The 144,179-nt window shown below is 40.1% G+C and overlaps 8 protein-coding genes, 1 long non-coding RNA gene and 1 other non-coding gene across 13 annotated transcripts; 6 read left to right on the plus strand and 4 right to left on the minus strand.

Annotated features, from left to right (window-relative positions):
* Positions 1 to 27,124: 27,124 nt before the first annotated feature.
* On the minus strand, positions 27,125 to 28,397 carry tmem200b (transmembrane protein 200B). Its single transcript, XM_061092224.1, has one exon. The coding sequence runs from the start codon at positions 28,395 to 28,397 to the stop codon at positions 27,147 to 27,149; it is 1,251 nt and encodes a 416-aa protein (XP_060948207.1). The 3' UTR covers positions 27,125 to 27,146.
* A 5,727-nt stretch (positions 28,398 to 34,124) lies between these two features.
* LOC133025855 (tRNA selenocysteine 1-associated protein 1-like) lies at positions 34,125 to 40,245 on the minus strand. 3 transcript variants are annotated; one of them, XM_061092634.1, is made up of 9 exons: positions 40,099 to 40,245; positions 39,265 to 39,362; positions 39,090 to 39,189; positions 38,938 to 38,987; positions 38,418 to 38,549; positions 36,095 to 36,211; positions 35,763 to 35,976; positions 35,633 to 35,669; positions 34,125 to 34,842 (listed from the first exon to the last, which is right to left on the minus strand). In XM_061092634.1, exons 1-9 carry the CDS (start codon positions 40,120 to 40,122, stop codon positions 34,682 to 34,684), a joined length of 933 nt encoding a protein of 310 aa, XP_060948617.1. In that variant the 5' UTR covers positions 40,123 to 40,245; the 3' UTR covers positions 34,125 to 34,681. The 3 variants fall into 3 exon arrangements, with proteins under 3 accessions (XP_060948617.1, XP_060948616.1, XP_060948615.1); XM_061092633.1 differs by having other exon boundaries at positions 35,763 to 35,970; positions 39,090 to 39,204; XM_061092632.1 differs by having other exon boundaries at positions 39,090 to 39,204.
* Positions 40,246 to 42,869: 2,624 nt separating this feature from the next.
* Positions 42,870 to 60,390, minus strand: sacm1la (SAC1 like phosphatidylinositide phosphatase a). The gene is made up of 20 exons (XM_061093036.1): positions 60,327 to 60,390; positions 56,476 to 56,573; positions 52,901 to 52,975; positions 52,675 to 52,802; positions 51,531 to 51,680; positions 51,171 to 51,230; positions 51,033 to 51,066; positions 50,751 to 50,852; positions 50,185 to 50,270; positions 49,955 to 50,041; positions 49,806 to 49,874; positions 49,640 to 49,719; positions 48,800 to 48,898; positions 48,581 to 48,719; positions 47,948 to 48,017; positions 47,763 to 47,835; positions 47,549 to 47,642; positions 47,250 to 47,342; positions 47,105 to 47,162; positions 42,870 to 46,063 (listed from the first exon to the last, which is right to left on the minus strand). Exons 1-20 carry the CDS (start codon positions 60,353 to 60,355, stop codon positions 45,927 to 45,929), a joined length of 1,761 nt encoding a protein of 586 aa, XP_060949019.1. The 5' UTR covers positions 60,356 to 60,390; the 3' UTR covers positions 42,870 to 45,926.
* A 727-nt stretch (positions 60,391 to 61,117) lies between these two features.
* On the plus strand, positions 61,118 to 63,481 carry LOC133025922 (uncharacterized). Its single transcript, XR_009683171.1, has 7 exons — positions 61,118 to 61,182; positions 61,332 to 61,419; positions 61,860 to 61,988; positions 62,169 to 62,204; positions 62,882 to 62,925; positions 63,103 to 63,157; positions 63,253 to 63,481. It is a non-coding gene; the product is annotated as an uncharacterized LOC133025922 (long non-coding RNA).
* On the plus strand, positions 62,248 to 62,314 carry LOC133026549 (small nucleolar RNA SNORD52). Its single transcript, XR_009683214.1, has one exon. It is a non-coding gene; the product is annotated as a small nucleolar RNA SNORD52 (small nucleolar RNA).
* Positions 63,482 to 64,387: 906 nt separating the features above from the next.
* c19h6orf47 (chromosome 19 C6orf47 homolog) lies at positions 64,388 to 70,053 on the plus strand. The gene is made up of 3 exons (XM_061092902.1): positions 64,388 to 64,619; positions 64,836 to 66,229; positions 67,209 to 70,053. Exon 2 carries the CDS (start codon positions 65,308 to 65,310, stop codon positions 66,220 to 66,222), a length of 915 nt encoding a protein of 304 aa, XP_060948885.1. The 5' UTR covers positions 64,388 to 64,619; positions 64,836 to 65,307; the 3' UTR covers positions 66,223 to 66,229; positions 67,209 to 70,053.
* Positions 70,054 to 71,539: 1,486 nt separating this feature from the next.
* ppp1r11 (protein phosphatase 1, regulatory (inhibitor) subunit 11) lies at positions 71,540 to 81,396 on the minus strand. The gene is made up of 3 exons (XM_061092841.1): positions 81,108 to 81,396; positions 79,103 to 79,211; positions 71,540 to 76,660 (listed from the first exon to the last, which is right to left on the minus strand). Exons 1-3 carry the CDS (start codon positions 81,183 to 81,185, stop codon positions 76,476 to 76,478), a joined length of 372 nt encoding a protein of 123 aa, XP_060948824.1. The 5' UTR covers positions 81,186 to 81,396; the 3' UTR covers positions 71,540 to 76,475.
* Positions 81,397 to 82,007: 611 nt separating this feature from the next.
* vars2 (valyl-tRNA synthetase 2, mitochondrial) lies at positions 82,008 to 103,507 on the plus strand. The gene is made up of 30 exons (XM_061093090.1): positions 82,008 to 82,224; positions 82,370 to 82,558; positions 83,387 to 83,468; positions 83,567 to 83,667; positions 83,888 to 84,009; positions 84,138 to 84,204; positions 85,205 to 85,302; positions 85,389 to 85,470; positions 85,810 to 85,929; positions 87,349 to 87,457; positions 87,555 to 87,643; positions 89,725 to 89,815; positions 89,943 to 90,070; positions 90,223 to 90,326; positions 90,643 to 90,724; positions 90,873 to 90,949; positions 91,103 to 91,190; positions 91,304 to 91,397; positions 92,624 to 92,694; positions 93,250 to 93,375; positions 93,478 to 93,582; positions 95,262 to 95,330; positions 95,429 to 95,507; positions 97,871 to 98,001; positions 98,637 to 98,789; positions 99,422 to 99,670; positions 101,002 to 101,113; positions 101,271 to 101,464; positions 102,318 to 102,467; positions 103,306 to 103,507. The coding sequence occupies exons 2-30, from the start codon at positions 82,370 to 82,372 to the stop codon at positions 103,378 to 103,380; spliced, it is 3,237 nt and encodes a 1,078-aa protein (XP_060949073.1). The 5' UTR covers positions 82,008 to 82,224; the 3' UTR covers positions 103,381 to 103,507.
* A 581-nt stretch (positions 103,508 to 104,088) lies between these two features.
* mgat1b (alpha-1,3-mannosyl-glycoprotein 2-beta-N-acetylglucosaminyltransferase b) lies at positions 104,089 to 115,913 on the plus strand. Of its 2 annotated transcripts, none has more exons than XM_061093055.1 (3): positions 104,089 to 104,477; positions 107,855 to 109,110; positions 112,236 to 115,913. In XM_061093055.1, the coding sequence occupies exons 2-3, from the start codon at positions 108,241 to 108,243 to the stop codon at positions 112,935 to 112,937; spliced, it is 1,572 nt and encodes a 523-aa protein (XP_060949038.1). In that variant the 5' UTR covers positions 104,089 to 104,477; positions 107,855 to 108,240; the 3' UTR covers positions 112,938 to 115,913. The 2 variants fall into 2 exon arrangements, with proteins under 2 accessions (XP_060949038.1, XP_060949039.1); XM_061093056.1 differs by lacking the exon at positions 104,089 to 104,477 and adding an exon at positions 104,962 to 105,168.
* Positions 115,914 to 121,713: 5,800 nt separating this feature from the next.
* si:ch211-57n23.4 (immunoglobulin superfamily DCC subclass member 3) lies at positions 121,714 to 143,562 on the plus strand. Its single transcript, XM_061093239.1, has 14 exons — positions 121,714 to 121,762; positions 128,995 to 129,300; positions 130,830 to 130,974; positions 131,424 to 131,554; positions 132,100 to 132,237; positions 132,339 to 132,497; positions 138,199 to 138,364; positions 139,782 to 140,032; positions 140,158 to 140,322; positions 141,174 to 141,362; positions 142,201 to 142,314; positions 142,641 to 142,767; positions 142,910 to 143,024; positions 143,488 to 143,562. The coding sequence occupies exons 1-14, from the start codon at positions 121,714 to 121,716 to the stop codon at positions 143,560 to 143,562; spliced, it is 2,130 nt and encodes a 709-aa protein (XP_060949222.1).
* Positions 143,563 to 144,179: the final 617 nt, after the last annotated feature.

The raw sequence follows: 144,179 nt of genomic DNA on the forward strand, positions 1-144,179 counted from the left end.
CCTGTCTATGAGGATCAAGACACTATTAAGAGCACGTTGAGGGAAGAGATGCGATGTTGCTATAACTACTGTGCTCTGAAGAAAGGGATTAAACTTGCTCTGACGTATAGGCCAAACATCAAATGTAATAGTGAGTAACTCATCCTTAACTTAAAGCTGAATATATTTGTTCCTCCACTCCATTCCTGCCATAAGTGAAGGGGTTTGGGTTAATGTTTCCTCCTATTCAGCAGTTATATTCATGCTTTTTTTGCGATTTCTGCAGTTTGCTCATTGTGCAGAACCTAGAGGAAGAGGAAGCCATTAAGAAGCTTTAGAACTATGTTTGTTATTGTAACTCTGCAAGTATACATCAGAATATGTCATAGTGCTGGACTCAGCTCTATGTGAAATAAGTCTGATCTGCATTTTGGTAGGCTGACCTTTGTCATCCATGTAATCTGTTTAATGAGGTTGTGATGGTACCAATACAGATCCAGCAGATCAGGCATGGATAAAATTAAATGAATATGTTCATAGTCAGTGAGATTCATCCTGAATTTCAAATGAACCATGGTTGCTTCTACTAGAAACACACACTAATAAGACAGTACAGAATAAAACCATAATATTTCAGATGTTTTGTCTCATCCCATCTTTTAAATATGTTAAATATGTTCATAAACCTGAATCTCATTCTTGTCAAAAGTTCAGTTGATTAAACATCTGGTTGTTCTTTCACTTTTTAAGGCACTTCTTGAAAATACAGTTAGGTGCCCTTCTATTGGCAGTAAGAGGAGCGTCTGACATATAAATCAATCGTCATCTTTTACACCTAAAAAGAGCTACAATCCAATAAATAACCCTTGGGACCAAATTAAACATCACTTCAAGAACACTGTATGAATTAAAATAGTGCTGGAAAAGGAACCTTGATTAACTTCCATATCAGTGTAGCCCCAGTCCTGTAAAAGCCAGTAACATTTTATTTGCATGATTTGTATTCATGAGTGATTTAATCAAAGCGCAGAATCTGTTGGTATTTTGAGGAAATGCGAAATCCCCAAATAAATGTACAGGTAATGGAAAGTCTGCTCAGCCTGTTAAAATGTAATAGTTGCATAATGTCTTATGTTGAGTATCTTTGTATTGTCTGAGCAAATAACCATTATGAAGTCACAGTGATCAATTCTATGTTTTTGTACATCGCCAAATCACAACATACATTATCTTAATCAAGGCACCCAACAAAGACATCAAACAATTTCCCCAACTAGCAAACACACAGAAAAAAAATCCCAATTTATGATACAGGCATGAATGGTGCAGGTTGTAATGTAGGTTTTTTTACAAAATATTATAGATAGTAACAGTAATACTTTTAATGCATATACTTTTTTTGTAGCAAGTAAAAGTAGCCTACTAATTTCAGTTTTAAGTGAAGAGTAATTTATAGATGAACAATGCAAAACACTGTCGAAATAAGTATTCAGATTCTTTACATAAGTAATATGATACTAAAGTATCTAGTCATCCATTGTATAAAATCTTCATCTTAAAAGTGACAGCTAACTAAAGATATTGAATTAGGTCAATGTAGTGAAGTGGAAGGAACCATGTTTCCCTCGGAAATGTAGTTGAGTAAAAGTATTAAGTAGTTCAAACCCCCTGAGCAAGATGGCGGCAGCAGAGACACGTCTGACATCTGGCAAATATGGCGCCTCCATGTATATATTAATGGGTTATCTCAGCCTGGGTTTGGAGATTACACAATTATAACCAAACAATTATACTATGGAGCATGGGGTGTATAAAAACATGCACATTTAGGCAGGAAGGGTCTGATATAAGATGTTACCAAGTTCCATTATGAGAAGGGTCTTTCACAAATTCTTTAGTTAGGCTCTGTCTTCCTCTTACCCATTGTGTCCACTGTTTCCCTGTTTTGGTGTATCGTTTGTTACCTGTTTCTCTCTCTCTCATCATCTGTGTGTGTGTGTGTGCGTGTGTGTGTGTGTGTGTGTGTGTGTGTGTGTGTGTGTGTGTGCGTGCGTGCGTGCGTGTGTGTCTGTGTAAATTAAGACAAAAGTTTGGTTCACTGCTACATATTGGCAATAAAGGAGAACGTCTTTTTCCTTAAAACCGGGGCTTTGCTCTTTGAAAATTAAAGCCTCTGTCCTTGTTATATTACTTAAACATTTTATGTTGGAGGAGTGTATCTTCTTCTGTCACTTAACATGCAGTTACATACATCATTACTTATTGAATGACTTGTCAGAGTAGGCCCAATGATGTATTGGGTAGGTGTAGTGTCAGTGTAAAATTTGCTCTTAATGTCACAACCTAAACAGAGTTAAAGTAGCTGAAGGGTCTTTTCTTGACTGAGTGAAGCCTGAAACCTGAATGTTCCTGCTCATGGCTTTAATTTGGACCAAATAGAAGAATAATGAAAGTGCGATTATTGAAAAATATTGTCAAGCCTGAAACCCACTTATTGCTGCTTGCTGTGTTAGCCAATTTACCAGCTTCTTAAAGATGAGCACATAGGCTCTTGAATCCATAATCACCACTTCTGATTATATTAATTTAATATTTACTCACACTCTTTCAATATCCGTTGTAGCCCTGCCTCAGCTAGATGTTCAGAAATATTTCGGTTTAAACAACCTTTTTTATCGCCTGCTATGTACTAATAAAAAGGAGGCTGAACATATTGTTTTGTACCTAGTTTTCTCCTTTGCCTATTCCAGAGTATTTTTTTTATGTGCCGCAAAAAGGGGAGTGTTCTGTACTCTATCTTTAGGGTCCTGCAGGGAAAATAAGCCATATCATCGCAACAATGCAGGCTTGGTTGGCTCTTCGTGGGATACGATTTTTGGCTCATGAGATAAGTCTTAGGCTCTGGGCTGACAAGGCAATGAAATCAAGAAGTCGAGAGAAGAGCAAAAAACCAGATAACACATTTATCACAATTATCCAGCTGACAACAATTTAATCCAGAACTGCAGAATGAGCCCCTGGGAATTATTGATAGTGTCATCGCTGCAGTGAGAGCCTTGGTCAGAGCTATTTCTTTTTGGCAGGACCAGAATTAATTACGTAACCACTTGTGTGAAATGATATGATAAAGATTATTAGGATTATTATTAGTGCTGTCAAACGATTAAAATATTTAATCGCGATTAGTCGCATTTATGTCATAGTTAACTCGCGATTAATCGCAATTAATCGCAAATTTTTATCTATTCTAAATGTCCCTTCATTTCTTTTTTTTCCATCATTTTTTTTTCGATTGGATGCTCTTATCAACATGGAAAAGTGGATTGGCTTGCTTTATGCAAATGTTTTATGTTATTGAAAAACAACACTGCCAAACAGGGCGGTACAAAATAAAATTATGAAGTGCACATTTCAGGTAAACAAGGACTCAGCCTATAGTGCAGTTAAACCATGGCTTAATATTAAAAAAATGTCAAGTTTGCTGTGAACATAGCAATCAGGCCTCTTATTTCAGAAACAATGAACCATAACAGTTAGGTTACCAATAAAAGGTAAGCCTACTACTTCTTTGCTTTCAGCCAGCTACTCAAACAAACAAGCAACAAAATAACAAACAAACTAAATACACAGGCAAGTGTCGGCCTACTTTGAAATAAATTAAACACAGAACTTTGTAGGGCTATTTTAGTCCTCCCCATATTTGTGAAAAAATGTATGAAATAAGAAGTACCCTATTTTTAAATAAATAAAACCATATAGCTGCAGCTTAATAGTGTAACGGACTGGGTTTATGTTTATGTTTGGTTTTGACATATGTTCAGCAAAACACTGTGTTGAAGGAGCGTTCTGATGTTTGAGGGTCAGTGAAGGGGTCTGGGTGGAACATGTGACTGTTTGGACCAATAGGATGGGGTTGTTCGGGGATCGGGCTCAATGAGGAAGTGAAGTGTTGTTGATGTGTATGAGTGACGGAGTGCACATGTCCGTGTAGAAGATAATAAAAGCTACTAAACCACGAAGAAGTTCCGTGTCCTGTGGAAGCGGGGACGCTACAATAGCTTAAAAATATATATTTTAGTTGGCGAAATATTAAAACAAAAAGCGAGAGCAGGTCAGACTGGATTCGAACACAGATACTGAAGCTGCAGCTGCAGCTCTGCTTTAACTCGCGTTAAAAAAATTGACGGCGTTAAAATGGGTTTGCGTTAACGCCGTTAATAGCGCGTTAAACTGACAGCTCTAATTATTATTGATGATGGTATTTTGTAACATCGTTGTTTGCAATTGAGGGCTGAATGAGCCAACGGTCAGAATTAAGACCACAAAACACATTTAATGACTTTTCATTACAAACATGGGGGGGGGGGGAGGGTGTTGACAGGGATGTGACAGAGGGGAAATGGTAAATTGACTTAATTTATAATGCACTTTAAAAGTCTTATTGACCACTTAAAGGGCTTTACGGTAAATAGGTTAGGTTTGTATTTATATAAATGGTTTTGTAAATGGTTTTGGTTTTATATAGCGCTTTTCAAGTCTTGATGACCACTCAAAGCTCTTTACAGTACAGTTTTACATTCACCCATTCACACACACATTCATACAGTGCATCTATTCGCAGCACTTTGTTATTCTATGGGGGGCCAATCGGGCTTACGCATCTTGCCCAAGGACACTTCTGCATGCAGATGGGGAAGACTGGAATCAAACTGACAACCTTCGGGTTGGAGGATGATCGCTCTACCCCTCAGCCACAGCTGCAGTACAAGTCACATTCACACACAAACACAAACTGATTATATGCCGTGCTCTTTTTCTACAACACCATTCATAGGTGGGGGTGTTTTAGGACGAGCTGCTCCAGGGTCTTCATCCGGTGGGATGTTAGTGCCACCGGCCTGTAGCTGCTGAGGCTTTTGGGGTGCGGATTCTTTGGCACCGGTAACACGCAGGAGGTCTTCCATAGCTGTGGTTATCTCCCCAGCTGGACCAGTCAGGCTCATGTTAATGACCCTCTCCATAATCCCAGAGTGCAGGATTTGAGGAGCCTGGAGCAGATCTCGTCAGGGCCCGCCGTCTTTCTTGCCTCTATCTTCATGAGCTCTTTTCTCACCTCATTTTAAACAGAACTGAACTTTCTGTAGAGTCCTTGTCAAGCTGAACCCCTCTTATTGCTGCTTGCTGTGTTAGCTAATTGCGAGCTTCTTAAAGTTGAGCACATATGTGTTGAAGCCCTGCCTCAGCTAGATATTCAGGTATATTTTGGTTTCAAGAACCTTTTAAACTGCCTCTTCTGTACTAATAAAAGAGGAGGCTATAAATGTTGTACATGAACACAATATATACTATCGATACTACACAATGAGCAAGGCAAACCACCAGGCATAGAGAGAGAGAGAGAGAGAGAGAGAGAGAGAGAGAGAGAGAGAGAGAGAGAGAGAGAGAGAGAAGTGGGTACAGATGAGGTCATGTGAGAGGAACTACCTCACATTTCAGCTCAAGATGGCTGATTTAACAACAAGACTTGATCTGAAGGAAAAAAGGAGAATGTAATTTCACGTGTTTCTGGTGAGATGGAAGTGTTGGGGAATACTCAGTTAAACTCAGCTATGCCATGCTGTCTGCCTTCAAAGGAGTGTTTTGGATGTTAGAATGTGTGGGTGCCTTTGTAGGGATTTACAGAGAGAGGGAAAGAGGAAAGAATGCATAACAGATGAGGGTAAACATATCGAGTGAATACAAAACGTCTGTTGCTCGAACTGCAAGTAAAAGATATGTGGCCTAGCGCTATGATTATATGACTGATCCTCCTTGTCAGTGAGAAGCCTGAAAATGCTCCTGTAGCAATAACGGCACTGGGAAAAAGCAAGGTGGAGTCGAGGATCTGCTCTTATCACCTCTGGGGGTTCAGTAGGGTCTCATCCACTGATAGGTCAGAGTTGAAATTCGAGCCAAACTTTGGCTTTGATTTTACAGTGATTGCAGAGCTCAATTGGGACCCTGAGTTAGGCACCGGGCTTTCATTGGGGCTCTATTATTTCACGGTCCACACTAGGAATGTATGCTCAGCCCCTATCGCCATGTTTCCAGTCTCCCAGGGCAAGTGTAACAGCTAGCAGCTCATGAATGTGTTCCGCATGGGACAAGAAGGTACAAGGGTGTTGAGATTAGTTTTAAGAGAGAAGTAGCAGGTTCAGGCTTGGTGGCATATTAATTTCGAAGCTTAGCTGGTGGAGATGGTGGAGCAGGGCCGGCCCTGGCAATGTTGGCGCCCTAGGCGGGATTTCAGAATGGCGCCCCTCCCAACATACACACGCAAATTCTCCTCCCCTACTTTGCTCCCCTATTTATTGTAATCAACAGGGCAACAGGCCCCTTTGTGGGTCATTTGGTACCGGGCCGCACAGAAAGAATAAACATTTTACATGTTTTCTGTTTTATCTATTATCTGGTAATTTTTCAAAATAAAACCGTTTTATTTTGAAAAATTACCGGATCGTCTGCGTTATGACTCATGCTTTATGCATGTCAAGACGCTTGTCTCGGTCACGTCACTTTTTTGCTGAACACAAATCAGCACGGTATTTGTCGGACCCATTTGTCAACAGGTGAATCCAGCAGGTCTGGTTAAGAGGAAGATCAGCTGCTGGAGATCGCAAATGATGGCGGCCTTAAAAGTATGTTTGAGAAAACAACTCTGCCGGTGTCCTGGATTAAATTCACGGCAGAATACCCTGAGATCGCCACAACAGCACTAACAACTCTGTTGCCATTTCTGACATAATATCTGTAGTGACATCGGTGGAATTATTTTTAATTCACGACTTAATGTTTATTTTAAATAACAAAACAACCTCTCCAAAGCGCACAGAAGCGCATCGTGTGCGTAATGGAGCTTTGGGATCCGTTCGTCTCCGTCTTGCTGGTAATTTACCACGCAATAATTCATTTGAGGCCGCATATTAACAATTCGTTAATTTCGTTAAATAAAAAAAAAATCTACCGATGTCACCAGAGGCCCAGAGGGACTCCGTAGTGAGGCTCCGTAGCCTAACCTTAACGGCCGGTCCGTGGAAATATTGTCTGACATCGAACCTTGTCTTCTTGTCTGCAAGTGTTCATTTTTCACAAAAGAGAGTAATTTTATGCACAACAATTCATATGCACAACAATTACATTTAGGAGTCGCTGGCAATGAAATGCTTAGGTCGAAGGCTCTCTTCAAGCTATGCTCAGAATATTACACAAGCAAAAAATATCAAATAAAATAAATATAGTATAGAATATATATTTTTTTTTTTATTTACAGTACCAGTCAAAAGTTTGGACACACCTTCTCGTTCAATGGTTTTCTTTCTTTCTTTCTTTTTACATTGCAGAATAATATTGAAGACATCCAAACTATGAAGGAACACATATGGAATTATGTAGAAAACAAAAAAAATGCTCAACAAACCAGAATATGTTTTATATTTTAGATTCTTCAAAGTAGCCACCTTTTGCTTCGATGACAGCTTTGCACACTCTTGGCCTTCTTTCGATCAGCCTAATGAGGTAGTCACCTTGAATGGTTTTCCAACGGCCTTGAAGTGTTCCCAGAGGTGCTTAGCACTTGTTGGATTGGATTCAATTTTATTGTCATTACACAGAGTACAAGTACACAGGCAACGAAATGTAAAGAAAGATTGAAAGATTACAGCATAACATGAGGGGAGGGAGGAGGGAAAACACAACCCCCAGACTCTGCTCCTAGAGGAGTACAGTTTGGGAACAGCAAAAAAAAGAACAGCACATAAGCACAAACATTTTAAACATGACTTGCAATGGGGAGGGGGAGGAATGCCAGTGACTGGGTGTTCTAAGCCCAGCCAGATGGGGGATGGAGGTAAGCCAGCCTGACAAGCAGCCATCCAGTCCCGCAGCCTCGCAGCGCAAGACCCCAGACCCGCCTGTCACACTGGGGGTACGAAGCAGGCGAAGGCGTGGGATGGGGAGTGTGGGTGATGCATATCTGTGTGTAGTATGTACGTGTGTATGTATGTAAAGTTTGTGTATAAGTAGGCCTGTGTTGTCGCCCTCCCCAAGGCCACATAGGCCAGATTCTCAGTTCGCAAGATTGTCGTTGCCGTGGAGACAGCCTCGAAAGGTCCTAGACAGGGACAACAATCCGCAGGTGTCTGTGGGGGGGAAGGGAAGCAAGAGTGTCTCACAGCAGCGCTCTTCAGGGGAGTTGATGTTCCAGCAACGGCCTTGGTCGGGCCCGTGCTGGCTGGGGGGGGCCGAAAGATAAGATTGGGAGTGTTTGGACTTGCAGTAGCCGCATTCCAATTTTTGCGCGTCTACTCTTTGTCTCCTTTTTCCATTTTATCCACCAGGTCTCCGAATCGATCCGATTTCCTTAGCAGAGCCGTGAGCTTCTCCATGATGTTATCCACCTGGCGGTTAAAGTCCGCGGTCTGAGTGCCAACAGCTCTGCCCAGCGCATCAATCATCATGGGCAGCTTTAAGGGGCTCTTGACAGCTGTCACTGTTTCCATTATTTTCCGATAAACCAGGGCAGCGCCTTTTCCAATCAGCAGAAAGCCTGTTATCATGGTTCCGAATAGGTAGATGTCTTCGACGTCCTCCATGGAAAGGGCAGCTAGGCACACGACATGCCAGTTCTCCCACGAGTCCCTCGTGTAACCAGCTGCGAACGTCCCGGCAGGACATTCAGGTTCTCCCGAACCCGAGTTTCTCGTCGAGAAGATGGTGTCAATTTTGTTGAGAGACCAACTGATCAAATCCATAATTTTAGTTCGTAGAGCGGTGCGGAGAGAGTCTCTCAAGTAGACAAGACAAGACAAGACGAAGAAGCAGAGCAGGGAAGGTCACGGGGAGGAGAGGGAGAGAAAATGCGACCGCCTTCGGAGAGAGCCTGAAGAAGAAAGCTTTGCCTTCACTCTGCGGTCCAACTCATCCCAGACCATTTCATTTGCGTTTAGGTCAGGTGGTTGTGGAGGCCTGGTCATCTGATGCAGCACTCCATTACTCTGCTTCTTGGTCAAATAGCACTTACATAGCCTGGAGTTATGTTTGGGGTCATTGTCTTGTTGAAATACAAATGCTGGTCCCACTAAGCGCAAACCAGATGGGATGGCATGTTGCTGCAGAATGCTGTGGCAGCCATGCTGGTTAAGTATACCTTGAATTTTGAATAAATCACCAGCAAAGCACCCCCACAACATCACACCTCCTCCTCCATGATTTACAGTGGGAACCATACATGTAGAGACCATCCACTCACCTTTTGTGCGTCTTACAAAGAAATGGCGGTTGGAACCAAAAATCTCAAATTTGGACTCATCAGACCACAGTACAGATTCCCACTGGCTTAATGTCCATTCCTTGTGTTTGTTGGCCCCAGGGGCGTTTCTAGGTTTCTGAAAGATCCGGGGCTTAGCCCAGGGCCAAAACGTAACTGCGCATTCAATTTTTGAAAATAATAACAAATAACAAAATAAACAATGTATGCAGTTTATTAATACCAATGGTAAAAATATAGATTTTCACAAACTTCCCTTTGTCTTAACAAAAAAGTGCCTCATTCATAAGCACCAACATTAAACATTTCGATAATAAATGAGTCACATAGTCATATATGTATTCTTCACATATTTGTATTAGTTTTACAATAGTAAACAATGTCTGAAAAAGTATACAATGCAGAAATGCAGAAAGATAAGATGTTTAAAAGGCAAGAGCCTTTTAAACATCTTATCTTTCTGTAGTCATGCGTTTGTCTTTGTTCATTTCTTTTCTTCTACAGTATATCTGTCTTTACTTTACACTTTCCATATTGTGTATACTTGTACATTTGTCTGTGTATTATTAACTGTTACTCTACATGTATTGTCTTTCTTTGTTCATTTCTTGTTTGTAGTGAACTTTTTATTTTCACTCGTTTCACTGTTTCTTGCTCCTTTCTTTGGACCTTTGTCCTTTGAGCACAAGTGGGTATCTCCTCGGTTTGACTTGGGCAAACCGGTCAATGACTTCACCATGGTCTAAGCCACAAAGCGCATCCTTCTCCACTGCCATAATAGCCAAATGATGTAGCCTCTCCTGGCCCATGGTTCTCCTCAGCCAGGTGTGGACACGGCGCAGTACACTGAACGACCGCTCACACGTGCAACTGCTGACAGGTATTGTCAAGGCTGCTTGGACAACTGAGCTCAAGGTTGGGAACATGTCAGGGTGAAGTAGCTTGTAAACACTGCCCATGTCAGAAACGGCACCTTCTCGCTTTCTTCTAGAAAGGAACTGCTTTGCCACCAGGATCTCCTCTTTTTTCAATGACATTTTATAATGTGTTGCAATCAGCTCTAGGGAATCCTCACAGAAGAAATCAATGGCCGCTGGGTTGCAAGCTTGAATGCCTCGCATTAGCTCTGCCCCCACATCAGAAAATCTGCTGTTTAGCTCAGTTACCATACGGTCAAGACATGGGTACAACAGAGTTTGTTTCAGCTGGTCTTCTGTGCCCAGATGAGCCCTTGTACCCAAGGTGGACTCTATTGTAAAGTCCTCCATCACCCTCTGTTTGTGCCTGCGACCACTGTGACGTCTCTCACATATGTTGTTGGCATCATAGATGTGTTTTGCTTCATTGTAAAGCTTGTCTGCCATTTCATTGGTTCGGATGGATTTCAGTGTGTCAAGGACTGCATCTTTAAAGAGTGTTGCTTGGGCCAAGTCCACAGAATCCTTCTGAAGGTACAGGTGCAGCCCCTCTGTAGTTGACAGCATACTCCGGAACATGACCAGCAGGTAGACATTTGAAAACCTGGACAGCTTTGACAGTAATCCGACTGCCAGAGGTGTTGCACTCTCTTCCAGGCACTTTAAAACAGCTGGCAGATTGTTGAGCATTGCTCTCACAGACTTCACCTGACATGCCCATCGGGTTTTTGACAGCTGGACAAGCTCACTCTTCTTCAAGCCCAGGAGCATCTGGACATCAGAGAATCTCTGATGGTTTACGATTGATACACTGAAGAAACAGTAGACACTCTCCAATGTCTCAAACAGGTCACTGGCTTCTGGAACAGCCCTGCACGTATGGCAGAGAACCAGGTTCAGCTCATGAGCATAGCAGTGTACGTACACTGCTTCTGGGTGTTTCTCACGAAAGCGAGCTTGAACTCCACTTACTGAACCACTCATAACGGAAGCTCCATCATAAGCCTGAGCGACACACAGGAGATCATTAAGGCCATTCGACTCCAATACATTTTCAATTGCGTCAGTGATGCACTGTGCATTCAATCCCTTAAGGGTGACAAGTTCAAGGAGACGCTCTTTGACTCCGCCGTCAGCTGTAACATAGCGCACACAAACAGCAAGCTGTTCAACGTGGCCATCTCTTGCCTCATCAGCCATCACTGCATACATTTTCGATGCCTTGATCTCTTCTACGATGGTTGCAGTCACTTCATCAGCACAACATTCGATCATGCTGTTCTGCGAGGCAGGAGATAGATATGTTGAATGAGAAGGGGCCTGGTAGTTCTGGAGGAAGGGGTCAAAGGTTTCAAGGAGCTTCATTACTTCTAAAAAGTTTCCCTGATTCAGGGAGGAGCTGGTTTCATCATGACCACGGAAAGCAATGCCTTGTTTCCCTAAAAGGCTAGTGACGGCCACAATGCGCCGCAGGTATTCTCTCCTTTCACTAATCTGACTGGAATTTCCAACATTCATTTGGTCGACAACATCGCCTTCTGTTAGCGTAGCTCTGTAATTCTTCCAGGCCAGGATAGATGACTTGTGGACAGCACTTGCCTCATGCTCTCGGTAGCTATCCAAGGCCCTTTTCCAGTTATTAAAGCCCTCAGTGCTGAGGAGGGCATCTTTGCTGGCTCTAGGGTTGTGTTTCCCAAAGAGCTTGCATGAGAAACAGTGTGAAGAGTTTCTGCTCAAAGAATACTCCAGCCAGTCAAAAGATTCAAACCATTTGTACTGGAAAGACCGTTGCTGCTTTCCAAAACTAGTGGAGGGGTACTGGTCCCGTCTTGGTTGCTTTGGGCCTGTTTCTCGTGTCCCTAAATCATTCTTTCCTAACAGGTTCCCTGTGCTCCCTGACCCTGAGCCACCTGTATTTCCAAAAAGGGGAAAAAAGCGAAATAAAGCTATGGCCTCCTTCTCCCCCCTTTTTTAAACATGATTAAATAAAACTCTGCTATCCACAACTTGCAATTAATGGGCACTGGCAAGGATGTATACTGGGATACACTGCTGAATATTATACAATTCTGGACTAGAGATATTGGTATAGATACTCCTCACATAGCCTACAGGTACTTGCACTGTCCTCACTCTGGTCAGCAGCATCACTGGCAGCTGCATCTATGTATGCTGACTCTGCCCTTATCTCTGAAAATGTATAAAAGAATAAATACAAAAAAGTTAAGCTGTAGCCTACTGTAAACTTAAGATCAATATTCTATCAAATTATTGCATTTAGAAATTTTAATTTCAAACATTATAATTAGGTTACTAAAATATGTTAAATACTACATGTAAGTGGTGTCATTGTGTTGCTCGTCAGTATTGCTTCCTCCTGCTAGTTTGCCTTCATTGGTCTCGAAACCAGGTCCTCTGATTTGCGACCACAATTGACCACCAAATAAACGTGTGTGCTATTAGTTATGCCAAGGACAAAACGACCTATTTTTTGGCGCAAGTGGGAGGTCTTTACCTCTTTTTATACTGAGAGGGAATTCACCAGGTCGACTTTGTTACATAGACACTCTTAACATAGCCTACAGGTACCTGAACTTGCACTCTCCTCCCTTTGGTCTCCTGCATGAACCCTGACTGCATCCTTATCTGCTATCATACCTGAAAATGAAGGATGTGCCATTATATGCTTAAAGAGTTCAACAAGAACAAGAACAACAAAAAAACCTTCTATTCCCATTACCTCCTTGGCTGCCAACCACTTTTGGAGCAAAAAACATTGAAATCCTTCTTTGTGACATTGTTGTTTGCAGGTCCCAGGGGGTTAGGACTCTACAGCAGATGTCGTTATAATTCTCTGTTAACAAACATAAATGAGTCAGTACACTTATGCAGCCGGTCTCATTCCCTGTTGCCATGAGAATCATGTATTAACATAAATATTTCTAACTGTTATTCTTTTAATTTCATATCATATCTTCATATTATTGTCATCAACTTTCATGTACAAAGCGGTCATTTAGACTACAGACGAAAATAATAGATATAGTAGCAGGCTTAATGCCTCTGGTCCATCACACTACTAGTCATTAACGTTAGCTAGCTAGAGCATTCTAGCTGCAGACAAAGTACATGATATACATTTGCATTCAATTATAACATTATATACATTTACCATAAGTAAGGTTTTCAAAACGTTTACAGACATTTTAATTACTGACATATAATAAAGACATTGTGAAATCTAGGGCTTGTGCTCACTACTCACCTGTTGTAAACAGTGAGAGACTGGCTGCTGAAGTGTACTGACGCACTTGTTGCTCTGTTCTCGTGCGGTAAATGAGGGGCCTTCAAGGACCGTCGGAAAGTCGATTTTTTTTCGATTTTTTTTTTTTTTTTTTTTTTTACCAAAAAATTAGATTCGGGGCTAATCAAATTAGATCCGGGGCTTTAGCCCCGAATAAAACAGCCTAGTGACGCCACTGGTTGGCCCCAGCAAATCTCTTCTTCTTGTTCTTCTTCCGCACTAGTGGCTTCTTTGCAGCGTTTCGGCCATGACAGCCTGATTCACGCAGTCTCCCCTGGACAGATGATGTTGAGATGTGTCTGCTACTTGAACTCTGCTAAGTATTTATGTTTCCTCTAATCTGAGGTGCTGTTAATTTGTGGTTTCTGAGGCTGGTAACTCGAATGAATTTATCCTCAGCAGCAGAGGTAACTCTTGGTCTTCCTGTCCTGGGGCGATCCTCATTAGAGCCAGTTTCATCAAAGCGTTTGATGGTTATCGCGAAACTTGAGGATACATTCAAAGTTCTTGAAATTTTCCGGATTTACTGACCTTCCTTTATTAAAGTAATGATGGACTGTCGTTTCTCTTTACTTAGTTGAATTGTTCTTGCCATAATAGGGATTAGAACTGTAGTCGAATATGCCTATTCACTGTATAGAACTCTACACCAACCCTGCCTCTGCACAACACAACTGATGGTCTCAAACACATTAAGAAGGCAACAAATTCCAAAAATTAACTCCTGACAAGGCAAACCTGTTAGTTATAGACCATTCCAGGTGACTACCGCATGAAGCTGAAAGAAGGGCCGAGAGTGTGCAAAGCTGTCATCAAAGAAAAAGGTCGCTACTTTGAAGAATCTAAAATGTTTACCAGATAATTCCATATGTGTTCCTTCATAGTTTTGATGTCATCAATATTAATCTGCAATGTAGAGAGAAAGAAAAATAAAGAAAAACCATTGAATGAGAAGGTGTGATCAAACGTTTGACTGGTAGTGTATATATACATCCACACCTAAAGAAAAAGAAAACGAGAGTTAGTGGAATTATGGCAGATTTAAAAGTTTAAAAGTCTTATGGCCTGGGGGATGAAACTGTCTCTGAGCCTGGTGGTGCAGTTTATGGCTGGGGTGAAAGGGGTCTTTAATGATTCGAGATTACTCTTGTTCCTACACCGCTGGAGGTAGAGGTCCTCCATGGATGGTAGCTCCGGCCTGGTGATGTGATGGGCAGGCTTCACCACCCTCTGTAAAGCCTTACGGTTCAGGGCGGTGCAGCCAGGCCATACCAGGCAGTGATGCAGCCAGTCAGGATACTCTCTATGGTGCACCTGTAGAAATTGCAGAGAATCCTGGCATCCATGTTGTGCCTCTGCAGCCTGCAGAGGAAGAAGAGCCGCTGTCTAGCCGTCCTCCTGATGGAGTCTGTGTGGTGGGTCCAGGTCAGGTCATCACTGATGTGGACACCGAGGAACCTGAAGCTGCTGACACTCTCCATCGTAGTCCTGCTGATGGAGAGGGGGGTGTTCTACTCCTAGTCTCTTCCTGTAGTCCACGATCAGCTCCTTTTTTTGCCGACGTTGAGATAGAGGTTGTTGTCCTGGCACCAAGATCTCAGGGCTCTGACCTCCTCTCTGTAGGCCTACTCATCATCGCCGGTGATCAGGCCTATGACAGTCGTGTCATCAGCAAACATGACGATGGTGTTGGAGCTGAGGGTGGCCACTCAGTCATGCGTGAACAGGGAGTACAGGAGAGGACTGATCACGCAGCCCTCGGGGGCACCGGTGTTGAGAGTCAGGGTGGAGGATGTGGTGCTGCCTATCCGCACCGCCTGTGGTCTGCCTGTCAGGAAGTTCAGGATCCACTCACGGAGGGCGATGTTGAGGCTAAGGTCGTTGAGTTTGGTGACGAGCTTCAGGGGCACGTTGGTATTGAATGATGAACTGTAGTCAATGAACAGCATTCTCACATGTGTCCCTCTGGTCCAGGTGGGAGACGGGAGTGTGTATGGTTAAGGAGATGGCATCTGCAGTCGACCTATTTGGCCTGTAGGCAAACAGAAGTGGGTCCAGCGAGTCAGGGAGGGAGGAGGTGATGAAGGGTTTGACTAACCGATCAAAACACTTCATGATGGTGGTACTGTACAGTAGTCGTTCAGGCACAGGGTTCAGGCCCAGGGTTTTTGTTCTTGTATTGAAACTCCACTTTGTCCCTGTTATGTCTCTTGGCACTGCTAATAGCACTCTGAAGCATGTACCTGGATTTCCTGTACTCCTCCAGATCCCCTGAGATGTAGGTGTCGGTCCGTGCTTTGAGTTTGTCATGGACGTCACCATTAATCCAGGGCATCTGGTTGGGGAATGTTCGTACATTAATCCCCGGTACGACGCCATCGATGCTTTTGCTGATGTAGCAGATGACCGCTTCCGTGTTGATGTTGTCATCCTGGAACACGCACCACTCCGTAGTGCTGAAGCAGACCCGTAGAGAAGAGTGTGATTGGTCGCACCACTGCTAAATGGTCTGAGTCACCAGTCTGTCATGTTTGAATTTCTGCCTATAGGAAGGCAGCAGCAGAACTGAGACGTGATCTGATTTGCCGAATAGGGGGCGAGAGAGGGCCTTATATGCATCCCGGAAGGGAATGTAAACATGGTCGAGTGTGTTGTCACCAGTTAGTCCTGTGTGTCAGTCCAAAGTGGTTCTACTGTATGTGCCGGCTCCTTTACATGAACAATGGGAGCTAGCTTCTGTGAGTGCTACCTTCCTATCTTCTCATCTTTGTTTTGTCACAGTTCGCCGTGTCGCAAACGCAAAGCTTTAGGTAGATCTTGCATGCATTTCCCCAATACATGGTTTAAAATCTCTGAAAGTTAAATGAGACTATAAGTTTAACACTGTCTCTTCACAGTTAACTCTGTTAAGTCTGTTATTGCTCAATTCAACCTTCGAGAAATGCTTAAATCTGCTGCCAACAGACACTAGCAGCTGTAACCTGACTAAGTGGTTAGTTCATGCCTTGAAATGCCAATCTTCCCTAAATACAATCAATGTTTCTCTGTTAAGATACTGCTGTTCTTAAATCTTTTTGACGTCATTGTTGTTTTTTTTGATGGCACACCCCCCAAAGAAAGAAATATTTAAACTTAGATTACCATTTTCTCTTTGTTTGCCTCCCTAAAGTCTTTAAAAGTATAGGAGCCAGAGCCAATAGCTATCAAGCTCCTCTCCAGTGGAATCATATTCTAGTTTCAGTTCAGGAGGCAGACACCCTGTCTACATTCAAGAGTAGGATTAAAAGAGTAGTCTTTTTGATAAAACTTATAGTTAGAGCTGGTTGGTCTGTCTTGGACCAGCTTTTTGTTATGCTGCTATATGCCTAGATTGACATGACTTCTTGCATAGAGTGCTTGTCCTATATCATGTGCAGACTCAGGATCGTTGCACGATGCTCTACATCAGGGGTATTCAACTAACATTTAAGGAGGTCCAGTTACAGAAAGTTTCTTGAAGCAAAGGTCCGGAAGATCATAATGTCTAACTATTTATTGTGATATATATTTAAGTAGCCTAGTTGTATCAACATCAGCATGTACTAAATACCTGACTGTCAAATCAAATGAATTCAGTACGATTCAAAAACTTTTTGACAATATATATTGTCACGTAACGTAGAACTGAACATATATGTATGATTGCAGATATGTATAATGTTCTCTCATTAACTAAATAAAAGTAGGGCTGCTTCAGAAAAATTCAATAAAGGGAGCAAAAGCTATAATTTAACTTGACTCAAAGTCTCAAAGAATTTGATAATAAAAGAATAAATCTCAACACATCTTAACAATTGAACAGTTTTAGAATCACTTTCTTCCTCTCTTATATCCCATTCCCCCACTTTTTTAATCTGTTGCTCTCCCTTTCTCCGTCTTACTCCTGTTTCTCCACTTTCTCCGTCTCACTCCTCTGTTTCTCTCCCTTTCTCCGTCTCACTCCTCTGTTTCTCTCCCTTTCTCCGTCACACTCCTCTGATTCTCTCCCTTTCTCCGTCTCACTCCTCTGTTTCGCTCCCTTTCACCGTCTCACTCCTCTGTTTCTCTCCCTTTCACCGTCTCACTCCTCTGTTTCTCTCCCTTTCTCCGTCTCACTCCTGTTTCTCCACTTTCCCCGTTTCACTCCTGTTTCTCAACTTTCTCCTTCTAACTCCTCTGTTTCTCTCCCTTTCTCCGTCTCACTCCTGTTTCTCCACTTTCCCACTCTCACTCCTCTGCTTCTCCACTTTCCCACTCTCACTCCTGTTTCTCAACTTTCTCCTTCTAACTCCTCTGTTTCTCTAATTTTCTCCGTCTCACTGCTCTGTTTCGCTCCCTTTCCCACTCTCACTCCTCTGCTTCTCCACTTTCCCCGTCTCACTCCTGTTTCTCAACTTTCTCCTTCTAACTCCTCTGTTTCTCTAATTTTCTCCATCTCACTGCTCTGTTTCGCTCCCTTTCCCACTCTCACTCCTCTGCTTCTCCACTTTCCCCGTCTTACTCCTGTTTCTCAACTTTTTCCTTCTAACTCCTCTGTTTCTCTAATTTTCTCCGTCTCACTGCTCTGTTTCGCTCCCTTTCACCGTCTCACTCCTCTGCTTCTCCACTTTCCCGGTCTCACTCCTGTTTCTCAACTTTCTCCTTCTAACTCCTCTGTTTCTTTCATTTTCTCTGTCTCACTCCTCTGTTTCTCTCATTTTCTCCGTCTCATTCCCCTGTTTCTCTCATTTTCTTCATCTCACTCCTCTGTTTCTCTCATTTTCTCCGTCTCATTCCCCTGTATCTCTCATTTTCTCCGTCTCACTCCTCTGTTTCTCTTCCTTTCTCCGGCTCAGTCGTCTGTATCTCTCCCTTTGTTTTCTCTACCTGTATCGCTATCTTTCTTTTCTTTCTACCCTCTTTTCATGTGTTACTTGCCTCTTGCTCTCTCATCTGTCTATACTGTAGAGTCGCAATGTTTACCGCCTGGAATGCACAGACTTGATTGGCTGAGTATATCACTTGGGATGGCTTAACTCGCATGCAATTGGTCTGTTTCCTCATCCGCTAAACCACTAAAGACTACAAAAGCTGCCCCAGTTACAAATAGAAGCACCCCGTCAGGTTTTAAAGGGGTCACATTATGCCTATTCTACCACAAGTTTATATGGTGCCTTGGGGTCTTAATAAAATGTCTGTAACATATTTTGGTCAAAATACCACAAGGATCATGGGTGGCTGTGGCTGAGGGGTAGAGTGGTCATCCTCCAACCTGAAGGTCGGCGGTTCGATCCCCAGTCTGAACCATCTGCATGCCGAAGTGTCCTCGGGCAAGATGCTGAACCCTCAATAGCCCCCCATAGAATAACAAAGTGCTGCAAGTAGATGCACTGTATAAATGTGTGTGTGAATGGGTGAATGTGAAACTGTACTGTAAAGCGCTTTGAGTGGGCATCATCAGACGCCATATAAATACAAGGCCATTTACCATTTACCATCATTTAAAACAGTACCCTTTTTACCCTGTCTAAACAGCCCTCCTCAGAATTATCTGTTTTGAGTGCCTGCTCCTTTAAAAGCTAATGAGCCCCGGCTGGAGTCCTACAACTTCTTGAAGTTTACGGAGAAACAGATCCCACATCCAGGTCATATCACATCGGGCAACTTAAAAGCCTCATTCAAAATGGACCTAAAATCAACAGTCACAGATTTTATCATATTGTAGAGAAAACCCAGAGAAAATCCTACTTTTCAACTGGTGCTAGATTTAAGCTGGCATCAGCCTTTTTATTGCTGAGATCAAGTAAAATAGAACAGACAATTCCACAAAGAAAACAGGAGGAGAAACAAAGGGAGAAGGGGAAAACCGAAAGCCAACTTTCCTATCCCTAAAACCCAGAGTTAAAAATAATGTGAATATATTCGGGGCACACACCCATAACTAGGTTATGTGGATAACAGGATCAATCTAGGTGTGTAGGTAGGTGAATGTGACAGTACAAAGTAAGATATGGAGCTAAGCCTCTAGCCACAATCCTGAGACAGAACTGCCTCAAAACTAGTAAAGTACGAACAACTCAAACTGTTAATTATCACGAGTGATGTCACACAGTGGCTTTTGAAAGCTTTCCTGCTAAAATGCTGACTTGTGCTTGGTGACCAACCGGTGATGGAAAACATGTGGTGATGTATGGGGTGCCGTTTGTCAAGCAGCTCACGCTGAAAATAACAGCAACATTTTGTCACATTTAGCTTCAAACCATGTTTAAAAAACTGGTGTGAATTTTTGAGAGTCACTTTTTTGCACATTTACAACAATATTTGTCAACTTAGAGATATTTTAAATATTTAAAGCCAAATGTTAAATGTTACACTTAAATGTTAAATGTTAAATGTTAAATGTTAAATCTAAATGCTAAATCTAATCTTAAATTTAAATCTAAATGTTAAATTTAAATCTAAATGTTAAATCTAAATGTTAAATTTAAATCTAAACGTTAAATCTAAATGTTAAATTTAAATCTAATTGTTAAATTTAAATCTAAATGTTAAATCTGAATCTAAATATAAATGTTAAATCTAAATGTTAAATCTAAATATAAATGTTAAATCTAAATTTAAATCTAAATGTTTAATCTAAATGTTAAATTTAAATCTAAATGTTAAATTTAAATCTAAATGTTAAATCTAAATATAAATATAAATGTTAAATCTAAATGTTTCGGGTGAAACTAAATATTTAGCTAATATGCAAATTCAAATGCCGGTTACAGGAAGTAGTAACAAAATAAAAGCTTGAGGAAGTCTTAGCGAAGTCCTGTGTGTGTCTGTGTCTGCTTCCGCCTCATGTCCCTCTGTCCCCCGCTCACTTTACACTTTAACAATAAACACCAGCGCTGATCACAAGTTATTAGGACACCTACAGGACTGATGTTATGATACTATTATCATACTATCTCATAATAATGAGATACTGACTGCAGGGTCTGTCATGGGAGACTGTGTGTGTGTGTGTGTGTGTGTGTGTGTGTGGGCTGTGTCCGTTTGTGTGTGTGTGTGTTGGGGGGGTGTATGATTGTCTCTGTTCCTCTTCACTAAAACTGATAATCACATGTATTTTTTAGTTATTATCCGATGATGACTGATCATGACTTCGGATCGCTCCGTCACTTTAACGCTGTCAGTCCTGACTGCGCGTCACGTTCTGCTCGTATTGTGTGGAGCGGGGGACTACGTGCACACGGTGTTTAAACATGTGTTTCATGAGCTCAAACAAACACAAAGTAAACATCAGTCCTGTAGGTGTCCTAATAACTTGTGATCAGCGCTGGTGTTTATTGTTAAAGTGTAAAGCGAGCGGGGGACAGAGGGAAGTGAGGCGGAAGCAGACACAGACACACACAGGACAACCGGACTTTTAATGAGCGTCTGTTCTGATGCTGGAGCAGCGCTGGTTATAATGATTCAGCGGCAGCACATCGCTAAGACAATGAATGCAGAAGAAAACATGGATCGATCCTGTTATGTCTCTGTATCGATGCACAGTCGCCCACTTCCGCGAGTAGGGCGACTGTCCCTGCAGCCGCTCAGCCTCGACTTCCCTGCTCTGTGGCGCCCCGCCCACAACCCGTATCTCATAATAATGACTTAATATGTCGTTATTATGAGATACCCGGATGTACATTGTCCTAAACTTTCTCGGGATCTCGCAAAAGTAATTTTGCTGTCCTCATTTTCCCCCGTGTCCCCTGGGGGGCTCCGTAATAAACACACTCTGACTTCCTTGAGCTTTTATTTTGTTACTACTTCCTGTAACCGGCATTTGAATTTGCATATTAGCTAAATATTTAGTTTCACCCGAAACATTTAGATTTAACATTTATATTTATATTTAGATTTAACATTTAGATTTAAATTTAACATTTAGATTAAACATTTAGATTTAAATTTAGATTTAACATTTATATTTAGATTTAACATTTAGATTTAACATTTATATTTAGATTCAGATTTAACATTTAGATTTAAATTTAACAATTAGATTTAAATTTAGCATTTAGATTTAACATTTAGATTTAGATTTAGATTTAAATTTAAATTTAACATTTAGATTTAGATTTAACATTTAGATTTAAATTTAACATTTAGATTTAAATTTAACATTTAGATTTAGATTTAGCATTTAGATTTAACATTTAAGTGTTACATTTAACATTTGGATTTAAATATTTAAAAATATCTCCAAGTTGACAAACATTGTTGTAAATGTGCAAAAAAGTGACTCAAAAATTCACACCAGTTTTTTAAACATGGTTTGAAGCTAAATGTGACAAAATGTTGCTGTTATTTTCAGCGTGAGCTGCTTGACAAACGGCACCCCATAGTGATGGGCATCGAGGGCGGTCTAGCGGTGGCATCCTCTGAGGGAATCCCCTGGAGAGGCGGATGACATCATACATGACAACATGCTCACACAGGACAGTCATGGAAGAAAACTCAAAACCTGCAAAAGGGTGAGCTGAGAAAATACTACATTTGTGGGTCTCTCTCTAAGCTTTCTGGTGATTCGCAAGGCATTCTGGGTACCCCTAGGGTTGAAGGGAGGGTATAAAATGGAAACCAAAACTGATGTCTGGTAGAAGCTGTAAAATGTTTGTGTCGAATTTTACATGTGTACCATCTTGGCCTCCTGCAGCCATGTATTCCACTACCTTCCTGTGCAGCCGCAGAGAGCAGGAGGTCCTGCTGGCTCCCTTTATGAGCTGGGAGAAACCCAGAAGCCATCTTGTAAACAGCCAATTAAATGAAAAGAGATTGTGAGGAACTGCATACCTGACCAGGAGGAGCCATAAACTTTAATAAGGAGGGAACAATTTGGAGTGTGCAAGAGGCTCTGCTGAGTATATTTGCAGCTAGGGAATTCCCCCCTACCACTCCACCCTATCACTGCTCAAGGCTGCTTGAAAACCTCAGGCTGGTACTGTGGAGTCAGAGAGGAAAAATTCCATGTCTCAAAGTTTTATTTATCAGGTGATAAACTGGACGAGGGCCTCACTGCTCCAGAACCCAGCTGGATGTTTTCAGCCTGAGAAATGGAATGCAAAGTCTGGAGGAAGGCATTGTCAGTTGCGAGCATAGTGAGAGGATTATATCCCGCATACATATACAACCTGGTACCATTAACTTGACAGCTTGAATAAGTGAGACAACCACAAACAAGAGCTGCTTTTGCTTTACTTTATATTTGCAACAAAGGCATGGCAACGTTGTTTAATTTGGTGGTCGACACAGGGCAAGACACAGCCATTGGTTGTTCTCTTAGACAGATCATATTGCTTGGTATACATTTAGAACACAAAGTATCACACATGGCATACAGAACAGGCCGCACATAGATAAAGAAAACCAGAGAAAGACTGTTGATTCAAAGAAGGAGGAGTCCCCTCTCCACATTAGCATTGGGTGTAAAGGGAGCAGGGCAAAGGAGTAAGGGGCATGAGACTCTGATTTATATACTCATTCCTTTATGGTGCTTTTCAGACAGAGCGTTAACATGCATCTTGGGTGATTCAATTACAAGAGGACAGCTCTAAGTGCAGGTGTTAACACAACCAAGATGGTCTGAGACACGTGGCTTTATTCTTTTAGCAGTGTGAACATGAAGGTGCCCTCTGCCACATTACCAGAGCGTCTCTTCAGCTGGTGTCTTTCCACTGTGTATGCAGAGGTACGAAAACATACAGACGCTGGCTTTGATGTATGAATTTTAAAAAAGCCCATATGGACAATTATGTCAAACATCTTGGGCCACTTGTCTATAATATCTTGATCTCTTCTTGTTTTCAATTTCAAGCACACTGGGCACAGAAAGTGCATTGCTGCTTCCAACATGTTAGAATCATATTTTAATATATTTGTTTTTTGCTAAATAAATAAGTTTTGTATGTATTTGCATATCGAACGGGCAAGTGTCACTGGAGACACATGTGAAGACACATTCTAATACCAGGGCTGCACAGAGTCTTTGGCACACACTCAGCTGTATGCAAGAAAACTGATCTGCAAGCAAGCCTCGTCTGCACAATCCATTCTGTCCATTTGATCAAAGGTTGGGGAGCGTGGGGAGCGTGGGGGTGGGGATTGATGTGTGTGAGCATGGCATCCTCATAAATGGTGAGTGCATTGTGAAAGAAGTAGTGCTGAAGAAGACACAGGGGACATGCCCCTGTCTCCTTTACAAACTAATATTGGGAACAACCAGGAGGACAACAAAGAGAAATTCGCTGTCATTATTTTATCTGCTTTGACTTCCTTCATGTTTTAAGCATGCTTCCTTATAGCAATTATAACACTGTAATCACCAAGTTCATCAGTATCTGAGCTCTGGAATGTCACTGAACAGAAGTCATAAGATCAGACAGTTCAATTAACTAATTGGGTAACACTTTTTGCGTTTGCAGTAATCTGTCTGTGCTACCAAATAAATTTGATGACCACACCTGGGGCCTGTACTACGAAGCGAGCTCAACATACCCTGAATATCTTTCCATAATCTGTCTTGATTTAATTTAACAAATCCTGTCAGTCTAAGCTGCCACACGAAGATGGTTTCTACTCGTATCAACCCAGGCTGTTACATTAGAAAAATATGAGGAGTACAAACACATTATCCAGACTAAAAGAAACACAGTCACAGCTGCTAAATGCAGGCAGAGAAGCTGGCAAAGAATCTCTGATTGTGTGAAAGTGTATATTACAGAGTCCCCGGTGACATTAGGGGGAAAAAAATATAACTTGACACATACTGTCTTCACTTACTCTGAGGCCACCCTGCGATGGAAACGCTTGCAATTACTGCTCGATCGAAACGTATATGGACATTCCGTGTGCCATGGTGCACAGTAGGTGACTGTGCGCATTAGGTATGCTGGTGACAGGATGAGTCTAGCGCCTCTGCAAACAGGGAGAGACTGAGGTGTACTGGGTGAGATAGCGGCAGGGATTGACTTAACCAACTGGACATTGTTTTATACTTCCCTTATCCCTCCCTTAATGAGTGTAGTGTCATGTTGATGGCAGCTGACTGCATAAGGGATGGGGGCTGTCAAAAGGTAAATCTGTAAACTATATATCATCACATTTTTCCAATTAAATATTAATTTCATAGAATAAACTTAAAGGATAGGACATAAGTGTAAAACTATGTTGGGTTATCCCACTGCTAACACACCCAGTACATCAATATAAATAACTTGCACAAGTAAAGAAATGTAAATCAATGCAGACAGTCTGTGGTACTGTGAGCACATTGCTAGGTGTCAGGTTGGTTATGTTCGGCTCCAGCAGCTGACAAAGGTTTATCATTCCCTCTGATATAAACTATATCTTTCATAAAGATACTCATCAGAGTAGGTAAAATTATTTTTCCGGCAGACCCTTGTCCCCCTCAGAAACACTCTAACAATCCGCACACCGACCTCCCCGCGATCCTGTTTTTTTATTTGCTCCATGGGATCCAACAAGAACAATGATGTCAAGTGTTTCAAGTAATTGATTGGTCAGTGGGCTGAACAAAACCTGAAGTTACCCAGACAAGCGAAAAACCTGATTCGTAGTACAGGCCACAGAAGTCCCACTATTGATTTGCATTATGGAAATATATTATAGTTTCTACTATACAATAATATAGTTGTATATAGCTATTATGATATTTTCAGTGCTTGTTGAAATTCGCTTTACAGTACAGTGAATGTAAAACTGTACTGTAAAGCACTTTGAGTGGTCATCAAGACTAGAAAAGGGCTATATAAATTCAAAACCATTTACAATATTATCTATGTACCTAAATTAATATTTTATATAACATTTCAATATTTTTATTCATTAAGTTTATAAAGCAGATTCATTTAAGAAAGCCTGCGTAGGGAGTTATAGTTGTTGAAAACTTATTCTATAAGAGCAATAGTGTGTTATACTATCTATATTAAATGTTATTTTCTGCTGCCTTTAAGTTTCAAACAAAAGATTCTGAACAGAACGGGACAATGTTGTTACGGGACAGAGGAAACACTCCTCTGATCATTACATCTTTAATCAGACTATTTTTAAAGCCACTGCAAACAATGCTAACGACAGTCAACATGTTGTTTGTAATGTTCTTGTTCAAACTGTCACCCTTACTGTGATAGTGGATTTCTTTAAAGAAAAGGTAAAGGGTTAAACAACCATAGACAAAACAATTGAACTGTGATTACATGAATGACAGATATGCACCTGAAAATAATGCCAGGGCCCGTGGCAATGACTAATTGCCCATAAGAAGACTGCATCAGTATTATCCAAAGATTCCATTAAAACAGTCATCACAGTTAAGAGATAGACAATGTAATCATGTTCCCGGGCATCAGCTATTCACTTGAGCCGGTTTCAGACATGTCATCTGGAGGATATCTGCAATAGTGGGTCCAGACAATCTCATTCACACATGAACAACACAGCAGGAGATTCTCGCGTTCACAACAACTCAGAAATCTTCAAAGTGTTCAGGTGAGGGGTGGTGCAGCAGGCAAAGGCAGGATGTAACATAAGAATTACACTGCAGAGATAACATGTTTTTGTCGACACCTTAATCACCAAAAGCTGTCAACATCTTCGTCTGTGTCTTCTACGTGTATGGCACCGCTTTTTTATCCTGAGATATATGTTTTCCTTTAGTTTTTTCCTTTTGTGTCGCGTTTTAGAAATATCAATACGCCCACTCGCTTGAAAAATACCACAGAGGATCTCCTGCTATGTTCTCATATTGGCTGCCTCAGACATTCTACTGTCTTTTAAGAGTAGACTGGAAGGAGAAAGTCTGCAGAATGTCCGGAGGCTCTCACTCTGACATTTGCATTCACACATAGAGCCTCTTCAGAGATGTACCGAGGTTCTCCAGAGATCATTGCATGTCTGAGAGCAGCTTTGGTGACTACAATGTTATCTCACCTGATTCTGTATGAATAACAGCCAAACATAAGACAATAAGCCCCAAACATTAATAAACCAGAATCACCCTTTCACGATCATTACTTCTTGTAGACATAAAACCAACAATGACATTATTCTGCATAATTATTAAGATGTAACATACTGTACATCGCTGCCATGCATTGCATTTGGAGTATGGGACCTCAGCTGAGGAAAGGTCCCTTTTTTCAAATACTAGTCGTATTTGTTAAGAGCTGTCAGCCCTTTATGGGCTCAGGGGTCCAGGTAGTTTGGTTCAAAAATGATTGCACAGTGAAAACAATCCTCCATAAATTGACATCCTTATATCTCTTCTTCATTTGGTTGTGCACATTGTGTCCAGGAAACAGGCATACACATTTCGGTATCAAGATACAAGTTAATTTCTTGCTTTGCTGGCAACCCAATCTGAAGTTAACAGTCTTTACAACCTGTAGGATCTGTATATTGTTCATGTCCTTCAATTCTATAAAAATCTGCCACATTCAGCCAAACAAAAAACATACTCTGTGTATCAATATTCCACGGAAGAATGAGACCATGCTCATGTTTTGGAAAATCCTTGTGAGAAATACTCTAAACGGTCCAGGGCTCAACGGTGCAATGTCTGCATCCAGGGTAAAATATGATTATTCCATCACTGAAAAGGTCCAGAGCCAAAGCTCCTATCCCACTGTGAACACTGCTGCTCTAACTGGTCCAGCAGCTTGTCTACTGAGTCCTCTTTGTTCTCTAGCTTCAGGTATCGCCTGCCAATACACAGGTCTAACCGAGGCCAGCTTTGGTAAGTCTGCTCCTCCACAGCATCAACAACATGTCCCAGGATGTTCACACAAACCTGTGAACCAGCCTCTCTCCTCAAGGCTACAGGCTGGTTTATTTGACCCTCCTCTCTGGGTGTGTTGAGACCTTCCTGGACGCGCACACCAGCTTGGGCTATGTGAGGGTTAGTCCTGTAGCTCATACTATGGCAACGCCTCGGCTGGGCAGCTGGAATAGCCACCTCGTCCACCCCCAGGGTGGACATGGAACTGGCAGACACCAGGCATTTGCTGAGCTTGACAAGTGGGGAAGCCGGCACATTGAAGTTGCCTCTCTGCTCAGCACCAGACTGTATTTTTAAGTGTGTCACACTGGAATTATATGAGTTGGAGTGGGAAGACTGGAGGGAAGGCGGTGGCTCTGATTCCTGGTGGTGGAGGGCTTCTGTCTGGAGAACAGCTTGCTGGTAGATGCCCTCCACGCTGTCCTCAAGTTCTCTGGAATGTCTGGTCTGGAGCAGGGGCTCAGAGCTGGCCAGCTGCTGCAGACAGAGGATGTTGAGATGGGCAGCTGGCAAACTGCTCACCCACTGGTAATGTTTCGCCATCGAGTTGACTGCTGCTATTTCTTGAAGGTCGGCTGAGGGCACAGCTGCAGACACAGAGCAGATAACACTCTGCATCTGGGCCTTCAGCATCTTAGTCTCTCTGTCCCTGTTCTCATACAGGACCGTGTTGGCACATATGAGGATGAAAAGTCCAACCCCCATGATGACAGGCCCCAACAGCTTCATCCGTTCATTGTGGATGAAGCTGGCTTTGGACAGGAGACCCTTAGCTCCCAGACTCCATCCTGAAGTCTGTGACTCAGAGATGCTTTCCCCGTCTGTTGCTCCCAGGATGGATGATCTTGATATCCGGTAGGGCCAGTAACCCGCCACAGCCAGGGCAGTTCCGACAACCACTACAATGACCCCCAGCACCAGGAAGGCTCCAGGCAGGGAACGGATTCGAAGCTTGCCTCGGATCACCCTGTCTTTTTTCTTTCTGCCACATAAGGTGAAGCGAGACTTCCGCCGCCCAGATGGGGAAGTTGGCTTGACACCTTGGGCCTTCTGGGACTTCATAGCACAGGTCAGTCAGGAACTTTCACTCCAGGTCACACCCTGTCAGAGGACTTGAGGAGTGAGGAGATGTTAAGAGTGAATGCAGCTATAACAGTGTATATGCTTCCATTAATTAAATGTGCACAATACATCAGTTCGCGGTACTTTTTCAATGTCACTTTAGTAGATCACAAACATGTGATATGTAGGTGAATCATGGCATGATTACAAGTACGTGCTATTAAAAAGTATTAATTAATGGAGAGGTATGACCAAATTTGATGCCACTATGTTTGAACATAGTTTGAACATTTCTGACCTTTGCCCACTGGTGGCGGTACCAGTAGCAGTAAAAGAAAAGTCTTTTGATAATTATTAAATGAGTAAAACAGGAGGTGCTTGAGAGCACAAGCTGGACAATATCTTTACTGAGGGGGAGTCTGTGCCTTTAATGCAAGAAGTCACTTACAAACATATATATTATTAGCCTGCACTGCACATCTATATTACCACAAAATGATATCTTTCACTTTAAAGAGATCCAGTCCCAACCATCTCTGAATGATGATAAGAATGTTTTCTAAAACTACAAAACATCAAGATTGAGGTGGCAACTGTGACCATTTATAATTTACCACTGGCCAAATGTCTAAAACCTGGATTAAAACACTGCATTATCTTTTGTTCATTTTCTTTTGGTCTTTGTTTTTCTCGTTGAATCTTGACTATGTGGATAATGAGCGTTTGTGTGCGGCCATGTTATGGCTCTGGCTGGATATCAGAGCACTTTGAATAGTTTTTAAGAAAACCTATGTCACGGAATCTGGTCGGTTAAACATGTATTCCTTAAGCCAAAACATGAACAACTGGACCTTTTAACAGAAGGTTATGTTACAAGTAATTAATTTAATTATTTATATTATTATTATTATTATTATTATTATTATTATTATTATTATTATTATTATTATTATTATTATTATTATTATGTGTAGTAATTAGTAGAGGGATGTCAATTATATTTTAAATGGATTTTGAAGGTCATCAAACAGATGGGGCTGGGCGCTCAAATATGCTTTTGCTTCTTTAGGTTTGATGGAGCACAACTCCACAGCATTCAAGCTTCAAAGATAAACTCTTCATCGTTTTTTTGATTTGTGAAAGTCTCATTTTTTGATTTGTGAAAGTCTCATCCGTGAAAGTCATTCCTTTTCTTCCTCCTGCAGTCAAACATCAGAGCCAGTGACACCGGCATACTGATGAGGAGGATTCTGCACAAATTGATGAAATTCATAGAGAACACCTCGCAGTGATTTTCCTCTGTGTTGCTGCAGGACAGTTTTCTCACCTGGACTTATATACAGCCTATCCGACCATCCATCTACCTATCTATCCTATCCGTCTGTCCGTCCGTCTATCAATTCAGCCATTCAGCCATGTGTCAGTTGCTAATGGCTACCTAGTAACAGATTATTTCCAGCAAAGGGAAACAGAAACATTATTGTTCAATCTGAAACCAAAATATGCCAAAGTGACCAATAAATCAGAGTTCCAAAAATTTAAAATAAATCTTCATACTGCACTAATCACCATTATATATTAAAATGTGAGCAGAAACTTGATATCAAACACTGCAGTTCCTCTCAGAGCTACAGATCTTTTAAGCCTCTTTCAGGTTGTTTCAGGATTTTACAGCTTCAACACAGTGGTGTGGTGTTCAGCACATGCACCTCACAGCAGGAAGGTTCTCCCTGTAACCGCCTAGCCTTTCTCCAGCTGCTGTGTTCTCTTGTCACAGGTTTAGTGGGTTCATTTTTTCGCAATCCTTACAGAATTAGTATACTATCTAGTACAGAGTACTATTGTATCTCAAAATAATCCCAACTCATGTTCCATGTTCCTGGCTTTTTCCAGAGTGTAAAACCACATTTCGCGACTAGATCTTGACCCCTGATTACATAACACCTTAACAAACTCCCTCTGCTGATGATGAAGGTCATGAGATTCAGCTAAAGGTTCCTGATACAAGCGTGCAAAGATCAAGTTATGATTATTTTGTCAAACTCCTATTCAGGGATGAACTTTCACGTTTAAATTAATTCGGAGTTTCCTACATGCCCTTGACAATAGAAAAGGACTCACATGAACCTTTTGCTAATATGGTTGTAATCAGAATTTCAGTATCTTTTCAACACAAACCGAATTATGTCCAGTACAATATCTAAACTGATACTTTGATACTCCTTTCATGGTCTGAATCATGTTTATTTATTCTTTGATATTTATGTGTATAGCTGGAACTATTTGTCAGTTGGTTTATTATTTGATTATCAGACAATTTAAAAGCAAACATTTCATATTGAATTAACTGTGTATTACTTTTAAATGTCAAATACCCAGTGGTTCCAGTTTCCCCTGCATGAACATCTATAATAATGAATAGAATATATCTGGTTGGATATTGGACATTAGACGACGATCTGAAATCTGCTCTAAAACAAACATCAGACAGGTCTCTTATTACATTATTATAGACTGTAGTCTGTTGGATTGCAGCTGCAGTAACTAATTCATACTGGACTGCATTCACCAGCTCTGACACATGTTTCTATTGGTAAACTCTGCAATATGCAGCAGGACTGCGTCTGAGTGCGAATACAGAACAGAAGCAGAAGATGTTCAGACATCCAGGTTCACTGTAATAACACGGCAGTAATCAGATTCACCAGAGAGCAGTGTGAGCTGCAAAAGCCTCAGTGTCGTGCCTGTCACAGGACGCATCCCTTCAGTGTGTCATAGACACACCACACTGTTCGCCTGCTGTGTTCCAACCAGCAGAGGAAGCTACATCACTCCTTGGAAGCCACAAGTTGTGCTTGATGATGTGTACAGACACTGGGGTGTATATGATGAGCTTACAGCAGGGTGTGGAGGGGTGGGACCATCTGTGATGCAAAGGCAACATGAAGCTGAACAAAAAGAAAACCTCTACATGCAATATGAATTAGAATGATCATTGGGAAAATTATTTAATAGACATATCAAGCGTTTTATATTTACCTTAACGACGGACAGCCGTGCCGTGCGGTGCCGAACCATCTCCCCTAAAATACTGTGTGGAGCTTAGCGACAGACAGGAGTGTGTCTGGCTGTCTGTGCTGCTGCATTCCTCAACAACATCACACACCAGCACAGCACCATCCATACACAGTGTGGTTGGTGGAAGAAACACTGGAGCCAGAGGTAACTGCAGCACTTTACCTGCTGGTTAAACCACCCAGTCTAACTTCTCTGGAACTCCAATTCCAGTGGCAGCTGACTTCCGGGAACTTGCCTGCATGTCTCGGATCCTGTTGCAGCCTCTTCATAGTTTGAGGACACAAAACATCCTGATCGTTTGGACAGAGGAGCCTCCAGAATGTGTACAGCTCAGCTGCTGTCTCTGTTCCAGAATATTGACAACAGGCAGAGTGCAGGAGGAGGAGCACGTTGTGTCTTCACCAACTCCTGAGGAACATCTGGCACAAAGCTCGTCTCACCATGAGGACAATAGAAGGCAGCAGAGCCCCGATGCTCTCTCCTCAGCGCTGCGCTCTGCGCTCTGTCTGCGGACCAGCGCAGTCAAGTGAGCAGCAGCCAACAAGCTCCAAAGCACGGTGTCTTTCAAAATAAGAGTATCCCAGCACCATAGAGCCAATAGCATGAACATAACCAAGTGTCTGCATTCTTCAGTAGACTAATGCCCAAAAATGTTTGAGGTATTTTAACCCAATTCAGCTTCGTGGAGTAAATGAAAGTACCTTTACTCTTTAAATGGTAAATGTATTTGACAGACACAGTTCTGTAACAACTACAACACACAGAAACAGGATTTAATTAAGATCAAGGAGTCAGAAATAACAGCCACTGTTTTTTGTCTCCACCTAGTGGGTGACAGCTGATGTCACATGGTGTAAAGTGACTAAAGTCTAACAGCAGTTATACGTTGTAAGCTCGATATTTATTAATTTGTACCTGTTGCTGTTCACATCTGACAGCAAACCATTTCCTTTAGGTGTTAGGGGAGGGGATTCATGGGTCATTGTGTTTAAGTGTAGGTGAACCAGTCTATGATCGTCAATCATCAATCAAAAGGTATTTGTTTAGCCCATATTCACAAATCACAATTTGTCTCATAGGGCTTAAACAAGGTGTGACATCCTCTACCCTCAACCCCCAATAAGAGGAAGGAAAAACTACAAAAAAATGAACAGGGTAAAAAGAACGTAGAAACCTCAGAGAGAGCAACAGTGACCTCCACAGTCAACTTTTAAAAAGCAACTCAAGACAATAGAAAAAAACAAACAAAAATTAAAAGAGTTGGATAGAGAATACAGATAAATGACAAATTAAAGATTGAAAATACCAGGCAGAGGGAAACAAAAATGTCTTCAGCTATGATTTAAAAGAAGAGTTGTGGTGGACCTTCAGGTCTCTGGGAGCTTGTTGAGCTGCCTCTCCATGTTTAGTTTAGATTCTGGGGACAGAAAGCAGAATCGGTTTCAGACGACCTGAAGGGTCTGGATCGCTAATAACATCGCAATAGATCAGAAATATATTTTGGCCATAAACCGTTCAGTGCTTTATAAACCAACAGCAGGAATTTGAAGTAATTTCTTTGACAGACAGGGAGCCAGTGTCAACATCTCAGCACTGGAGTGATATGATCCACTTTATTGGTGTTAGTGAGGTCTTGATCGTTTTGAATGAGCTGGAGCTTTCTCATTGATTTTTTTTAGAGAGCAGTGAACACGCCATTAAGATAAATGCATGGAAACGATTTTCTAAATCCTGCTGAGATTTTAGTCCTTAACATATAACAGAAAAGGACGTAAACGTTGCTGTGTTGCCTTTTACCACTGGTGAATAATGTACTGTGTTTATGTGCACGCCTGGATGTAGACACTGTAATACATAGCCATGAATGACATACACTGAAGTTTGCATCTGTATCAAGTCAGACTGTATCCAACATTGAAAACTAGCTTCAATTAGCATCAGCATAAATATGTGATGGTCAGGAGTGTCTGTGCCTAAAGCTGCTGCAATCTGTGCTCAACAAGGAACGTTCTTCTCAATCAGGATTTGCCTCAATAATAAGCTTTTTCCTTCAAAATGTTCCACTTCTCCTTACTAGTGACCCCCAGTTTTCTTCTGCAGTGCATATATTGTATATTCCTGAATACAACTCACCTGTCATAAAACTGCTAGGTCAGTTGGATCCACCATGTTATTCCCTTGACTTTTGATGTAATCCTGCTGTCCCTCGTGATGTATAATACATCTTTAGAACAGTAATCACCATGTCTCCTCTGATTAGAAACCTTCACTGCACACATTTCACTTTACTGTCGTGTGGGAGTCCGATCCACTGTCTGTGGTTGTGCATCTTTTCTTGTAGACAAGCACATAGAGATTTTCATGATGCATCCTGAAACAATCAAAACTATCATTTTCATAATCCATATATACTTACTCAAACACATTCCTCTGTTGGAGATGGATTCTACTCATTTTCAGCGTACTGTATGTTTTGGTCTTGTGATCTTATCCCTGGAATATACTGGTTTTATATCAAAAATCATTTTTAATCTCATGATAAAATACACAATACTGACCATAGTTCGGAATTATGTGTCCATTCACTTGCACAGATGTGTACAGGGAGGGAATTTGAATATAAGTAAATTCTTGAGTTTGACCGTCACATTTCATTTCGCTTTGCCATGCTTTATTCCAGAAGCATAAATAAATCAGTCTCAGAGACATAAACCTGCTGTTATTTACATATGAAGACCTGGAAAAGTGGTTTTACATGTTTTTACATAATGGTAATAATCTGAAAGATGATAGAATCACATTACATTTCTTTGTTTTGGGCTTTAATAAGAGAAATCTCAAAAATACTTCTGTTAAACAGATAAACACATGTTAGGTCAACTGGTTGTGTACAGGTATCAAAGTCAATAAATGGTCATTTTTTGGTTTTGTTTACATTCATGTTGTTTAATTTCTTAATATCTTAGGACGTTTACCATAACACATTATCCTTTGGATTCAGTGTCCAGATCCATAAATAAATCACAAGTATTTATTGTAACTCAGGAATGTGTGTACACACTGCATTTCCACTGGTTTATACACTTAAATGAGATCTATTACCAATGCAAATTTGCTCTGTGTCCTAAGAAAATAATTCATAGAGTCAACATTTCATTAGACAAAGGAAATAAAACACCCGGGGAGGGTTAAGTCCAGAGAGTATTTCAGCTGTAAATGGGCTCTGGTAGGCTGGATGTTACATGTTCCTGTTCAACAGAGAGGTCAGCTGACTGCCAATGACACTCAATCAGAGCGTCATACAGCTCCTCACTGTGCTCCATGAACTTCCTGTTGGCCTCCACCACATCAAGCCCTGGACTGGGGTCTGCAACACAGTTGGGTGGATGGTTACAAAGTGCAAAGGTTTGGCCAACCTTGCTTATTTCTTGTTAAATTGTTGACATTAAAAGGAGAAAATACATTCCCTGCAGCAAAAAGGATTTCTTTAAATTTTAATTACTTGTTATTTTTTATTTCATGATAAAAGGGGCCAAAGGAGCTTCAGCATAGTACTGAGTTAAGGGTTCTTTAATCAGGGTTCATACACATTTTATGACTTTTCATGCCTTATAGCCAAATTTTCATGACCACACATTTCCTGAATCATTTGTGTATCCAGTGGCATTAAAAACTTAAGGTACCCCTGGTTAAATATATTTGTGAATACTGAATTGCTGAGCAATCTGTTTCCTTCGGCTTCCAGTCGTTATGCTATTCTAGGCTAACCACCACAACTCTCCAGCTCTGTATTCAACACTGATGAATATCCATCTAAAATTCTCACCCTGTGAAATCCAGTGAATAGATGTAAACTATTCCTTTCAGTTTTTATTTTAAGAAAATAAATATTGTATTGTGGAGGCTGTTTGCGAAAATGATTTCAGATTATCTAAATCACTGTTTAAATGAAATTTATTTTCTACAAAATTCTACCAAAGGAGGTATGCTTGAATATGCTGAATTATACATGAAAACCCTTGAAATTCTGGATTGACATGATAAAACAGTGAGGAATGATCATGGGACTTGACAGACAAAGCCATCAGAAAACTAACAGATGTATATGTAAATAATAAAACAGTAAACAGAAATCATTAGCAGCCCCCAATACCAACCTTCAAGTCCATCATCCTCCTCAACAGCTTCACTCTCCTAAAAAAGATGAATAAATAAATAAATGTTAGAATGACTCATGTCTGTTATTGATGACTAATGACCATGTGCGTTAACAAAGAGAGAGCTCACCTGTGGTGGAGGATATTGTGTGTAATCATACTGCTGCTGATAGTTGTAACCATACCCTCCTCCAGTCTGATCATAGCCCCAGGGGGAGTAATAGCCATTGTATGGCTGCTGCTGGTACTGGTTGTACTGGTCATAGTTGTTTCTGTAACTTGAGGTCGACTGCCATGATTTTTCTGAGTGTTGATTCGGCTGCTGCTGCTGTCGGTTCCTTAAACTCACAAAGGAGCAAGAGACACACAGATGAACTCCACCAAATAATTCTGCTTGTGCTCCAGGCAAAGACTAATCCACTGGCTTCAAAAAAAGTAGGAAAGACTTGGAGAAGAACTCACTTGTTAGCAGCCAGGCTCAGTCTCAGAGGTTTACTACCCAGTCCCATAGCACCCTGACACTCCTCTAACGCCCGCTTCTGCAGCCGCTCATCAGGGAACTGAACAAAGCCACAGCCCCTACAGGGAGATACAGACACAGGGTTATTACTAGTGGTAGGGGAAAAAATCGATTCTGTTCAGTATCGCGATATTGATACAGTAACACAAAGTATCCCAATATTTTTTTAATTATATATGTAACAGCCCGTGGCTGGCAAAGCATGACGAGGAGAGTTTCAGAGTTTAAAAGATACCTGAGCATTGCAGGCACTAGTGTGTCTGCTGAAAGGGTGTTCTCCACTGCAGGAGATATAGTAACGGCCCAGAGGAGCACTTTGACCAACTCCTTTTTCTGAACAAAAATGCCAATATTCCCAAATTAATTTAACATTTTGGTTCATGACCTTGCAGCCAACTGGACTGGACTCTAGCAGTACACATTTTTATTTATTTTTTCAATTTGATTGAAGCTCTAAGTTACTCTTATTTATATGATTATTCTCAGGTTTATGTTACTCTATTATGTCTGCTTTATGTTACTGTATTGTATTTAAATAATTGTGACATGTGAGAGGTCTCCTATTCAGAAAATAATTACAAAGGTCCTGTGTCCTGAATGTTCAAGGACAAAGTTTTTGCACTTCAGTTAATGTGTAGAAGACAATGTTGTTCACAGAATTAAATGTGACATTTGAAGTGAGTTGAGCAGTCTTGTTTTCCTCATTTTTTGTGATGCCTTTGAATAATATGGGGGACATGAATCGCAATTTATCACAGAATCGAATCGCAATACTTGCTGTATCGCAAAATGTTAAGAATCGCAATAATATTGAATCATGGCCCAAATATCGCAATACTATCGAATCGTCACATTTTTGCCAATACCCACCCCTAGTTATTACAGAGCTCCCCTGAAAACAACCAAAGCTTCAGTTGACATCAAAAGAACATTATCGTATAGCATTGCAAATGCTGCTATGACCAATCAAATTAAGAAATAATATTTCTGTGGAAAGTCATCTGTAGATTTGGAGCACAGAGCCTGAAAACACAAACTGTCCAAAAGCTTCCAGTCTGGACAGGATCTGCAGCAATTACATCCAACAATATATAGTATAATATAAAGTAGGGCTGCACGATATTTCGGAAATCTATCATCACCGCGATATCAATGTGCGCGATCGACGTATCGCATAAGACTGCAAAGCTGCAATAAATGATGATCCATGCGCTACATATTTACGCTCTGCAGAGGATGGAGCCCTGCAGCCCTAGATGATACTTGAAAGCCATTCAGGTCATTGATGGGTTTTCAGTCAATGAATCATTGTCGGAAGAAGAGAATAAGAAGAGAAAACAGAGAATTTGAAAAAAGAGATTTTACAGAGCGACGCGGCTCCGTCAAATCACGGTCTGCCTCCTCCAACTAAATTTGACTGTGGAATCTTCTAGTGATCAAGTTTGTCCTGGGTCAGATTCATCAATATAGGCGGTTGATTATGTAAAATAATTAGAAAGCTTATTTATGATCCAAGGACCTGAGGGAAGTAACAGTGCATAGACATGCTTTTTCTCTCTCTCTCTCTCTAAAAAGGATATTTGTTTGTCAACACAATATCAACATTGAAATATCAACATCACATAATGAGTGATTATTTTATTAATGAATTAAATATTTATCTAGAGCAGGGCATTCATCAGCAGCTCTCTTTTCTTCTCTCTCTCTCTCTTTCTCTTTCTTGCTCTCTCACCCAAACACAGTCGATCGGACATGTGTGTAAAATGAAATGTTGTATTTAAGAGGGCAGAGACTAAAAAGAGATTCCATTATGTAGAAGACACTGACGAAAATGTCAAGAGAGCTTTTGCTAAAAAGGGCCAATGCCATTAACGATGTGCTGAAAACAAATACACGTAATCTACGGTCTCCACTGTGGAGATTTCCGTGTAGTTATGAACGCACAGAACTCCTTCATGTGTGAAAAGCAAACTCCTGACAAAGTTCCAGACCCAATTGCACAGACATCCTGCAGCGCTCCCGTCTGAAAACAGCTTTAGCAAGGTCCAGAATACTATCAAAGAGAAACCAAAAAGTTCTAACAATGAGCAAGCACTTTTAAGTGTGGAGAGAAAAAACTATTAACAGGAAGAAACCTATAACAGAACCAGACTCAATGTGGCCGGCCATCTGCCTGGACTGGTGAGCAGAGAAAAATGGGGAGAGAGGAGAGGTGGGAGGAAAGAGAGAGGGGACATTGTGACATCATGACCTGTTAATACTCACTTGGAGTTGCCCATGCTGTCCAGCACTACTTTCCCACCCCTGCAGGTAGGGTAGCGGTTATAAAAGAACTCATAAAGCATCCCATCATCCACCTCTGGAGTTAGATCTCCCACGAACAGAGAATACAGCTGACTGACAAGAGAACAAAACACAGGCTTAAATTACAGTCAACAATAATCATTACCTTCATTTAAAAGGCACCTTTCAAAACACAGATATAACATGATTTACAGATGAAAAAATTAAGAATAATATCAAAAGCATAAATCTGAAACAAGGTACAGAAAAGTGAGATATTTTGGCCTTGAAGTGGAGTTTTTGGCTGCATCCACACTAATTCACAACTATATGTATATATCAGAAATAATCTCCATCCATTCCAACACACCTTGAAAGCTAAGTAGAGGTGGGTAAACCAGGAATAAATGTGACCGAAGAGATGTTTTTTTTTTTTTTTTTTACATATGAGTGTGGACATAGCCTTAATAGACGTTGAAACTGCTTCTCTATTTGGACTCACCCACTGTCTTGTTTCCCAAAGTTGGCTCTGTTTAATTTGAATCTTGTGGGCTGTAAGAGAGAGAGATAGAAAGATGTAAGTTCAAATAAGTGTCTCCATCAACCAGGATAAGAAAAGTAACAGATACTGTGGATGAAAAATGCTCTTCATACCGGATTGGCTCCTGGTAAAGCTTTTCCATTGATTTTGCGGAGACACCTCTCAGCTGTGGCCTCATCTGTCATCTCCACAAAACAGTATCCTAGGGCACCCCTGGATGACAAACCACTTAAAAATCAGAATAAAATAACTGTAAAATGGACAGCTGCTTGTAGATAAAATTCTCACCCCGTCATCTTGTTTCGTAAGATCCGCACATTGACCACCTGCTCCCCCATCGTGGAAAAGGCTCTGATGATAAACTTCTCGTCCATGTAGGAGTCCAGCTACAGCACAACAGAAAAACTATATTGAAACCAAAAGCTCAGCGATCATTCAGTAAAGACAGAGGTTAGCAGAGAACTGATAGAAACATCACTGTTTGAGATCATTTTCACATGTGAGAAACCAATTTTATATAGTAACAATCTATGGTATAAGGATGATATCCAATACAAATAGATATTGGACTATCAAAACAATTTTCACAAATCTAACAGGGGGTCTGAAACAGTCTGGAGGTTTGTACAAGGTTTAACACATCTAAATATAATGATGTTTGATTTTTTTCACCTAGAAAGACCTGGATAGAGAAAAAGGAGTTAAATCACACTTTTCCCAGGTCTCACATAGAATAAATATAATACAAATCTAATTTATCTTGTTGACAGATACAAGCCCAGAGAGGGTTGATGCAGATTTGCTCAATGCGTCATATGAACATAAACGGTTTTCAAATGTTTTACTGAACGTTTCCTTTGAACTAGTCGTACGTTTTAATAGACTTTAGCACATCCGTCCCTGTAGGACAAGCTTTCTTACCGCAGAGGATTTACATATTACTTCACTATTGTATTTACCAAACAAGCAGGATTAACCAGTAAGACACTGTATACTGAGAAACACGACGTTGCTACGGTGCTTATCTGCTAAAGGAACAACGCGCAGGGCTAATGCTTACGCAGCTACCCAGGCATTAAACATTAAACGAAATATCGAAACAAAATAATGTGAACAACTCACGTTCCCCATCCATAACGTGCTCATGATGCTGGTGAAAATGTGACGATTTCAATGTGAATTTAAAGTGAACCTTAGACTGTGATTCACGATGGAACTTCTGCGATGCTCATAATATTAATGCTAGCTAACCAAGTGCGTGACGCTATACCAACTCTTCTTCTTCGGGTTAGCGCCAATGGGCGCTTCTTCTTCTGCTTATTATTGGCGGTGGTCGAACAACGATTTGGTGCATTACCGCCACCAGCTGGTACGGAGTGTGGATATTTATTGATTAGATTGCACAATTATCTAAATTATATTTGTTATTTTAAGATAATGAGACAGTATTCGATAACAATTTATTTTTGACTTGTTTTGTAGGATATCTCTTAAATAAAAAATTACTCAAATCTTGCCAAGGTTTACAATTAGCTGCATTCTTTCTTGCTCATATTTCAGCCAGTGGACTATGACATGATGAACTGTTTCCTCTTACCCACAATAACATTAAAACCTCTGCTTTACTGAAGCATATATTTTTTAGACCTTACTCTCTAGGAAATATGACAACCTTTCTGTTACCATTCACTCATGGTGTTGCATAAATGGGAAGTTAAGGCAATCAAGGTCTCTTCAAATAGGAAGAACCTCTCTCCCAACACTACTACAGTATTGCCACCAAAATGTGCGTTTTTGTATTCTTATTGTTTTCCTTACTACTTCCTGGGCCCTATTGTACTGGATCAGAGCATCCTGAGAATTCTTTTTTTTTTTTAAAGTTGTCTAAATGTCTGACATTTGCTTATCCACCAGGGCACACTCTTTGTACGCCTAGCTTCTGCGCTCTTAGGGATTGTTTCCCTATTTAACAAATTGACATCTATCTATCTTACTCCTGTTTATTCTGATCCCTTGGAAAGCATCCCAATCAGCAGCTCCTAACAGTGCTTTTAAAGCAGAATTCCTGTCACAACTCTATCCTTTTTTAACCAAGTTTCCTGAATACAAAGTACATTAGATTTCTCTCCCAAACTGTCAGCATACTTTTGAAACTCTTGGCCATTTAATCATAGCCAAGTTTCTTGCATTCCACTGAAGTATAATTAATAGGATTAAGAGGATCTAACGCATGTCTAAGAAGATTGTGACTCTTCGTGAAAAATGTCTAACTATTTCACATTGCAGCCCTTTTACATCAAGGTATTTCTCAGCTGATTTGACAATTATTTAGATTCTCTCATTTTAGGAATTCTTCTACACTTCACTATCTCCAGCATAAAGAGCAGAAAATCTCTCTTATTCACTATCACAGTTTCCTCCTTCAACCTATCGCATCTGTTTTCTTGTCTCTTTGTCCCTACTATCCTTTTGAATTGATATATTTTTTCTCCTGAAACCTTTTTTTCCGGCTCTGCATAGCTGATTCTCTGGCCAACCTTGACCCACTTAACCCCCACTGTTTTCTTACTGACCTCACACCCGCGATAAGCAGAGCCACTTTTTGGCCATCTTTATTATTCATCCTGCTTGCTGTCCCTTGTTGTCCTCCATCCTTATATATAATCAGCAATTATCTGTTTTTCACTATCTTGGCACTCCAGTGTTGCCAACTGCCTTCCGTCCGCTAGCTCGCTGCGGGAACTCCAACAACCCTTTGACAGCTTCCGCCGCCCTTAGGTTATGAACATCACCCCCTCTACTGTTTGTTCTAAAAGGTCCTATTAACTGTCATGTATATAGTCATGTACATGTATATATACTGACATAAATATAAACAAAACCATCATATGTTGTGAGGCATTCAAAACATAAACTTTTAGTCAAAAACAAATGTTGTGGTAAACACCAGACCAACCTGCCAACATAATGTTCAAAATAAAAAAATATTTGACATCATTCATCCATCCAGGGTGATAATTACTTTAGTTTCCTTCAAAGTTTTAAAATGTTAAACAATCACAGAAAGAGATCAGACATTCAGTAACTACTGATCCAATTTTTTTGATTTTGTGTGGTAAAGTAAAAACAATTAACGCATGTATTTCATTTTTTCACATGTAGGTTTTTCCACTGAAAATTTAATAAGAATTTGTCCTTGGTTTTAGATATATGCAAATGAAGAAATATCACTATCTAAGTCCACTTGACAACTCACAGATAATTGGAGATTCTTCTTATAGACTTGAGCTGGCTATTGTTAGAGTCTATTATTGCTAGTCATCCTTGAGCTGAGTGGAAAACACGCCAAACGACCACACTGTTCTCTAGCTTCTTAGCTTTCTGCTCTGCTTTTTGCTCATCTCACTTTTTATTACCCGCTCAGGATCTTCCTGACATTTCTGAATATGAGCCATGCTCAGCCTCTTTCTGTTTGGACTACAACTTGTCTCTTCTATTGGGAATCTTGGCCTCAGAAACCAACTTCTCTACTTGAACCTGGACCTAATAATCAGCCTGCTTTTTCACATTAAACTCCTCTTACTTTAGTTATTTTATTAAAGACATGGAAACGCTTTGTGTCTCAGTTCCCTGGTTAGAGTGCAGATATTACCAATTAACAGTAAATAAAAGCAGTAACTAAAAGAGGGTAGGACATGCATGCTTAAAAAAAGACTACATTAGTTTTAATTAGGTCTTCCTAACAAAATGACAATTACAGTAAAGAAGCTCATAAAATAACCATCACTATAATGTACAAAAAGATCAAACACAGAAAAGATAGAGAAGGCTTGACTATACTATCTTCAATGTGCAGTAGGTCTGTTGGTGTTTGAGAGAGAAAGAAAAGAAAATCTGTGTTAACTGAAGTTTATTGACAATCACAACAACTGATTGAAGTCCACTTCTGGAAGAAGAGCATTGAAAAGTGCTAAGGAGAAACATAAAATAATTGACATATTCCACAGCAAACTAAACAACTGATTCTGGCTTCCAACATCTCCGAAGATTTTTTTAAACATTGTTTATTTTTAAATAGATAACTTTATACCTATATATCCCCAGTGATTTGAATATGTGACAATGATCAACCTGCAGATATAAATTTATCATCAGCCATCCTGCACAGGGTTGTGACCTCATAAACAAACTTGTAACACAAACTTTAAATTTGGAAACAAAATAAAAGCCTGCTTCTAAATGAATTAGATTATTTGATCAATTACTGATTCAGGTTTAGATGGGAAACATAAGCCTATATAAGATTTAATCACCACAAGAGACATCTGCAGCTGTACACTTTTTCTCAGTATAATAATGTTAGGGTACAATCCAAACTTTGTCAATAACGTGCTGACTGCCCAAGTCTTAAACGGAGAGGAAAAAAATCCTAATGCAAGGCCAACAACAACGAAAACAAGCCAGTCCATTATAATGAAAACCATGGGTAAGTAGTAAGTAGGTATTAAGTACAGTGTGCTGATGTCCAAACATTAATCACACACCCTTTCATCTTGTTTGCACAAGATGTAACTACCCTGGTCACACAAATTATTTCAGTTACTTTGTTTGCATAGTGGGTCATTGGATACAAATTATCTCGTGTAAGATTACCAAAATAAACCTCCTTTGACCATGACCTAAAACAGCGTCAGCAGAGTATTGGAATGGTCTGATGTATGTAAATGTTTGAGATGATTTAACACAGACAACACAGCTTGTACATGAATCACACACAGACCAAGAAGAGAGGGTGAAATCTTCAACAGCAGAGGACAGTTTCAACAGCCAACCACATCTTGATAATATGAAAGGTTTAAATGTCTGCGTTGTCAGCATTTAGCAGGTGTGTAAGGCAGTGATACAAGACAGGAGCTCCACTCAGGAAACCAAATTGGAGAGTCAAACCAAACCTCTGTGAGGAAACAGGAAACCGAACCAGAGGAAACATGGTGGAATATGGAGGCCTGACCCTGAATGCTAATGTCTAGGTTTTTGTGTCTGAGAAGTCGGTTTAATTATTTTAACTCGTGAACGTATCTTTTTTGACTATAATATAATTATCTGCAAAAACGTTTCAAGAATGACGAGACATTGAATGAATTTTCTTTTAATATAAAGCCATATAACCGTTGTCATAGTAACAACCTAATGTGTAGGCCAACTTCCTTTCACCTTAGACTGCTCTTTTCTAAGACACCACTTGAGCATCCTGATGACCAAAGAACATCATCTGGTAACTTGGGTTGAATCAGATTCAAAGCCACAATGTGTTTGATAAAAATCTAAACTCTGGCTCCCCCCACCAGTGATTAAATTTGATAATTGTTTAAAAAGACACTGTGGTAGACAGCATGAATAAAACGGTTTTATCAATGTAACCTCATCTTCAGTCAACCTTAAAACTGTGGTACTGGTCTCTAAAAACAATGAACTTTCATCAGCTAATTAAGGAAGTGACAATTACAGAGCTCTTATGTTTTTAGTGGAGTTATCACAACCTGTACGTCTTTGTCGACCTCTTTCACGCCTGTCAACTACATTCTGACCGTTTTTTTACTGAAGTTTTTATGGCTGTAACTAAGTATCTAAATAGAGAATTTGGAAGCTGGCGTCCTCATCCTTCCTACATGTTCTAAATGATCAATTGCTTCTCCAACCACTTTTAACAAACAAAAAAAACATGAAGGAGCACAAGAGTAGACCTTTTTGAATCACTGAACTAATCGATGATGTGAGCTGAGCTGTATAGACGTCTGAATCTTGGTTCAAAAAAAATATATACTCGCAACAACAAGACACTCCTGTGTATTCACTCTCCATACAAGTGGACACATCTTTAGGAGCTGTCTGTAGGCAGCACAGTTCATGGTAGTATAATAACAAGATGGTAAGGAAAGTACTGAGCCATTAACAAAGCATAATCATCATACTCTGTTATTGTGCAACATTGTGCTCCATTCATCAATGAGATACAACATACCCTTTCAGTATGTGCATGTTTAAGTGCCACATGTCTAAATGTTTATTGACATTGAGGGAACAATCATCTGTTGTGATGAATATAATCAATTAAGTTGACAATCTTTAAAACTACAATAATCAATAATTTAAAAATGAAAACATTTCATCCAACTCTGAGATACTACACAACTTGTGAAAGTTTCCACTTTGATTTTCCATCCTTTGAAAGTGAGTCAATTTGTTTTGGATATTGGATATTTACACAACTTGCAAATGTGTTCTTAAAGTTGCTATCTGAATACACTTTCATATTTCATTTAAATTTTCACTTATTCTTTTGGATTTGGTTTTCAATAACTTCTTATCTTATCAATCATATTTCTAGCAGCACAACCTCTAATACTACCCTGTACACAACCTTTGTTAACACCACATCCATATTGTTGCATTCCCCCCAGAGTTTAAAAGTTTTTTTTTAACTTGTGCTGTATAGCGCTTTGACTGGTCATCAAGACTAGAAAAGCGCTGTATAAATACAGAAAATGTTTACCATTTTACCAAAAAGGAAAATATTCACATGGCCTTGATACCCTTCTACATAATTTTGTTAGAAATGGTTAACAGATACAAAAATGAGCAGTAGTTAGATAGCTTACTCCCATCATAGACCCTCGGGAAAGAAATGAACCCCAACAAAGCAGCAACCTAAAGACACATATGAGGAATGTAAACCATGTAAAGGAGTGTGCGCAGTACCACTGAAGAAAGTCGTATGTGCAGTAGAGAAATGACAGAGTAACAGTTGTGGATGAGAAAGTCTTCAGGGCAGCGTTGAGGCAGCAAATGGGTCTAGATACCAGACGTGGGGCAGTAGACTGTGACGATGACGAGGTATATGAGTCTGCTGGACCCAGGAGCTCCTCATACACACAAACCCACACCGTCACTCAGTCCATCTTCTCCTTGTGAACCAGTTTGGGGGCATCCACAAAGTCTGCGCCATTAAACAAGATGCTAGTGGCTGTAATGGCACTAGCAGCCCCCCAGAACATCACGTATGCCAGTGTTTCTGTCCATGTGTCACCTGGAAGATAAGCAGCAGTCATTTCCACTGGTTCTCAAAACAGCAGCAACTTTCAAATAAGCTCGTTATCTAAGCCTTCTGTCTGATTAGTGTTGGGCTCTACAGCTGTTATAGAGCTGCACTGTGCTACAGTTGGAGGACTGGAGCTTCTGCCAACATGCTGCCTTCAGTGTGGAGACACAGAACAACAGTTCACTGCGGCCACTCTTGTGCTGTTCCTCCCTGTAATAACTTCTGTAGATCAACTAACCACATTCTGCTGAATGACCACATTTAGTTGTTGTTCCTTATCACAGTCTGATAAATCAATGAAACAAAGTCTATAAACATAAATAGACAAATACTGGTAAAACGTGTGAGAAAATAAAGAGTGTACCATGCAGCACGTCTTACTCGTCTTTTGGTGGAGTCAGAAAGGATTTCATTTCCTTCACTGCAGCTGCCAGAGTTTAATCTGATTAAACCTCAACATGAAATTGTGAAGTTCTCCTCTTTCCAGGCAATTTGAGAAGTATCACTTGCTTTAGCAGAGAGGAAAGGATGCTACCTTTTTTTTCTGCTACTATATGCGTATGCCTAGCGTCCACACTCAGCTCTCTTTTGGAAAAACTACAGGTCCCATTTAGAAAAAACGTCAGGGTTGTTTTAGTCTGGACAGATAAAAACAGAGACTTTTGGAAATAAACATCCCCCCTTTCGCATATGTGTAATAATTAATAGTCACACAATATGCGTTTAAGAGATTATATCTGAAACAAAGCTAAAATACTTATTATTCATCAGTCATTAGACAGAGCTTTACAATGGGTAAAAACACTTTGGCGTTTATACGTGATTGGGTTAGTTTTGGGTTAGTTAAGTTTGTTTCAAACATTCTGAGCTTATATGTCACTGGAATTTCTAAGATGAAAAAACCCCCCACTCACATTACATTCCTTGCTATAATCATCACGTATGTTCCGAACACTTATTTTAAGGAGCAGCATTGCAGCTCTTTACTCAACACAAATACACATTTCACTTCAGCAGAGAGGAACCTACCAGCCATGAGAAGACATACGATGCACATGGAAAATGCAACCAGCATAATGATGGGCAGCTGTAAAAAAATATATACATATATTAATTGGATTTAACCAGGATTCACAGTTGCTGCTGACTACAGAGATTATAGTGATGTACTGACTGTGAGGAACTTCCAGTCCTTCTGCACACGAAGGGGAGTGGGTCCATCTGACTCCTCGACAGCAAAGTTACCCAGAAACAGGTCAATAGAATCCTGAAAGCAGTCAGGTCACATTGTATATAAGTATATACATAAGTTTGATCAAAATATTGAACATAAAAAAAGTTACAAGAGGTAAAGTAATTACAAGAGCAGTCTGATTGAAACAGTGGTGTCCTCTTCAGGAGTAATGCATCAACAAAGTGCTAAATAAATATTTTTATTATATATTATGACAAATCATGTCATATTCATCATACCTGTCTGAATCCATCAGAAAAGTTGTTTTTGTAGTAGCGGATCATGGAGTTCCAGCCATCCATAAGCAGCCCCCATCTCGTCCTCTTCCCCGTCCTGATGGAGATATGGCCTCAGATTAGACAACAGATTATGATAACAACACTGCGGAGGGCCTCCAAAGTAGGGCACACGTTAGACAGTTCATATTTGTTATGGGGTGTTAGCACACTGTACCTTGTGAAGTCTGTTTTCAAGGCTCCAGTTCCTGCGTATTGAACTGCGCAAGCATTGGCATTGTCAGCCCATGCTGGTTAGAGAGCGCACACACAGTGAACACAGTGAGAACAAGCAGAGAGGTTACACTTTCTTCTTAACACATGCTAACAGTCTGTTAAAGTTTACACAAGAACAAAAGTTACCATTCCTGTAGATCTTTTCAAACTCAGCCTGCTCTTCTATTTGCTGGCCCACATTCAGAACCCCCATTCTCTGTCAAAACACAGCCAGAATACATACAGTAATATGGTTAATAGTCAGGTTTCAAAAATGTTATTTATTCCCACAGTGGCCTAAAACATGCATTCAAACGGGTTATAACAAACAAAATCTGCATGGTCCACCTAAGTGCAAACATCCATTTGCTCAGTATGTTTTGTCAAAATGTTAAGCGTCAAAGTGTCACTCCATGTACTGATGAATAAAAAAAACTGTAATGCTTCATATTTCTGAATGATTCACATGTAAATGGAGCTACATGATGACTGACCAAACTCTACTCATGACAGAGAACAGCAACTTTGGGATTTTTTCAACATTGTCTTAACTTGAATAACAATGATGTACTGTGCGGTACATATACAACTCATATATTAATGAATATATTCTGCCAGGAAGTGATGGCATGATGGCTCTCTTTATTCATAAACTTCTGCTGAACATCCAAACAAAAGTAAAAAGTTCTCACCTCAAAAACTGTAAGACTTGAGGACCTGCAATTACCATTAAAACATTTACCCTTCTAAGAGGATCAGCAGCAGTGGGTTTCACAATACCTGGAGCTGAGACTGCAGGGAGCGTCGAGCTAGCAGACTCTGGATGACATTGGTCCGGTCCAGGCAGTCCATACAGTTACTGCGGAAGACTCCTCTCTGCTGGGCCACAGTCTTCCCCTCTGAGCTCACCATGAAGTAACTACACACAGAAAAAAATCTGAATACCCTATTACAATAAACAACACCATATTCTCCTAGAACTGTTACTGGTTAACCTACCTGTATTCATCTTGTGTCTCAGTGACAGCAATCACCAAGATCTGCAGACGGTCCCACCGCATGTGGCTGCACTCTTTGTGGAAGTCGAAGGCTATGTAACTGAGGACAGAGGAGACAATGTCTGACAGTGAGACTCTAAAACCCTCAAGTCCATCCGTTCAGAAATGGAAAGTAACTAAACTCTGCCATGCTCACACAAGTTAGTCACGGAGTTCCACAAGGTTCTGTCCTTGAACCGATACTGTTCACCTACCTATAGGCAACATCATCAGAAAGCAACAAATACACCTCCATTGTTATGCAGATGACACCAGGCTGTACATATCTATGAAGCCTAATGAATCTAATCACTTGGTCCAACTTCAGGAATGTCTCAAGAACATTATGGCCTGGATGACCCAAAACTTCTTACTTCTCAGACAAAACTGAGGTCATTTTAATTGGCTCTAAACATCTCAGAGAAGCACTGTCTGTCAGGTGAGTCCTGAACCATCCCTTAGTTATGCTGCTATAGATCTAGACTGCTGGGGGAACTCCCATCCTGCTCTGAGCACTTCTCCCCTTCTCTTTCAAATAATAATCACACCAAGTTTGGTGAGTCTGTCTTCGTGTTGTCAATTTTTTTTACATGCATGCGTGCACACACACATGCAGGCACAGACACAAGCAGGGTTATAACAGAGCAGAACAAAACCCAGGTATAGTGAGATGTGCAGGGGAAAGAATGGATTAGTGACCTCCTACATGTTTACTGTAACCAGGTAACTACAGTGCATGTCTTCTGAGTGACTGTGGACTCAGTGACCATAAAAACTGTACAATGCATTGAGTGACACTTACTTGAGCATACCATTGTTCATGCCTGACACCATGTTGGCAAAGGCCTGTTCTAGTGGCTTCTCTGAGCCCTTCTGATTCACCTGCAAAAACAAGAAAACCCCAGTTGGACAAACATGAGTCTTCATATATTTGTTAATAAAGAAAGAGCTCAGAAAAGGGCCCTCACCAGGTTGAGAAGGGTTTGCTTCCCATAGATGAGGAGCTGAGAGTCAAAATGCCTCTGGAAACCATCCATCTGTACAAATGTTATAGCGGTTAACATCCAATTATCATATCTATCGCTATTCTAAAAAGACACAAGAAACTTCCTCTTACGCGATTGGTGGCTTTGCTGATAATAGGTTTAGGCTTGTATTTGAGGTTTGGCCTCTGACTCCAGTAAAAGGGCATGGAACCTCGTGTCTGGGGATGAAAAACATTTCCAGGTCACTTCTGAATTTGTGAGCTTCTCAAACTTAAGTGCTTTAACATCCGAGTTAAAAGTGGTACAGTGAGAAGGATCCATCATTTAACAGTATTGCAGCTGGACCAGCTGTAATACTTACCTGTATAAATGAAGCCTTTGCTCCCTCGTACAAAACTATTTGTTCAGTCTCCACAAAGTTAGCAGCATGGCCTTCAGAGTCAATGCCTGTGAAAACAACAAGACAAATTCATGAGCAGCACCAGTGGTGAGGTCAACAACATTAGACCCTCTGCTACTCTAGAACAGAACATAAACTCCTCTTGACTCACATGCCGCAAGGCAAAACTATAGACTGTTATTCAACTATTACTGTTTATGAAAATATGTTGGCTATCACCTGCTTTACTAATCACACTGCTTGAGTCTAATTGTATGTAATGGTAAATACATTTTATTTATAAAGCGCATTTGCAGTTTATTATACACACCATTCACACACTGCCAGTACAACTGGCAATTTGGGTTCAGTGTTCATTCGACATGCAGACTGGAGGAGCTGGGAATCAAACCAACTACCTTCTGGTTGGTGACCGACCTGCTCAATCTCTGGATCCAAAGCTGTTTGCCAAAGCTACAGCCAACTGTGGTTTGTCTCCACAGACAACACTGCACTGCTTCAGTTTTTTTGTTTTTCTAAATACATACCTCTTACGTAGTATCTGACACCTGCCCGGAAGCAGCTTCTTCTGGATATGAGGATCCACTCAAAGATCTTCCCGTTTATACGACATGGCTTCATGACAATGACTGGATCACAATGGTCAAGGAAAGGCTCAGTTCAGCATCTCATCAGATTCTTTCATCCCATCCTAAACTACTCTACTCTAATTTCATTTAATTTAATCTCATGTCATCTACAAATGACTCCAGACAGCTCATGCTGCATGAGAACATTTGAAAAAAATTGACATTCAGTGAAAAGGATACATCCATGGACAACAGGCAGTGCAAACTTATGAAGCTATGGGGAAATAGTCACAAATATTGTAATTGAATAAAAGAAGTACAAAAACACTGCATGGCTGAAGAACAAATGGGCCACAGGTCACCTGTGACATGTGTTACCTCTGGCTGTGCAGCCAGTTCTCTCAGCAGGTTCCCGTTCCACACAAACCTCTGGTCTGCCTAAAAACCACATCACACAATTTGTCATTCATACAAGCAAACACATATGACAACAATTTACAATAAGGTTGCGTACATAATACATTTCAAAGCAACTTTAGTTAATGCAGTTTAATGTTATCTTTAAATTAAATCTATATGTATATAAGTGACTCAATTAAGTTAATGTTAAGGTTGATATAAAAAAATACACTACTTTATGATCACCATTATTGTAAAATAATCTATTATTAATTATCTATGACAGATCAATGACTTTGATTTATCAATGACTAGACAACTGTAAGGCAGAACCCTAACCCTCTCCAGTAGACTCATCTCCTGGAAGTCAGGGCTGGTGTTGGCCAGTCGTTGCAGAGTGTGTGTCAGGTCATAGTCAGTGCAGAAGTAGAAGCCGTCTGTTGTCAGCACATTGTTAATCATCGACAGGAAGGTCTTATTCTCTTGAGACTGGAGGAGGAAAGAAAACAGACTTTCAGTGTACAGGGAAATTACTGATTATGCACTTTGCAGAGTGCAGGAAAATGCATACTCATAACATTGAACTTGTATGTGTAAGGGGTTTGTCTTTTCCAATCCAGATACCTCAGCTCTATCTTTGTGCTGTGACTACCAGGCATAACATTTATCGCACACCACAGCTTATATTTATCAAACTCCTAAGTTTTACACCGAACTAAACATCGGCCCAGGCGTCGTATTGATCTAACTACTAAAGGCAAAATTTAGCTAAGATAATGACAAAAAATTGAAATCCATACTAGCGGCAGCATCCCTGCATTGGCTTCCAGTAAAGTAAAGGATTCTTTTTAAACCTTTAAATGGCCTGATCTCCCAATAGAGTCCAGAATCCAGTCCTACCACAGTTGCCCCTTCATTGACGAATTTAAGGTTAAACTAAAGACCTGTATGTTTTGTCAGGCTTTTGTGTGCCCCAAGTTGTTGTATTCACATTTCAGGACCATTTGACAGCTGTAGTGTGAGACGTAACATTCATGCTAGATTTAATCCTATGCAGCAGTCACAGTTGTATAAGTGTGATTTTTTGAGCTTTGTATGTTTCTGCCAGGCTAATAAGATCTGCCTGCTAAGCCAGTTAGCACAGAGAGTGAAGCCTGACATTTCATCAACTCTTATCACCACAAACTCTCTTGACATCTTTTTCGGTGTCTTCTGGGTGTGTGGCATCGCTTTTAAATGCTGAGAAGTTAGTTCTCTTTTTGTTTTGTTTGATTAAATGTTCTGCATCTGTTGCGTGTTAGACTTGCTCGCTGTAAATCCTGCAGAGGATCTCCTGCTAGCCTCTCCCGACTTTCAGTAAACACACCTCTGCCTAGGTTTTATTTGGGGAAATGGTGAATCTGCAGCAGTGGAAGATGTTAATACAAGTGCATTGTTCTACATTATCTTAACACTAAAGCACTGAGTGCACAATCTTTCTGACCTGGATCTCAGAGAGGTGTAGCACTGTCTTCTTGTAAGAGATCACGTCAAAATCCACAGCCTTCCACACAGCGTGGCCCAGGAGGCTGCCCACATTCCTCTTCCTGGTGATAACGATCAGGTACATCCCTGTATGGTGAAAGTGGTCAGTCACAGCTTTTTTACTGTAACACAATACTGTTCCACAGAGCACTGACAGCAGAGTATTGTATTACAAAGGATCCTACCTGCTACCAGGCGAATGGTTCCCATGATGCCACATATAGGCTTGGTGACTGCTGAGGGAGGGACATCCTTTTTACCTGTGAAAGCAGAAATGGGCTTAAAAACTTAGATGCTAAGATATATTCTAACTTTAATCTGGATTATTAATTTATTTTGATGTGCCTCAATAAAAAAAATAAGGCAACTTATTAAGACTAATAAGACAAAGACAATCAATTACCCATATGCATTGATAAGGATTCACTGATTATATGTTTAAGATAAGGTTTGAAATAGATCTATCGAAAGATTTTGTCTGAACAAATAACTTCTGAAGAACTGCCAGCATCATTTATTATCAATCTACTAATTCCAAAACTTTGTCTGTCTGACTGTGGCATGCAATTCTCAAAAAACATTCATCTTATAAGATTTACACTTAGCATGTGTATTGTTAAGGGCCCAAGGAAGTGCAATTTGGAATTTGGTGTGATATGGACATGCAATACGTTCAATACAAATACACTTTGAACAGAAAAGCAAATCGCGTTCTGGTGAAATGGGTCATGACATTGGCAAAGCAATCTCCTTTACATAACTTCAAACAGGTGAATAGCTCTTTGTTCAGCAGTGTTGGCTTCAGGGTTCTGCAGACTGAGTCCCGCAGCCAGTCTTCACTTGCCGTGGCTCAGTTACTGCAAGTTACTTTTGCCATTTCAAAAAGAAGGCTGCAACCAGCATTACCACAGTCCATTCAAAACAGGCAGTTTTAGAACAGACACTGCCATAGAGATACACAAAGACAGGATAAGGAAAAACCATGGATGTATAGCTGTAACTGAATGAACCATCCATGCAATACACCGCGTTCCACATTATTATGCAGATTACACTTTGCTCAGATTTTCCTAAATAGTAATGCACAGCCAGTCAGTATATTTTTCAAGTCATCAACTGTTAGAGTATAATTCAAATTTTATTGAACAAACCTCCCAATGATAACAGTATTTTTTTCAAAAATAAAAAACTCAAAATGCAGTGTTCCAAATTATTATGCAGAGTCTCTGAGTTTCTGAGTTTCAAGATATTTTATAGGTTGTAAAGAACTAACGACGTTGGAGATGGATAGGCCATACTCTCCGTAAACCAGCCACAAACACCACAAGACAGTCCCTCAAGTGGAATCCCCAAGGGAAAAGAAAGAGAGGTCGGCCGCGAAACACCTGGCGTAGAGACCTGGAGGCAGACGCCAAGAAAATGGGCTACACCTGGGGACAGCTTGAGATGTTGGCCCAGGACCGGGATGCATGGAGAACTCTTGTTTGCGGCCTAAGCCCCAGAAGGGGTAGTAGGCGATGATGATGATAAAATAACTAAAAATTGTCATTTGTTGAATTTGCAGCATTAAGAGGTCATATTTACTGAAATCAAAAAAAGGTTTTAATCAAAAACATCTTAACAGGTCAAGTTACATGTCAACATAGGACCCCTTCTTTGATATCACCTTCACAATTCTTGCATCCATTGAACTTGTGAGTTCTTTGATAGTTTCTGCTTTAATGTCTTTGCAGGATGCCATAATAGCCTCCCAGAGCACCTGCTTGGATGTGAACTGCCTTTCACCCACATAGATATTTTGCTTGATGATGCTCCAAAGGTTCTCAATAGGGTTAAGGTCAGGGGAAGATGGGGGCCACACCATGAGTTTCTCTCCTTTTATGCCCATAGCAGCCAATGCCCCAGAGGTATTCTTTGCAGCATGAGATGGTGCATTGTCATGCATGAATATGATTTTGCTTTAGAAGGCACGGTTCTTCTTTTTGTACCACGGAAGAAAGTGGTCAGTCAGAAACTCTACGTACTTTGCCGGGGTCATTTTCACACCGTCAGGGACCCTGAAGGGGCCTACCAGCTCTCTCCCCATTGATTCCGGCCCAAAACATGACTCTGCCACCTCCTTGTTGACGTCTCAGCCTTGTTGGGACATGGTGGCCATTCACCAACCATCCTCTACTCCATCCATCAGGACCATCAAGGGTGGCACGGCACTCATCCGTAAACAAAACAGTTTGGAACTTAGTCTTTATGTAGTTCTGAGCCCACTGCAACCTTTTTTGCTTGTGAGCTTGGTTTAGAGGAACGAATAACAGGTTTAAGGACACTTGCAAACCTCTTGAGCATCCTTCATCTTGAAGTTTGCAAGACTCCAGAGGCACCAGCGGCTTCAAACACTTGTTTGCTGCTATTCAATGGCATTTTAGTGGCTGCCCTCCTAACCCTACGCATTTGTTTGGCATAAATCTTCCTTATTTTGCCTTTGTCTGAACGTACCCGCTTGTGCTGTGAATCAGTGACAAATTTCTTCACCGTCCGATGATCACGCGCAATTCTTTTGGAAATATCCAATGTTGTGATACCTTGACCAAGGAATTGCACTATTTGCTGCTTTTCAGCAGCAGAGAGATCCTTTTTCTTCCCTATTTTGCCTGAAACATGTAGCTTGCTTAATAATGTGGAACATCCTTCTTAAGTAGTTTTCCTTTGATTGGGCTCACCTGGCAAACTAATTATCACAGGTGTCTGAGATTGATTTCAATCATCCAAATAGCCCTGAGACACAATACCATCCATGAGTTTAATTCAAAAACTAAAAAATTAATGTTTTTGACCCTTATATCAAATTTGCATAATAATGTGGAACGCGGTGTAAGAACCTTTGAATAAACACTATAAGGGCAAAATTATAAGGACACACCTCTTAATCATTAATTTCAAATGTTTCATTAAGTCCCATTGTAACAGATGTATAAAATCAAGAATCTAGCCAAGCAGTCTGCCTTTACAAATATATCTAATAGATTGCATGGTTCCTAGGAGCTCCCTGAATTTGGGTGTGGTACTGTAATAGGATGCCGTCAGTTTGTGTAAAATTTATCTTAGATAAACCACTATCAACTGTGAGGGGTATTATTGAAAGGTGGAATTATTAAGCAACAGAGCAGGTTTGCTGAGTGCTGAGGCGCATAGTGGTTAAAAGTGGCCAATGCTCTGCTGACTCAATTACTGCAGTGTTCCAAACCTCTTCTGGCATTAACATCAGCACCAAAACTGTGCACCAGGAGCTTCATGGCATGGGTTGGCACGGTCGAGCAGCTGCATGCAAGCCTTACACCAAGCCCAATGCCAAGCATCGGATGGAGTGGTGTAAAGCCCACTGCCACTGGACTCAGGAGTAGTGGAAATATGTTCCTGGGAGTTAGGAATCACACTTCTCTATCTGGCAGTCTGATGGATGAGACTGAGTTTGCCAGGAGAACGTTACCTGCCTGACAGCATTGAAACAACTGTTAAATTGATTTAGAATGTGGTGTCATAAAAGCTCCTGTAGGTGTAATATGTGGGTGTCCCAATACTTTTCGTCCATATAGCGTACCATAACATACCCTACTGCATCATTCCATGAAGTTTTATGGAGACATGTTCGGTTGTTATTGTATATTCATGCTTATAGACTTACAAGAAAATGGACAGAGATGACAACATAACCTGCTTTTTACTGTTTAATGACTGTGTCAATGACATCACAAATATTTTCTACCTGTAAGGGTCATCTCATTTGAAACCCTGTCGATTGCCAGCACAGCATCAGCCCCTTCATCACAGGCCTCAATGAAGAACTTCTCTGGAGTTGTGTGCCTGGGAAAGAAACAAAGAAAATGTTAGTTACATTTTTTATTCAGGGGTAAAACTGCAGCTTGCAAATATCTATTCAGGCTCATAACACATATGTATTGCTTGTTCTCTTGCTCCAACATAAATGTGGTGAGAAGAAAAACATCAAATCGCAGGTTTAATGAACCTGACTGGGGGTTCAGTAGTCTTCTTCCATGGCAAAAACCTGTCACCAGATGTGAATCCAAATTAAGCGCAGGTGAGTGTAAAGCATATGGTTGCAGTCTGACTCCATGCTAGCTATGGATGTGACCCCTGACCACCCTGTGGAGGTCGGTTTCCTTTGTGGGGGACAACGATTTTATTATATTACACCAAGCCTATGGTCATGTGGATTGTAAAATCCCTGGTGTGCACGTTTGTTCAGGTTATCATCATACTCTCTCCCCATTTATCAATGACTGACAACAAAAAAACCCTGGGATTGGAAAAGGCAAAAACAAGCAGAGAGTCTATTGTGAGAAACTGTTGATTATAAATGAAAGCATGGAGCACCTTTCCAATAAAACCACTTTATTAAATATTCAATAAGATCGACCAGAGATGGCAATATCTTGAGAAATACAACTTTAAATCCCTGCAATAGAAAAAGGTGATCTCCTATTCAGCCTCAGTGAAGTTTGGGGTGATGTAGTGAAACACTCAGCTGCTGTAGAAGTGACAAATCCATACAAACACTCTATTGTTGGCCTTACGTAATCCAGACCAAACTAAACTAACTTGAGGGTTAGGGTTACTTGATACAATATGAGCAGCAGCTTAAATCTGAATGGTCATGAGATGACTAATACGATAGTGAACGTACTTATTATGAAATCATTCCTGTGCTTGTTATTCTTAGCTAACTCTAAAAGGGTCTCAAGTAGAGCTGTAACTCCAACACTAAGAAAAAAGCTGAGGTCATGTCATGCATTTTAATTCATATTCTATATGTTCATTAAACTATATGGTATACCTGGGTAGCTTGTGTAATAACGCAATAGCGATAATTATTACAATATGATTTTCATCAATTGTGATATGTAACCAAGTCTAATATATATTGATATAATACTTTTCTATTGTTCGACCACATAGAGGATGTAAGAGACAGTTTGTTGATCCGCTTCCGATTAGTCAAATGTTTTGCCGTTTATCAAGTGTTTGTCATTATCTGCCTACAAGGAAAACTTTACAACCACCATCACTGAAAGTGAGTCTTTTTAATGTAAAAAAATAAAAATTTATGAACTCTTTAATTTGTAATGCCCATCAACACCTTATTTTGCAGGGATCAGATTGAATGAATGTAAGACTCAGCCTCACTTAGCATAGGAAATTAGAGACAGGTGTGCCCACATAATTTTCAGAGACCAGGCTCTAACACTCTATGGACAACTGCGCTCAACGCTGACAGAACACAAAAGTGTGCATCAATTCTGCTTTTGTCCCTTTATCTAAAACATGCAGTGTGTCATCTAAGTGACTACCATCCTCTCCCGACCAACCTGGACCCTCACAAATTTGCAACCAGAATCAACAGATCCAACCAGGATGCCATCTACGCTGCCTCCACTCAGTCTTTAAATACCTTGAAAATAACACCTACATCAGAATGATGTCTGGTGATTTCAACTCAGGGTTCAATACATGCATTAAACTGATCACTTGACTACCCTACTCTGCAGTTGGATTTTGAATTTCCCCACAAAAAGACCCCACATAGGTCAGATTGGCAGTCACATCCTCCACTCCGGTTCTTGACACTAGAGCCTCTAAGGTTTGTACCATCAGCCCTCTCCTATCACGACTCTGTACCCATGACTCCTATCTCAGACATGGAGGGAACTGTATTATTAAGTTAGCAGACGGCACCACCATCATCAGCCACATTACAAATAATGAAGATCATATATATTAGTAGGGAATCAACAATCTTGAGTGGAGAACAACAAGAGAACAACCTGATCAAAACCAAGAAGCTCAAAACAATTCTTTAACAAAACATGAGAAGTGACATGAACCCCAGGCTCCTAGAAAATGTGTAGGGTGTTTGACCCATTCATCCACTATGACCTCGTCTATATGCTCACTTTGATACTTGCTACCCCACCTGACTGCCTACTACAACCATCCTGGTAGAAAGCCCCGAGCCAACCTCGCCCAACACTCTACACTCCTTTAAAATTCACAGTAAATGAGGAACACTCATGATGATCATGATCGTACCAACACAGTACAGGAGGTAGGAAACACTAAAAGGAGTGAACAGTGAACATAATGGCAAAGCATTAACATGGGTGTGTCTGGTAAAGTACACAGAGCTCTGTCAACTTTCATCAAAGTTGTAGCCTGACTGCCTCTTGAGTCATGAGAGCCAGTGAAAAGTTACCATACAGAGAGATATGTGCCTTAATCCAATTGGCTCCACCTCTGAATGGAATCTACAACAGAACTGGATGTGGATAATGGTTGTGACATCTACCTACTAATTCCACAAATGTCTGTCTAACTCTCTCTCTGTCTAGCTGCTCAAAGACATGCACTGATATCCTGACAACCTCTGGACTTTCTCCTTCCAGCCCCCCCTAGTAAGAATTCAGAATATCCGAATGAGCCAATGTGTCAAAACGTCAGGGGATCACCGTGAGCAAGAGGGTGTGTTGATGACGTGTCTAACTGGTGACTCGACAGACTCATAACTGAAATAAACAGAAGAATACACACAAAAATCTGTGCCACACGTGTAGAAGACACCAACAAAGATGTCAACAGAGCTCTTGGTGATCAGGGCGGACAAAAGTGCTGTAAAAGAAAACATCTCTATGTCGGAATGAATGTATTACATCCTGCTGTACCAGCCCACACCTGAACGCTCCAGAAATGTCTGTGTTGTGAGAATCTCCTGATGCGTTGTTCACGTGTAAAAAGAAAAACTCTGGAGAAAGTGCAGACCAAATTCTGCGGACATCCTCCGGAGTTCATGTCTGAGAACAGCTTCTGTCTGTATGGATGTGGATTTGGACATTCTGTGCTTTTAATGTTGTTAAAAATTTCAGTTCGATTTCATCAAAAACATTGACTGTAAAATATTCGCTGCAGATAAATCAGGTAGTATGAATGGAAGGTTTCTTCACTGCACACTGCAACAACGACTGTTTAAGAGCTCTGCACACAACATCCAGCACGCAGACAATAAGACGTCTATTCTAGAAGTGTTATAAGAGGACTCACTAATGACCAGGAAACCCTGTGTACACTGGAGAATTAACACAGGCCAAGCAAACACAGGTCAATTTCAAACAGGCAGGTTTAGACAGCCACTGCGCTAGTTTATAAAAGCTTTTATATATATTCAATCTTTCTGCCTCCCTGTTTGCACTGAACCCCCCCCAAAACACACACCTCCTCTGTGTGTGTGTGTGTGTGTGTGTGTGTGTGTGTGTGTGTGTGTGTGTGTGTGTGTGCGTGAGTGTTTGTGTGTGTACACCATGACTGTGGTGTACACACTCTTCATTATGAATGAGTGCGGGCTGAAACTTGACTGCTTCTTGCTCTACCAGCCGAGCCTGTCAGCGAACTCCAGCCGCTGTGTCCTCTGACCTGACGCCGCTCCTGGACCGCGGCTCCTCTTTCAACACGCACACGGGCGTCGCCTCTTAGTTCACCTTAACGGGTATGGACGCAAAGAGAGCGAACTGAAAAACAATGAAGATTAACGCTATTGCGTGTACTTACAAATTGTATCTTTCGTAGGCCGTCGCCATTTTTGCTCCGTTTACCTGACCTCAGTGACGACACTGTGGATGATGTGAGTGTTGCCAGATACAAGGGGTAGAACCCGGAGAGGGCGTAGCTCCTCCTGATAAGTGCTTTTCCATTCCAGCCCGTAAGAACCTGGCATCCACGAAATGCGCTGTGGTGAGTGGTACTTGTAGTTCTCTCGATGTCTCGCAGTTGCGTTGCCCGGCGATTGCATGCAGTAAATACCAGGAATTAAATCTCTAATTTCTTTAAATCTCTACTGTAAAGTATGAATTCATTTTTAGGTAACTGTACACTGATTCAGAGATGATGCTGAGCAAATCAGAAACGTACTCATAAACAGTATTGCTATATATTTATATACAGAATATGCTCTTGTCATGGACGGGTGCATGTTGGATTCAGGTATTTTAGTCATGCAACATATATAGTTTTCATTAATTACTAATAATGGCTAAGAATTATAAATAATAATCAACTTTTTTTGGTCTGTACTTGGCCCATGTCTGTCATTCTAAATTGATAAAAAAAAATCACTCGAATAAAAACGTCTTGAACTCACATTTATCTTTGTCAAAATTGTGCATATCAATTTCATTTATATGCCTTAAAAGTGTGTAACAACCATAGGTAACAACTTCCATGCACAATATTAGGAAAGTCAAAAACCGGCAGTATTCAGGACACCTAAAGTAGGCGGGGCTGTTAAGGATCCGTCTATATATACCAAGGCTGGGCTCTGGTTCAGTCTTTCGTCCAGACCATACAATCCTACAGGAGGTAAAAGACTATCGTGAAGACTTCCAAAAAAACAAGAACTTAACTAAAGGTAAATTTAAAGCCAAGTAATTGCATCCTAATTTGCTTCTCAGGTTTGCGTAGTGAGAGGACGTAACAGAAGGGACGGCTGCGTCTTCAGTAGTTTCTCTGTGCTCGACACGTGGCGTGGCCTAAACTCTGATCTTTGTTCCCCTGTAGGCGACAAAATGCACCACCACTCTGAGTCTGCCCAGCCCATGGCTGAGTGTCTAAAGAGATTATGCTGCACCACTTGCAGGGACACAAAGTAAGTGCTTATCAGATCATAGCGGTTAAGATAAAATTTGAGGTATTCAGCTGCAACATTCAACTTCACCACTAGATATCACTAAATTCTACACACATAACCTTTTGGCAGAATGTCAGGAGAATTTATGTAACTATCTTTGAACACCATCTGCCTATTTGTAAGTAATATTAATGACAAAGTATTGTTAAAAAACCACTGCACCAATTGATAAATTTGGATATAGTAGCTGCGTAACGCAGTAAATGATTTGCGGTGGTGCTTTGAGTGATTATCAACACTAAATGGACATTTATCATCACATGTGATATAAATGAGACTGAATTTGACACTGTGCAGGTTTTAGAACATAAAGTCTGACAGTGAAAGTAAGTATTTAATTCAACTATAACTGCGCCATGCTTGACTGATTAGTGGAAATCCCCACTCTGCTTTTTCAGGATGAAAAATGATGGCGGGAGAGGTTGACTGGGGCTCCTCAGAGCTCTGAGAAGAATAGCTTTGTTCTCTTGACCCAGACCTGGGTTCTTCTTTGGGTCAGGAGTTACGTCTGTGGCCATGAGCTGATGGTGAGTGTCTTGGACACATGTAGCCACTGTATGCTGTAAACCGATATGCAACTGATGATTCACTAGACTAGAGTCTCTGAATATCCATGAAGATCTTTCACAGTGCACTGAGCATACATCTAGCTACTCTATACCAATGCCAAGATCACGACTGGTTCTAATACTATTATCTGTCATCAGGTGTTTATGAGGGTGACGAGATGGCATCTCCTTTAGGTAAGTCTTGGATCTTAAAGCCTCCTCTATGCTCCTTTTAATGTGGAATGATGATATCATAGACTAGAGTCTCTGAGAAAGCTTGAAGATATTTCACAGTGCACTGACCACATAACCCCAGCAGAAGCCTGATGTTTCAACCCATTTACAGCAGATTACATATTACTATTTGAGGCATTTTCATTGCAGAAACTATTAAAAGTTAGTCATTTAGATTTTATTGTTACTAATAAAGCAGCATTATGATTGAATGATGATAAAAGCATAAGGTCTGATGGTGTTAGTTTGTACTGTATCACATTGACAGTAAGGGTTGACTATTATTCAAGTAAAATATTAGTCATTCAAAATATAAATTAACATTCTTCCTTGCCATTTAAAGAAAAAAGACAGGTCCAATTGAGGGTGAAATTTGCCAATGTGCACAGCACAACGTCTTTATACATGGTCCACATTTGGTAAATCGCACTGAGATGTTCAAGACATTAAAATCTCACTTGGACACCAGTTAGCAGGACCCCACAGAAGCTTTCATACTGACATTTCTAAAGTCCTTTAACAGGCTTATTTCAAAGTTCAATACGACTGCAGTAATTGGGTTAAAACAGTCAAACTTGGTGTGGGGAAGATCAAGTTGTTGTTGCATGTGAATTGACTTTTTATTTTTTATCTTCTAGCTCATCCTCAAACGCAAAGGAGGTGAAGTGACAGTTGTGCAGCTGTAAGTACCAAACTGTGAATGTAAAGCCCCATTAGTTTGTCGATGATGATTCTGTTTTCGGTTCGACTGATAACTGATGTTTACTCGCAGCGCACTGAGACAAATTTGGGCTCTAGACTTCTGTTGACTGTTTGCAAGCCATTACAGTAGTGAAATGACTGATTTTTGTCTTGTCAGGTATAACTGAGGCAACTCAAGCTAGATGACACCCCGGCACTTGAACACTTGACCGGTTGGTATTTATGGGAAAGTGATGCAGACAGCAAGGCTGGTTCCCTAGAAGAGTGTGAAATATTAATCGTAACATTTCCTTTCACCCCCCCACAGGCGTTTAACTGCTACCAAGTGTCAGCTCTGGTCAACATAAGGTCATCTAGGAAATGGAGCAATCTTGACTGTCGAAAGATGCACTCCATTACAGCATCTAAATGAGTCAGAAACAAGCCTGTCAGTGGGAGATGTCCTGTATTACGTACACATGCCTTATACTCAGCTGATATAATGGTTTGAACTGTTGACATGCAGATGAAATTTTAAATAAAAAATATTCATAAGATTTGTTTGTTTTTTGTTTTCCTTGAAAGAATCACCAGGCACAAAATGCACTTTGATATGATGGTGCAATGGCTTAATGAGGGAGGTGCCTTCGAAAGTATTGTGTTGCCGATTATGATCTGAAGACTGCTTGCTTGTTTTTACCAAGCAGCATGATGGTGCTTGATAATGCCAACAAATGTAGGTATTGCAATGAGCCCAAGGTGTCTAATGATGTTGGATAAAAGTACACATTAATTGCAGATAATGGGTTTCCTTAGTGTGGCTAAATGTTCTGATGCGTATTTGTGGAAACAATTTTATAACCAAACCTAAGCTTGTACTGTTCAAAGGCTTTTGATTTCAGTAAGTACTTAAAATTATAAACTTTTAGGTGCGGCTTCTGTGGTATTTCTCCAAAAGCCAAGCATAGGAGTAGTTGGGATTGCTTTGACACAATTTGCCTTCACAATTACTTGTAATGGCAATGCCACAGTTGTTCATTTTCTTTTTGTATTAATACCTTAAACATCTCATGGATGTTAATATTTTGTTGACATGCTGTTACCAATGAAGGATCTTTTACACGCTTTCAGGTTTCAACGATCTTTCCCGTAGTTTTTTTTAAATTGAGGATGTTGCACATTGTTATGCCCTGTGAGACCAATTGTAATGGTGATTAGTAACTATGGATCGTTCAAATAAAATTGAGTAAGCCATGATTTCAGTGAGGGGCTGTATTTCTTAAGTATATAAAGACATTGCGTTCGTATTGTAAGTGCTTGAATCAAGGCAGCCAAGCCTCTGGTCACATCTCCACTCTTGAAATGGTAGAAACACTGGCAGCTGTTGAGACACGTTTGGGTAGGATAATCGCAGTGTAAGATTATTTTGAAGGCCGAAACCAAACCGGTAGTTCGTCGCTGTAGTTTGGGAAGCGTTTCAGGAGCCTGGGCTCCGCTGGCTGACTGTCAGTTAAAGGATCTGTTGGAACTCTGAGTGGAAGCTGACTTTACTTTGTGCTCCAAACTCCAAACACGCTGGTGTGTTTACAGCAGGATCCGGAAGTCGAGGAACTTGTTCTGCGTGTCGAGTTATTGATGCTAACTAGAACGCTAGCTGCGGTCTGGAAAACGAACAATGGCTATCATCGCCAAAAGGTGAGTTCAGGAAATAGTTCCCCTTTATATTTTAGTAAAAATTAAACCATGTCGGGTAAGCGGCTAACCAGTTAAACTTACTAGTAAAAGCCCAGTGGTTAGCTAAGACAATGAAGATGCGAGTTACAGTGGCTAACTCGGTGTGTTGACGTGGAGGACGAAGTACAAATTGACGCTGCTCAGCTGAACTGTACATGTCTTTTGTTTTGTTTCCAGTATGAGGACTGAAGCAGGCTGTTTCTGGAGACGAAAACTCTGAAGCAGTAACGTTAATGCTCGTATGCAGCCGTCGTTAAGCTGGAGACTCGGTCAGTTCAACCGACCAGACTGCTTAGTGAGCATATCCGTAATGTTGAGGTATTGAAACAAATTTTGCCAGGTGAAACTAAATACATGTGGACAAGTCAATTGATGTACAAACGCGGTAAGGTCAACTAGGCCATTGCAAGGAATGTCTTCTGTCCGTTGAACTGGCCTCACACACCTTCAGGTGTGTCCCAGGCCTGAGGACGTCATTTTCCCTGGCCGAAACCTTGTGAACAAGTAGAACAGATTCCTAGCTGCATTGGCAGTGCATGCATACTTTTTCTATGTGCTCACAGAACCGTGCTGTCCCCTGACACAAGAAGAGCAGAGAACTGAGCAGCTGCAGGCTTTTCTACAACTCCAACAAGCTCACTGAGAAAGGATGACAGCTGTGGTAGGTAGAGCACTGGGCTGGGTGTGTTCATGGGGCAGAAGTGCTGCGTCAGACAATACTTCAGTAGCCAAGGGCCAGGAGCATGGCTGGGGCAGCCAGAGCCACAGGGGATGGACCTCTTGGCTCTGGGATGGGTGGAGACGTCAAAGTGACCAAAGTTCTCCAGTCGAGGAGTATTGGGAGGCCCAGGAGAGGGTTCCGACCTTGGAAATGCAAGATCTCTGTGCAGGGAAGCAGAAGACTGTGGTAGATGCAGGACAAGTTTCTAGATGGTGGTATAAATATCTCCCAACTTATATTTTGTGGCCAAGAAAATCAGAGCCAAGCACACTAAGCCAAAGGAAACATGATGGTCTGAGTCAAGGTGCATGGGATCATGATGTTGATGGGGACTTTTCCGACTACATAACACCACCTCCGTCTCCTACACCTCCTTCCTCTCGGCTGACATCACCTTTTCGACTCTTTGCGGACAGCTGGAAGGTGGAAATCCTTCCGGAGCACTACGAGATCAGTTTCAACTTCCTCCGCCACTTGTTTGACCTCTTAGTCGTTGGCTTCCTGTGGACTGTGTCTCCGCCCGCAAAGCTGATCCTGGAGGTGTTGGGAGTGCAGGGAGCACTGCGGCTGTGGTTTCATGGTATGGCCATGTTTTTTGTCTCCACAGTTGGAATGGCAGGATTACTCTGGTTGATCCAGGAGTATCTCTACCAGTTTGCTTTGATCTATGGCATCATACAGGCAATGGTGATCTCTGTCAGTGTTCGACAGAGTGTGATAACCAGCGTGGACGTAGAAGAAGAAGATGAAAAGGAGGAGGAAAAGGAGACAAACGAAATGACAGATTGTAAGAAGCATACAGAAAAACTTGTGTCCGTTGAGGACAAGGTGAAGACGAGCTAAACTCATGGTAAGCCCTTTAATTCCCCTGATGTGAGTTAAAGGTAACATTTTACCACGTGATAAATGTCACTAAGATTTGTATTATCTCCTTTAGTGATTGAAATTGTGATTTGTTTTAATGACTACATGGACTGACGTAACATCACAAAACTATAATTTAAGAGCACAATGAAGCTGGATGGGCTCAAATTCGTGTTAGTAATAGTTTTAGCTTGTAATGTGATGTGCACTTCCTTACATATACAAAGGTTATCCTTTGCAGGTGAAATGGGGCCTGGATTTAATCCCAGGAGACATTGGGCAAGATAAATGTGCATTAGACTAAAGTACATGTGTAGACATTTTTATCAAAAAACAACAACATTCGACTGTTAAATTAGTGGTGAGATCGCAGAGAGTCACTGGAAAAATCAAGTGCTCTTGTAAACATCGGTTAACAGATACAATAGAAAGCTGTGTGGGGACTTTAAGTCAGTTTCATTTTTTGCACAGTTGACAAAAGCACTTATTTTCTTCACACATACAAACTTGAATTGCAGATGATTTTTTACAGGTTTTAAAAAGATTTGCCTACAATTACAAACTTTGGAACTCTACCAGCTCGAAATCTCTCCGACACATATTCAAGCGCTTTCATCATGGACAGTTGTAGTGAGAGAGACTTTGTATTCATAGGCCAATAACACATGTTTGTGTTTCTTTATCAATTTTGATTATGTATGTTAAGTATGTCGCTCCACTAAGGATTCAACGATAATTTGTATTCGTTTTTTGATAGGGTTTCTGTAATTGATTAATTCCAGCCTATCAACTTGATTTTTTGTTTTAATGTATTTTTGACGGAACGTTGTCAAGTACATTTAATCAATCACTCGCTCGTTAGTGCTACATACCTTATTCCACAGCATAAATCTGAGAGATATACTGACTGTCTGTACCTTTCAGGGTCGTTAAACCGTTTATAAAGAGTTGTGTCTTTTTCACAGATGCTGAAGTGTCTGTCTATTCAGCTGTAATAGACCTGGTCCGGGTGTCTGACATCACAGAGGTTGGACCACACGGACTGATTCACTTCACTACCGGGTTCTGCAGTGACTTGCTAACTGTATTGCACATTCATTACAAAGTCTTATGTCACTTTATGTTCAAAGATATTGGTCTGAATTTTATACATGTCTGTCCTCATGTGATAACATTGTAATCCCAGAATGTTGACATTGAAAGCCATAGAAAGGTCTAATATCTCTTAAAGTATTTTACTACTATAATTAAATTCAGAAATAAGTGGGTCCACAAATGTTCAACAAATCCTTGCTATAAAAAAGATTTCCTGTATTAAGGGAATGCTGCAGTTTACCCCGTGTACTACCTGTGCTGTGGGGCTAATTAAGTTGTGATACAATATAAGACAATCACCTGATTTAGGACCTTTGATGCATTCTGGGCGAGAGAAGATAAACCAGAAACAACCAAATTCACAGCCTGTGTGAAATTCACAGCAACAAAAAATGTGGCTTCTCGAAATATAGTAAAAAAGTGTTTAGGGACAGAGAAGTCTTTATGCTTGTGAGGATTCAGCAGAAGCTCAGAAGTTCAAACAGCTTTTACTACAACCAGAAAAGAATATCAAAGTGACTCTGAAGGTCAGGTCACAAGACTCTGAATGTTCCCTGAGTGAACAGAATTGTAACCATCACCACAGCAAAAAAGGGAACTTCTCCCACACAGACTCTTGTGCTCACTCTGTGTGGTGAAATGTAGATCCGATGATTCACCTTTTGGACTGCAAACTATAATATCCCCCCTACACAGTTTACATTCTGTTATTCTGCTTGATATTGATTAACCCCATCAGACCTGTGAGAGCACATTCCTTTTCAGGGTTGTTATGTCAAAGGGCTGATGTAAATGTACCAGGAGAATGGATGAACAAGTAGCAACCACCACTACTGACCTGCATGTTCAGACATGTCAGTCAAGCACACACACACACAAGGTGATACTTTATTAAAGCCATAAGATCTATTTTGCTCAGCATTAACCTCAAATTTTGGTCTTTAAAACTAAATGAATGAGTATCTTAAGACGGACACATTGGATGAAATTCAGTGTTTTTTTGTTTTTTTATAGCAGCCATGGAGGAATTGGCTCCAGTTCTCAGCTTTGACAGTTGCTGTTTGTTCATTTCCACTACTCAAACTGTTTTGTACTATATATATTTTGACACATTGAATTTAAGATTATGACAGCCCTGTGTGACCTGTGGAAAAACATAACCACATACACTATGTTTCACACCACAGTGAGAATCTATTTATCTAATTCCTCTCAAAGAACATAACACTATTAATGTTGCTTGTTGTAGGAGGAACACTATCTGCGTAGAGTTTTTAAGAATGGACATACAATACCAGCGGCACATATTCATGTGTTCTCTGTATACACTTGTAATTGCCTTATGACATTTTCTGTGCAGTGATATTGTTTGTGTGTAACACTGAGAATGTAATGCTAGAAGTTTTTTTCTTGTCATGCTTTCAATTCAAAGGCATAACAATGTAGAGCCCAGCACTGTAATATTTTTAAACTGCACAGATTCATGTTTTGCACACACGCTCCTGTTGTATGCAACTTCATTTGACCGTCATCAGATATTCTTTTTATAGCATGCACAGTTTTGGTTACCATTGGTTACCATTGGTTACCATTATAACGACGATATTGAAATGAACATTTCATGTGATTGTTCATTTGTGTGCACAGTGTATGAAAATGTTTGAATTTAAAATTCATAACTATAGCTAAAATGAAAAACTTGCTTGTAAGTTATTTGTCGCAATACTGAGTTGAACCTGAATGTGAACGGATCGTGTCATTTTCATATCTTCTACCTAAATTAGAAAATCTTAATACAAAGTAAACAGAATTTTGAGCTCAAAACATTAATTGGTTGACAAAATATATTATGAAACTATGCTGACCATTTACTAAGTTTGTTTTTGTTTTTCCTCAGTTCCTTTATCTTGTGTGGAAATAAATTAACTTTGTTTTGCTTTTGACTTGTTACTATATCAAAACTTAAAGGTGACACCTTGTGCTTGACAATCATGGAGGTAATTTTTTCTCTTTTTGCTAATTTCATAGACTAGTATGAAAGTACTATTGAAAAATTGAAAATAAATGTTATGTCTTTACCATTGAAACTTTAATAACAGCTTCATGACAGCTAACATTTACAGATTTTATAAGAGACTTGAACGTACAGTCCCTTTGAAGTAAAAACACTGTTCAGTGAGCAGTGTTCTTTTCAAGTGTAGATTGCCCATATTCTTCATCTTTAAAAATTCTCATTTGAAGACTTAAATTAAGATAAAATTGTGTATGCACAAATGGAAAATTTATTTTTAATTGGAGTACAAAGTTTTGTGTTGATATGCGTAGGTGCAGTCTTAGAAATAGAAAGATTGTCATCTAATCTTGGGCTTTTCTGTATTGCGCCAAAATGTCTATTAACAGTTTTAGTCCTGAAAAGGTCACAGTGTCTTCAGCTTTTTATTGACTTTTATTTATTGCTTGCTTGTATAGATCTTTTATGATATTCACGGTGAGAATCCCCTGTAAGTAAAAAGGTATTTTTCTGTGAGGAGCCAGCTCACCTTATAAATGCTGAATAAATGTAGCTTAGTAAACTCAGACCTGTGGAGGGAGGACCACACCAATGTCTATGTTGTAATTTTAACACATAAAAGAAGGTTCTGTTGTGACCTAGAACATGTCATTTATCAACCCAACATGACGCTTGCTATATAAAACTGATGTTCTTTCATTGGATCACCTGGTTGTCTTGGTTTTAATTTGTTATACATATTTTGAAATCTTACATGAATGAAACAAATGCAATCACAGTGTACTTATTATGCTTGGGTGACGTTTTCAGTGGAACCAATACAAAGATTGTGTCAGATAGCATCAGCAGAGCTTTCAAAGAATGTATAGTTTGTCAAGGTGCTGTGAAGACTCAAAGGTCGGAAGGTGGCCTTTGAAAGATGGATGCTGCAATTTAGTAAGTAAAAAACACCTGCTGTTTTTAAAAGTAATACTGCAGTGAGTAACAGTGAAGAAACAGACTAAACAAGAACTATATGACCTAACCCATCATTATTACATGACTGACCATGAGACAATAGCTGCTTGTGTCCTTTATGTTACACTTCTTGCTACAAATCAATAATGGATACAGCACCATCTGATTATAAAAACAACCTCTGTATTAAAACAACGGCTAAATGTCTTCCACTCTGCTGAATTAAGGCTTTTTTTATTTCACAATAAACTAGCTGAAAGAGATGAATCTTGTTCCTCAAAATCAATTCATGTTTGAGGCCAACTGAAAATCAAACCAGCCGGATGCTGGGGCTCTTAAAGCACATGTGCTTTTAAACACAAGTCCATACAGGATATACACCTTTTAGCACATTCAATTACACTGTTGGATTTTAAACTTTCAGGGAAGGGGCTCAATATAGTAATGGACCCAACTAAAAAGAGAAATATTATTATTTGGCCATGTGGCGGCAGCAGAACAAGCTAAAATCAAAAATCTCCTTTATAACCATCTTGTGAAGCTGATATAGAGACTGATAGCAAACATTTGCCTCTTTACAAATTCAGCATATACAGAGCAAACTTCAGTGGTTGGTTGTGCAGGTAAAGGATATATGTCAGGTTTCTACCAATTTCAATCGTGCCAGTTGATAATGTTTTAAAGTGCAATATCATTGTATTCTCCCACAAAGTTTTGTATTTGCCGTATGACAGATTTGAGGACTTCCTTAACTACAATTGATAAGAGTCAGATGACTCTTTACGTTCTGTTTTTGAAGTGTAACATGCTCAAACCCAGCAAACTACCAGAATGCAGCTTTAGAGGCCACATAGCTAGTCCGGAATAGATCCAATTCAGATTCAAGTATTATGTTGTAAATTAGTCTAATTAGATGAGAAAAGTTTTGCGACACAACTTTCATCATCATCTCTCACTACAAAACCCATAAAGATGCATGTTTTTTTCCGATAACTTGTTGGTTTTTCATTACTCTTAAAAATAATCATCAGAATTAAGTTCGACTTGACTTTTGATGTGCTTAACTAACAGCAAGCACTCAACGTGACTAGATTCTAACCACAGGGCATGCTTGTGACTCACTACCACCTCTGGGTTAATCCAGCTCCTTTACTGTATATCCTTAAAGCCACATGGACTGTGTGAATAACCAGTGCCATATACATGTTATGTACAGTATAACACAAGTGTGTATTCCAGTTTTATCAGTTCAAAACTTTAATTCACATTAAATCTGCTCTCATTATGCTGAAAAGTATATACAGAACAGTGCATAACCCGTACAGCAATGTACATATGTAACAATGTCTATGTGTTTGCGTGGAACAAAAAGTGTAGGCATAAATGAAGTGAATGAGCGTGTATCACTGTCACTAATCAAGCATGGACAAGGAGGTGAGTTTTCATACAGGTAGTTCAGTATGCCCTGTTTGGTCCGTCACATTAGCTGTGACAGGACTGGACTTCTTCATCTTCAGAGATCCACCCCACTGCAATAAGAACTTCAGTCACTCACAGTCACATGAGTTCATAGAGTCAAGTCATAGATTTCTCTTTTCCTACTGATGTGCAGATGAATGTAATGGGAACATATGGGTGTCCAAGATATTGAGTGGACAAGTGCATTACAGTTTTTTTTGATTGCATTAACACTTAAATCAAAAGTATTACACAATTATAAAACCTTACACTCAAGGAGCAAAACATGAGCCCAGATCTGCACCACTATAAGCACAATGGCATCTTCACACTTATTTGCAAAACACTAAACACACTTGTATACATTAGACACAGAAGTATATCAGGATGTCACGTCCTTGCAATTCCTAAGCACTGACTGTCAAATGACCCCCCCCTTATGAGCCGATTGGTTAAACACAGCCATCAGGTGCGCAAACACATGATTGCTTAATTTTAGACACACCAATCAGGTTTAAGCACTATAGAAAAGCAGCAGCTGAGTTCACCTGTCTTCAACCACAATGGAGCTTGTGCTAAAAAAAAAGAAGAGTGAGGGTGAAAGGGGGAATCCACAGAGAAGGCTGCGGCTGCAGCATGAGTATGATGAGGTGTGCATTGTTCTCTTTAGCACTGTGATGTTGCATTCTGCACACGTAACCTTTATAATGTAAATGTACTGTATACCAGACCTATGCTGAACTACACAATCTTGTCTTTTACTGTATTTCGGAGAGTTTTACAGATGGATGCAGAGGAAATCCTGAATTTTCTGTTTGTCTGATATTTGCTGAGCTTACAGTGTTATGCACACTCCTGTCGTAGCATGAAACTGGGACATGTTTTGTTGTGATTCTCCATGTTGACATGTTGACTGATTTTGGTATATGGAGAGAAAAAAATTCTATTTTCATGAGTCTGCAGCATTGGACTTGTGTAAAATAAATAGAATTTACTGTCTATTGGCACTTTCTCTGTGAACTTCACTTGCTAAAAGTGTTTCAGGTTAGCAACAGCAGTGTTTAACTGGCTCAAACAGAATTAAGTCATATGAAACGTGTGTATTTGATATGGTAACAAAATATGGTTTTGATAAATTAGTGTATAGTTTTTACGAGTGTTTCATTTTGCAAAGGATCAGAGGTGTTCTGTTGATTGGGTGTGTGGTTGTGCTAATTGTGTGTAGTGTTTTGAAACACCAGGCCCTGTTTTCAAAATCGTGCTTAAGCAATCGAGAAAAACTGTAACAATTAAACTTTGCATGACAACTCAATTATCCTCCATTCTCACTTCACTCATTAACATCCAACACAGAGAAAAAGTTCTACAAACCTTCCTTTAATGCAAAGGTCTAGGATTGTCCAGTGAAAATAAATTCTCATATAAAAACATGCAAAAGAAAAGCAGCAGAGGATTTAGAAAATAGAGAAAATACCAGCACCCGTTCTGTTAATGAGGTTTAATGGAATCTAATGTTGTCATACAAAGAAATAACAGTGTCTAATCAGCAAACTGTACAGAAAACAGCTTTGCAAATGTTATCAAAGGTGAAAAGCTTTGTATGTGGAGCTGAGAACTGAACTGGCAGCTATTGAGCTCTGGGTACTGAATTTAACACAACTACGTGTCTCTTGTGTTTTTTAGTTTAGACCCACAGAAACAGTTCACGACCTATCCCCATACACAGCGTGTTATTCGGATAAATTCATCCAGCTAAATAAGGTCTTCCAACATAGGAGAAGGGACCATTTTTAAAGTAAGTTATCTCACAAAGGTAAACTAAAAATCTATTTTTGTGCAACAGCTCCTCACCTTCAAACATATTTTAATTAGTCAGAACAGAGTTTTTAAAGGCCGTACTGAGAACATCTCAGCTTTTGAATAACTGAATAATATATCAGCCAATAATGTCTGCAAATATATATTGCTTAAAATCAGTTGATACAGTATCAGTGTTCAATTCTTACTTTGAAATGAAGCCTCTGACTGACAGGAGGTATTACTGTTTTCAGTGATCTGATGACGGATGAATCTAACTTGAATCCTGATACAGGGTTATCAAGCATACATAGATTAATATGTTATGTTACTCTTTTGTGATTCAATTGATTGTACAAGTAGAATTTACTCCTTTTTATTCCATAGAAGAAACGATTATTGTAAATGTTCACTGCATTCAACGTGATTTCAACTTGGTTTTACGCTAACAGATCTAGTAAATTTTATCTTTAAAATAGTTACAACAGTTGGCAATGCTTTATGTCCCACTACCATCATTTCTTGTCTTGGCTTCGTTGAGAGAACTTTCTAAGTTGGTATTAATTATAAATGAAAAAAAAGAATATCTCAATTTAAGTTGTAAGTTAATTAATTCGTCCATCATTAAATATCTTTCTCTTCATATATGCTGACTGTATGCACAGAATTGCATGTACAGCTGAAACTGTAAGGGTTATACAAGTAATAATTTGGGAGGATGAAAAAGTGCACAGAGTGAACAATATCACTGTTTTCCCTATAACCATGATTTAACCTTTACAAGAAACTTTCTGATCCATTTATGAGAGAACATGTTTCCACATGTTAGTAGATTGAGCTGACAAGAGTTCGGTGAGTTTGGAAGAACAATTAGATCATTTCCGTGACACATTGTTGAAGATCAGGGACATGTTCTCCAAACATGATGAATTAATCCAGCTCAACTGATTCTGATCATCCTCTCTTGGACAACTTGGTCCTTCCGATGCAGTTAGAGGTTTGATTAGTGACGTGAACTGATCTTCTGTTGTGGTGTAGCCTGACTGATCAATTAGATATACATTTTACTTAAATGTGACAAACAAATCCACAATTCCGTTTTAGTCTGGGCAGAAAGGATCTGATCTGATTTCTGACAATTAAGTTTTCAGAAAACAGTAGGTTTGTGTTTAAAGGCTTGCTGCTATGACAAGCTCGCAAAAAATCCAGACTTGTGTTAAATCAGTAATTTAATACAATTTGTAATTTATTAGCCACATGGGGCTTAGCTCTCTCATATGGATAACCTGGCTCTGACAAATTATACTCACTGTGCTAAAAGCTTGTGTAGTAATGATGTAATCACGTATATATATTGTCAGTAATTGTTACAACATAATCAGACAATAAATGTTAAAATGGGATCTCTGTGGGTGTCCACTTTTTAAACCACACATCATGGAGTATAAATGCAATGTTACTACAGACTGTGGTTGATTGCATGTCGAGCATTAGCAAGTATAGAATTAAGACCAGCTAATAAATAAATAAATAAAAAGTGATAACTTGAATTATATACAATTAACTCTGCCACTTTGTCATGAGCTAAATACACAGGCAGACTGTATCTATCCCTGTCCCACTGTCCAAACTGTGTGCTGCGGTCCAGAGACGCCTCAGTCATAACTTCCAATCTGCTGCTGGAGAAAGTGCAACGTGATGGAGTGAGTTTAGAGCAAAGGTTTAAAGACACTGACGTTTGTTTTAGCTCTTTCATGACAAATCACAGCTGATGAACATTTTCCAAAGCACTCTACACTGTTGTGGTTTTTTTTGATACTGTCAGACACCTGCCGCTTACATTCTTGAAAATGATCCACAGGTATGTAATGTATTAGTGAAGTTCTACTTCCACCACTGTATGCCATCACATTTGTACATTAAACACTAATAGTTGGCCCAACATCAACTATGTTTTTACTGTTGAAAGGGGAACAGAAATGTTAATTTAAACCACTGATCCATTTGTTTGCAGTTTGTTTGACATGGTGACATAACTGTACACCATAAAAGCGTGTTTTTATTTGTTTGAGCTCATTTATGACAAATCAGTGTTAAATCATGCTGCTGCGCTGCCGAACATTTTCCTTGGCATGCTGCACTTTCATTTTACATCTGTTTTTTTCATATTTAATAACTTATTAGCATTATTCTCTAATGACTTACTTGTTGAGTGTATTAGTTAAGTCTATATGTTTGAGTGTTTTTTGTCTTTTAGACTACTGGTCAAATTCTCTACATTACCCTAGTCATTCAAAGTTTCATGACAACTCCATATATTCCGTAGATTGAAGATGTTGATGTGAAAAATCAACAATTGAATTTCCAAAAACTGGGGAAAAATAAAAGCCAAGATGATGTTCACTGTAATGGACAACTATTATCACCGCTATTAGCATTTTCAAATTGTGTCACCCTATATCATGCTTTTGAAAAACCTCTCACTTTGTGTGTGCTGTGTAGCAAAAGGGCTAAAACAAGCATAAACACTGGTACAGTCCTTTAGAACCTATTATTATCACATCATGTGTCCTTTGAGATAAAAGCTTTAGATAAGAGAAATTTAAGCTTGTATATATCATTCATTCATGTTAATTGGCACAATACTGAGCATGCGTTTATTTGTTGAAATGAGAGAATGACTTAAAATTGAATGTCTCCGTATGCTGATTCCTGGTTTTGTCTTTTATCTGCCAGATTTGTGTTACTCTGTGTTTCTCAGAGCAGCAGTACAGATTATGACTCATGACTAGAACGCAGCATCCGGCCTGCCTGTATCTCAGTGATGTAACTCAAAAAAAGAGTGCAGTTTTTTAATACGGCAATGCTGTGGTGAGAAACCACTCAAAATCCCACAATCAGCCTACATAGCTCTTTAGTGGGTATGAGACCCTCCAGTGTTTGGGGGCACTGTGGCACCCCCAGACCCGCTCTGTCCATTGTCTCTCCTTCCATGGCCCAGGATACAGTGAGCGCTGCCACACCCTTCTTCATCATCATCTCCCTCGCTTTCAGAGGACGACTCTCCAAACTGTCGTGGCTTCTCATAGATACAGCAGCCTGGAACACAACATAAATAATTAGAATTGATCAAGTGGATCTGCATTTACTGCTAATGCCTTCACTTCTTTGTTAGAACTAAAGGGAGGATGTAATAAAAATAGCCTTTCAGCTGCTGTTTGAGTCGTGCAGCAGGAGGATGAAAAGGAGGAATAAATTATCAGCAGCTACCACAACCTGGCTAGTAGCAATTATTTCTGTATGCGTGTCATCATAGCAAAATGTGGTCATAGATATTAAAGACATTAATTTGGCAGATGTCTCACAGACCGACGGACGGCTGTCTTTGGGTAGATTTAGTCACTGTGACAACACAACTGTGCCAGATGTAGTTATATTGCAGGTGAGTAGCTGAGATCAAAATGAAGGCTGAGTTTGAAGCTGGGGTGTGGTCTGACCAAAAAATACTGAGTACTAGTGTAATATGTATTATTGACTACTGAGTATTCATGCATTAATGTAGTAATGACTATCGAGTACTCATGTAATAATGTTGTAATGACTACTGGGTACAACTGTAATGTCGTAATAATGATTGTTGAGTACTCCTGTCATAATATAGTAATGGCTTTAGAGTACTCCATATAGTAATTTAGGAAAGACTACTAAGTATTCATATTACAATACAGTGATGACTACACAGTACTTGTGTAATAATGCAGGATCATGCATATAGGTGTGCATCTTGACTAGCGTCATGAATCGACAAATAATGATTCAGCAGTCAACGATTCTCAATGCATCTTGAGGCATTTCAATGTATCACATCTACAATTTTCTATATTAAGATAAGATAAGAAGTCCTTCATTAGTCCCGCAAAGGGGAAATTTGCAATGTTACAGCAGCAGAAGACATTACATATTACTGCCCATGGCTGCTTTTTCAGTAGTTAATACAATCAGTCAGACAAATATGAACTTTATTTAGTGAGTGCTTTAAAAAGTATTATAGACTGTTACAGTCATAACAAGTGTGTTTTATTTACAAAACAAGGTTTTCAATTGAAAAATCTGCCTAGAACAGACAGTGGTCTTTGCTCTACACAGGGATTTGACATTCATTCAGTTTATTTACGTGTGTGCTGCACCTAAAGCTTAAAAGGACAAACTCAGATTATAGCCTTTACTGTATCAAGGTGGTCCCAACTGCTTAAACAATCAACATGAATCGATTGAGTTCTGTCTCTACATCGATGCCGTGTTATCCATGTCCGCATTGCAATGCATCTAAGAATCGAGAAATTTCCACACCTCTAGTCATGCCCCACCTGCCTCAAAATTCCATAAAGATTGTTTCTGCTTACTTCCATATTGCGTAGTTTTCACTCACCAGCTACAACTGAGCTATTTTTCTCCACTGTACTCACCAGCTCAGTCTTCATCATATAAAGTTTTACTGCATTAATGTACAAACAACCCTCATTGGATTGATTTAATACTAAAGAAAACATGTAAACATAATAAATACTGTATGAAGAGTTATCTGAAGTTATGAGGGCTGTCTTTTATTCTGCTTTAGAACTTGGATTATTTATCAACTTATCACAGAAAACAGTTCAAGTGTTTATTCCAGGATGTGTTCTACTAAAGTGTTAAGAGAAAAAAGGTAACCAAAACATGTAGAATTGGTGTGATCTACATCATTTCATGTCACATTCTGACTGGCTAATTTGCAGATGCGAGTCAGAGCAGCAGAAACATGTAAAATGTAACGCTGCATTGGTATGTAGGTGGTCTAAGTCCGTCAAAGGTCTAAAGCTGTCATTGGATGCCTCACAGTGAAATGCAAGACCCCTGTTTAGGACTAAGGATTGTCCCCTTTTGTCTGACAAAGCCCAAAATCACATAATAAATAGGAGCCATTTAACATAAAATTCATGGACTATCCAGGTCCTCCTTCCTCAAATTCAATGACCTAACTTGGTATATGTTGGCACATGGATCAAGGTTGAATACTGATACAACACTAAGACATTATTGAGAATTAATCGTTTATACAGAAGCTCACAATCAACAATTAAATACTGAGAGGTTTGAACATGGTTGCAATGTCTAGAAATGGAGAAACAAACTTTGAAAGATACATAACAGTTGGGATGGTCCGAACCCCCCAAAAATGTGAAATTTAATAGAATTATCATTAATTTTACACACCCTGACCTCTAGAAAATGGCTGCTATTAAAACATTATTGATCGGGACAGGAAATAATTACAAAAAGAACAGCTATTTCATATTTTAAATGATTATGTAGCATACAATGGTGGTACAAATAATGTTTTTGACAGCTTGAAAATCATGTATATACATATACAAATATATGTATTCACAATTTGAAAAACATTAAAAGGAGCTCCAGCCTAAATTATATTATCCAAACTAAAGAAATGTATTCATCGCATGAATACTTTTAAGTGTGTGCTGATGAAAAAGAGGAACTCACACTTTGAAGACCTTCTTCCCAGGTGCTCGTTGTCAACAGTGTCACTGGACCACTCCACCTTCTTCTCAGTCTTCCTCTTCCTCAGCTTGATTGTCAGGCTTCTTCCCTCCTGTAACATGGGAGAGGTCTGCTGTAAAATACTTGGTATCACATGTAAACTGGGCCCAGTGGTTGACTGTGTAATCGCAAGGTAGGATGTTGATACTCCCACTGCCCACACTCCTGAAAGTGATACATGTCAAATACATACAAACTCCCCTGCCAAGGCTATGGCGTTTATGGGTGCTGGGAAAAAGTAAATGCAAAGATTAAAGGCCATGAATTTAATTTTAAAGAGTGGAATTAGATTGTAAATACTAAATGATTTGGAAGAAACATTGATTTGAAGTGATCAGCAACAGAGGACATTAGGAGCGTGGATCTTTTTAAGAAAATAGTTTGTTGACCAACTGTTCAAGATCATATATTATCTTGAACATGTGCAGCATCGTCATTGTCAATAATTGTTACAATCTGTATTTGCCACTTTGCAGATATCAGCGGGACTGGAACGATGTTATTGGACACCTGACACCAAATTGTATGAGAACCCAACCAACAGTTGACCGTTGTGATCACCCCAAAAGTGTTAGGTGGGGTTGAGGTTTGGGACCTGGTCAGACCAGTCAGGTTCTTCTGCACCAGACTGGGACAATAATTTTTATATGGAGCTGGGTTTGTGCATGTGGGAAATTGGTGTGTTGAAACAAGAACCGTCAAATCACAACCACACAATTAGAAAAATACACATTGTGCAGTATGCTTCATTTCAGACTCAGGTCCATATCAGTAGTAAAATAAAGTAAATCAAAAAATGCAAACAAGCACAAAGATTTAGAATATAATCATCACACTTAATAAATTCACAGGGAATTAAACACATACAGACATTTGTTCCAGTGTTTCCAAAAACAAGGCTAAGTATAAGGGCCTTATGATAACATATTTAGTGTCAGTTAATCTACACATTAAATGATGCCACAAACATGGTAAATGGTCTGTATTTATATACTGCCTTTCTAGTCTTGATGACCACTCAAAGAGCATTACAGTACAGTTTGCCAATCACCCATTCACACACACACACATTCACACAGTGCATCTATTAGCAGCACTTATTTTCTATGAGGGGCATTTAGGGTTCAGCATCTTGCTCAAGGACACTTTGGCATAAAGATGGGGAATACTGGGATCATCAGGAGCCGTTCTGGTTGGAGGACGACCGCTCAACCCTTCAGCCACAGCCGCCCAAACACATGGATTGCACTTGTCCATCTCATACCTAATGATGTGACCTAGATATTTTTCTTTGTTCCAGAATTTAAGACTTTGTCTGCCATAAAGAATGAGGGGAAATGTTCTGATCCTGCTTGGGTATAAATCATGACAGCACTCTTTTAGAGCTCAAATGAATGGACCCCTTGCTCTGAGAACTTCCACTTCCACTTTCCCATGATATCACTCTCCTCCGGGGGGTTCAAGCTAAAACACAGACCCACTCCAGGAGCACAGTGACAGTGGGCTCCGTTTATCCTGTAACCACTGACCTTTCAGTCCCCTCCACCCATTCAGGACACAATTCAGCTGTGAGTATAATGTTATTCCTAAGTTTTACTCTTTCACTGTTTTACTCAATAGCATCAGAGGGAGCTGCATGCAAGAGTGTCAAGGTCCAGAATAACAGCTGAGGAACCGCAACCTGCAGCTGACACTTCACACGTACTCAGATTGACCTGGGAGTCATGATGGACAATATCCAATGGAGTGTTGTCATTTCAAATGAGCTTAACGTCACTAACACGTTAGGCCCTGTCCAGCTCCGCACGCAGAGCTGATGTTACTTCAACATGATAACATGAAATCTGTGTGCAGACAGCGCGGCCTCCTCCGTGCGGGACCACTCTTTGGTACCGGACAATATCCCCGCCTGGTCAAACATCTAATGGACGAGCTCTTTATTACTCACCTGCTGGGGTGGGGGCGGTGTGCTAGTTTGAACAGTCTCCGTTATCGTCTCACTTGATGTCCCGGGAGCCTCCGCCATCCCTGGAGCTGCTGTGCTAACGCTATCGTTAGCTAGCTTTCTGGTGTAAAAGAAGAAACTTGTAATATGGTGTTGTTATGGCTGGAGCCGCTCAACTCGGTTGTTTGGACCACAAACAGCTGTAAGTGGAGGGCTGCTGACCTGACGACTCGGGCGCGCTGAACACCTTAGTGAGGTGAGGCCAACACAAAGTCAAGCTGCCGTCAAGTGAGCTGGGTAGATACAGTCAAACCGGAAACCGAATGATTCCACGTCTCAAACAAATGTTCAGCCGTGTCACACAAAATAATGAATAAGTCAAGTTAAGACACTAGGAAACCCAATAATTAGTGATGTGTGCTTCCGTGCCAAGGCTTCGAAGCGTGTGTCGAGTAATCCAGAAAGATTTTTTTGAAGCGCGTATCGGGGCATGTGTTGATGACGTTTGTGGTGACGTTCAAAGCCTCGATATATACAGTCTATGATCATATACAGTCTATGATCGAAATGTAAGGGGCAGCGAAACGCAATGGATCTACCCCCCCCCCCCCCTCAAATTGTGTGGACTTATAAAGTGTCATTATAAACACTCTGCCTGTTTGACATGTATTGTCCACTTCTTGAAGCTTCATCTCGCCATCACTACCAATACTATAATATATGTAATGGGAAAGTGGCCAGCACATTCATATTGAATGTTGGGTTGACATAATATTAAAGTATAATTTCAAGGGATTTTATTTTTAAATCTATGCACGTTTGTAATTTGATTAACTTGACAGCGGTAGTGCTGAGGGGAAGATATTTCCAGACGGACATAAGTTAGTTCCGGTTGTCCGTGTGTTAAAACCATCCGCCTGGAAATGTCATGCATATGTCGAGAGCGGAAGACAGCATATATTATTATAGCAGAGTAACATGAATTGTTGTTATTTTAAGACGTCATACAGTGACACATTGTCATACAACCAACAACACTGTAGAAATGTTTCGCGGTTTTACAACGACCAAATTAAAAGGTCGTGACTGACATCTGAGCACTCAGTGTATTGACAACACAGTGAGTAAACGTAGCTGTAGTTGAAACCATGAATTGTCATTGCAGGTTGACGTATACATGAGTTGCTCGTTTATGAATAAGTTTATCTGAATGAGAAGAACCGACTTTTTCATGACACGGAGATTGTTCTCTGTTCGTGTTCAAGATGTGGAGGGCAGGTGGTGTCCTCCGTGTGAGGCTAGTAAGCAGAGGAGCAGCCAGACTCTGTTCGAGTAATCCACCAAACACTTCATCATCCTCTTCGTCTCAGTCAATATCTCCTCCACGGTTCAAAGCTGAGAAACAGAGGCGGAGACGAGAGCGGGAACAAGCCATACTGTCAAGTCAACACAGTGTAAGTAGGAAAGTAAACCCTGCAGATACTTCCACCAAAGAAACATGGAATCCATAAATCCTGAAGCACCTCTGCATCCAAATTTAATATTGAAATTATATCAGAAAATAATTCTATTTGATTCAGTATTGACCTGTTAAAGCTAAAGTTCAGGCGAAAATCGGGAGCTTATGTTGGGTTCAGACATTTGCACCTTAAAAGGTCCTCCAACAGTTACTAGTGTTTTATTGTGCACCCAAAGTTCCATCATTTGTCTCCTATTAATCAGATAAAGTTTCAAAGGTTCAACGGCTTAATTGTCATATGCAGAAATAACAAATTATCAATGCAATGGAATTCTTAATTCTCTTGTCTCTGCCTGGTTCCGTCAGTTATTAAAACAAAATATATAAATAAAAAAGCTAGAAACATCCAAAGAGTCCTGCATTTCACACTCCTATACCGTCTGCCAGATGGAAGGAGTGTAAAGAGGTGGTGCTGGGGGGGTGGTCCGGGCTCTTCTGAGGACCCTCTGCTGATAGATGTCCTGCAGAGAAGGGACGGTTGTTCCAGTGATGTACTGGGCTGATTTGACCACTCTGTGCAGGCGTTTGCGGTCTGTTTGTGTGCTGTTGCGATACCGTGCTGTAATAAGCTCTGTCCTTTGTGATGTGATTTTGATTAATGGTGGCCATGTTTTTCCACCAATCCTCCTAATTAATAATATACATTTGTATCTCAGTCTCCCAAGCCTGCAAAATCCAAAATATTCTATTCAGTTTACTGTTAACATGTTAATATCAAACACTCTAGACAATTGATCTCTTTCGATGTGGATTTTACTTCCAGTTGACTGAGGATAAACCAGTAAAATGGACTGAGAAGGAGAGGATCTTGTACACTGCTCCAACTCCTCCTGGCACAAAGAAAGGTGAGTGACCTCTTTTCACTTCTGTTGGATTTTCCCATCATTAGCTACACATCATGTGTCTCTGTAGACTTAGAAAAGTTTTTTTCACTTATTCACAGACACCAGCCTGCCATTCCCAACCTCATACAGTCCAGAGTATGTGGAGTCCAGCTGGTATCAGTGGTGGGAGAAAGAGGGATTCTTCAGTCCAGAGCAACATGTCAGGAACTATTACAACACTCTAATGCTGATGTCATTAATTAAAAAAAGGAATAACCTTTATATGTGAAGTTTATAAATTATAAATCACTCAACATGATTTGTGACTGTAAAAATGGATGACTAGTGAGATGTGCATGTGTGGAACAGAAACGGTTTGCGCTTAAACTTTGTCTGTTTCTCATCTGCTTTCAAACTCAATTATTGTCACGTCCATACAGGAGAGATTACCTCAAGCTGTGGATCGGACCTTCTCTCTGTGCATCCCTCCACCAAACGTGACTGGTACTCTGCACCTGGGCCATGCTCTGACTGTGGCTGTAGAAGACGCTCTGGTTCGAAGGTAACTGCCAACTGCATCTGCAGCATGTTGTGTGAAACTGTAAATCTGTTGTCACTTATTCAAAGCGTGTCCCATTGGGAGTGCTGTGTGTGGACGTAGCAGTAATATATCAATTTATAATCCACCAGGGGAAGGATGCAGGGCTACAGAGTGCTTTGGGTTCCAGGATGTGACCATGCAGGTATTGCAACACAGGTACGACAACTCCCTCTTTTCTTTCTCATTCATGACTATGGAGAATTTAAAGGATAGGTTCATACTTTCCGGAGTCTCCTGCTCCTGCTGTTCCTACCGGCCTGGAGAGGGTGTTTCCTTTGTCAGTTCTAGTAGAAGTGGTTAGCGACAAATCCACAGTTCATGATGAAAGATGAGAATCCGCAATATGAAGCATCCTTACTCTGAATTCAGATAATGTGAATATCTTTAAAGGTGGCAGTCTTTTCAGGACAAAACTTCCTTTTTGTCCACACAAAAAAGCAACTGTAACTCTGATTTGACTCACTTGTAGGCACTCACACATCGCCGTTGCATTAATGCTTTACGATGTGCGTGCTTGACAATTTGTGCTGGTGCAATCTTCATAATAACAATAAATCACAATTTCCTGTTAAGGACACCCAACATACAGTAGCTGGTTGTCAAAAAACAACTAGAGCATTGCACTTCTTTGCTGACCTTGTAGTGATGTTAGCTTTGTTCCCCAGGTGCCTCTGCCTCCTCTTGCCAGCAAGCGCTTTATTTTCTTAAATGTGATTTGATTGGCTGGTGCCTGTGCTGCTTGTTTTAGCTTTTCCCAACGTGTACTACACACAACACAAGCAAAGCAAAGCTATGGATATCACAATGCAATTTCAGCAATGCATAACGTCATCCTATTCAAAGTAAATAAGCAGCTTACTCTAGAATGCATTGGAAAAGCATCAGTGGAGCTTTTCACAGCAGGAATGATTCTAGCAATCAATAACAAAATCAACGTTTGGTATGTATCTGTAAGAAGGTATTACCATCTAATTAAGTGGTAATTTGAGTTTGTCTTCGTATATTCATTATTTCATTCATTAATTTAATGACCTTTATGCATATCTGCTACAGATTCTTGTGAAAACCTTAGGTCTTTGTGAAGTGATTGTACTTCATTTGACTGAGCCTCCATATGCTGATGAGTGAAGTGAGGTCTCCATTTCCTGTGTGATAGACTGTGGTGGAGAGAAGACTGCTGAGGGAAGAGGGGAAGCATAGACACGACTTCACCAGGGAGGAGTTTCTACAAGAAGTGTGGAAGTGGAAGAATGAGTAAGTCTCCACATTCACCTCATCACTTTTTGTCTGCTATTTGGTCAACGCATAATTTGTTTCATGCATCATCCACCATGTCTCAGCAAAGGAGAAGAGATCTACAAACAGCTGAGGAGCCTCGGTGCCTCTCTGGACTGGAGCAGAGCCTGTTTCACCATGGATCCAGTAAGGAAGTTGCACTATTGTTTTCCACCATGTGACACTGGAAAGTGATTCAGAAGACTTACACAGCTTCTTCAAGATCTGTTATTTCTATTAGATTGTTATTATGTGTATCAATATATTATTTATAGAGTTTAGATACTTTATGTGTTTTATATTTAAATTAATAAACCTCAATCTGCTATTAAGAACTAAAATACTACCTTAGCATGCTCCTCTTGCATGGCTTAGTATATCGAAGTGTAACATTGGCAGTGAATGCTGATTAATAAACGTTTATAATAATGTTACACTAAGGTGCTCATTAGGGCAGTTTTTACTGTTAATTTGATTTTATCCCAGGGTTTCAGCCGGGCTGTGACTGAGGCCTTTGTCAGGCTGTGTGACGTGGGTCTGATTTATCGCTCAGAGGGTTTGGTCAACTGGAGCTGTGCACTGGAATCTGCAATCTCTGACATTGAGGTGAAACCGCTTCACACACACTATAAATATATATATATATATATATGCGTGATGTGTGTGTGTGTGTGTTTGTTATATACAGTATACTGTGGGACATCAGTAAGTTCATCAAAGAAAGAAAGAGTAGCACCAACAAAGCTGGTCAAAATGTCATAATTGAATTTAAGGAAGTTGTGGGACATTCAGGATTTAATAAGACTAAGAGGGAGGCAGCTTGTGATATTTGTTAGGCTTTGTAAGGATATGTGGGCTCTAACTGCATGTAGAAAGCTGGTATAAGGTGGTGAGTGGTTGAGATTCAAGAGTCAAGATTTTTAGGTGTGAAACTGCTGTATTTTGTATGTATGTATGTACACTCGACTGCCAACTCTCCCTTTCTGCCAACATTACTGCAACAACGCGGTCCTGTAGATTCATGCTTTACAACATCCGGAGAATACGCCCCCTTCTCACTCAGAAGGCGGTGCAGGTTCTGGTCCAGGCCCTGGTCATCTCACGCCTCGACTACTGTAACTCCCTCCTGGCAGGTCTACCTGCTACTGCCATCCGACCTTTGCAGCTCATCCAGAATGCAGCAGCTCGACTGGTTTTTAACCAACCTAAATTCACTCGCACTACTCCGCTCCTCCGCTCCCTACACTGGCTACCAGTGGCTGCCCGCATCCGGTTCAAAACACTAGTACTCGCATACCATGCTGTAAACAGATCAGGTCCAGTTTACATCCAGGACATGGTCAAACTCTACACACCAGCACGTTCTCTCCGCTCTGCTTCAGCTAAACGACTCGTTCCTCCTTCACTGCGAGCTAAACACTCATCAAAATCACGACTGTTTGCTGTCCTAGCTCCTAAATGGTGGAATGAGCTCCCACTCGACATCCGGACATCTGAAAGTTTACACATCTTTCGCCGAAAACTAAAAACCCACCTCTTCCGACTGCACCTTGAATAAAAAATAAAAAAAAAAAAAAAAAAAAAAAAAAACTAACACTTTGGTAGCACTAAAATGGCACTTACTTATAGCACTCTGTAGTTTTGCTTTATTTCGAAGAAATTTTACTGTCTTGATTCTTGTTGTTCTTGGTTTGTACCCTCAGGGTTGAATGCACTTATTGTAAGTCGCTTTGGATAAAAGCGTCAGCTAAATGAAATGTAATGTAATGTAATGTATTCAAAGTCATCTATTCCATCTATTATTAAGGTCCATTTCCAATGCAAAAGACAGTTCTATGCCAATAACACAAACAGCAGGATGAGGTCCTAAAACAAAAATGCCCTGTAATCCTCTTGTTGAATGTCGACAGAGCTTTTAGCATTTCTCTTATTTTACTGCTGACTATACATTGTTAAACAAGAATTTTGCTTTGTATTTTGAGCAAATCATACATTGTTAACATTTGGTTGTGGATTTGTTGTCAGGTTGACTCAAAGGAGCTGTCTGGGCCGACCATGTTGTCTGTTCCTGGTTATGAGAACAAGGTCGAGTTTGGTACAATGTTTACCTTTGCTTACCCCATAGATGACCACGGTAAGGATTTGTGACTTATTGGAGGTATGACACAAGTTTTGCTTGGACATGGTCTGATATTTGTTGTACTACGATTTTCCTCTACCTTGTATTTTAGATGAAGAGGTGATGGTGTCCACCACCCGTCCTGAGACTATGCTGGGAGATGTAGCAGTTGCTGTTCATCCAGATGATCCTCGTTATCAGGTTAGTACCCAATTCTGACTGATGTTTGAAAGAAGGTAATGCAATCTCTGAATATCATTGAATTTAGACAGGGGTAAACCTCTTTAGGGAATATTAATATGAATACATTTATAAAAATAAGGAAATTTGACATTAATAGGCTGTTATTACCATGCTGCAACATTAGTGTTTTGGGTTTGCTGGAAATAATATTGAATTGGATTTGACGTAAAAACCAGAGCAACAATGATGATGATATCTCAAAGGGATAATTAAAGTGTAGTAGGAAGAAAGAGATAAGCGTTGTGCATATGACAATAAACTCTTGAATCTTGAATAAGCTTGGATGCAAACTTGTACTTTTACCTTTACAAATAATATAACAAAAAAAAAACTAAATTATCAGCTTTCTTGTAAACAGATAAATGAGAGAACAGCTTCCTCTTTTTGTTCAGTAATTTAGAGACTGAATGTTTTACTTAAACTATAATAGAAGAGTAGCCAGCGTCAGAGCAGACTGTGGAGTCGTAGGGTGCAGAACAATCTTGGTCTTTCTGGTCATTACAAGGCTCAGAGATATGAAACACTTATCATCTGAATTACAATCCTGTGGTGTGATAAAAATCCCTTTGAGTCACATTTAAATCCAAATATTTTATTCACCTTTCGCTTCTATATTATTGTGTCAATATATACTCACATAGACACACAAATACACAAATGCACTTAATTTTTTTGTTTTAGCCTGAATTTAATAGGTTAACCAGAGAGATGGGCTGCAAGTTACCTTCAGCAACATGTTGAATACAAACATTAAGTCAACTGGATTGCCCCTCCCTGTATAAGAGTTTATTGCAATTTCCCCATATGTAAACTAACAAATAAACAATGATTTATATGTACGTGTACATGTATGTAAGGGTAAGGGGAGAGGATATGGCTAAAATCTACAATGGTCAGTGGTGGAGGAAGTACTCACGATCGACACAATCTTCAGACCAAAGTACACAAATTTTCAAAATAAGAGCTATATATATAGTGTGTGAAGCTGTTTCACTTCCATGTCAGAGATGACATGTTCAAGCTTTACTGCACACTAACTGTAAGCATACGGCCCTACACACACTAAACTTATCATGTGTCACAGACAGACAGACAGACAGACAGACAGACAGACAGACAGACAGACAGACAGACAGACAGACAGACAGACAGACAGACAGACAGACAGACAGACAGACAGACAGACAGACAGACAGACAGACAGACAGACAGACAGACAGACAGACAGACAGACAGACAGACAGACAGACAGACAGACAGACAGACAGACAGACAGACAGACAGACAGACAGACAGACAGACAGACAGACAGACAGACAGACAGACAGACAGACAGACAGACAGACAGACAGACAGACAGACAGACAGACAGACAGACAGACAGACAGACAGACAGACAGACAGACAGACAGACAGACAGACAGACAGACAGACAGACAGACAGACAGACAGACAGACAGACAGACAGACAGACAGACAGACAGACAGACAGACAGACAGACAGACAGACAGACAGACAGACAGACAGACAGACAGACAGACAGACAGACAGACAGACAGACAGACAGACAGACAGACAGACAGACAGACAGACAGACAGACAGACAGACAGACAGACAGACAGACAGACAGACAGACAGACAGACAGACAGACAGACAGACAGACAGACAGACAGACAGACAGACAGACAGACAGACAGACAGACAGACAGACAGACAGACAGACAGACAGACAGACAGACAGACAGACAGACAGACAGACAGACAGACAGACAGACAGACAGACAGACAGACAGACAGACAGACAGACAGACAGACAGACAGACAGACAGACAGACAGACAGACAGACAGACAGACAGACAGACAGACAGACAGACAGACAGACAGACAGACAGACAGACAGACAGACAGACAGACAGACAGAACACATGGAATTAGTAGGTAGATGTCTCATCTCATAGTTATACTTTATTTTTATACATGACCCTCATTAACTCAGGTGTGCTGTGCTCATATATTTTATTTGGTCCACTTTTAGGCTGTTAAGGGGAAACAGTGCAGACACCCCTTCACCAACAGACTCCTGCCCATCATCACTGATTCTATGGTGGACATGGAGCTTGGAACAGGTGATAAAAAACTCTCCCTCTGATGCAGCGTTGTCAAAACAGCTTGTCCATTATGTGGATTTGTCCCTGAATGCTGCTGCTCTCATATTATCTGAGCTGCTTGGGTCGAACTGTCTTTGTTGCGTAGGTGCAGTGAAGGTGACACCTGCTCATGACCACAGTGACTTCCTGCTGTCACTGAGGCATTCACTGCCACGCCTCACTGTCATTCGAGGAGATGGCACCATGACACCCCCCTGTGGCCAGTGGCTGGAGGTGCGTGGACCCCACGCACGCATTAATATGAAGTCTTTGAGGAGATGTTATTACTAAGGGATCTGCAACTTACAATATACAGGCAATGTTGTTCCTGTGGTCAGTGGTAGTATATGCACTGACTACGTTTGTGTTGCTATGTGTCCTTTAAGGGAGTGAAGCGTTTTGATGCCAGGCAGTTTGTTGTGGATGCACTGGTTGAGAGGAAGCTTTTCAGAGGAAAGAAGAGTCATGCCATGACTTTACCCGTCTGCAGGTAGAGGAAAATCCACACATACATCAGACTTTCCTTGTGTGTGCTTCATACATGTGTGTAGGATAACACTTCTTCACAAAAGGCAGCCTGTCCAGTCAGTGAGTTTGCAGCATTTCTTGTCTTTAACATCTACAAAGGGTCTATAACACTGCAGCATGAGTGCAGTCTCTGTTTGTGGGGGGATGCAATGAAAATTGCACATGCTCTGTTGATCTCTGTACAGAGGCCCTGAAAGATGAGCACGATATATTTTCAGGCTCTTTTTTTGCCAGGATAATTTTCTATTTTGTGGATTCTCTCATTTGACTTGTCACAGCCGTTCAGGAGACATCATTGAACCTCTTCTAAAGAAGCAGTGGTTCATCCGCTGTGATCAAATGGCTAAAAAAGCTGTACAGGTAGGTTGGTAGCTGTAAGATGTGGATATACTGTATATGTCAACTTTCATATCTATAAGAGTTTTTAGTTGTATCACATACATATATCACATACTGTACTTTCAACATTTATTTATCACTTACACGTGACTTTGTGGTTTGCTATCAGGCAGTGGAGGACGGACAGCTGCAAATTATCCCTGACTACTACAACAAGACCTGGAAGACGTGGCTGTCCAACATCAGGTAAACAGTTCTGACCTTTGCCTTGGTCAAACTGAATGAGTGTGTACATTGTTACTGGTCGGGCATGTGTATGAAATGACACCACTCTAATGATGAATGAGCTATTGTTTCAATGCATGGGTTCCTAACAATATCCCACTGTTTCCTTTGCAGTGATTGGTGCATTTCCAGGCAGCTTTGGTGGGGTCATCAGATCCCTGCTTACCAAGTGGAGCTTCCCAATTGTACTGACACAAAAGAGGTTTGCTCTTTGCATCGTTTATGTTGAGAATAATTGATTTTAGATAGATAGAATAATAGAGAGAGAGAGAATTTTCCTAGTGATGTTGTTTGGTCGTGTGTTTATTGTTGTAGGAGCGGTGGGTTTGGGGACAGAGCGAGGATGAAGCGCGACAGAGAGCTGCTATCAGATATGGAGTGCGTCCGGAGGCCGTCACTTTGACTCAAGGTGATTCACCAGTCTTACGTGTGTCACTGAATCTGTCATGGTGCTGTTACTCAGCTGATGAAAACCTTACTCTACCCCTCACATTCTGAAGGGGAAACAAAACAGTTTTCAGTGTTTTTTACGCATGTCAATGCTGCTTAAAGTGTTACTGCTTATGTTATTGTTTTTACCACAGCTCTGAACACTTTTTTTTACCACCACGAATGTTGATTTTTCTCTGCCTCTGCCAGAGGCTAAACACATTGACACAGCTTATTTTAAAAGGCCACTTTAGCTGATCTCAGATAAATCAGTGTATCATCCAATAAGTAACTAAACAAATTCACTGAAATACAAAGCATATGTTTGAGGTCATATTAAAATTACATAGATTTACAGAAAACACTGATATAGAAGTGAGTGACTGACAACATTAGAATTAAGTCATGTAATTTACATGAAATCAAAATTAAAACTTTATCAACAAATCCTCTAGTATCCTCTTAAAAATAACACCATTTCACCACCACATCATCAAATAGGCAGATAATGTGTCAATTAAAATTAAAATTGAATTAAGACATTTATTCATATATATCCTCATATATTCATAAATCGATTTTTTTTTCATTTGATTTTATTTAGTGCTGTCAAACGATTAAAATATTTAATCGTGAGTAATCGCATTTATGTCATAGATAACTTATTTTTTTTACATAATTTCTTTTCTTTTTAATGCTCTTATCAACTTGGAAAAGTGGATTGGCTTGCTTTATGCAAAACAGGGCGGTACAAAATAAAATTATAAAGTGCACATTTCAGATCTGGGAGCACACACACACTAACACACACAGACACACACACTCCCCCGCTCCTGGTACTTCATGATGGCCTGATACGATGATGTTTTAAAAAATTATTGTGACTTAGTCAACCACCAACATGCAAAAGCGTGTGTCACATGGCGAAAGCATGAGAGTTGGCAGCTCTGCGTTAATCTCGCGAGAAAAAAATTGACGGCGTTAAAATGGGTTTGCGTTAACGCCGTTAATAACCCATTTAACTGACAGCACTAATTTTATTCTTTGAATATAGTAATGCCAAAATGTATGGGCTGTGCATATAAACCCTTTTTGTCACTACATTAGTAGTCTTTTGATTGAGGGTCTGGTATTCTGGTCTTACTCTGATGCAAATGACATTCATGTTAATAAACACATGTAGTTCTTTGTTTCTTACATCCACAGACCCTGATGTCTTGGATACGTGGTTCTCCTCAGGCCTGTTTCCCTTCGCCATGCTTGGCTGGCCAGAACAGGTACACTTCCTCCACCCCCCTAATCAGTAAACATCCCCATACATTGAACAATTATACAAAACATACAATTATTTTAATTATGAATAGTTTTGTAGAGGGGTTCGGTGGGTGCCATGCTTTAAACCAAAATGACCAAAAATGTGTCCCCTTGACAACTTGTCAATTCTGCCATTCTCTCTCAGCCACCCCCACACAGAGAGTGCTGCTTGTGCAGACAGGGCATTTGTGTGTGCAGGTGTACTTCCTATAGTTAGTGCTGCTGTCTCAATAGCAGGATCTGCATTTTATTGTTAAACATTGAATGCCTGCGAGATTTGCAAGGGCATTACACAAAACAAAACAGGACGAGCAGCGAGATGATCGGAGATGGCTAAATCTTACCCCCGGGCAGGCAGAATGCACTATAAGCTCAGTATACTACTGTCACTGTGACATACACACACACTAACACACACACACACACACACCACCCCCACCCACCCACCCACCACCAGCCCTTCCCATGAGAATTAACAAAACACTTACTGATTATACCCCAAACTTCACTTCCCTCAGACCACTGACCTTCAGCACTACTACCCCATCTCTATTCTGGAGACAGGCAATGACCTTGTCTTCTTCTGGGTGGCAAGAATGGTTATGCTTGGCACAGAGCTGACTGGACAACTGCCCTTCAAGCAGGTACTTAGTTCATAAAACCTCAACACAAAACTACAAGCAAACTCTTTTGTTGAATCACAGGCTTAGCCAACGCTATCGTTTTCCTCTGTTCGTTTTCCTCAGGTGCTGTTTCACTCTCTGGTGAGAGATAAACATGGAAGAAAAATGAGTAAATCTCTTGGAAATGTCATCGACCCATTAGATGTAATTCATGGAGTATCTCTGGAGGTAGGCAGCATGTGGATTTAGCTCAGATGCCATATTACTATAAATGAATTGATATTTGTCACACTTGTCAGCAGTAGATTCATTCTGATGTTAGAGACGTCCTCAACACACCCACTTGCTCGCAATGAATCCTGCTATGAATCTCATGCTGTGTTCTTACATGAGCTCATTCAGACTTCGTCCGGACTTTATATTTGTGCTCACACATATAGCTCTCTGAAGTTCAGTTCATGACTGAAAGCAGCTTGACTCTGTGGCAATGCAAAAGTAATTTGCATAAATGTATCTGAGATTGCTCTGGTACTGCAGGTGGATGTTGAAATAAGTTGGAGCCAGCACTGAGCCCATGGGAGTGTCTTGTTCGGGACCCTCCATCTACTTTGTCTGTCATCCATTTCCACAAAGAATTGCAAATTGAAAACCAGCGACTTTATAATGTGGACTATCTTGTAGTTCTGGACCATTCTGGCTAACTTCAAGAGAAGTGCCCTGTGATCCACTGTGTACGCAGCTGTGAACTGTAACAAAGACTGCACAATGTATTTGCTTGGTCTCAAATCCCTCCATGATGTATTGTGCCAGGCTAAGTACCTGACTGCAGCGAGATTGGCTTGGTCTACTGAGAGGTGTTCTTCAACAGTTTGAAGTAGATGGAATAGGATTATTCGTTCATATATCGTACATGATACATTATAAGGAAATTAGCTGATAACTTTTGGGAGATGCTGGGTCAGTAAATCCATCACCCTTGCTTTTTTCTATATCTTTGGGATTTGGTAGACTATCGCACAGGTGTTTAATAACAATAGGAGACAATCTTTAGTTTTATCCCCAAAATGTGATGTGTTTCATTGCTGCCTTAAGTTCTTCTAAGGTGAACAGTTCAAAGTTTCTATCACAGTTTTGCATGATGTGGCCCAGTCCTGTTTCCTTTTCTTTAGATATCCCCTTTCTTTCTTGTTAGGCTTTCCATTCAGCAGCAGTTATTGTGCTGCTTCAACTTTTTGATAGTGGCCCAGGCTTATTTTGCCTTTAAGAGTCAAATCAATGCTGGATTGGTTATATCCTCTAATGCTAATGCACTCTGGAAGGATGCCTTATCCTTTGCGTCATGAAGATTCGAGAGGTCATGGGTCAGGCCCCATACCTACACTGCTACCCCAGACGGTATTGTGGCTGTAAAATCACTACAACAAGGCACTCCTTGTTTTTGGTAAGATGAGTTTGTGGCCACACAAAGAGGGTAGTGGTGGTTTGCAATGATTAGGTGTATGCCATGTGTGTTTCCTGTAGGCATATTATATCAGCATAAAGGTTGGCAGGTAGTTCCATTTTTGTGGCCAACATTCCATCTGCATTGAAGCTGACAACTCTAAACTTTGACACCTTGTCTAGGTGCTGATGGTTTTCCTTTTACCTCTCCTGTTTAGATACAGTGCCATGTGTGTTGTAGCAATTGGTCTCCTGGAGGGATTTACAGGGGCACAAAAGTGAAGGGAGCTTATATTATCTGGGATATGAGAAGAGTAAAGCTGTCCGAGGGCTGATAAGTTGCAAAGTGACAGTGTAGCTGATAGTAGTGAATAGGTAACAGCCCATTTAGACTGATGTCTGGTGCGTTTTCCTCAAAAGTCATTCTGCTGTTAAACACATTCCCTTATATTTATTTTTCCTCCCAGAGACTTCAGGAGAAAGTGATGGAAGGGAACCTTGACCCCAGGGAGCAGCTGGTTGCCATAGAAGCACAGGTCAGCTATTCTCTCTCCTTATCTGAATGTGTTTCTAGCTGACTGAGCACACTCATTACTTCCTCACTTATCTGTCTGCTACATCTGCTTCCCCGCAGAGGAAAGACTTCCCTAAGGGGATCCCTCAGTGTGGAACGGACGCTCTGAGATTCGCCCTTTGCTCACACAAGATGCAGGGTGAGTGACTCTCTGCTTAGTCAAAAGAGACCTTTTGTCAGAGTGAATGGATGTGTGGAGCTGTGTGAATGTGAAACACTGTTGCAGGTAAAGAAGATGGGATACAGCTTTAACTAGACTGAAAGAGCAAGATAAGTTGTGAGGGACTGTAGGGAAGAGCTACCGATTGGTTCTCCTCAAATCTTTCATTCGCTGGCAAGAGATCTGCACTGCGTCTCCTTAAAAGTTTGAGTAACAGCATCTGCTGATAAAACACTGCACAACAGTTTATAATAATCACAGAGGACATCAATTCTGGAAAGTTTTCACTGACACATTGAATGTATTATTAATTGTGATGTTTGCAAGGCAAACAGTAGAACTTCAGTGTTGGTGTTACAAAGCAATCCAACAGGATTCACACGCTTCTTATTGGCTAACAGCATCACGCTGGAAAACCCTTTATTATATTGTGACAAAATTTAAGCCAGGACCAACTTTAGGGGTGCTGAAGAGGTGCCGGTGATACTGCGTTTCTTTGCTAGCATCCAGTGATTAAATTTATCTCCCAGATGAAATCCTCCACCTTCATTTTAGGTACTATCCCAAATACGTTTTTAAAAGAGGTATTCCCTACTGTTGGTCCTTCTGTTTGATTGATTATTAACAACTCTCCGACTGCCAGCATCTTCCCAAATTGTTTAAAACATGCAATCATTCAACCGCTACTGAAAAAAACCTAATCTGGACCATTTACTAAACGCAATTTTTATCTAAGGTGCTCGAGAGATTTTGCTCAAACCAATTAATCTCTTTCATGAATAACAATTATATTTTTAGCAGTTCTCAGTCAGGTTTTAAGGCTGAAGGCCCTTTTGAAGGTCTTCAGCAACCTACTTTTAACAGCAGATAGAGGTACAAGCCTTTTAGACTTAAGTGCTGCTTTCGAGCACACAGTCAGATCAGAGGAGTGTTAATGTGAAGCCAGTAAGTGAATTTGTTGAAGAACATTGGAAACAAACAGTGAAAATACAGAGATTCTCTCTGGTCCACAGCTGCACAATGATCAGAAGGTTGTTTTGTACCGAGCTGGAGTTATCGTGTCCTCCTCCACTCTCCTCCTGACTTGCTGTCACTTTAATTAATAAACATTAATCAGTTATTAGGACCTGATCAGTACATGAAGTAACTTAGTGTTTGTTCAAATCATTCCCACTACTCCTGTGATGGGAGTGTTATTGTTCAGTGAGGTTTTCAGTCACAGCCTGGACTTCTGCCTCTGTGGTTTGCACACAATGCTATATCACAATTTTTTAAATGATCTGTTGTTGCAAACTTGATCAAACTGAAAAACTACACTTTAACTTATATGAGTTGGAATTATCTTTCTCAAGGATTCTTGTTGAATGCATCTTTTTGTTACTTTGAGCTCTGTTTTTTTAAGGGTCTTTGAGAACTAGGCTACAGTAGGAAGGCCTACCTTATTTATTTTAATTTCTTAAAATCTTATGAGTGCAGCAGCCAAGTTTGCTACTTACTTGATTGTGATATTCCTTTTTCTGCATGTACATAAAAAAAAGAGTGTCTACTTGAATCATCATACTGGTGAAATATGTGCATCAAAGGGTTGCATTTAACCTTTGTACCGTGATTTGGAGAAGATTTCAAAATATGGAGATATATATTGTGTATCATGAGAAATCTCTAGTTTCAGCTAATTTGCATAATTTTATACAGCTTAAATTTTTATTGCATGGACTACTGTAATGCACTTTAGGCTTCGTATCGGTGAAAGCTCCATTCAACGACTCCAACTGTGTCAAAACACTACTGCCCGAAAGAAATATGTCTCCTGTGGTAGTCGACCTACACTGGCTGCCTTTTTATTTCGGATTGATATAGACATTTCATTGATCACTTTTAAAGCGTTAAATGGACTTGCTTCAAATTACTTAAAAGATCTATTGGCTCCTTATGTGCCCGAGCGCTCTCTGAGATCAGTGGACGCAGCTCCACTTGTTGTTCCCAGATCCCGGCTTATGACTAATGGTATCCGGACCTTTGCCGTTCGAGCCTTCCGATTGTGAAACACTCAATCTATTGAAATCGGACAGGCAATCATTAACATAATTTAAGTCTCTTCTTAAAACTTTTCTTTATTGCTAAGCATTTATGAATAGGTAATAAGTGGCAGGATTTTATCTTTTCTCTCTTGACGTTTCACTATTTTAACTGTTTTTATGTTGTTGATCCATCTGTTGTTTGTATTGTGGTTTTTATTGCTGTTTTTATTGTTGACTCATGTCCTTTATTCTCCCACAAGTAACTATTCACCATAAAAGCAAAGTTACCCTTACGCTGTGTGTTTGACTGTCTCTTATCAGGAGAAGACATCAGTTTGTCCGTCTCTCAGGTACTGAGCTGCAGACACTTTTGCAACAAAATGTGGCAAACGCTAAGATTCACACTGGGAGTGTTGGGTCACATTACAGCCCCAGTGGCATCCCTGGAAGAGGTACGGCACAGAACCCATGAAAGCCATAATTTTTGTTTAGGTTGTGCTTTTATTTTGATGGATGTATATTTTACAACTTATATATACTGACAGCCTCAGAATTCAAGTTATAATTACAAGTAGCTCTTAATGAAGCTGTTGGTTGGTGTATTTAGCCATTGGACAGAGCAAGACAAGCTGCTTTTTGCATCTTTCTTGTCTTTTTACAAAGCTAGGCTGACTGCTTCATACATTAGATCATTATGATCTGATAACCTTACACTTAACCAACTTTCCTAAATGTTGATCAGTTTCTTTAAGAAAGTATAGAGAACATACCAAAATATGATAGGTTCAGTCCATACTATAGAAACTCAGGCCACATAAGTGTTGTTCTGTTCTTGGTTAACTTTAAATTTGAAGAATAGCTCCTACTGTTCTGTGTTCCCATACTTTATCAGATGTAACTGTAAAAATCAAACTGAATGAGAAAAGGGAAATCTGTGATTCAAACAATGAGTTTCAAAAATCGAGACATAAGCTGAAGCTCTGAGCTGAAATGAGAAATCTGTTTAAGTTAAACTCAAAGATTACCTGAAAACACTTTATAAATGTTTTCTGTGTTTAACAGTTATCCCTTTTTTTCCAATTTTCAGACAACTCCTCTGAGCAGCATGGACCGGTGGATTTGCTCCAGACTCTACAGCACAGTGTTACAGTGTGAGCAGGCTTTTGAAGCCTATGAGTTACACGTTGTCACATCTGCCTTGTACTCTTTCTGGGTCCATAGCCTGTGTGATGTCTACATGGTGAGGAGCAGTATATCTACACTTAAATGTCATTGTGATCCTTCTTTGTTTCCTTTTTTTATTAGCTGTAATCTACTTTCTGTCTTAAATGAGCAGCACCAGAAAACACATCACATCTTGTACACTAGGCATGTAAGCCAGTGTAATCAGGAAGCAGGTTGTACACTCTGCACCTGGTTGCAAGAAATATTATGAATGAGGAACAGCAATTGTGAAAAGTAAAAGCAGGGATTTCTTTTCTTGGACTTATGAGGTGGAACTATCACTGACAGTAACTGTTTCTACATTCACCACTGGTAGTCGAGTCGCACACTTTCCTGTCCAAAATGCAAACCTGCAGTTGTCAATAACACAGGGCAAGCAGGGTTTCCAAACATGTCAGTTTTAGGAGCTTGAAAACTCTTGAGTCTTGATCACCAGGAGTAAACTAAACATATTTGTGTAGATGCAACAATGCACTATTTATATTTATTCATGGCAACAGGGCGGCTAAATTACATGGTATCAAAGACCGATGTAAACAGATTATAGTTACACAAAGCTGGTATTTTAGTGAAGCTGACAGTAGTTTTCTCAGTATCGAAGTGGAAGTATCTGCTGTTTGTATTTTCTTGGCTGTGTCTGTATTACAGGAGCATGTGAAGCCTGTGTTGGCCCAGGATGAGGGGGCAGTGGTCCAGCCTGACACAGAGGGAAGTGACAGCATGAGGCATGTGGCCACCAGTGTCCTCTATCACTGTGTGTCTGTGTCTCTAGCCTTGCTCTCCCCCTTCATGCCCTTCATCACTGAGGAGCTGTGGCAGAGACTCCAGCCATTCAGACATGGAGCTGCTTCCCAGACCAGCCTGTCTTTACAACCGTACCCTTGCTCCTCTCAGCTGGTAGGACCACAACCATCAAACCTCTTCATCCACATTAAGAAACAAACATAAGACAAATATTCTCATGTTTTTTTAACCTGTATTTGATATTTTTAACCTTTAAATTTTTTACATTTCTTAGTACTGGATAGAAATATAAATAAAAAATACCTTAAAAGTGCTATAAAAGGTATATTAAAAACACAGCATGTCACATCCAACCAGACATATTTAAAAGTAAAGATTACATAAAAGACACTTTTATAAAACACACAACAAAATAAAATTGATTGATAAAATGTTGGCATCACAAGCAGTGACTGTCTTCACAAGGAGTGATGGTCTTTTTACTGATTAAGATGTTTTATGGGAATAGGGGCAAATGATTTCCTGTAGATGTTTTTCTTGCACCTGGGACTTAATACCTTTGCCCCGAGGCCAGGAGATGGCTTTTGTCGACTAGGATTTCCGTACTTAAGCGTTTTACACATTTGCCACAGGTCGCAGACAACGTCACACCCACGGAAACAGAATTTACTTTTAAAAAACCCTTCACACAGTTAGCACAACAGCAGTTAATGCAGACTAAACAGCGCATCACTCCTTTGACACAAGAGATCTTTCAAACTTCATCAAATGTTTTCTCAATTAAACACCAACAAAACTCTTTGTATTTACTTACATACTTTGTGTAAGCATATGACAATTGACAAAAATAAACTTGTGAAAAAACGTGTAACTTTTTGAATAAAAATGGCACGGCATTAAGTAACAAGAGGGCCTTAAAATGTGTGGTTTTACAGGATTTCAGTTTCAATGACATTGGTGAATGGACTTCTGATTTTAAATTTAAAATTATACTTAGTTTGTTTACCTTTCACCTGTCAGAGTTCAATCAGACTGAAGTCTGACAGGGCAAATCACAAGACTTTCCAGTCCGTTAAAGAGAAGTGAAACTGACCTGGGATTTATTGACTACATAGCAAAGTAACTAAAACTGCAGATTAAAGATGCTGCTCTTTGCATGTGTCATTTATATAAAAAAAATATTAATTTCAACGGTGACTGATCTAAAGATGTCGTGTAGTCGTGAAACTGTGGCCATGAAGGGATGAACATCCTCATCATTGAGGTGTTTCCATCTGCAGAAATGCTGCTAATTGGGATTTTTTTTTGTTTTGGACTTCATTCTGAACAAGTGTACAAGTGTTACTAATAAACCGTGATATACTATCCTTCCCTATAGGTAAATTCAAAGTTATTTCTCTTCTAGTTTCCTCTTGTTTATGTGACCAAGCTAATTTCCTTGTGTTTAGCTGAAGTGTTATTTTTTACCCTCTCTATCCTCCCAGGCACACTGGCATTTCCCTGAAGAGGAAAGTGCTTTTCTGCTGATTCAGGAAGTGATCCGAACAGCTCGCTCACTACGAGCTCAGTGTGGCATGACCAAAGATAAACCTGCCAGTAAGTTATTTAATCATTGAAAACAATTATTTTAAAAATGACACACTGATGAATTCTCAAAGATTGGCATATAGAAATTCTGTAATGTTTTTATCAAATAAATCAAAAAAGATAAATCAATATTATTTTCATGTTGCTTGTATGTTGTGTGTTTCAGTGTGGGCAGTGTGTTCACCCAGTCAGGCCCAAGTCCTCCTTCACTTTGGGTCAGCTGTTTGGACTTTAAGCCGGACCTCGTGCCTCCATATCTACTGTCCTCATGGATCAGACAACCTCCACTCCACTCCTCCACCTGAAGGAAGCCTCATCGGTGTGGTGGACCACTCATGTCAGCTACACCTTCCCGTTCAGGTGTGTGCCCACAGCTACTCATGTTACAGTCAGGCATGCACCCCCACATGTTTCATTTTCCAGCTTCTTAAATGTGAAAATATGCCACTTATCTTTACATTATATCATTGCTAATATCCCTGCATTGTTGGTATTGTGTGACAGATATAAATGACTGACTAAAGTTATTTTTAATTATGGAGGGAATTTATAGGCAACATTTTTACAGAAAACAAGTGAGGGTGTTTTTACATACTTTACAATGTATGCAATGAATAATTGATGCTAGATGTGGCCAAACTAAAGTTAGCTTACTTTGGATGAGTTAATATTACTGAGGTTCAATGACAAACTGTTTGAATCAGAATACATGTATTACACATATGTCATATAGCAATTGATTGGGTAAATCAGAAGCTGCAGCTGATGGTTTTCTGCACTTCAGTTATAATGTTAATCATTTAGCTAATGACTGTTAGCATTGGAACCCCCTATGGCCATTTTCCTATGTGATTTTCTACTTTATACATTGTCATATGTCAATTTGGTTGACTGTGCAACCCTGCCTGCCATCTGATCCCTAACAATGAGCCCCTTGATTTTTTCCTCTTGTCATCTTTATACAATATCAGAATCAACTGTGCCTGCTCAGCATTTGTATTCATGTGGCATGCCACAGAGCAGCCACAGGACGTAATTATCAATTGTAGCATGTAGTATACCTATGTGGAAGCATCAAAACTGAATTTTCGTTGAAAGGCAAATTGAAAATGCATCCACAATGATGCACATCAGAATGCTGGTATGTTCCACTGTTTAACGTTTTCAAGATGTTGATGAGTAACGTATAGTATTATATTGTTTCCTCTATCAGATTGGAGTGAACATAGAGAAACAGATCCTGCAGCTCTCCCAGCGCAGAGACAAGCTTGTTCCAAAGTTGAAGGAAATTCTCTGCAAAGTCCAATCGCCTAACTTCCTGACCAAGGTTCCTGCTCATGTCAGGCAGAAGGTGGACCATAAGGTGAGTATTGGGCAGTCAGATGCAGGGAAGCTGCTATGGGTTATATGTAGTTGGTCATCATCATGTATTATGCACTGTTTTCAAAATGTGGCACTGGAGAACAAGCACCAAAACAGCATTATATTGCTGTTTATCAAGTGTAGAACAGTCTTTTAACATTTTATGTAAATCAAACGATGATTGCCCTACGTGGATAACTTCCTGTTGCCAGTAGGTGGCGTGATGACTTTGACTGAATGCCAGCATAAAGATGTTTTCAGGCAGGACCACCAATTAGGATGTGTGCAATGATTTTTGATTGGCGCGTAGATGTCCTAAGGCTGGACTCCTAATGACAATGTGAAGTTTGGGGCAGTGAATTTCTTTTATATAGAAATATAAAGTCCTTGGGCAAGATGCGGAACCCCAAAAAATGGCCTGATCGTTTGTAATGTAATGTAATATAGTGAAAATTCTCTATATCACCACAGCCACACTGTTCAACAAACTTTTGATTAAACTGACCAAATTTTCTGTCAATTTAAAACAAATTTAATTGGCTGTGTGTGTGTGTGTGTGGGGGGGGGGGCAGCTGATGGGATGGCCAGATTTTATAAAATTATGTTAGAGCCTCAGAGGGAGTGTTACATTTACTAAAATGTCATAAAGGATTGGGCATCCAATGGGATTGAGATGGGGAATGAGGGCTCTTCCAATGCATCAGAACGACTCGCTTTGTGAGGAATGTCAGAAAGTTCAGTATTTTTCTGTAGTTTCACACTATGATGTTGTCTAACTATATACTAGCAAGCATGAAAAAACTAATGTGATAAACATTGTAGCTCGTCCTTGTGTTCAGATGTCCGCCTTGCAACAGGAACTGGAAACCATTGAGGACCAGCTGAAGATGCTGCAAGAGAATCAAACTACATAACTGCAGCCAACAGGCGTTACACTGTGAACTGCTGGAAGAACTGATGATCTTGAATTGTTCATAATGTTGTCACATTGTATCATATAATTAATGTTGTTCATATAATAAACCTAATCTCACTGTCAAACTATGGCACTGCAGTATTTCACAACATCCATCCATTGAAATTGTTTCCATCAGGACTTATCGAATGCATATTCATGACTTCACCAATGTTAGGTTAAGATGACAACACAGAAAATGATGATGATTGTCAGTCATACAGGTCCTGGTATATCCAAGTTCTTAAAAAACAGGTCAACTGGACTTGGTAGAGTTTCTTGAAGACGTTTCAACTCAAATCCACGAGGCTTCTTCAGTTCTAACTGTGCTGTGCCATGTGCTCGTGAAGGAGTTGTTTAGTTTCCCCAAACTACAGGTCTGTGCATTCCTCACTACATTTAACTGCATATCCTACATTGCTATGCTTATGTCTGGGTGTTTTGTCACACTAAATGAGTAACTAAGTGGGTAAGCAAGATTCCATTCAGTCATTACTACACTATGAGGCCATATATATATATCTACTATATATGCACAAACACATAGGAAAGGTGACATTGGTACGGATGAGATTTCGGCTCAGGTCGGTTCAACTCGGTCCCACAGGAGTCAACAAACCGGAAGTGTAGTTGTGTGTAGTCAAATAAAAAATGCCGTCACCAGAGCAGACAGTCAGTGGTAGACCCAGCTGGAGTATGAGAACCTGACACAGGAAAGGGCTCAGAACGAAGTGTCTGAATACACATGCCGGTGGCAGTGTACGGTCTGTAACGGAGCACATACTGTAGCCTGCTCTCAGCAGCAGACACTGGTGATGGATAAAAGAGCAGAGCTGGGGGGATAATGTGAACCAGAGGTCGGGGTCCTGGCAGCAGTGGAGCCGCTGTGTACCCACAGATATGTGCTGTGATTGTGACACCGAGGGAAATGTAAGGGTGGCTCCACCAGCTAACGTTAGCTAGCTAGTCAGCTAGCCGGTGAGTGCTGCAGCTCGGTGCAAGTCTCGTGTCCTTCCACGATGCAAACAGCACCATGTCGTTCACGTCATGTGAGAGGTGAGTTACACCAGCTTCAGATGCGACATCTATATATTTATTCAGTACGGCTCTTGAATGGAAAACCCTTCACTTATGTTCCTCGGTGCTAGCTAGCTAGCCAACCATATGTTAGCAGTAGGGCTTAGCTTGCTATTAAAACGCTTCAATCCCCGATGCTAAGATATAGTTGTATAGATGACAAAACACTGGCTCTGGTCATGCTGCTTTTAACACCCTGGGACATCCTGTGCTTTGACTTAGCTACCGGTAGTTTCGTGTCAGCTAGCAGGGTACCTTCAAAAAGTATGTGAAGCGTAACAGCTGGGGATCATCTCAGCGGACCAGACACTTGCTGAGTGCAGTGTGGACATTTGCATGAGCTGAAAGTAAACAGTATTCAAGTGTTAGCCGACTAGAGGCGTCGCCTCTCAGCCCTCGTTTCCACAGTGTAGTCACGTGAAGCTGGACGGTACAGTGCCTCAGTCGGTCTGTGCCGCAGGCTCCTCGGTGAGATCCTACCAGTCAGCTCCACGTTGTCTGACGGAGGGAGGAGGGGGTCAAGAAGAATAGAGTTTCAGCTGGTACAGTTTGTAAGAAGAGCAACAGTTCCCTCTTCCTGTTCGCTATCAGCTCCATTTGTCTGTTTGGCATTATTTACTCCAGGATCGAAGGGGAGACCAGGCATATCTGTTGGCTGATCCCAGTTCAGGTATGGTTAGTGTTAGGCTTTATATTTGATTGCTTTGGAGTTCACTTCTTGTTTAAGCATTATTTCTTTAGACGTCTGGGTTTCTTCTGTACTTGACACTTGCATGCTCACTTTAAAAAATAAGGATGTGACCATGTCCATTTTCTTTCCCTCAGAAATGATACTTTTGTACATCAGATGATCGTTTGTTGCCCAACTTTATTGAGTCTGCAAGTAGTTTTTGTGTTTTTTTTAAAGGTGAAGTCATTTCTTTCTATAAACTTTCCCAAACAGATAGGTAGCATATACAGTCAGTTATCAGTTTACATTCCATTCCATGTTATTTGCCAGATGCTTTTATCCAAAGCGACCTACAATTAGTTTATTCAGTACTCTCTAAAGAGCATTGCAGCTTTATAGCACAGTTCTGCAAGAAATCCCATTTCTTCTCTAAAAAATAGCGATACAATTGTCCACAGTCTTGTATTTGGAATACACCCCCTGTGACTGTAAATTATGTCATTATATATCTATTTAAAGTTAGTTTAAGCTGTAAAGATTCCACTTTTTCCCCAGCTGCATGAGTCATGTGACAGGGTTGGTCCTCATATGACAGTTGAGAACTGTTCGACAGATGAAGGCATAATTTCACTTCAGCTTTTGGAAACTGAAATGGCCAGTTGTACACTTTTTTGTGACATTTTATATACAAAATGACAAACATAATCTACAGAACCATTAATCATTGGAATAATGGTTGGTGAATTGTTTGACCTGGTGTAATCTTCCATTAACCCATTTTTAAAAAGAACAAACGTTGAGAAAGATGATGTGAAATTACCAGGGACCTTCAAAGTTGTGCATTAGGTGACTGAGTCTTAACATATCTGATTATCTAAAGTTTAGATTCTAAACTTTAGAGTTTGGCGAATCATCTAAGCTAATCTGTAAAAGCTTTGCTGTCTTGAAAAGGCTAAAATGCCCGCTAACTTACTGCAACACTGAAGTGTGATTATTTCCTTGGTCTCTCTTGTATAATGTTGTTGTGTTCTTGATCTGGATTGCATTTGGAACTGTGTGCTACTTGTACACACTCATATTGATTCTCACATTTGTCACTCTTCAAACATGTGACCTTTCTATACACTTATGTAAACTAATGGAGAAGATATCAGGGCAGTGAAGCACAGTCCAAGATCCAGTACTAATCACAGCATCTGTTACCTGTAGCCAAACGTCCGTCCTTAGAAGATTATTGTCAGCCTATATTTATCAGCACTAATTGGTTTAGGCTTTTCTAATTCCGTGGAGCTCCTCTAGACGAATCAGAGGGACACCCTTCACTCACTCGCTCACCTCTTTCATCACTGCATCAATATATATTTTTTTAGTCTTAGATGTTTTTATTCTTTTTGTTTATTCAGTTTTGCACCTGTTGAATATCAGAAATATTATGAAACTTGCTGACTTGTTCGCATCTGGGCATTTTCCTGTTGTATTCTTACATGGACTTTCTCATGACTTTGGGGCTTGCTGGAAAAAGGTCCGGAAATTGTCCAAAGCAACTGACTCTGATATTTGCATTCTCACATACTGCCTTTCCAGAGAGTTTCAGGAAAATGTCCTAAGTTCATTGCCAGTCTGAAAGCATTTTACAAAATCTGATTTTAACATTTGTGTCTCTGAAATGCCTTTGTGTTCTTAAATACAATGATTCCACTTTGAATGTTTTCTTGGATTTCGTGCAGTTTGACTCCTTCGCTCTTCAACAACTAGCCAAATGAGAATGTACAAGAGGTACTATTGCGCACTGAGGGATTAGTGATGAATCCAGAGTTAGTATGAACTGTAGAATATGTAGGTAGCACATAGCAAGTCTTTGAATATCTTGTCCAGCTATGATGAATACAATTTGTTGCTAGTTATGTGATGCCCACTACAGTTTCAGTTACGGTGGATTTTATAGTTTTGAACTAACCCCCAAGTTGGCCCGAGTTTGTTCTAGTCTGGGACAGTAGGCTTTCAGAGTTGGGAGAAGTTATCACACTGCATGCAGTGTTTAAGGACACTTATTGTCCACCTTGCTTTATTCCTCTGCACATCTGAACATCTGACACCTTTGTTGACATTAGTTGCTCAGTACGCCTCTCTTGGCGTCTCAGAAGTGACTGTTCAGGAATGTGAACTTCCATCATGTCATGTATCTACATTTTGGTCTATCCAAATATTTAGTCTGTCTGATAAAATGATGCTGTTTTGGATTTGATTGATTTTGCCCAAACATGACACATACATTATTTTATTTAAATCAAATTAAATATTATTAAGAAGCTTGCTGGACTAAAATGAGTAGTAGATTTGTGTGGCTGTCAACCCGGCCTTCATAGAAAGCCCTGTAAAATGAGAGATTGTTGCATTATGCTGTTTCAAATTCATTTGTAGTTTTGATAGTAGTATTGGTTGAAATGTTTGGATTTCACTAACAATATGAAACTTAACTTCTGGTACAATGCGGAAATGTATTTAATTGTTGAACTGTAAACATCTAGAGACAATTTTAGTCATTGAAGCAAGTGGTAAATGTTTACTACAAGAAGCTGTACAAGTTCAAAAAATCTGCAGTGTCAGCTTGTAAGGCTTTATTATTGAAAGTTAAAATGAGCTGCATGCACTCTGCTGATCACTTGTTTTCATGCTCTATTTTCAGGATAATGGCGGAAGGATAACAACCAAGGAGTCACATTCCCTCAACCTATAGCGACCCCACTTCCCCCTTCTCACTTTCGAACCTCCCCTTGCTGAACTTGTTTGAGAGCTGTCTCTGCTCATTGCCTATCTCCTTGGAATTTCTTGGAATTTTGAATTCCACAGCAGAATCATGTGAATTAATCTCAATCTGGAGAGTCCCCACCTTAACACCCTCCTGGACAAAAGAGAGGATGATTCTAAATTTTGAAATAATTGCAATGTGACTTGAAATCTAATTCCTACCCATCTGAGATTGCTGCCTTTGTGTGTACATTTCTCACTCTGGTTCCATCAATTGTTCCCTATTGCAGCCTTTTCATATCCCTTTTCTTGTGACATTGGGCCATGGTTCGCAAGAAAGGTTCTCTAATACTATGCAGTGCTTTCCTGTTTGTTGCCTGGAATGCTTTGCTTCTACTTTATCTTTGGGGTCGCCCTCCCATCGGCCGCCCCGGAGAAGGTGGAGGAGCCGAACCAGGAGGAAAGGAGGAGTGGGGTGTGGGCAGAGGGAAAGGAGGCCAGATCAATCTAGCTGGAGAGGTGATCCGGCTGGCTGAGGAAGTCGAAATCCAACTTGAGACGCAGAAAAAGCTACTGAAGCAGATTGAAAGTCACAGGGCTGTGTGGGCTCGGCAGAAGGATGTTGGTAAGAGACAAACGGATGATAAAAAAGAAGTCAAAGAAGAGGTTGTCCACCAGCCATCAAATCCTCCCTTTCCTGTCAAGGACAGTGTAGATGACAGGACCCAAACTGACGTACAACTTACACAGAAGCCTGTTCATACAGTAGCCCCAAACTTTAAGTTAGAACAGCACCAAGCCACTGAAATAAAGGAAGATGTTGCTGAACATAATAATTTGCCCACTTCTGTTGCCAGCCCACAGGTTGTCATTCCCATTTTAGTAATTGCTTGTGACAGGGTAACAGTTAAACGGAGCCTCGATAGACTGATACAGTACCGCCCTTCTCCACAACTATATCCAATTATTGTCAGCCAGGACTGTGGCCATGCCGAGACTGCTCGTGTGATTGGCTCATATGGAGATCAAGTGACGCACATAAGCCAGCCAGACCTGTCGGACATCAGAGTCCGGCCAGAACACAGGAAGTTCCAGGGCTACTACAAAATTGCCAGACATTATCGCTGGGCACTCAACCAAGTGTTCAACACCTTTTCCCAGTCTACTGTGGTTGTAGTGGAGGATGACCTGGAGGTGAGTGCTCTCAGACCTTCTCCTTTCTGATGTAACCATGCATTACTTTACTCGCAGACATATACACAGAGACACACATTCATAGCAACACAATTCAGCTGAGGTCTCTGACCCGATATAGTAAATACTTTCTTAACTGAGTGAAATCTTTGTTCATAGCTTCATGTATGCATTCCTTAGTTCAGCCAGTCCTGACTCCACTCGCCCTCTTCCTCTCTCTCTCTCTTTCCTTCTAAAACGCGACGGACGCAAAAATACAAAAACAAATATCTCCCAGAGAAGAAGCGGTGTCATACACGTAGAAGTCACAGACGAAGATGTCAAGAGAGTTTGTGGTGATGAGAACTGACTTCGGTCGGGATGCAGTAAACAAAATCATGTGATCTACGCAGCAGAGTTAATAGGTCACTCCCTGCCTCTGCCTGCTGCACCTGGCTGCTCCACCTCTCAGCTCCACCTCTCACCTGAGAAACACGTCTCTGTAGAGATCCTCCCGCTTTGTTCATGTGTTAAAGAAAGACTCTTGGTAAACACCGTAGCCAATTCTCAATGTAGAACTTTATTCCTTTAATCTAGCCACACATCAACAGATTTGACTGGTCAAACTAAAACTGCCCTCTAATGATACAGATCAGTAAAATAGATCTCAATGAAACAAGCTCTTGACTTAAATGCCCTGAAGTATCTAAGTAACCTATTAAGTTGGTACAAATAGTTTTACCCCTAGTGACTATAATAATTATGGTTACACTGAATGAAAGAGTTTAACTAAAACCCTGTGTGTTGATGGCATTACCATCTAATCAAGTATGTATTCTGCTCATTTTCCATGCATTCATTTGTGCACATTTACAAATATACTAGCTTTGACTGTTAGCTGTTTGATCTCCAACCAAACTGAAACAATGAAGGAAACTTCTGATGTTTGAAACTAGGCTCCCATTGGTGGGTCTGACAGGTTTTAGGTAGTTGGCCTTTTCACGGTAAAAGTGTTATTACATTTGGCTTACTGTCAGATGTGGGTTAATAGAGACTGGAGCTGTAACATTGAAGAGATTTCTCAAAATGTGCAGCAGCAGCTTTTTCAGCCCTGTCTGGCTGCCTGTCAACCATTCTACAGCATGTATATCATATATCTAACTGCAGAGGGTTGTGTGTGGTTCGGAGCAATAACTGCTACTTGGGAGAGGGAGCTAATATCAGGTACCGATCAGATGAACAGTTGTTATCCCATCCGATTTAAATGTATTATTTGATTATATGTGCTACCACTGAACAGAGCAGCCAGTGAAATTGCAAAAGTCCTCCTGCTGCTTGACGTTGTTTAAAACACATCAGAGTGAACATATGGCTGGTTAAAAAGTGCTTCAGCAGCAGGAAATGACTTACAGGAAATTCAAAGTAATTCTGACTATAACCAAGAGCTCAAGGGAGGAACTTTGCCCCATAAAACAGCAATTATTTTGTCAGTGGGGGGGGGGAAATCTGGGTTTACTTACGTAACTGTTCTGCAATGGTTTCCTTTTTTCCTTACCAACAACTCAGAGACCAACTCCCTCTGTTTGGCTAATCTCTCTTTAAACAGAAAGAAATCAAAGTTAATTTCAACCAGGGACATAATTACATAATTACAAAGACAGTGTCCATTTCCCCTCTAAACGTCCTATAGTTTTCTACAATACATAATGCATCAGTATTACCAATCTAATATTTTTTTATACAATAATCTTATCAGTCACTGGGAAGTTTTTATTTTTTTGTTTTTACGTTTAGTGAGTAATTTTTTTGTACTCTTCACAGAACACTTATAATAATAACTGCTCTTTAGTCACTGTTGAAACTGAGCAGTAATCAACTATAGAGCCATCAACAATTTTTGTTCCAAGTCAAAATGTCCTCTGTGTGCAATCTGATTCATTTGGAAAACGTATAGAACGCTGAGTGCTTTGATACTAGAAAATATATTAATATTCAGGTTAGCACAGTAAAACAATAGTTTTGATAGAGATAGATTGATAGAGAGTTGAATGGAGTGCTTGGTTACTGGACAACCCGCTTAAAAAAAATGCAGTCATACATCCCAGTCCCTTCCATCGACAGTCTTGTCAAAGTTACACCCATGTGAACATGTACTTACTGACAACTGCCAGAGGATGACTTTTCTGTGACTATCTCACTAACTTCTGGCTATCGTCACTGCTTCAGCAGTGTATTTCTCTTACGGCGTAAGACTCTGGTCATGCGTAGAGAGACCACAGGCAGGGTGTTCAAAGAGAGGCTGGTCGGTTAGTGACCGACAGGTATTCTGACCGATCATTTAATTTGAACCGAAAGACAGACTACTTTATTGATTGATGGCTATTGGCACTATTATGGTTGTCTGTCTCGCAAGTCTTTGTGTTGCTGTTCTTAATGCACTGCATGACGGACGGTAGTCAAACAATGTCACTTTCATTGACTGAAAAGTAAAGAAGTTTAAGGTGTAGAGCAGACAAAATATTCCTGTTTGGAAATACTTTGGGCAGCCCCCACCCAAAGATTTCTGTCTAATTAACTAGTCTCATCACATGTTTATTATTTTAATGACGTCCTTTTAATAATATTGATATGGGTTTTAGGGCTGAGAAAGAATTGAGACGCAGAGGACGACACTGGTCCAACAGCTTCCTTAACCAGGTTCTCTGACTGGCTCTGAGTTCAGTCCTGAAATCAATCAGTATTTTAAATAGACAACATTGTTTCAGCGCAGTGACTCCGTCATGGTGTTATACACCCCTTGCTTGCACTGAACATGTTATTTGCACACATGCACCAACAAGCATTTTACAGTTTGCATACATCTATTTTTATTCGCAAATTTGAATGAAATGGTGACACTGTTTTTATTTTAAGTTAAAGAAATAATAGCCAAAACTATGAAAATAGTCAATATAAACATAAAAGTGTAATTATTTGATGCTGTGTTGTAAGCAGAGTCAAATTAATTTAGGTGTACAATTTAAGATACTTGTAAGCTTCAAGAGTTGAAATTACGAATGCCCCCCATACACATTCTTTTCTTTCCTTGATTGCACTGTACTCAAGAATCAGCGTCTCACCACTGTACATCTGTCTTCTCTCTTCAGGTGGCACCGGATTTCTTTGAGTATTTCCAAGCTCTGTACCCAATTTTACGTGCTGACCCCACCCTGTGGTGTGTTTCTGCCTGGAACGATAATGGTAGAGACGCCTTGGTGGATCCATCCAAGGCTGGTCTCCTCCATAGAACAGATTTTTTTCCCGGGCTTGGCTGGATGCTGCTGAAGAACATGTGGGACGAACTTGAACCCAAATGGCCCTTGGCCTTCTGGGATGACTGGATGCGTCAACCAGAGCAGCGCAAGGACCGCTCTTGCATCCGCCCAGAAATCTCACGGACTATCACCTTTGGCCGTAAAGGCGTGAGTTTAGGTCAATTCTTTGACCAGTACCTTCGTTATATTAAGCTAAATACTCAATTTGTGCCTTTTACCAAACAGGATTTGTCTTATTTGTTAAAAGAGAAGTACGATGAAAAGTTTATCAAAGAGATTTACAGTGCACCACTGGTGAAAATTGAAGAACTGCAACAAGGGGGCAGCTTAAGAGATCATGGACCATACAGAGTGCAGTACTCCAGCCGTGACAGTTTTAAAGTCTTTGCTCGAAATCTGGGGGTGATGGATGACTTGAAATCTGGAGTCCCCCGTACAGGTTACAGAGGCGTAGTCAGTTTCTTGTACCGAGGCCGAAGGGTGCTCCTGGCTCCACCAGAGGGATGGATGAAGTATGACATCAGCTGGAGCTGAAAGTCTTATTCAATGTGAATAAAGGTTTAAGAGGGGAGACAGCCTTACTCAGAGGAACTCTCTGAGACCAAAGAATATCAGCTGACGCAGTAGTTCATGAAGGGACTGAAGTATCACAGCTGGGGCTACACATCAGTGGAGCTGCAAGATCAAATGTTGACCCAGGCCCCTTTGTCAGGGAAGGTTCTAAAATAGGGTGCTCATTCAGGATCAGTAGGTCCATGGCCACACAGACCTCACATGGAGTTCAAACTTGTAGGAAGAGTCTACCCTTAAACACTGTTTCAAAAGAGCTATTGGCAATGTGCCTTGCTTTATAGGCCCACTTCGTTTTATGTATTTTTATTTCTGTGAAAATTGGCCAAATGTAGAGTTAACATCACATTGTTGCTGTTTGCAGCAGCTGTAAATGAAGGGTGTTACAGAAAATTCTTTGAATCATAAACAAGGAGAGTGTGTTTCAAAGTCTGCGATAGTTTCCACACACTAGAAGACACAACTTTGGAGAAAAAAACAATTGTATAATGTTTTTGAAAGTTGTTAAATTTGACCCAACTACCTACGTCATGTTATTGGTTTAAGTCTATAGAACTAATCAGAAACAGAGTGTACAAAGGAAATGAAAAACTTCTACAAGGTATTATGTGGTAAACAAAGGCCATATCCACTGCTGAACTGAGTCACTATAGCCCTGATGGTTATCATTTAAGGAGACAGGCTTTCTCATTAATGCTACATTGAAGAAATTGTAATTGAGCAGACTGAACTTCTCAAAGTGCAATAACTTGGATCCAGCATGAACAAGCTGCGAAATGCTGTCCATTCTGTATCACTGTCAAACTCACTGAGCAGCTCATAAAATCTGTCGGGAAGGGTGTCTGCTCAGCAGATGATAAGAAAACGAAGATGGGGACGAACAATGTCAGATGGATGCAAAATATTCAGTACAATGATTTGGTCTGACCAAGAAGGGTCTCCTCTATTGAAGTCAGTACAAACCCTACATTATCTTTTTCACTAACTGAGTGCTAAGAACTGCAGAAAAAAAATAAAATTTGTTGTGTACTTTTGCTGTAAGCACCAAAAGCACTGCCAGGACGACATCTTGAGCCATCTTTGACTGTACGTGATTCGTTTTGACTGTACGTGATTCGTATTGACTGTAATTATAGAGACATGCCATGGTTTTGTTGCTTTACAGTTGCCTGTTGTCATTTTCCCCTACCTTACAGATTGTTTAGAAGATCACCTAGCATAAGGTGAGCGCATAAAACAACCTGTAACTGCTCAGTGACTTGAGATGTCTGAGTTCCAGGAGATATTAACTGGACTGTGATGTGTGATATGGTCCTGAATCAGGGCTACACCTACAGTGGCATTACTAGAGGAGACCTTTGGACCTATTGGTAGGAAGAAATACATTGAAGTTAATTAAGATGCCAGAGCGCAAGAAGAAAATCTGAATGACACTCAATAATAAAATGGTCCTGATGATTTTTGCTACAGGACAAGGAACCGATGTTTAAAAGTGTGGGAGCATCAAGGAAGGAGTTTTTCCCATATTTTCAGCACTGCTGTTCTCAGGCTACGTCCACATTAATATTATTTGTTTTAAAAGACTCACAAGCGTTTAAGCCTCTAAAATGAACACCTTTCAAAACTGGCCCGGTTTTGATTAGAAAACTCCAGGCTCCAGTGTTTCAGTCTGTTGGGGGCTAGAACAGGCATTTTTAAATAATGATTTGCTTCTTGATTGGATCTTAAACTTGAATTGACTACCAGCAGTAAAGGAAAGAATTGCTTACGCTGTCATTCCAAGAAAAGCTAAATTGTTGCTCTTACTATACTAAATACTTGCTTTAAAACTAATATGCCTTAGTATGGATGTTGCCTTAGATCAGTTAATGAACATTGCTGTGAAAGTGCAATGACAACATTAAATCAAAGGAGACATGATCTTATTGTATTAAAGCCTTGGTATGCTTCAAGTCAAGTTGAACAGTTGACATTTATATATAAAGGTAAAAGTGTTACGACCATTTTTTTTTAAGGACCCCAGTTGAGGACAGGTGAAAAATACTGTGTCTTTGTAGTCTTGACACAATTATTTGTGCAAATGAATATGACAACATCAAATATACAGTCTCTTTTAAGAAAGTGACAATAGATGTGTGAAGAAAGCTTGGGGGGCAGTTTCACACATCCCAGTTCCTTTCCAGTCACTGTGTAACATGGGTGTGATTGATTCTCGTCAGTTTCAGAAAGTTGCAGAAATTATCAAACACAGCTCCTTCAATTCTGCTATGAAAGATTTGCAGACAGCACTAGATGACCCCATCAACATATTGTTTGAAGCATACTGAGGCTTTAAGGTTCATCTTTTCATATTTGGATGAAGGTCTTTGGATTTCTTTTTATGTTTATGCAGCCCAGTTTAAATTCCATGAAATGTTTTGCTGGAGGAAATACAATATTTATACTTCAGCTGCTTTGGATTTCAGAAGGTTATGGAACCACACCTCTGTTTGGATTAATAAACTTGGTGTCTAAATATGTTGAAGGAAATATATTAATATAAAGGAAGAAACTATAATGGGAAGGCGGTTTTAAAATGATTTAACGATTAAGAACTTGAAGTTCGAACAAGTTTGCCAAGCTGCAAGTAAGATTCAGACATCACTGAGTCAGACATTTGATTGATGATCGCCCTAAAGCCCTAATGTGGGCAAAGTTGTAACTACATGACATCCAAACCATGGTTTGGTCAGATTAGGTTTGTTGAAAAACCAATGATTGTTTGATTTTTAATTGTTTCTGCAACAAGAAGGCCGAGAAATGATTATCACTGTACTGTAATTAGCTTCGGGAGATTATCAACAAGATTGATTGAGTCCCATGTCTGTATGGTGATGTGTAAAACCACTGCCTGATGTGTTTATAACTTTAACACAGTATAAATAAAATCAACTATTTTGATATTTGTCCACATGTTAAAGGAGTCACTCTTTAACAAGTAATTAAGCTGTGAAATCTTCATGTCATATTCATTTTGTCTGTTGAAAACAATAGATCATCACAGGAAACTGGTGCTGAATAAGATGTGTGTGCGTGCTTGCGTGGAAATAATGTGTATATATAATAATGTATTCTCACCAAATTTGGTGGTAATATTACTTGGTGAATGGTATCAGATGGTTAACTCCTGCAGCTCATCGGTTGGATGTGGGGGGACCACACATACATGTTGGGTTGAGTGAAAGTTTATGCTAAATTCTGCCAGCCTATTATGACTGACCACGTCTCTGATGTACACTTGGATGACGTCACAGGAGCAGTATGGAGTTTTTTTAATTTATTTTTTCTCACATCTGAAGAATTGGTCGATATGTACTTCAATTGTATTGGATTTGGCTGCAGCGATGTTTACTCCTGAAACTCCAAAACAGTTTTGTGGACACGTCATCCACCCCTCCATCGGCATAGTGATGAGTAGATAATGAGTGAATTTTCCTTTTTGGGTAAACTATACCTTTAACCACATCCAACGCAAATCTTGAAGGAGGAGGCGCTTTCCATTTTCAAAAATATCCAAAAATTAGCAGCTCTATATACAGTATATACCGAAATGCAACATTTTATATAAATACAAAAATGAATTAGATTAAATCTAATCTTTTTTTTGTTTGTGTGGATTAAATCAAACTGCATTACTCTTTTTAATCAAAACTCCATATTAAAACAACACTATATTACTTTACTAAGAGATTGTGCCCTTTAATGAAGAGAAAAAGCAAAGCCTATCAATCTCTTGAGCTGAGTTCTGACTTCGTATAGTCCTGCTCACCGACCTGATATTACGCATGACATCTGGGGTCCTGAACTGGTGGAGCTGCTGCAACAAATATGTCAAACTCTGTTTAGTATTTTTCATAATTGTAAAGTGTTCTCGCTGAATATTGGAGATTTTCTCAGTTTTTAAATTACTTCTAAGTCTTTTTAACTGAGCCACAGTTCAGCAGTATACCCTTGAACTTGCTGAATATCATTCTGGAAAATTAAGCTGTGACAGTTATACCTTTCTCACAGGAGACTACCCACTCAGGGGGATACCTCGATATACTTATTTTGATATATACACCCTGGTCAAATTTGATGCATTGTCTGTACAGTGGTCACAACTTTGCCAAGTAGTAACGCTTTACTGCCTGTGTCCACTTTATTATGATATTATTTTAGGGTAATAGACGAGGGGCGATCTTATAGAATTGTGACTCTTAATTCCTAAAAGAGAATCTTATATTTCAAGAGTGAATGCTCCATTCCTTCTCACAACGGAACTGCAATGGATGCATTGCCCTTTTGATGCTTTTCATTCTTATTTTGATAAGTTTCATTCAACCTTTATTTCAACATTCCAAGAAAGCACAAATAAGAAAAAGATTTGCAAAAGAGCAAAAGCAAGAGTAAAAATTAAAGCCTTAGGAATAAGTACAGTTCATAAACTTTAAAATTAAACCTAACCCTAATTAAAACAATTCACATTTTTAGATGAGATTTAAAACTTAAATTGCGCTAAGGATACAAATGAGTTGAGCTTGTTCTGTATGATGTTCCATGTTGCATTTGCTCAGTAAAAACTGTTTGCAACTGCAGCGTAATCCATTCGAATTTTTGATGGGAGTCCACATCAAGAGACAGCAGGGAGGTAGGCGGTGAATGACCAATAAGAGCTTCATAAAGATAAGAAAGACCCAACAGAGAAAGAGAGAGGGCCAAGAATTAACATGAATATGATCAATTTAGTATTTCAGATTCCAAGGTATTTATACTCTTTCATTAATTTGTATTTATTGTCAAAATTAGGAGATTGTTTTGATCAACATTTTGGCTCCCGTAAAGAACATTGACTTAGTTTTATCATCTATAACTGCAAACAGAACAGGCTCCATAAAAGGACCTTGTGGGACACCTAAAGAAATCTGTAAAAAATCCGATTGAACATTAATAGAGGCCACACACACTGCTCTCTGAAACCATTTATAGGCAAGTCAATGAAAGAGTAGCACAGTGTTACTTTCTGTCCAAAGCTGAAATCAAGTGTAGACTTTGTTGCTTAATTGACCGCTCTGTCCAGGAGAAAGCATTCTCTATGAGTTGAAGCACTTGGTGGTGCAGGCCAATATACCAGCAGAGCACTGCAGTAAATGAGGCTCGGTTGCTTACAGGAGGAGCTGGGTTGCTTCTTCTCTCAGGAGAGACTTCTCACATTGCTCAGAAAGAATCTGCAGCTCATGGTTGTTGAGTCAACGTTAATAGAGAAGTCTAGCTGAGGAAAACACATTGGTTAGTGGAGGCCAAGACAGAGCCACGGCTATGTTTCCCACTGTGATTCAAAGAAGAAAAATATACAAACATAATGACTCACGCAAGGTAAGTAAACACTCCAGAGCACTATATAAGAATTATTGAATAAGGGAACAGACAACATATTGTAATTTTGTTGACATGTTCAGTTACACGCAGAATCCATTGCAATTCTGTCTGTCCTTGGAGAGGGAGCCCTCACATGATGATCTCTCGACTTTTTCTCCCCCCTGTTAATAGATTTTGTTTTTCAGTTTTTCCTACTCATAAACTTATTGTTCAAGGTTACGGCCAAAGAATGTCCCACCTTGTTAAGGCCCTATGAGATAAGTTGTGATATGTGAATATGGGCTATACAAATAAAATTTGATTGATTGATAATCAAGAAGATGTCGACGTAGGTGGAGGATTTACTGATTCATTGGCCTCATTGGAGAAAACTACAGGGAATCACCAATCACTGCACCTTAGCACCGCACGTGTCCATAACTCTGTTACTGTATATATTTTCATTCTATTTTATTCTATTTTGTTATATATTTTTGTTTTAAGTGCACCAATGACACCAAGGCAATTTCCTGTATGTGCAAATATACTTGGCAAATAAAAGAATTCTGATTCTGATTCTGAAATTCTGAAAACTGTCTTCCAACACAGAAAATGTAGGAGAAGTTTTCAATTGTTAAAACAATTCTAGTCTCTTCCTACTCCAAACAATACAATGTTAAAATAATCTATACACTTGAAAAACAACAATAAAACCAAACCATGAAGCCAAGTTCTATAGACATTGTTAGAACAGGCGGTCTTTTTAAACCCTTGAAATTCCTACTCAACCCATAAGGGGGAGTAGGAACACAGGTTGTGTGGAGGTTCAATCTAGGCCAGAGCTTAGTGTGTATTGCATAATATACATGTCAGTCCTGTGGGTTGTTTGTTGTGTAAGGAAACAGGCTCAAACAGCATATACACAGTACATGGGGACTACAGACTGAACACCTCTGCAGCACATCCAGGTTCTTTCAGCTCAACATCTTTCATCACTTAACTCTAGATGTGTACTGTGGCTGGAGGGCCAATGGAAGAGACAAATTTCCTTTAGGGTTTAGGATTTGAAGATTATGATGCCTTTTGGGAAAATAGCTTAAGGTTTGACCTGATCATGTTGTATGATGTGAACTTTGAAAGTGGTATAGAATGCATAGTTTGTTCCCACACAAAAAAAACTGCCAGGTGTTATTCACTTGCTCCTAGACAATGATAAGAGAGACCCAGTGCATTTTAATTCCATCGCACAACCGCCATGTCAGAAGTTAGGTTTTGAGTCATCTGTGAGGCAAAATGGGTCAGGGGCATAGTGATACATGTCTGTGAGAACTAATGCACTTTATGATCCTGACCAACCAATAGCAACACCTGGGAATTTATTGTATCGATACATAGATATATACATCAAACTATGTTCCAATAGTCATGTGAATATTGACAGGCCTCAGCAACTACTACTTAAATGGTTTTGAATTTATATAGCGCTTTTTTAGTCTTGATGACCACTCAAAGCTCTTTATAGTAGAGTTTTACATTCACCCATTCACACACACATTGATACAGTACATCTGTTAGCAGCACTTTGTTATTCTATGGGGGGAAATTTTGCCCAAGGACACTACGGCATGCAGATGGGGAAGACTGGGGATCGAACTGCCAACCTTCAGGATGGAGGAGGACCGCTCTACCCCTCAGCCACAGCTGCCCTAGCTATTCTTCCATTTTATATGTGTGTATACATATTCATAATCGCACATGTACATACTTGTTTTGTGGCAATGTGGGTGTCACTATTGATTATTTCTTTATTCTTTATTTTTAAATTCAATGTAATTCAAGGAGGATGTTTGGTTCCTGTGCACACACCACAAGAAATTATGTTGAAGGTTGGTGGTCCGATCCCCAGCTCCTACAGTCAATATGCCAAAAGAAGCAAGACACTGAACCCTTTAGTAGTATTATAGTGGTAGTTTGTGAGTGCCTGCGTGAAAAGGTGAATATGGCTTGTACTGTAAAGCATTTTGAGTGGTTGCTGAGACTAGAAAAGTTTATTATCCATGTATAACAATGTACAGATCCCTGTTTCAGTGCACAGGACACTTCCCTAACCCTAACACTGAAGTGGTAAGGGCATTATAGGACTTTTTACCTCCTCCCCCCCTAAAGTTGATGGTAAGAGTAGCAGCATTGAGTCTGAGGCACTCTAACCGTAATTTAAAAACCGTCTATGCAGTCATGGAATAGTCACAGAAGCCAACCCCTTCAACTCTTCTTTGGGGTTTAAAGTACAGATTTAAAGAGAGATGAAAAGACACAATCATGGTAGCACTTGTGGTACCATATAATGCACATGTAATCACAAAGGTTTCACATGGGTATTTACAGGTGCTTCACACATGTTACCACCAAAATGTTCCATGTCCAAAACATGTAAACACATGAATTTAAAAGTGAAATTCATCTGGTTTTAGAGTGTTAAACTAAAACACATGTGAGCAGAAAGATTGTGGCTGTAATTAGTGTAAAAGAGGATAGATAATTTGCCGGCCTGTTGCAGGGCACAAACACTACAGCAAAATAAGATGCACTTCTTACCCATCCACTATACCTTGCTGAACTGGTATATAAAGTGATTGCATTTTAATCTTATGTGTTTGTAGGACTTTATCATTATAGTGATTTCTAAACAGTGGAAAATATGTCAGTCTGCTCTTCTCCCAAAGTTGAGTTTTTTTAAGAATAGCATTTCCTGTTAATTTGGCAGTTATGTGCAGTCTTTATTTTGACTGAAATCTGCTCAGGGTCAGAGGGCACTCCTTCAGCCTAGCTGGGATCAGTATGTCCAGCTCAGGCCACAGCTGGGCCATCAAGCAGTGGGATGGGGTGATGGGGCTAGAGCAGTTGGCCAGCATCCCCCTGTTTAAATGAATATAAATTGTGCCTTGCAGGCTGAGCTACCACCCCTCAACCACTCCAAGGCTGTGATTGGTTCATAGGAGAGTAACCTGCTAGAGGCCGGTGAAAGCTGCTATATCAGTGTCTATTCACTGACAACAATGAAGCTAAATAACTAATGAGTCCGTGCTGGCCGAGGTGTCTTCCTCATTCTATTCTCAGAATAGCTTTGGACATGACCAGCAGCCTTCTGTGGGCCAAACGCTGGACATGGGAATCTAAAGAATTGCAATGCTTTATTAAAAGCTATATATTTTTTTAAGCTTTTTTACCAAAGAAGATACCGTTGGAGGATACAGAATAAAACATCTTGGATTTGGATTACTTTTGTATCAATGTGTTTTGATTTTTGAGGGTTCCAAGGGTAAGAAGCTTTAACATCCTGACAGCTGGACTGAAGATAACCAAAATGAAACCAAGACTCCTCCTCATCTGCCTGGCATCCTTCTACTGTCTAGGTAAGTACAGTTTAGATTTTAAATTCACAGTTTAGCTTAGTTCATGTGTATGAGTGTAGGATGGGAGCTGAATGAACAGGGATCAAGTTCAGAGAGCAGAAGATGCTGCTGGAGCCTGTACTGTTCCAGCATTGACTTTGACTTTCAGTCAGCTGCAACACTTTTTCAAACTGAAATCCATAACTATCACCAACAACAGCTCCCTCATTACTGCTCTCTATAAAACCGGCCACTAAGTTTAATCTTCTGTCTGTTCCACCAGTGCTTGTTATGACTGTATTATAATTCTTGAATTGTTGTGGTTTCTACTCTGTTCTAATTAATAGTTCACAAATTATCAACAAAGAATGGATGTTTAGTCCAGATCCAAGCTTTTGTCAATATGGACATGGGTGTGAATTGATTATCACTGCATAAATATGCACAACATGCAAACTCAAAGTGTTGTCAAATTTCTAGGTATTAACCTCGCTAACCACAACCATAATTCCAATAAGTCGTTCCTGAGCTTTCAGACACATCTTGGGGCCTTCCTCGAAGGCAAGCTTGATGAAGTGGACCAAATGCAAACACGCATCAAAGTCCATTTAAAGCTCAAGCACTAAAGAATATTTGTTAACTTGGACAGGGGATGGGGGTGGTCTAAAAATATATATATGAATATGAAGTTGTCATAAGTATTAACAATTTAACTTGCAAAAATATTAAATAATCCAATTAGCAATTCAAACGGTTATCAACACGGTTAACCTGATCTAGGTAGTCAAGAAAGAATAGTACAAATATCAAAAATTAAATCAAGGTCCACTCAAGCACTACTGGAAATTGTATTTAAACAGGCCGCATTCAAGGAAGACTGTGAAGTGCAAATCAAAACTTCAGAAACTGTTTGTAATTAGGATTTCACTTAAGATTATACCTGCAGTAATGGTTTACATCTGAATGTCATCTTTCCAGTTTTAATAATTAATGATCATAACATAACTTTCGAAATAACTCACAGATTTAGATGGCAACAAAAATCTTTTATTCAAGAGACAACCAAACAGCTTTGCATTAGTGGAAAGCAGAGCAGACGGCGTCGGTGGCTCTGTGTATAGGTCAGACAGTCGTGTAGGGTTAGAGTCAGTGACCTCTAGCCTCTTGGAGGGGGTAGGGCACTGAGTCATCATGGTCAGTGGAGCAGTCTGGGGAAGGGCAGACCAGGGACACAATAACCACCCCCCTACCCTAACCCCTCCTCCCTGAAGCCTGACTTGACCCTCGTACCCTCATCTACATAACACTGCCCTCAGTCAGCGCTTAGATTGAGACCTTATTAAAGATAAAGTGTAAAAGGTAATCCCCCCGACAGCTGCCCATGACCGTGTCCTCAGCAACCCCCAACCCACATATACTGACCTCACACACACACACACAGTGCCCATGATGGAATAGGCCAGCAGAAATACCCCTTGGTCTCAACTACACAAAGGGCCTGTGGTGACTGGCATTCCCTGCAGTGTGAATGAAAACAGGCTAATGTCTCAATCTGTAGAGAGTTTAGGCCAAAGCTAACAGGATTCAAAACATGCAGAGATATGATTATGAAGCTGATGTGACATTTTTTAGAGGGCCCTCATCCAACACTGAGGTGACTATATGAGGTGCTAACAAGCAAATACTGCTTGAATGCTTTGAACTTAATGAGTCAATTTAACATCTTTCAAAAATGTTCACTACTACATTTGTACAAGCCTTAATGCTTTTTCTCCTACCAGACAGGATGGATGTGTCCACGTTTATAAATATAGAGCTGGTCATCTGTTTGACCGATAGTTATAGTATGATCATGACCAGTACATTTCCTGCACAATAAGTCGTTGTGCACGATCATCATATGTTTGACCATCAACAGCACCAAAACCATCAGACTACCATTCATCACAAGTTTTGTAGTTTTTGTAAAAACCTTCTCTGTAATGTTGGGTTGTAAATAGTATGTACTACCTGAGTTGACATATTTAATGATAAAATATGATTTTCTTAAACAATGGCAATTCATAGTACTTCAGTAGTAGTTAATTCTTCTAATTAAAAGATTACTCCAAAAAAGATTGTTACTTTGTAATGGCAAACAAATGAAAAAGATACACACAAACACCTGCACAGCAGCTGATGTTATTTCTATAAAGTGTCCTTAACCGTATATTAAAGGCCAAAGAGCAGCATCAGTCTCATCTATTCGCAATCTTCCATAGCCATATTTCAGTGTGAACAGAATAGGAACACTTAGCAGGAGCAGCAGTGACCACAATGACTGACCACCCCCTCTAGATGACAATAGTATAAGAAGAAAATTAAAGGATGAACTGCAATGTTGCTATGAACAACACAGCAATCACCAAAACTAACCCCTAGCCCTAGCAAAAAATCTTTTTAATTGTTGATGTTATTAAAGTGAAATGGCAAATGGGGATGAAAACTCATGATAACAGATTGTTTCAGCCATTGGTGGAGCAGCACAATTTTTTGAAGAATTAATTAGTAATATAACTGTGGAAACCGTCCCTAATGAGCTTAAATAACCATAGACATCTCTCTCTCTACTACGGTTATTCTCCTGCTAGATTACAGTCCCGCTCTCTCTATCTGACCAGTCCGATTGACCACATCATCTGGCTGCTCACTTCTCCACTCTGTATCTGTCCTACTCAGTCTGCTCATTCCTCCCTCACTGATTAAAACAGAACAATCACAGTAACTGATTTCCCCATTACATTAAGGATTATTGATTATTGATCCACATTGTAAATGGGGACTCCTGTGTTTGGTCAGGGTTATTCAATCTATACTGACCATTACAAATCACCCCCCCCCCCCCCTATGCTATGCAGATGGGATGTCCTGGGCCCATTCACAGCATCAGTGTATGAAGATAGATATGAGAGATTTATATTTAAACAAATATCATGATATAATTGAATTTTCTGCTTTTAAAAAAGGTCACAATCAAGGGGAATCCAATGACATGAGCAAACAATTATTTTTCGCTAAAGTACAAGATAAACCAGTGTGTAGTTTGTGGTGATATGCTAGAAGTGATTCTGACAGAGACAGTGTTTCACAGGGACTTTAGTGGGTGAGCTAAATTTCAGTTTATCTTGCAGAACTGGCAGAGAATGTATTATTGAAAAAAAAATACAGAAACACAAGAGCACACGAGAAATGTAAAAAAAATTCTCTCTGGCCTGTGACATAACAAATACTGAACTTTAGTGTGTGAGGGATCACTGCTGAGGTTGACATCCTGTTAGCATCATCATAACCAACACTTCACCAAACAGATGCAGTTCCAGCCATCACATTAGAGAGGATAGTGTGATGTGTTCAAACTTGGCCCTTGTATGTTGTAAGTATTGAAATGGTTCTTGATCAGAAAAAGGTTCCCAATACATGTACTTGGAGAGCAAAGGAGGACGCAGGTTTTGGTTTTATGTCTGCCCAAATATTTCCATTTTCCTGCCCAAACTTTTAAGTGCACATTCGATCAAAATCCTTTCCCTCTGAAAACAGATAAAAAGAGGAAAAGGACATTGGCAAGGGGGAAAAAAGAAGGGGAAATGTTAGAATATTTGATACAGCACATAATCAAAACATTTAATGAGCTTAGATTTGTTAATTTGTAAAGGGTATTTATTAAGGGGGCAGTACATCTATTAAATATGAACCTCCAAGCCTAACCTTTTAAAGCCTATTCTCTGGCCCATTATAAAAGGGTTAATATGAGATATTGCAATACTTCATTCTAGTTGTCAGTCCTGTCTCAAATCTCTGCATTTCTACCAAGCTGTCCATAGAACAGAAATGACGAGAGAGGAGAGCAAAGATATTGATGAGAAGATTCTTATATGGTCATCTCGACAATTTCTCTTTCTCTGTCCCTTTTTTATGGGGGCTGGACAGAAGCCTGTGAAGTTCATGTGCAGTAGTTTCACTGAACAATAGCAGTGGAGGGCTGGGATAGTCAAAGACTGGACACAAACTACCCTTCCCACCCCTCACCCCCTCATCTACACATCCACCCTCCACACCTCTGACTCTCCCATGACCTCTGAGGGGCTCGGGGTTGCAAGCATGCACATGGTGCTATTGTGGGGGTTTCTGGACAACCCCCTCCTCTCAAAAAAATCTCATTATAGTCCTACCCCTATAGTGAAAATTATTCAATCTCCAATATTATGCACTTAATCACACCCCCATGCAGTTTCAGCTTGTTGGAACTTGTATAGAATATATTTAACTCCTCCAGTCGGAGGTTGCCTTAAAGTTTGTCGTCTAACATCCTTTGGTTTTTATACTGTTATCTACCATTATTCATCTTGATGGAGAGAATCATTTGGAATTTGAGCTTTCAGTCTAGAAACAAGACAGGGGATAGACTATATGGCAATGCATTGTGTTGGGGCACACATATCACAGGTTAGCTCAAAACTGGTATTGAGCTTATATGGTGCACCTGTACAATCTAATGTGATCTAATACAGGTAGATAGTCCTAATGGTGAAACAGCCCATTTATATGCTATTATATACTAAATTGTACAAAAAAACACCCAAGACTAAATTAATCATAATTAGTCATAATTGAGACTTGAGATCATCTAAAGCCTAGGTTATCATTTTGTATGAGTGGTCACTCTATCCTGTTCGTACTAGATGCCACATTATCTCTGGCCTTTTAGGCCTTATAGTGACCAACACTGTGTGTTTGATAATCATGGCCACATAATGCAATGCAAGTCCCCCCTTGGGAGCCCTGGATTTCATTACCAAGCCTGAGGAAGGGGAGGATCAGGAGCTGCAGGGTTCTATCCTGTCCAGACACAGCTGACCAGTAGATCCACAATCCCTTCTGCTGGCTGCATCTGCTGGTGGTGGAAGGGTAGGGTTCAATTAAAAGGAGGACATGCTAATTTGTTAATGTAACACTTGAGAAATGCCAATTACAGAACATAAGCATAGGGAACATCTCGGCTGTATGTTAAAGCTGTGCTTGTGCCCTATCACTGTATTGTAATTGACTTTAATTTGATAGACTCATTGTATCAGTTACTTTTCAACAAAGAGCTTTCAACATGCTCAGTTCCAGAGAAACTATATTATTATTATAGATTATAACCACCTCTGTGGTTTGTAGATGCTTTGATACCTCGGCCCTTACTTTCTTTTGGGTCCATACCTCAGAAGAAAGCATTTCTGCTCAATGTAACTAGTGAGGGGGGATTTTATCTACTGATCTACATCATTTGCATGTACTGAAGTTGGTGGAATCTATTGAAATGTTATTTTCTTACTTATCTCTGTATCCATGCATGCAGATGTAGTTTAGTTGTTATCCCTGAGGTTTCTGCCTCCATAATGCTAGTTACCAGGTACCATGCAGGCTAAAAAAACGTTTATGTATTTTCGTTAAAATAAAAACAAATCTGTGTGAATATATAAATGTATCTGGACAATTATGTTCAATAACTGAACATCACCCAGCATCAACTGGTCTCCACAGTGGAACTGAACTTAACTGGGAATAGAAAAACAGAAAACATCTGAAGTCAAGTTCATTTGTGGGATGTTGTGCTTGATGGTGTCTGGACAACAATAAATGCTGTTTGTGTGGCAGGACAGGGTTTATGTGTCTGAACAGATGCAAGACTCCGTAGCGACATTGATTGTCCAGGTTCAAGTCCAAATGCATTGTTACTGCTTCACAGCTGGGGAGGAAAGTGGTGGATGCCAGGGTTCAAGGCTCTTTGCATATGAGAGTATTAGCACCAGAAAAGACTGAAAGAAAACAGGGAAGACTGGGAGCGTCACCAAGGTCATGGAGGAGTGGGGACAAGGGTGACAAAGAGAGGTCTGGTGGCATGGGAAAGTCACCTCAGAGATGGATCTGAAAGGGTTGGAAGAGAAGGGAGGGGTCGGGGGATGCATAAGAAGGGCAGATGGTGCTCTTGGGTGCATGGTGGCTGATAGGAGATTTTACAGAGGTTACTGGGGATTGGGTGCAAATAAGCATTGTCACAATACTATTGTCACAAATGGTCCCGGCTTCAATGGAGGCTCTCTTAACTTGACCTCTGCAACCCTTGCCAGTCTTCTGCTCTCCAGCTTGGCCATTGTCGTTTCCCTCTCTGTCTAGATGGTTTGCTGGTATTCAGCCTCCATTGAGGCTCTTCTTCAGTGAAAGAATTATAGGCTTCAAAATCAAATGCAGCATCAATCAACTTAGATGATTTTTGGTATTGAGTGAGGACAAACTGGTGAAGACTTCCCTGATGATTGGTGTTTGACCAAGATGACCATGCTATTGTCTATGGTACCATGGGATGTTTGTGTGTTTGAGCGGTTGATGTTTTATGATCCACCATCATTTGTTTCGATGTCTTGACAAAAACCGCAACAGTTCAAGGTTGCTCTCCCACGAATAAGTCATTCCACATTAGCATGAAATGTGCCAACTATGACATTTGTATCAAGTTAAGATTGAAGTCAGTTGTTTACAAGCCATGTTTACGAGCTGTACTGAAGATACAGAAAGAATCCTGGCAATCTGTAAAAAACGTAAGGTTCAGTGTGCAAGATTTAGGTGAAGGGGATCTATTGGTAGAAATTCCATTTAAAATAACCCTAGTGATGTTTTTCTTAGTATGTTATTGAGTAAATTGTACGAATTGTTGTTTTCCTAACCCTAGAATGGGCCCTTTATATATAAATGCTTTATATTTACATCAGCACGGGTCCTCTCTACGGAGGCCACCATATTTTTTACATGGTGGCCTTTTGAGTTTTTATGACAACTGAAGGCTACCACAGGTTATCTTTCATATTGGAGGTAGAGGATAAAGTGAGGGGTATTCAGCTGAAACATGCAACTTCTACCAACCACTAGATGTCACAAAATTGTACACACTGACCGTTTAATAAAGATCCGAGTTTGCTTGTGACATTTCAGACACTGTACCTTTCACAATATTTTTATCAAAAAGGTGTCTAAGATTAATTGTCTTTCTAAATCATATGTTAGCTGAAAACTTGCTATTTTAAAGATGCATTTTGACACAGGAGTTAGAGTAAGAGGGGTTCCCACCACTAAAGCTTAATTTGAAAGGTCCTCTAGTGATGTACATGTGATCATTTTAATCAAGCTCTTAACCTCTCTCTGATAACCCATCTGTCTCTGTCTCCTGTCTGCAGGTGGCTGTCTGGCCTCAGAACTCTCTTTCCTGCTGGAGCCTAGTGATGTGATTGCAGTAAGAGATCAGCCTCTAATGCTGGACTGTGGGGTGCAGGGTGAGGAACCGATCATGGTGACGTGGCGTAAAAACGGTGTGCCTATACCCACGAGTCCACGGGTTCAGGTTCTGGCGAATGGCACACTGTTCATCCGGAGCTTCCAGAAACGCAGAGAGGGGAGCGATGCGGATATGGGCGAGTACGACTGTGCTGCCCAAAATCGCTATGGCATGCTGGTCAGCCGCAAAGCCAAAGTCCTCTTGGCATGTAAGTGTCTGACAGTGCAGCAAAACACAATATATAACTGTTTAATTCTTATGACATGCAAATAGATGGGCTTTGGAAAAGGGTTATTAATACTCAGAGATGGGAAGAAAAAATGTCACTGCTTATTGCCTGATTCGCTCACCATGCATCTTCCTTCATTGTTATGGGACTCCTGCTCTGGAACTCACTTGAAGAAAACGTAAAGCATATCCCTGTTATCCACATGCTGTAAGGCTCCACTGAGAGCAGAGGATACCCCACAGACTGCCACTGCAAGTTGCCTTTTCTCTCTTGAAACATTCCTTCGTATTTGTTATAAATGATGTTTCACATGGTGAACAACTCTGCATTATACTCGGCAAACCATCCCCCACCCAGCATCTGATCCGTGGTTGTCATAGGGAACAGGTGCCCAGATACAAACATCAGCTTCTCATTGTGGAAAAGCAATAAATTACAGTGTGTACGTTACTGTACATGGTTACATATGCTGAACACACACTAAAACACACATCAGCACCAGGCTACTAAAGTGTACAAGCTCTCCTCACCACCCCCACTCCTTCTCTCAGACTAATAAAACTAGGGGTTTATGGGTAATCCAGGAGAATTATGGGTACCTTGAAGTGATCTTACTTCAGTGCAATGAGTTGCCATGGGGATGCTCTATTATTTGCAGACCACCTTTCTGTATTGTACGCCCTTATTGATTATGGCCGCCAGTTATTTGGTATTTGTATGTTTGTGTGTGTGTGTGTGTGTGTGTGTGTGTGTGTGTGTGTGTGTGTGTGTGTGTGTGTGTGTGTGTGTAACTTTTTCTTATGATTTATAAGTGCTGGTCATTCAATCATGGGTTGAGAATCTGTCTGCACAAACTCTTCAATGAGCCACGGAACAATGGGCTGATTTCTGTTCTCCTCTGTCTTTACTCTCAGATTGTTCTTTTTCTATCTAAATACTTTATGGCAGTGACACCTGGCATAAGAACAAAAGACTGATGTAAAATCACATTCCACATTTGTCCTATTCAGCATAGGTGGAAATATCCAGGACAGAAAAGTGGAGAAAGAGAAATGTAATTTAATGTCTCTGCAATTAAAACCTTGACGAGATAGAATCTACTAATCAACTCAAGCCCACTTTTTAGTTGTATTGTATCCTCGTAGTTTACAGCAGCATGGTTAATGTTAACTGAATCGACAGATACAGTTTGCCACTTTTTTAAAAGAGCTCATTGATTCCTGCCGATTGATTTAAATGTGTATTTCTCCTTCGGACAGTGTTTAGCACAGAGTTGCAAAAATGAAATGAAAAATTAAAATTGTAGAAGCACAGCCAAGAATTCAGTCCCTTTTGAAGGTCAAGCTCCAAAGACACTGGATCCCTTTTGTTTTGTACAGGCTAAATTGTGCCAACTACCACTAGTAGAATTAACATTGTGAGTAGAATTGGTCCTTTCTGTTTCGTTACAATATCCATGTGCAGTATTTTCCTGACTGAAGCTGATCTTTGTTTTGACTACTCTTTAGCTCTTCCTAAGTTCCACACCCACCCTGTGTCCATGGCTGTGGATGAGGGAAGTGTTGCTCGTTTCCAGTGTCAGATTAATGGGGTACCTGAGGCCAAGATCACCTGGGAGAGAGACAGAGTAACACTCAACACCACTGACAACAGGTAACACCATGCACACATACACTACAGTGTGGAACTCTGCACTGGATAATAGGTATGTTAGAGCTTTACCCTGGGAGGCTCAGGGTGAAAGCAACCTCCATGTAAACAAGCACAATTTTCCCTCAGAGCTAATGCATGCTAATCATGCTAATGATGTTATGAGCTGAACATTCACTACCTCTCTGCCAAAAAAACAAACCAGTGCTCGACTTGAAGAATCTCAGTGGACATCCTCAACACCCATAAAACCTATTCCTACAACACGATCCACATCTCCACAGTCTTTTCGATGTTTGTTTGCACCCTGAACTGATGAAAGGAATGAGTGATTGAACAAGCCTCCTGAGCCCCTTAATGAGCTCACTTTAGAAATTTGGAAAGTCATGAATTCAAATACCTAAGTGCCCCACCTGTACACTGACCTCCCCTCCCCTCCCCTCCCTGTCCAGGTACACTCTGCTACCAATGGGTATTCTCCAGGTGACAGGTGTGAGGCAGGCGGACGCTGGGATTTTCCGATGTGTCGCCACCAACCCGGCCAATACTCGCTACAGCCATGAGGCCATTCTCAATGTCACTGGTAGGTGGACACAGATGAAGCATGTTATATACAAGTGGTCAGAGACGTGTCTTTGGAGTGAACATGTGTTCTACTCACATAATTCTTCACTGTAGTACACCCCAGACTCCTCAACATTCTGGCTGTTACATCTAAAACCATATTATATCAAATCACCAGAGCTGACAAGTTTTTATAAATACATTTTTTTAGTTTGTTTGGTATGAGGGAAAGGTCCACCAGACAAGTCAGCTTGTTTATAAACAGCAGATTGACACAAATGGTACACAATACAACCCATCTAAATGTTAATGTCAAATAATGTAGAGATATGGTAATAAAACCTTAATCACTTGTTTAGAAATATCTGATTCAGTCCAAGGGACATGCAATGCACACGTGCTTTCCAAAGCATTTTCAATAGTAATTGTATCAGCCGCTGTGTGACACAGTGTGAAAGTAGAATGGTGGAAGATAGACTGCAGCACCATACTATTCAAAATCTTTGTCCCTGTTTATTTATCATTTAATCCACATTCACTCTGGTTCTTCCTTCTTCTTTGCAGGTGGAGCTCCCAGACTCTACAAGGAGCCGTTCATCTTGTCAGGACCTCAGAATCTAACCCTCACTGTCCATCAGACGGCCATCTTGGAATGCATCGCCACTGGAAACCCAAGGCCCATAGTTTCCTGGAGCAGGCTAGGTACCACTCTAATCACATTTATATGGTGGGAGGTTGATTATTTAATTGCAATCGGCATGCATTAACTTTTAACTCACTCTCTCTATTTCTGTATCCATCAGATGGACGCTCCATTGGGGTGGAGGGTATCCAGGTTCTGGGTACAGGGAACCTGATGATCTCAGATGTGTCCTTGCAACACTCTGGTGTGTATGTGTGTGCTGCCAATCGGCCTGGCACCAGAATGAGACGCACAGCACTCGGCCGACTCGTGGTGCAAGGTGAGAACCAACAGAGACCACTGCACAAATATTTTTTTGCAAAGCTTTTGATTGACTGTGGCCGCACATTATTTTGTATCTAACTTTAGAGATGAGGTGTTTTGTTTGCAAGGAACAGTTTTCCACAGCATCATCCAGCAGTTCCGAAATAAAGAGATTATGAATTTCCACAAATTATTGGCAAAGATAAAAAAATATCTGTCAACATTTCATCTTACCATCATATGGATCAAACTTTATACCTGTAACGGTTCTTTCTTCTGGAATTTAATCCACATCCATTCTACACGTTGTAAAGAGAAAATGCATCAATTCTGCTAGGGATATGCCTGGTGTCCACACTACTCTGGAGTTTTAGAGCTGATAAAACTAAAAAGTATATGAGCAGTATTTTACAGTGACACAGTTGCTTGCATGGGTAGGAGATGCCATTTTGCCATTCCTGCCTCTCATTTGTAGTCTAGCTCTTTCTGCAACTAACAATCAAATGTAGCCTGTTTACACCGCCACGCACATGCCCGGTGTACGTGAGTGGTCATGTGATGTGTGTTCTCAGGTTTGTTAGTATGAACGGGGATTAACACTGATATGGAACCAAAATGCTTGTGTCGACAGAGAGGGTTTTAGTTTGAAAACGCAGTAGTATGGATGTAGCCTGAACCTTTAGTATGTTCTGACACCAATTCTTGAAGAGGAATATTGTCCAAGAACTATACATTTATAGTGCTGAGAGGAGTAACCTGAGAGACACTATTGTACGTGTTAGAGAAGGATATAAACCTTAGTAAGACCCAACATTTCCGGAGCTTGGGATCTCATTGCTCTGGATACTGATTATGGTACAGTAATAGGAACAGGAAGATGAGTTTAGCCCACCAACAAGTCGGAAGATGTCTCAGTTACAAACTGTCTTGTTTGTGCAGATAACTTTTACTACTGAGTTTCTAATTTACAGCATCTTCTTTAACCTGTCAACACAATGTAAAAGAAAGGTGGGAGAAATGTTCTATAAGGTCTTTAAGTTGTTAGAAGAACTATTTTGACAAAGCAAGGCTAATAAATAGACCATTTTGCATAAACCTGAAGATTGTCAGATAATCACAAAGAAAAAGAAACAGATGCTCTGGCAAATGTGCAGCCATTGTTGCAGCCTTTGTTTAATTGTCTGAATTTCCTGCACCTCTGTGACATATAGTATCCTGTGTGTGTGTGTGTGTGTGTGTGTGTGTGTGTGTGTGTGTGTGTGTGTGTGTGTGTGTGCAATTGACCGTATTAACTTGCAGTGGTGGTGAGGGGAGCGGGTGGAAAGGGTCAATACCAGAGCTGTCTTCTCACCTTTGCCCCTGGCTGTTTAGTGGGGGTGGAGGCTGGGAGCCTATGTTTGTTGTGTGGTGACACTGATGGTGGGAGACCCCTCCCCACCTTCTTTGCACATATGCACACCCCTTCCAGTTCCTTTCTCACAAAAAAAGGCTAACACCAGTGATCAGCTATGTGTGTGGGTGTGAGTGTGTGTGGGGGTGGTAGCTCTCTATTACATGGACTCACCCATTATCCTGTAGATGTCCATATACTCAGGCCACTTATATTTATCACTGTCATTTGCTGTGTCTTAACTGGCTGTCCTGAAACCTGCTCAGTTAGCAGCTTGCAGAATTATGGAGCGTCCCTGGTTTCTCTGTATGATGAAATATGTTCCTGTAAGTCATGGGAGTGAAACCTGATTTGCTACAAATGCTAAAAACCTACATTGTACGTGTCGGCAAACACACTCAGTGTGTACAGAGAGAGATACAGTGAAGATGAGTGGTGAGGGATTAATGGTGCTTGTATCTTAATCCATCAATACCAATCACACATGTTATAAGATAAGATAAGATAAGATGTTAAAGGTGTGTTTCGTCATTGAGGTATTTGTATTTTTACTGAAGTGAAGGGCCTAAGTACTTATTTTTCCACTGTTAATAAACATGCACCCATTGGAACCTTTAAGTGGTAACCCATGAACTCATATTTGGGGTATTTGTAAGAAACAGGAAAATGTTATGATCAAAGCATAACATTGCACAAACATAAAAATGTGAAATGTAATGTAATAAGTCATCAGAGTTACAAGTAGAACTGTTTCGGTCTGAATTAAAAATATAATATACATTATATTAATTAGGTAATGATTAATATTAAACTGAAAAAAAATCATCCAAATCCACACCAAACAGCTGAGTCTGTTTACGCTGACTCAGCTGTTTTCTGATTTTAATCTCAGAGAGCTGACAGTGGGCTAGGAGGACATTTTATTGTGGATTCTCTACAATTATGACTTACTGACTGAGTAATTCTCACGATAGTTCCAAGTGCTACAAGTACAAGTCACATTCACCCATTTACACACATTCACACAATACTACCACATACAGTATACTGTAGTGCTTCTCGACCACCTGAACCACAGCCCTGATATATGAATCAAAGACAAAAAGAATGGACTGAAGCTGATTATATTAGATGTCTTTAAATCTCAGTGAGATCAATATACATTCATATTCGTAAATCAGCTTTCCTTCAATTCGAGGTTTATCTGACCACATCAATCAATACTTGCTGCTGTCACACACTCAGTGATTGGCAGTGTCTCAGGTGTATGGGAGGAGAGGAGGCACTGATCTCTAATATATTCATCAATTTATTGATCAGTTTGCTCTGGTTTTGGGGTTGGGAGAGAACAAAGCCCTTTATGCTTTGGTCATCTGGTAACATGACCACCCACAATGTGGTTAAAGCGTCCTCATTATTCTGCAGCGGAGCATCTAAAACTAGATCCAACGATAGATCATGTCAAAAAGGACTCATGGTAGATTCATGGTACAGTTGTATCAAAAAAAGAATGTCTATAATAATTGTGCACACATAACAGTGTATCGTGTTGGGGTCACATGGGGAGAAAACAGAAGTCTAAGTACAGTTTCACTGTTGAGTTCTCTATATACAAATGTACTGGGATGGACACAAAAATAACAATCAATAACGCTTCCAGTGATTACAAAGATTGCTCTTTAACAAACTTATATTTCCATAGATTGAACAAAAAATGCGTGAAATACAACCACAGAATTATTTCTGATTATACTGTAATTAGTACTGGCCCTTAGTGAGTCCCCAGTAAATTAGAAAGACAGAATAGACCAAATGTAATTTGAAATAGAAAAACACCTTACTATTAAATGGGTTTCAAAACATTTGGATGCATGAAGATAAAAGCTTTATAGTTAATATTGGAAAATGTTTTCTCTGGTTTCATTAGTCTTTAGTAAGAGTAATGACCTACAATATAGTTGTAACAGCTTGAGGTTCAAATATACAGAGGCAAGATGACTCATAGTGAAGGTGGATGTTTTTATTTTTCATCTGGAGTCAAGTTCAGTTGGGATCAGTGAGACTGGCTGACGGCTGTGTTTCAGTGTGAAGGTAAGCAGAGTCTTTCTCTGTGGTCACGATCATGACCATGGCCAGAGAGACAAAGAGCACAACATGTAGAGACGGTCACTTCATGGCACAAGGTGCAGGAGGGGGATGCAAAGAGAAAGGGAAAGGAGATGAAGGATGACTGGCAACCTTTGACCTCTGACCCCTGACCTTGACAGGAGGATTCAGAGTGTGTCTATGGAAACAGTTGGAGGGAGGGAGGAGGTTCTGAAGTCACAACAGACACATGGAGGAGGTGGAGAGAAAAGGAGGCGTGGTCTCAGGGTTAATTATGGAGGGCTGGAAGATGGATAGGATCCCAGCGGATGGGTAGGGGCAACCATGGTGTCACCATGTAGAGATACACTCAAAGGGTGACCAGCCATTTTGGAGAATGCATTAACTGCAACATATATTTTGTCCACATGCTTTCCAGACAAGATGAGCTGCAGATCTTCATTTTTTATGTAAATCAGGACCAAAGTATCAACCACTAAGTAACATTACTTCTTTCTGAAAATGTGTTGGCAAAAATATACAAACGTCATATGTGCTCTGTATATGTCAAAATAAACAGATTAACACAAATGTATGAATTATGATAATAAAGGGTTATTATCACTTTGATAGGAATTCAGAATGCGAGAGCAGGTCATTTCCTATTCTGTGCTGAAAAGTAAAACCACATTTACAGAAGTGATGTGCTCAAGTACAGATGATGGTTAAGAGTGAACAAAATAAACAACAATTTTAGTTTGAATTGAGATTTTACTTACATATTATATCAATAATTCATTCTTGTTTCTTAAACCACTCAACAGTATAAATAAAGCTCCAACAATGTCTAGAATAGTACCATTATTCTTTTTTCTGCTGTTTGTTAAAGTATATTATTATTATTATATATTATCTATCTTTTATGTGTTTATTTAGGTACATCTAATGCTCATACTTCTCAACTTGTGCTTGGGTGACAATTGAGTGACACAACTACGTGACCAAAATATGATGTTCAGTTTTATGATAAAATAAAATAAAAATAAAACATTGATGTTGAAAATCTATCTATGATCATTGAATATCTCAGCAGGGGACAGAAGCCCCCATAACAGGCTGCAGACAATAGGAGCTAATAAGATATAATAAGATGTGTGAGGCACAGGGAAAGCCAAGGTCAACAGAATCACTGATCAATACCGAGTATAGATCGGTTGATAAACGGTCAGCTGAGGACGCCTGATACCTTCTAGCATGGTGGTGGGACGATTGAACAGATGAAGGGGTGGACAGCTACATAATGAATACCCCCCCCCCCCACACTCACACACACACAAACACACACACACACACACACACACATACACACGCACACACAGACAGAGAGCACATAATCTGATTTTAAAATGAAGGAACTGAACACTGAACAAACCCTAACCCTAACCCTAACCCTACTGGGATCATTTACAACAAACATATACTTTCTATTCCTGCTGACCACAGCACACAATGCAATGCTTTACATACAGTTTATGGAGATTTAACCATCTCTGTTTATATAAATTTTAGTTTTGAAGGGTTTCATGAAAATCCAGAAAGTTTCAACTTTATAATCAGATGGTCAATTCAGTTTACATTTAAAACTAAAAATAAAATAATGTCATAATAATACCACTAAAATCAAACAACTCAAACAATTAAAGTTCACCATCACTGAACAAGGTATAATTAACAGGGCGTAACCATAGCAACAGTCTCACTGCTTTGTACCAAGGATACAAATTCAACAATTGTTCAAAATAAACAAACAGATAGATAGATAGATAGATAGATAGATAGATAGATAGATAGATAGATAGATAGATAGATAGATAGATAGATAGATAGATAGATAGATAGATAGATAGATAGATAGATAGATAGATAGATAGATAGATAGATAGATAGATAGATAGATAGATAGATAGATAGATAGATAGATAGATAGATAGATAGATAGATAGATAGATAGATAGATAGATAGATAGATAGATAGATAGATAGATAGATAGATAGATAGATAGATAGATAGATAGATAGATAGATAGATAGATAGATAGATAGATAGATAGATAGATATATGGATGCATAGATACCTAGATGGAGTTTATGGAGACAATGCCATATATGACAATGACAATTTTTATAATGATTCTAGTTGTTGTCTGTGCCTTATCCTATCTTTCTCTCTGCTCCTACTCAGCTCCCCCAGAGTTCCTGCAGTGGCCGCAGTCTGTGTCCAAACCAGCAGGGGGCAGTGTTGTTTTCAGCTGTGTGGCCCAGGGTGTCCCAGAGCCTCACCTCATCTGGCTGAAGAACGGCAAGGTCCTGATGCCTGGAAACAATGTCAAGCTGACCAACAACAACAGGTAGATATTTAAAATGCAAAATCTAAAACTTCCAGAAACATGGAAAGTCTGAATCGAATTGACTGAGTCAGTGAGATTATTATTGCATTTAAGGAACATCTTGATTATAAAGTTAACAATCGTAGCAACCCAAAGACAGAGGCATCAGAGTACTGTGTTATTGTTGAACTGGATTATGTCATGACAGGCAAAGTGTCAAAGAGGATTACCTCCAGAGTTTAGGATTTGAAATCCACACGTAGCAAGATTTAAGTTGTGAATGATAAATGGACTGTATTTTATAGAGTTTTCCATTCTTATCGACCACTCATCATACTTTATATTACAAGTCACATTCCCCCATTCACATGCTATCATACAGCGCTTCTGTGTGCAGCACTTTCTCTATAACACACCATTCATACACTGCCAGCACAGCGGTCATGGGGCAAATTGGGTGTCACTTGCTCAATGCCACTTTAGCAGAAGTCACATTCTCAGATGCAGACTTTGGTAATCTATAAAAAACTACAACTGTGTTAGTCAACTCTCACTATATAACTGAGCTTTTTATCATTTCTGAATTTCACAGTTTAACCACATGGTGGCAGTACTGCAGAGAATATGTTATCGTTATTTGTGGTCTGCAATTGAGCATATATTACAGCACAAAGTTCATTTGCAATGTTAAATGGACATTGTAGTTTAACTCTTGAACAAACAATATTGCTGTGTAGGAGTAAAAAACTGTATAGAAGATGTGTGCTCAACTTTACCTGCAGGAGACAGTTACAGACACAGTCCAGGGATTCATCAATATTGTATTTTTGTCTTCTACTTTACTTTATAATTTTTAAATATGTTCCTAGCAGGCATGATAATCCAAATACTGGAGTAGAAAACAAATGCAACGTTGGCAAATTCTAATATGTTCAGCTTCAACAAATAGTGAATTTTCCCTTTAAATTCCTCACATGGTTTTTATTTCAGGAAAGGTTCAAATGGTCAAATATTTAACTAGATTTCAAAGATTGGAGAGTTCCATGTCAAATCCAAAAACTGAAAACAGCATCAGAACATTTTTTCTTTTTCCTCGACCATGAATCTTCTCATGACCTCTCAGATTTATCAGGCATCCCTATAAAACTGTATATAAAACTGGAGTTGGTCAAATCTGCTCAACCTGCAGCAGCAACAGTAAAATAACATGCTACTCATACATCAATGCTTTAATATGAATCAAGTAATAATATCATGCATTATAATACATCAGTCAAACTGACCCAACCTGTACTTTAATGTTAATGCTTATGGTACATTCTTCTGCTAATACTTTTAATTAAGTTGACATTTTTTTCATGCTGGACTATATTTTTAATTATTGGTGAGGAGCAGTGAAGTATTGTGTTGTAAACTGAACTGTGGGTTGTTTGTGCAGCACTCTGGCTCTGACCCGTATCAGTTCAGAGGATGAGGCCATTTACCAGTGCATCGCCGAGAACAGTGCCGGGACCAACCAGGCCAGCGCACGTTTGGCTGTGGTCCAGAGTAAAGACCTGCCTGCCGCCCCCCAGGGCTTCAAAGTCAGTGTCCTGTCCACAAATGCCCTACAGATAGCATGGAGCCAACCGCCCTCCGACGTCACTGACAGCATCATTGGTTATGTTCTTCACATCCGCAAGACAGGAGGTGAGTGTCAGCACACACACAGTCTACTCAGTAGACTCTACTGTGAAATATCAATCGTACTTCAAATTGGACAGTAATATTACATAATTAGAAAAAAACTTACTGTATGTGGGCGTGTGATTCAGAGCCTGACAGTCTGGAGCTGCAGGAAGCTATAAGTAAAGGCAAATTCCAACATGACATTCCCAACCTGGAACCAGCCACCACCTACTCCCTCTACCTGAAGGCCTACTCTCCTCTGGGAGCCAGCCAGCAGTCTCACACTGTGGTGGCTACAACACTAGGTGGAGGTAAGAACACGACACACAATTATTAATAGTTAATATCAGAGAGAAAGCTATCTGTTATATTTTTAAATGACTGGGTCAAAAATTTAAACCCATGTCTACATCAGCATGTGGCGTATTATTACACATGACAACATTCAGGCTCAAATGTCACATGATATTGTGCAACAGTCACATTAACGTGTCTGACAGGAATCTAAGTAAATTAGATTGACTAAGAACTCTTAGAAAATGATTCTGTGTTGAGAAATGAATTTTAATATGAGGCCTCAGCAGAGTGAGCGCTAAAGTATTTTAGGGTTAGTTATCATAAAAGTGATAGAAGATTCAAACTGTAACAATTGAAACATACGTAATGTATGAAATTGATGTATTAAGGTTGATAGAAACTCGTGGGAAATATTGTACCTAATCATGGCCTGGTCAGCCTTGAGTGATTTAAAAATGGGTTTCTTGTGTACAATGTGTTATTTTTGCCCAAATTATGTTGTGCTTTTCTGCATTCTGCATTATTTAACACATTTTCTCTGCACTGCAAACAAAACCAAGTATTGCAGACTGTTGGAAACCTTTTGTGATTTCCATCTGATGGTTAAAATGTCCATAATGCAACCATTGAAGAAATTACAGTAATGCAGATTCAATTAACCCAAAAAATGATATCAAGTTTATAAGTCTGTTTAACTATGAACAATTACTGTTGTGCAGTTAACTGATCCAATTGTAAATTATTTCTTAAGCTTTCGCTGTCTGATGTGTGCTTTTTATGTTCAGTTGTCTCCTGGGAGGACAGTTAGGTTTGTTCGTATCATTCTCTCAATCCTCTCTATTGTATATCTCTGCTCTCTATACAGTGCCGGCCCCTCCCACCTTCTTCACGAAGTTGGTGAATTCCAGTGCTGTGCAGGTCCTCTGGGAGCTGCCCAGTAAGGCCGGCAAGGCTGAGGGCTTCAGGTTGTCCTACCGCAAGGTCCCCAATGCTGACTTCCAGGGACCCATCCAGCTGCCCTGTCCCATTAATGCCCACACCATCTCAAACATGGGTGAGTGTGTGGTTGTGCGTAGCTGCATCAGAATATGTGATCATAATATGAAACCCTCTGCTCCTTCTCGCAATAATCTATTTGAACTATACAGCAGGTTAGACAACAACAGAATCAAAGAGTCCCATATGGAAAAAGAAAGAGAATAAACCATAAAATATTTAACTTTGTCATACCATCATAATTTCACTCACATGACTGAACTGCAGCACAGTATATCCAATATGTTTGTTTATATACGGACTCCTCTGGGCTCACCTGTAACCATAGCAACACACCTATCCTGGTCACCCAAAATAAATAAATAAAAAATTAAAGGCAAAGGTGTTGCAACCTGTTGTAACCACAGGATTACTACCGACAACAGTGGAACTTAATTCAGTCAATCTATTCATTGTCAGATGCCCACTATTATCTGTGTGTGTGTGTGTGTGTGTGTGTGTGTGTGTGTGTGTGTGTGTGTGTTTTTGTGTGTGTGTGTGTGTGTGTGTGTGTGTGTGTGTGTGTGTGTGTGTGTGTGTGTGTGTGTCTGACTGTCTGACTGTCTGTCAGTCAGTTTGTTCCTACGCTGGGTATGGTGACAGGTTTGAGAGGACGAATCAACTGTAGTTTATTTTGCAGTCACAATTTGTTTACTATAAATTTCTCGAAAGATGCAAATCTTGCAGATCTTATTATAATCTAAAACAAAGTGGTCACAGACTGCATTAGAATACAGGCACTAAAGTACAACCTCAGTGTAACAAATCCAAGTACACCTTCAATGTCCTACTTCTAGTTCTATATTCTGTTTCATGATGTGGTTGAATATTATTTCATATATTTTATGTTGTTTCAGAACCGGGTGCAGTGTATGAAATCAAACTGGTGGCCTACAATGGAAACGGGGAGAGTGATTGTTCCAAGAGACTGGTATCACTGGGAGAGGAAGGAGCCAGTGACCAAAATACTGGTGAGTAGGATCACACAGTGTCCAGGAAGAGCTTTCAGCATGTGCTCTGACTACACCTGCAACATAAAAGGAAGGTCATAATTGAATTAGTAAACCCACATTTGCTAATTCGCATCCTACTTCATCATGTTTTATCAGAGACCTGCATGTTGGGAAAAATATTAAACTTTGATAAAACAGATTTCCCTAAATATCTTTTTTTAAATCTCTGTCCTGAAAGAGGTCTCAGACTTGTAGCCCCTCTGTATGTGCCAGGATGTAGGATTAATAGCTTAGCTTTTTTCCATCAATAGCATGTTCCACATTAGTGTTATGTTTGTTTCCAGGAGGGGACAGTCTGTGTCAGTGCAGGGATGGAGAGGCCTCTCTGGGCAGCATCATCATTGGCATCCATATTGGCACCGCCTGCATCATCTTCTGCGTTCTATTTCTCGTTTTTGGATACCGTCGCAGGTACCGTAAATGTTACTGCACTCTACATTCTATCTCTTGTTAAATTGTACTAAATTATCATCCCACATGAATTGTCCTCCAGCTATGTTGTAAACTGTAAAGTCAAACTGAATATGTATTTTTAATCCGAACCTGTTTGCAGTTTTGTTTGCAGTAAAGGAACTCAGGACAGCTGGTCTGTGCCGAGGAACAACACAGGACACATCGGAAACCTTAAAGATGAAGCAAACTGCTCCAGAATGGAATCAGTGCCTGAGGTAGTCACTCAGAATATGCAGCTTGTTCGAATTTATTCAAACATTGCATTTATCTTTCATTATCTTTCTTTGAGTAGAGACTTGTAAATAATTATTTGAGTAATTAAAAGAAATACACATAAATGGACAAGTAGACGTCTGAGGTCTGAGCTTGTTGCTACCATATCCACAGAATGCATACATCTTTCCTCCTAGTTATCACCAACAGTTTTCTATGTTTATGGCAACAACACTGGTGGGTTAATACATGACATTACTTTTTAGCCCATTTTATTTGTCCTTTTGTTATATGGTAATTTAAGCGAACACACTGTGAGTAAATAAAAGTACTCTTCACAGTGGTACAGTGGCTAGGCAAAGGAAATCTCATATATGAATACTATACTTGAATGATGTCTGACCCCCGGTCTTTCTTCTCTCCTGTCTCCTCCTGTTTTGCTGTTGTGCCTCTTCTTGTGAGCAGGTGGTCTGTCCAGCACAGTGCCAGGTCATCATTGAGCAGCAGTCATCAGGTTTACCTGGCATGGGCCCTGGCTAACACTGGTCAATGGTAGCAACGTTAATGCCCCCACACAAACCCTTGACCCCACCCCACTCCTGATCCTTTATAGAGGCCAGTCATAGGTTTAGTCTCCCCAAAGCCTGCTGCTAATAACCTAAGAGTAACCTACACAAAGTTATGACAGAATACTGTGACAAAGCTAAGATACTGGTCCTTTACCACTTCCCCCCAATTCCCCACCCCTTCCTTGAACCAAAGCCTGTTTGTTGCCTTTATTGCCTGTGCATGTGCACATGTGCATGTTGAAAAGCCTTCAGAAAGCATTGCCACTCCAGATCAGGCCCAGTCATATTCTTTCAGTGTGCACACCATGAACACTCATATCACCTTCCCAGTGGGAGTCAGTTCCCTAACCAAAATATTATATTGCTCTGATTTCCTCTGGTAAGGTGATATGTGAAGATGTGCACTGTCGTCTTTAAACCCCAAATTAATCCTAATATTTTGTCCTGACTGGTTTATATCAGCCAATCTATTCTGACAGAACTCTTGACTTTGCCTTCAGTTCCTCTGCAATAAGAAAAGGAAAAAACATAGCGGCCTTTGCGAAAGCCTTAGGGAGGTGGTCTGATAAGAAGTGACCAAACAAGCCA

The sequence above is a fragment of the Limanda limanda genome, chromosome 19 (assembly GCF_963576545.1).
Source record: "Limanda limanda chromosome 19, fLimLim1.1, whole genome shotgun sequence".
Taxonomy (NCBI): domain Eukaryota; kingdom Metazoa; phylum Chordata; class Actinopteri; order Pleuronectiformes; family Pleuronectidae; genus Limanda; species Limanda limanda.

Coding starts and splice junctions, on each gene's coding strand:
- tmem200b (XM_061092224.1), bottom strand. CDS start 28,397: ATGAAGTCCCAGAAGGCCCAAGGTGTCAAGCCAACTTCCCCATCTGGG.
- mgat1b (XM_061093055.1), top strand. CDS start 108,241: ATGGTTCGCAAGAAAGGTTCTCTAATACTATGCAGTGCTTTCCTGTTT. Junction 109,111..112,235: donor TAGTGGAGGATGACCTGGAG/GTGAGTGCTCTC, acceptor TTCTCTCTTCAG/GTGGCACCGGATTTCTTTGA.
- si:ch211-57n23.4 (XM_061093239.1), top strand. CDS start 121,714: ATGAAACCAAGACTCCTCCTCATCTGCCTGGCATCCTTCTACTGTCTA. Junction 130,975..131,423: donor CTCAACACCACTGACAACAG/GTAACACCATGC, acceptor CTCCCTGTCCAG/GTACACTCTGCTACCAATGG. Junction 142,315..142,640: donor AGCCAGTGACCAAAATACTG/GTGAGTAGGATC, acceptor GTTTGTTTCCAG/GAGGGGACAGTCTGTGTCAG.
- vars2 (XM_061093090.1), top strand. CDS start 82,370: ATGTGGAGGGCAGGTGGTGTCCTCCGTGTGAGGCTAGTAAGCAGAGGA. Junction 90,950..91,102: donor ACGTGGCTGTCCAACATCAG/GTAAACAGTTCT, acceptor TTTCCTTTGCAG/TGATTGGTGCATTTCCAGGC. Junction 93,376..93,477: donor GACAACTGCCCTTCAAGCAG/GTACTTAGTTCA, acceptor CGTTTTCCTCAG/GTGCTGTTTCACTCTCTGGT.
- sacm1la (XM_061093036.1), bottom strand. CDS start 60,355: ATGGCGACGGCCTACGAAAGATACAATTT. Junction 47,343..47,548: donor TTTCTGATGGATTCAGACAG/GTATGATGAATA, acceptor GACTGCTTTCAG/GATTCTATTGACCTGTTTCT. Junction 47,163..47,249: donor AGGACTGGAAGTTCCTCACA/GTCAGTACATCA, acceptor ATTTTTTTACAG/CTGCCCATCATTATGCTGGT.
- c19h6orf47 (XM_061092902.1), top strand. CDS start 65,308: ATGACAGCTGTGGTAGGTAGAGCACTGGGCTGGGTGTGTTCATGGGGC.
- ppp1r11 (XM_061092841.1), bottom strand. CDS start 81,185: ATGGCGGAGGCTCCCGGGACATCAAGTGAGACGATAACGGAGACTGTT. Junction 79,212..81,107: donor CACCGCCCCCACCCCAGCAG/GTGAGTAATAAA, acceptor CCCATGTTACAG/GAGGGAAGAAGCCTGACAAT. Junction 76,661..79,102: donor GGGAAGAAGGTCTTCAAAGT/GTGAGTTCCTCT, acceptor GTTGTGTTCCAG/GCTGCTGTATCTATGAGAAG.
- LOC133025855 (XM_061092632.1), bottom strand. CDS start 40,122: ATGAGCACGTTATGGATGGGGAAC. Junction 36,212..38,417: donor GACAGCATGGGCAACTCCAA/GTGAGTATTAAC, acceptor ATCTCCCTGTAG/GGGCTGTGGCTTTGTTCAGT. Junction 35,670..35,762: donor CACAATATCCTCCACCACAG/GTGAGCTCTCTC, acceptor CATCTTTTTTAG/GAGAGTGAAGCTGTTGAGGA.